This window comes from Gobius niger, assembly GCF_951799975.1.
Source record: "Gobius niger genome assembly, chromosome: 10".
NCBI lineage: Eukaryota > Metazoa > Chordata > Actinopteri > Gobiiformes > Gobiidae > Gobius > Gobius niger.
This window is the reverse complement of record NC_136861.1, coordinates 5,396,935-5,541,113: the sequence shown is the minus strand read 5'-3', so window position 1 is coordinate 5,541,113 and position 144,179 is coordinate 5,396,935. Positions and strand designations below refer to the sequence as shown.

At 41.8% G+C, this 144,179-nt stretch overlaps 3 protein-coding genes and 1 long non-coding RNA gene across 6 annotated transcripts; 3 read left to right on the top strand and 1 right to left on the bottom strand.

Annotated features, from left to right (window-relative positions):
• Nucleotides 1-37,425: 37,425 nt before the first annotated feature.
• LOC306969418 lies at nt 37,426-38,092 on the top strand. Its single transcript, XR_013793322.1, has 4 exons — nt 37,426-37,510; nt 37,629-37,703; nt 37,780-37,879; nt 37,986-38,092. It is a non-coding gene; the product is annotated as an uncharacterized lncRNA (long non-coding RNA).
• Nucleotides 38,093-57,059: 18,967 nt separating this feature from the next.
• dcaf7 (ddb1 and cul4 associated factor 7) lies at nt 57,060-66,601 on the bottom strand. Of its 2 annotated transcripts, none has more exons than XM_079564563.1 (8): nt 66,213-66,601; nt 61,752-61,910; nt 59,944-60,055; nt 59,748-59,866; nt 57,976-58,185; nt 57,775-57,892; nt 57,412-57,601; nt 57,060-57,349 (listed from the first exon to the last, which is right to left on the bottom strand). In XM_079564563.1, exons 1-7 carry the CDS (start codon nt 66,348-66,350, stop codon nt 57,429-57,431), a joined length of 1,029 nt encoding a protein of 342 aa, XP_079420689.1. In that variant the 5' UTR covers nt 66,351-66,601; the 3' UTR covers nt 57,060-57,349; nt 57,412-57,428. The 2 variants fall into 2 exon arrangements, with proteins under 2 accessions (XP_079420689.1, XP_079420688.1); XM_079564562.1 differs by having other exon boundaries at nt 57,060-57,395; nt 57,428-57,601.
• A 5,248-nt stretch (nt 66,602-71,849) lies between these two features.
• Nucleotides 71,850-85,818, top strand: ccdc47 (coiled-coil domain containing 47). Its single transcript, XM_079564493.1, has 13 exons — nt 71,850-71,985; nt 74,890-75,185; nt 75,788-75,883; nt 75,964-76,138; nt 76,830-76,951; nt 77,534-77,599; nt 79,046-79,147; nt 79,225-79,335; nt 82,595-82,680; nt 82,746-82,804; nt 82,886-82,995; nt 85,133-85,300; nt 85,456-85,818. The coding sequence occupies exons 2-13, from the start codon at nt 74,904-74,906 to the stop codon at nt 85,534-85,536; spliced, it is 1,458 nt and encodes a 485-aa protein (XP_079420619.1). The 5' UTR covers nt 71,850-71,985; nt 74,890-74,903; the 3' UTR covers nt 85,537-85,818.
• Nucleotides 85,819-91,946: 6,128 nt separating this feature from the next.
• setd1a (SET domain containing 1A, histone lysine methyltransferase) lies at nt 91,947-140,406 on the top strand. 2 transcript variants are annotated; one of them, XM_079564318.1, is made up of 24 exons: nt 91,947-92,054; nt 96,052-96,196; nt 96,271-96,369; nt 97,619-97,889; nt 101,824-101,990; nt 103,168-103,418; nt 105,220-105,926; nt 107,298-108,052; nt 111,202-111,670; nt 114,576-114,702; nt 116,374-116,764; nt 120,084-120,251; nt 121,558-121,636; nt 122,297-122,433; nt 123,399-123,429; nt 123,542-123,698; nt 123,771-123,814; nt 126,126-127,297; nt 131,124-131,499; nt 134,746-134,927; nt 136,269-136,379; nt 136,931-137,050; nt 137,136-137,273; nt 140,158-140,406. In XM_079564318.1, the coding sequence occupies exons 2-24, from the start codon at nt 96,059-96,061 to the stop codon at nt 140,329-140,331; spliced, it is 6,264 nt and encodes a 2,087-aa protein (XP_079420444.1). In that variant the 5' UTR covers nt 91,947-92,054; nt 96,052-96,058; the 3' UTR covers nt 140,332-140,406. The 2 variants fall into 2 exon arrangements, with proteins under 2 accessions (XP_079420444.1, XP_079420443.1); XM_079564317.1 differs by having other exon boundaries at nt 123,539-123,698.
• Nucleotides 140,407-144,179: the final 3,773 nt, after the last annotated feature.

The following is a 144,179-nucleotide window of genomic DNA, read 5'->3' as shown; positions in this document are numbered from 1 at the left end:
GGGCCCAGCCCGAAGGGACGACGTGGGCCCGCCCTCCTGTGGACCCACCACCCGCAGAGGGATCCGTAGGGGTCGGGTGCGGAGAGGACTGGGTGGCAGTCGAGGCCGGGTGCCTCGACGACCTGGTCCGCATGCACAGCTTCTGGCATTCGGGACATGGAACGTCACCTCGCTGGGGGGGAAGGAGCCTGAGCTTGTGCGGGAGGTTGAGAGATACCGACTAGATATAGTCGGGCTCACCTCCACGCACAGCTTGGGTTCCGGATCCCAACTCCTGGAGAGAGGCTGGACTCTCCATTTTTCTGGAGTTGCCCGCGGGGAGAGGCGGCGGGCTGGGGTGGGTTTGCTCATATCCCCCCAGCTCAGCCGCCACGTGTTGGAGTTCACCCCGGTGGACGAGAGGGTCGCGTCCCTACGCCTTCGGGTCGGGGACAGGTCTCTCACCGTTGTTTCGGCCTACGGGCCCAACATCGGTGCAGAGTACCCGGCCTTCTTGGAGTCCCCGGGAGGGGTACTAGATAGTGCTCCGACTGGGGACTCCATTGTTCTGCTGGGGGACTTCAACGCCCACGTGGGTAACGACAGTGAGACCTGGGAGGGGGTGATTGGGAAGAACGGCCTCCCCGATCTGAACCCGAGTGGTGTTCTGTTATTGGACTTCTGTGCTAGTCACAGTTTGTCCATAACGAACACCATGTTCGAACACAAGGGTGTCCATAAGTGCACGTGGCACCAGGACACCCTAGGCAGGAGGTCGATGATCGACTTTGTAGTTGTGTCATCTGACCTCCGGCCGCGTGTCTCGGACACTCGGGTGAAGAGAGGGGCTGAGCTGTCAACTGATCACCACCTGGTGGTGAGCTGGATCCGCTGGCAGGGGAGGAAGCCGGTCAGACCTGGCAGGCCCAAGCGTGTTGTGAGGGTCTGCTGGGAACGTCTGGCGGATCCCTCTGTCAGTGGGGTCTTCAACTCCCACCTCCGGAAGAGCTTCACCCAGATTCCGGGGGAGGCGGGGGACATGGAGTCCGAGTGAACCATGTTCTCCTCCTCCATTGTCGATGCGGCTGCTCGTAGTTGTGGCCGTAAGGTCTCTGGTGCCTGTCGCGGCGGCAATCCCCGAACCCGGTGGTGGCGCCCGGAAGTAAGGGATGCCGTCAAGCTGAAGAAGGAGTCCTACCTGGCCTTGTTGGCTTGTGGGACTCCTGAGGCAGCTGAGAGGTACCGGCAGGCCAAGCGTGCTGCGGCTCGTGCGGTCGCGGAGGCTAAAACTCGGGTCTGGGAGGAGTTCGGGGAGGCCATGGAGGAAGACTATCGGTCGGCCTCGAAGAGATTCTGGTAAACCATCCGGCGCCTCAGGAGGGGGAAGCAGTGCTTCACCAACACTGTTTACAGTGCGGGTGGGGGGCTGCTGACCTCGACTGGGGATGTCGTCGGGCGGTGGAAGGAGTACTTTGAGGACCTCCTCAATCCCGTCGTCACGTCTTCCAATGAGGAAGCAGAGGCTGAGGACTCGGAGGTGGGCTCGCCCATCACCGGGGCTGAAGTCACCGAGGTGGTGAGAAAGCTCCTTGGTGGCAAGGCTCCGGGGGTGGATGAGATTCGCCCTGAGTACCTTAAGTCTCTGGATGTTGTAGGACTGTCTTGGCTGACACGTCTCTGCAACATCGCGTGGCGGTCGGGGACAGTGCCCCTGGATTGGCAGACCGGGGTGGTGGTCCCTCTCTTTAAAAAGGGGGATCGGAGGGTGTGTTCCAATTACAGAAGAATCACCCTCCTTAGCCTCCCTGGTAAGGTCTATTCCGGGGTGCTGGAGAGGAGGATCCGGCCGATAGTTGAACCTCGGATCCAGGAGGAACAATGCGGTTTTCGTCCTGGTCGTGGCACACTGGACCAGCTCTACACCCGACCCTTCGTCGGGTGCTCGAGGGTTCGTGGGAGTTCGCCCAACCAGTCCACATGTGTTTTGTGGATCTGGAGAAAGCGTTCGACCGCGTCCCTCGTGGTGCCCTGTGGGGGGTGCTCCGGGAGTATGGGGTCCGGGGCCCTCGTGGTGCCCTGTGGGGGGTGCTCCGGGAGTATGGGGTCCGGGGCCCTCGTGGTGCCCTGTGGGAGGTGCTCCGGGAGGATGGGGTCCGGGGCCCTCTGCTAAGGGCTGTCCGTTACCTGTATGAGCAGCAGGAGCTTGGTTCGCATTGCCGGCAGTAAGTCAGACCTGTTCCCGGTGCGTGTTGGTCTCCGCCAGGGCTGCCCTTTGTCACCGGTTCTGTTCATTACTTTTATGGACAGAATTTCTAGGCGCAGCCAGGGGCCGGAGGGTGTCCGGTTTGGGAGCCTCAGAGTCTCATCTCTGCTGTTTGCGGACGATGTTGTTCTGATGGCTTCAACGAACCAGGACCTTCAGCTGCTCTGGGGCGGTTTGCAGCCGAGTGTGTAGCGGCCGGGATGGGAATCAGCACCTCCAAATCCGAGGCCATGGTTCTCCACCGGAAAAAGGTGGCTTCCCCTCTTCAGGTCGGTGGGGAGTCCTTGCCTCAAGTGGAGGAGTTCAAGTATCTCGGGGTCTTGTTCACGAGTGAGGGACGGATGGAGCGTGAGATCGACAGACGGATCGGTGCGGCGTCAGCAGTGATGCGGTCGCTGTATCGGTCTGTCGTGGTGAAGAGGGAGCTGAGTCGGGGCAAAGCTCTCGATTTACCGATCGATCTACGTTCCCACCCTCACCTATGGTCATGAGATTTGGGTCATGACCGAAAGGACAAGATCGCGAATACAAGCGGCCGAAATGAGTTTCCTTCGCAGGGTGGCTGGGCGCACCCTCCGAGATCGGGTGAGGAGCTCAGTCACCCGGGAGGAGCTCGGAGTAGAGTCGCTGCTCCTTCACGTCGAAAGGAGCAGCTGAGGTGGCTCGGGCATTTGTTCCGGATGCCTCCTGGTCGCCTCCCGCGGGAGGTGTTCCAGGCATGTCCTAGTGGGACAAGGCCTCGTGGAAGACCCAGGACACGCTGGTGGGACTATGTCTCCGAGCTGGCCTGGTGTCGCCTCGGGTCCCCCCAGAACAGCTGGAGGAGGTGTGTGTGGATCGGGAAGTTTGGGCATCTCTGCTGAGACTGCTGCCCCCGCGACCCGGCCCCGGATAAAGCGGAAGAAAATGGATGGATGGAAATCCTGTAGGCCAGTGTAACACCTCATTTGAAAACTAAGATCTACAAAACTCATCTAAATGGAGCCTCCATTTAGATTTTTTTTCCATTTTTTTGTGTGTCTTTTTTTAATCAATTTTTAGTCATTTTTCCGTCACTTTTTTGTCAACGTTTTCTCACTTTTTTTCATTGTTTTCATCTCAGTTCTGTCGCTATTTTCACACAAAGGTGGGAAAATAGCGACAGAACTGAGATGAAAACAATGAAAAAAAAGTGAGAAAACGTTGACAAAAAAAATGACAAAAAATGTGACAAAAAAAGACAAAAAATTACAAAAAAAATTACAAAAATTGACAAAAGATGACACAAAAATTACAAAACAAAATTACAAAAAAATGACAAAAAAATGACAAAAAATTGACAAAAAATAAATAAATAATTACAAAAAATGTGACAAAAATTGACAAAAAAATGCCCCTCCAAAAAATGGAAAAAAAATCTGATGACGTGAGGAAAAAGCTCCATTTAGATGAGTTTTGTAGATCTTAGCTTTCAAATGAGGCGTTACACTGGCCTACAGGATTTGGGTAAAGCTGAACTGGAGAAAATGCTCTCGGTTCAGGCGGGAGTCAAGAGGTTAATGGATTTAATTACTTATCATCTTGTTGGTTCATTACTGTTGTAAATATTCGGTATGCGCTGGTGTATGTGTTACTGCTTTTCCCCTGTGAGTGGCGCTACAGGCAGCAGATCAGACCTGTCGGTGATGAGCTCGTATTTCTTCTCCGCGTTGGCGTCGTCTGTCGGCGTGCAGTAGCATTTCTGCAGGACCAAAGCCAGGGCGTCCCCTCCGATGTCCGTGGTTTCGATCTTGGCGTAGACCAGTTGGTTGAGCGCCAGGGGGGTGTCTGATGCCACCGTTGTTGTGAAACCCTCGTCAGAGAACAGGCCGAAGGACACCGTGTATTCGCTGAACGCCACGCTCTCGACGGTCACGGAGACGGATCTGCGGAAACAAACGGGGCCGTTAGAGGAGCTGAGGGTTCGCTGTGGGGGGGGGGGGGTCACAGAGGCGCCGCTCACCCGTCGGCGACCCGGAAGGAGGCTTTCTCCGTTCGAGGCGCGTTGTCGTAGGTGCACTCGAGGCTGACGCTCAAGGTGTCTTCGAAAGTGACCTCCCCATCGCCGCCTGTGTTCAAGATCTTGTTCTTGAAGAGGATGGTTTCTTCACCCGTCTGCAAAGAGTCAGAATGTAACATGACAGACAGACAGACAGACAGACAGACAGACAGACAGGCAGACAGGCAGATAGATAGATAGATAGATAGATAGATAGATAGATAGATAGATAGATAGATAGATAGATAGATAGATAGATAGATAGATAGATAGATAGATAGATAGATAGGTAGGTAGGTAGGTAGGTAGGTAGGTAGGTAGGTAGGTAGGTAGGTAGGTAGGTAGGTAGGTAGGTAGATAGATAGATAGATAGATAGATAGATAGATAGATAGATAGATAGATAGATAGATAGATAGATAGATAGATAGATAGATAGATAGATAGATAGATAGATAGATAGATAGATAGATAGAGTTCCTCTCGTTAGTATTCATACACCTTGAACTTTTGCACATTTTGTCATGTTTACAACCTTAAACATGAAGATTTTATTGTGATTTTTTTACTGAACGTTCACACACAAGTAACCGACAACTGTGAAGTGAAAGCAAAATGATACATGATTCTGTTAATTTTCAAAAAATAGAAAAGTGAAAAGTGGGGCGTGCATAAGTATTCATACAGCATTTTCTGAGTGCATTAAATTGCCTTTAAAACATTTCTATTGACTCCAGAATGTTCACACCTTGGCCTAACGGTTAAATAGAGGCCACCTGTGTGTAATCTACTCTCAGTTTAATTTCAGCTGTTCTTTGTCAGAGTGTATCGGTCACTAAACAGCATAATGAAAGTCAAGGAGCTCACCAGAGAGGTCAGGGATAAAGCTGTGGAGAAGTTTAAAGCAGCATTAAGTTATACAAAGATTTACCAAGATTTGAACATTTCCCGGAGCAACTGTTCAATCCATCATTCAGAAATGGAAAGAGTAAAGCACCACTGCCAACTAACCAAGGCGTGGTCCTCCACCTAAAATATCAGAGCGAACAAGGAGAACACTGGTCAGAAAGGCAACCAAGTGCCCCAAGATAACTCTGGAGGAGCTGTGAAGTGCTGCTGCTGATCTGGGGGAATCTGTACATGGGACAACTATAAGTCGTATCTACACAAATCTGGCCTTCATGGACGAGTGGAAGAAGAAAGCCATTATTGAAAGGAGGCCATAAGAAATCCCGTTTGAAGTTTGTAGAAGTCATATGGAGGACACAGCTCCATGTGGGAGAAGGAGCTTTGGTCAGATGAGACAAAAATTGAACTTTTTGGCCCAGATGCAAAACGTTATGTATGGAGCAAACCTAACACTGCTCATCGTCCTGAGTGCACCATCCCCAGTGTCAAATATACGGGGGAGCATCATGCTGTGGGGCTGCTTTTCCTCAGTGGGGACTGGGGAGATTGTGAGAATAGTTGGGAACATGGATGGAGCCAAATACAGAGACATTTTGGAGGAAAACCTGCTGGAGTCACAAGAGAACTGAGGCTGGGGCGGAGATTCACCTTCCAGCAGGACAATGACCCGGAGCACAAAGCTAAATCTACAATGGAATGGTTTAAAGACAAACATATTAATGTGTTAGAATGGCCCAGTCAAAGTCCTGACCTAAATCCTACTGAAAATCTGTGGAAAGAATTGAAAACTGCTGTTCACAAACGCTCTCCTTCTAATGTGACAGAGCTTGAGTTGTTTTTTAAAGAGGAATGGGATAAAATTTCAGTTTCTAGATGTGCAAATCTTGTACAGTCATACCCCAAGAGACTTGCTGCTGTTATTACAGCAAAAGGGGGTTCCACAAAGTATTCATGCATGCTGTATGAATACTTATGCAAGTCCCACTTTTCACTTTTCTATTTTAAAAAAATAACAGAATCATGTATCATTTTGCTTTCACTTCACAGTTGTCTGTTACTTGTTTGTGAACGTTCAGTAAAAAAATCAAAATAAAATCTTCATGTTTAGGGTTGTAAACATGACAAAATGTGCAAAAGTTCAAGGTGTATGAATACTAACGAGAGGCACTGTAGATAGATAGATAGAGAGAGAGAGACAGACAGACAGACAGACAGACAGACAGACAGACAGACAGACAGACAGACAGACAGACCTCGTAGGTTCCATCGCACAGGTTACTGGCGCCATAGGTGAAATCAATCATTCCGTCCTCAACGGTCCCAGTGCAGGCGTCTGACAGCAGGTGTAGCCCAGTGGGGTCATAGCCCTGCTCCTCAAGCAAGCAGGTGTAGAGAGACACCGTGACAGAGCTATCAGAACAGGTGGGCTTGTCCCCTGAAGAAAAGACACGCAAAGAAAAGTCATCACCGAACGTTCTTGGTCCAGGGTCTCGTGGTGCCGAGCTGGGGCACGTGAATATTACTAAATCACACCAATGTAGAGCCCAGAAACACTACAGATCAGAAGCGGCTGTACCTAATTGATTGGCTGTTCTGAGCGTGTTGATTGCGTCTTCATCGACTTTGCAACGGCACATGGTGTTACCGGCGTCCGACAAAGCACAATACTCATGGGAGGCACACTGATGAGTCACGCAACCCGAGACAGCTGAAAGAAGAACATTTCAAACTTTCAATCATTTCTTTATGTGGCTTTAGAAACCGGTGGAAATGTGGAATTTCAGCGTACGACAGCCAGCGGCGTCTCTCCAGCTGGTTATTCCACTTGACCGGGCGAAGGCGTCCAGCATGTGGCAGAAGACTCCGTCCACGTCAGGGTAAGAGCCAAAAAGGGTAATGCAGGCGGTTTTGAACGGCCCAGTGCCTGCACTGGATACGGCGGTCAGTTTGTCCTGGCATCTGAGACACACAAACATCACAGTCTAAATCCGCTCTAGAATAAAAACACTTCTGGAGATCAACCACGGCGGCTCAGTTCGGGGTTTAGTGACGACATTTGGAGCGATACAAAACAAAACAATACAAGCGATTTAACCTCGTAACTCCCGCCTGAACCGAGAGCATTTTCTCCAGTGCAGCTTTACCCAAATCCTGTAGGCCAGTGTAACGCCTCATTCGAAAGCTAAGATCTACAAAACTCATCGGAATGGATCTTTTTCCTCACGTCATCAGATTTTTTTCCCATCATTTTCTGGGGGCTGTATCGGTCTGTCATGGTGAAGAGGGAGCTGAGTCGGGGCAAAGCTCTCGATTTACCGATCAATCTACGTTCCCACCCTCACCTATGGTCATGAGATTTGGGTAATGACCGAAAGGACAAGATCGAGAATACAAGCGGCCGAAATGAGTTTCCTTCGCAGGGTGGCTGGGCGCACCCTCCGAGATCGGGTGAGGAGCTCAGTTACCAGGGAGGAGCTCGGAGTAGAGTCGCTGCTCCTTCACGTCGAAAGGAGCCAGCTGAGGTGGCTCGGGCATCTGTTCCGGATGCCTCCTGGTCGCCTCCCGAGGTGTTCCAGGTGTCTCCTCGGGGTCCCCCCAGAACAGCTGGAGGAGGTGTGTGTGGATCGGGAAGTCTGGGCATCTCTGCTGAGACTGCTGCCCCCGCGACCCGGCCCCGGATAAAGCGGAAGAAAATGGATGGATGGATTTTTTGGGGGGTTTTCAACTCATTTTTTGTAAAAAAAAATGTGTCACTTTTTGTCACATTTATCCTTTTTTTGTCAGATTTTTGTCAGATTTTTATCACATTTTTGCCACTTTTTCATCATTTTTTTCACAATTTTTGGTCATTATTTTGCTCCTTTTTTTGTTATTTTTTCATCAATTTTTCATCAATTTTTCGTCATTTTTTCCGTCACTTTCTGTCCTTTTTTGTCAGATTTTTGTCAGATTTTTATCACATTTTTGCCACTTTTTCATCATTTATTCACAATTTTTGGTCATTGTTTTCCCCTTTTTTTGGTTATTTTTTCATCAATTTTTCATCAATTTTTCATCAATTTTTCCGTCACTTTCTGTCCTTTTTTGTCAGATTTTTGTCAGATTTTTATCAGATTTTTGCCACTTTTTCCTCATTTTTTCAAAAATATGACAAAAAATTGACGGAAAAATTACCAAAAAAAATGACAAAAATGTGACAAAAAGTGAAAAAAAAAATGAAGAAAGAAAATTACAAAAATGAGTTGAAAACCCCCCCAAAATCTGATGACGTGAGGAAAATTATCCATTTAGATGAGTTTGTAGATCTTAGCTTTCAAATGAGGCGTTACACTGGCCTACAGGATTTGGGTAAAGCTGAACTGGAGGAAATGCTCTCAGCTCAGGCGGGAGTTAAGAGGTAAAAGTGATTAAAAGTTAAAAAGCAAACACACCTTCAGGTATGTTTTGGACAACACGCTTACAGACTAAAAGGAAAGTTTTATTTTACTTTTTTAATTTATTTCAGAAAATGTAACGTTAGGCTTACTTTGCCGTGACCGCGGTGGTGTCAATGCCGTCACCTTTGGGATCAGAATCCAGGGTTTCACAGCTGTAGAAAGGCAAAATGTTGTTTAAAAGCACAGCAATAAAAGCAACACTGCTGCCAAAACAAAAGGTCACACACTCTGATATTTAGCTTGGACTGTGGAACGCACTCGCTGAGGCGTTGTTTCACTCAGGTTCTCCAGGCGCACCAAGGTATTATTCAACAGTATGTGTCAAAGTGGAGTTATATTTTGTACTATGTGAAACAGCTGCTCAAATAAACATGAATGGTTATTTATATGGGGATAGGATCTCGACTCTGTGGGGGCCAAGTCATGTGTGAGAATGAGAAAAGTCCGTGGACCTCATTCTGTGGCCACATAATGTCTCTGAACCTAAACCTGAGCACCTGCATGGCTCCAAATCCAGGCGGATATTGGACAATCAAACACAAGTTAAACAGCAGTGTTGGGCAAGTGATGTCAAAATGTTCTATATTAGTGATTACAGCTCTAAAAAATGTATATGTTTGTATTTCACATTACTGTTTCAAAAATGTAGCTTATGTAGAATATTGTAATGATAATGCCACGTCAGTTCCTTTTCCTTCGCTTTCCCCATTGTCTCGTGTTTTGTTTTGACGACATTCACTACACGCAAGGCCGGATTTATGAAAAATGCATTATCCATTCAAATCAAGAAGATCTCTGTGGGAGGACCCCCCCCCCCCCCTTTTAAATGAGTCCCCCCACCAGTCTGGCAGGAGCAAAGGTTGTTCCGCGAGGGCCATGGAGCTCAATTTTTTCACAAATTTGTCATTTTTTTAAACAAGTACTATGTTTAAGAGGTTACTTCTGCATGTTCAAGTTTTAAAATCATTTATCCTTTAGACATGCAGTATATGTACAGGTGTTGTTAAGGCGCTAAATAAATAAATATTGATTGATTATGGGGGGCCCTGGAAAGCCTTTAGGCCCGGGGCCCATTTTACTTAAATCCGGCGCTGACTACAACTCGTCCTGTCCAACTTGATCTTCAATTTATGTGGGTGGTTTGGCATTTCATACATTAAATGCACTTGAAATGTAATGAGTAATAAATTCCTGTATCTTGTGCTGTGTGTGTTATATTCCACAGTTATTGAAAAAAATACTATATTTGTGTAACTCTTTACTTTGGTAATATGTTACCCCAACACCGTTAAACACAGAGTGTCAGTGTTTCCCAAGAATTCCATCTGAAAAACAGAGACGTACGTAGCTTCAGAGGAGGCTTCCTTGAAACTTCCTGCAGCGTCCCCACACAGGCCACTGACAGAGGCAGAGGATCCACTCCTCCCTGGGGATTGAAAAATAATATCAGATTAGACCCAGCTCTGTCACTCTGTTGAAGAATGTCGAAACATTTACAGTATTAACCTCTTACCACCCGCCAAAACCAAAAGCATTCTCTCCTCTTTGCCATTGTCGTCACTTTTTATTTCCCTTATGTGTTTTTGTCACTTTTTTATTACTTTTTTGCTGTTCTTTTGTCACTTTTTTGCTGTTCTTTTGTCACTGTTATACTGGATTATTCTGTCCTTTTTTTGCTGGAGTTTTGTCTTTTTTTAGCTGAATTTCTTTTCTTTTTTTTGCTTCCCTTTTTCACTTTTTTGTTGAGTTTTTCTCATTTTTGTCGCTTTTTTTGGTCACTTTTTAGTGCTTTTTTGTTGTGTTTACATCCTCACTTTCTTTTTTTCTTTTTTTATCGCTGTTTTGAAGAAGCTCTTAGATTTGGAGAACAGGAGAAAACATGTTCAGGTGGGAGTTAAGAGGTTAATAATAGTAATAATAATAATAATAATAATAATAATAATAATATCCGTAATTAGACGCTAAGTTTGCATCCTCTTTATCTTTATCTTCTCAAACCTTTTATTTTCCGCTCAGTGAATAATATTTACACAAGTTTTCTTGATTTTCTGATACATTTGTTGTTTTTTGAGCTCCTTGATTGAGCTGATGAGGATCAGGGAAGTTTGGGGTTTTCGGGGCTTAAGCTGGAGGCAGGAAGCTAGACTCCCATCTATTTCCATTGGAGCTGTTGTCACGGTAACGATAAACAAATGTTTAACTGTTTTTGGAAATATCAAATAAAGCTTATTTTACCGTCTCAAATGTCCTTCCTCTTGGTCTGGCACCTTAAGCCACAACAAGACCACATATTTTAGTTGTCGTTTTACACTGATTATCGCTAGTTTTAGTTTAATCTTCTTTCTCTTGATCACTTCCTGCCTCCAGATGATGTCACTGGTGATGTCAGCAGTTAAAGGGTCTATAGACTAAGCACTTTTTTGACCAACTCTATGAATTATGACACAAATTCAGCGTAAAGGCGTCCAAGAACGTTGTGTTTTTAGATCAGCGTTTTCCATTGAGCCCCTTTGGAAAGTCTATGACACACACACTTGTTTGGGGCGTCAACAACAGGTTTTTTTCTGAAAGCTCGGCGCTTGGATCATGAACGGAATGCGCCCCCGCTACTCACCCCCATGAGTGATGTGCAGGAGGGTCCCATCGAAGAACATAGTGACTTGGACATCATTACTTAAGTCAGCCTTGAAGGTGAACCCCTCATCGCTCTTGGTTATCTCGACACCACCAATGGTTTTAGGTGCTGTGACAGCGCCATTCTCATCCTGTCAAAGAAAAGAGACAGACACGCAGATAGTTCCATCAGCAGAGAAAAACCTACCAGAAACCTAAAAACCCATTGAAACAGCACAATTCTTTCTTATTGTCGGCCATTTCTTTGCTTCCCCCCTTTTGAATGTGACTGTTTTATGTTTTTTCTGTCTCTTCTTCTTCTCTAAGTAACTCTTGCCCCCAGAGGCCATAAGCGCCACTGCAGGAGTCGTAGCGTGTTGCGATTTTTTAACTTATTAATTGTCTTTAGTCGAGTAAATTCACTTGCAATTTTAGTCGACTAAAACTAGACTAAAATTGAAGATATTCTTTTGACTAAATCTTGACTAAAATTGAACTACATTTCACACAACACTAAAAGTAAATTAACATGTGTCGTCAAAACAGTGTTCATTTTGACGACATATTCTATTTTAGCTTTAGTCTTAGTATTTTGACTAAAATGTCATTTAACCTCTTAACTCCCGCCTGAACCGAGAGCATTTTCTCCAGTTCAGCTTTACCCAAATCCTGTAGGCCAGTGTGACGCCTCATTTGAAAGCTAAAATCTACAAAACTCATCTAAATCTTTTTCCTCACGTCATCAGATTTTTTCCCATCTTTTTTTTGGGGGGGGGGGCATTCAACTCATTTTGTAGCTTTTTTGTCATTTTTTTAAATTAATTTTTTGTCCTTTTTTGTCACATTCTTGTCACATTTTTTTGTCATTTTTTTGTCACATTTTTTGTCTTTTTTTTGTCCTTTTTTGTCACATTTTTGTCAAGGTTTTCTCACTTTTTTGTCACATCATCATTGTTTTCATCTCAGTTTTGTTGCTATTTTCAGAGCTTTTTTCCAGAAGCTTTTGGATTGGGGTAAAGCCAAACTGGAGAAAATGTGCTCAGTTCAGGTGGGAGTTAAGGGGTTAATTTTAGTCAAGATTTAGTGAAAAAAAAAAAAAAAAAAGAACTCTTCAATTTTGGTCTAGTTTTAGTCGACTAAAATTGCAAGTGAATTTAGTCGACCTATATTTATAATATTCATTATAATCCTGTTTAATCTGGCTCCTCGGCTTCATGGAGCTCAGAGCTTATTAGAGTAAATCCTACGCTGACAGAAAAGGCTAAGGGACAGAGGGATATTGTGCATCCAATTATACAACGCAAATATTTTTTTTCACTCAAACTTGCCTGTAAATACTGTTTAAAGTGGCGCTAAAGTTAGCTTTGCCCGTTAGCATGTTAGCTTCTTCTTCGTGATTCCATTAGTGTGTATTGGTGACTCCGGTCCGGTGGCAGGAAAGTTACAAACATGGTTTTCTGGCCAGAGACACCAGGGGGAGCTGAAAGACCCTCCAGTCATCCCATAAACACTTGTGGTACTTACAGTGGTACTTACAGTGGTACCTATAGTTGTACTTACAGTGGTACTTACAATGGTACTTAGGGTGGTACTTACAGTGGTAATTCTAGGTACTTATTGTGGTACTTATAGTGGTACTTATAGTTGTACTTACAGTGGTACTTACAATGGTACTTAGGGTGGTACTTACAGTGATAATTCTAGGTACTTATTGTGGTATTTATAGTGGTACTTATAGTTGTACTTACAGTGGTACTTACAATGGTACTTAGGGTGGTAATTACAGTGATAATTCTAGGTACTTATTGTGGTATTTATAGTGGTACTTATAGTGGTACTTACAGTGGTACTTACAATGGTACTTAGGGTGGTAATTACAGTGATAATTCTAGGTACTTATTGTGGTATTTATAGTGGTACTTACGGTGATACTTATAGTGGTACTTACAATGGTACTTATAGTGGTACTTATAGTGGTACTTACAGTGGTACTTACGGTGATACTTACAGTGGTACTTACAGTGGTACTTATAGTGGTACTTACAGTGGTACTTACGGTGATACTTACAGTGGTACTTACAATGGTACTTATAGTGGTAATTACAGTGGTACTTATAGTTGTACTTACAGTGGTACTTATAGTGGTACTTATAGTGGTACTAATAGTGGTACTTATAGTTATACTTATTGTGGTACTTATAGTGGTACTTATAGTGGATTTTTGTCTTTTTTTGCTGCTCATTTGTCACCTTTTTGTTGAGTTTTTACATTTTTGTCGCTTTTTTTGGTCACTTTTCAGCGCTTTTTTGTTGTGTTTACATCCTCATTTTCTTTTTCTTTCCTTTTTCAATTGCTGTTTTGAAGAAGCTTTTAGATTTGGAGAACTTGGAGAACAGGAGAAAACACGCTCAGGTGGGAGTTAAGAGGTTAATATCGGATATCGGCAGATTCTCCTCTCAGTATCGGTATCGGAAGCCAGGCCCGGGAATAGCCAGACGCCACTTAAAAACGAAAATTAAAAAAAAACAAAAAACATATCATACTCACAGAAAGGCTCACGCCCTTCACGAAGAAAGTGCTGACTTTCGTTGAAAAGGTGAGATCGGTCAGAAAGGGCGTGTCGGTGAGGCGGCGCAGATCAAACCTGCCCACCACAGTGAGTTCATCGGCCATCTCGAACAATTTGTAATCGCAGGTCCCGGCCTGGCTGGCTGATACGCCACTGAAGTCGATCACGACGGGCCCCAGGACGGAGCAGTACTTGAATTCCTCACACCTGACGGGACAGAGGGCGGAGTCAGCACAAAAACGCACAGTCACTACAGACACCGAGTCGAGTTTATTTGAGTCAGTGCCGGCTGATTGGCTGTTTGCACTTTGATTCAAGTTTGATTTTCTTTTATAGAGTTCAGGAAAGTCCACAGTTACCATGGAGATCGGCCATCTTTGCAGCTGTTAGCGTAGACCCTTTAATTGTTGGTCAGTGCTAGATGGTATGCTCCGGAGGGACGGTCTGCTGTGAGTTTGTATAGATCTATGAGTTGGTTTGTCTAAAAATACAAATAATCCGAATCCTAACCCTAATCCTTAAGGTTAACCCCTTAACTCCCACCTGAACCGAGCACATTTTCTCCAGTTTGGCTTTACCCCAATCCAAAAGCTTCTGGAAAGAAGCTGTGAAAATAGCAATAAAACAATGATGGAAATGTGACAAAAAAGTGACGAAAAATTTATGAAAAAGTGGCAAAAAATGTCACAAAAATGTCACAAGAAATTGACAAAAAAAATGACGAAAAAATGTGACAAAAATATTACAAAAAAATTACAAAAAATTACAAAAAAAATTACAAAAAAAATTACAAAAGAATTTATAAAAAATTGACAAAAAAATAACAAAAATGTGACAAAAAAATTACAAAAATGTGATAAAAAAGTGACAAAATTGTGACAAAAAATGTATTAAAAATGGACGAAAAACTGGACAAAAAAATGACTAAAATGTGATAAAAAATTACAAAAAAGTTACAAAAATGAGTTGAACACCCAACAAAAAAATCTGATGACGTGGGGAAAAAGATCCTCTCGGTTCAGGCGGGAGTTAAGAGGTTAACCATTTCCCTGGCCCTAACCTTCATTTGTGTCATGATATCTCACGCTTTCCCAGCAGACTGTCCCTCCGGAGCACACGATCTAGCACTAACCTTAATGGTCTGTAAACATTCCGGGCTTAGCTGGAGGCGGGAAGCTGGATTCCCATCTATTTCCATTGGAGCTGTTGCCACGGTAACGATAAACAAATGTGTAACTGTTTTTGGAAATATCAAATAAAGCTTATTTTATCGTCTCAAATGTCGTTCCTCTTGGTCTGATACCTTAAGCCACAACAGGACCACATGTTTTAGCTGTAGTTTTACACTTATAATCGCTAGTTTTAGTTTAATCTTCTTTCTCTTGATCACTTCCTGATGATGTCACAGATGATGTCAGCAGTTAAAGGGTCTATTCACCTTATTCCGGACGTTCGCGTGGGCGCCGCCATGAATTGTGCCCGCCCCTTTTCTCCTATGTGTTAACATGGGGCTGGAGAAGTCCGCATAAAATCAGTCACTACACGAAAACAAAGCCGTTTTCAGGCCGCACAGAGGAACGGTGCAGTGTTGACATGTTGGTGCAAATGAACATCGGACATTTTACACAAATCAATCGGCTAAACATCAGATTTGAGCGGAGAATATTTTCCCTCGTTCTCCGTTAAAATGAACGGGCTTCGCGCCCGACCGGAAGTGTCAGGAAAAAGATGCGCCGAGACGACGCAAAAAGTGGCAAAAGTGGGCGGGGCGGAATAAGGTGAATAGATACAGACGGCGTCTCTGGAATCGCCCATATATGGTCATGTTTGAAAACAGTTAAGGGGGAAAACAATTTGGAGAAAAATGTAAACTTTCTCTAATTATTCAAAAACTACTTTAACAAAACCTGAATTATGAATATAGTTTCTACTAAATAAAGATACAAACAAAGATACAACAGGCCATAAATACATGAATAATGGAGAATGCTATCCTGATGCTACATGTTAGCATCGGGCTAATGCTAATGGTTAGCTAGCACTTGCTACAACTGCCATTTTTTCACTTCTACTGAACAATCTGCTGTGAGAAAATATAAATATGGGCCTGATTTACACTTGACTTTACTTATGTGATAAATAAGTTGATATTCCACCAGAAAATGGCTAAAAAGAGGGAAAATTGTGTTTCTCTGAAGATTCTATTTTCCCCCTCGGCGAAGCCACGCCCCCTTCTATGACGAGATGCCGTCTGTATCGATGAGATCTGGGTCATGACCAAAAGGACAGGATTGCAGAAACAGGCGGCCGAAATGATTGGGAAAAGGCCCCAGGAAGACCCAGGACCAGTGTTTATTTCATCCACTGAAATATTTATTTCTAAAATCGGACTAAAACTATATTAAAAGTTTCTCATGAGACTAAAACTATGACTAAAATGTCCAGATATTTTAGTCGACTAAAATAAGACTAAATAAAAATGAAAAGGAGAGACTAAAATCATCCAAACTTCTACTGACCGTCTGAAAAAGCCTCAGATCATTTACAATAGATACAGACGGCATCTCTGGAGTCGCCCATATATGGTCATTCTTGAAAACAGTTAAGATCTAAACTTTCACTAATTATTCAAAAACGACTTTAACAAAACCTGAATTATGAACATAGTTTCTACTAAATAAAGATACAAAGACATGGGGAGGAGCAAAGTGGTTCAACAGCCCATAAATACATGAATAATGGAGAATGCTATCCTGATGCTACATGTTAGCATCGGGCTAATGCTAATGGTTAGCTAGCACTTGCTACAACTGCCATTTTTTTCACTTCTACTGAACAATCTGTTGTGAGAAAATATCCATATGGACCTGATTTACACCTGACTTTACTTATGTGATAAATAAGTTGATATTCCACCAGAAACTGGCTAAAAAGAGGGAAAGTTGTGTTTCTCTAAAGATTCTATTTTCCCCCTCGGCGAAGCCACGCCCCCTTCTATGACGAGAGGCCGCCTGTATCTATCCCTGCCAGAGGAGCAGCTCTGAGCTCCATGAAGCAGAGGAACAAGATTAAACAGGATTGTAATGAATATTATGAAGGCAAATAAATTAGTCTTAAATTTAGTCGACCTGCAATTTTAGTCGACTAAAACTAGACTAAAATTGAAGATATTCTTTTGACTAAATCTTGACTAAAATTGAACTACGTTTCACACAACACTAAAAGTAAATTAACATGTGTCGTCAAAACAGTGTTCATTTTGACGACATATTCTATTTTAGCTTTAGTCTTAGTATTTTGACTGAAATGTCATTTAACCTCTTAACTCCCGCCTGAACCGAGAGCATTTTCTCCAGTTCAGCTTTACCCAAATCCTGTAGGCCAGTGTGACGCCTCATTTGAAAGCCAAGATCTACAAAACTCATCTAAATGGATCTTTTCCCCCACGTCATCAGATTTTTTTCCATCTTTTTTGAGGGGGGGGCATTCAACTCATTATGTAGCTTTTTTGTCATTTTTTTAAATTAATTTTTTGTCATTTTTTTCTTTTTTTGTCAATTTTTTTGTGACATTTTTGTGACTTTTTTGTCTTTTTTTAATCACTTTTTTGTCACATTTCCATCATTGTTTTCATCTCAGTTTTGTCGCTATTTTCACAGCTTTTTTCCAGAAGCTTTTGGATTGGGGTAAAGCCAAACTGGAGAAAATGTGCTCAGTTCAGGTGGGAGTTAAGGGGTTAATTTTAGTCAGGATTTAGTAAAAAAAAAAAAACTTTTCAATTTTGGTCTAGTTTTAGTCGACTAAAATTGCAAGTGAATTTAGTCGACCTATATTTCTAATACAATCCTGTTTAATCTGGCTCCTCGGCTTCATGGAGCTCAGAGCTGCTCCTCTGGCAGAGATTGTAAATGATCTGAGGCTTTTTCAGACGGTCAGTAGAAGTTTGGATGATTTTAGTCTCTCCTCTTCATTTATATTTAGTCTCATTTAAGTCGACTAAAATATCTGGACACTTTAGTCACAGTTTTCGTCTCATGAGAAACTTTTAATTTAGTTTTAGTCCAATTTTAGTCGTCCAAAATATCACTTTGACTAAAATTAAGACTAAATATTTTAGTCGATGAAATGAACACTGTGTCAAAAAGCGCTGCCCAGGACCCAAGTATAAAACTGAAGTATCACTGCTGAGGTGCCCTGAGGCCGGCTTATAAACTACAGTTATGCAGGTTATGTCCACCTCACGTTTAAAGAATGAAAAGGCTGTATATTTACCCCTCATTGGGAAAACAGCGTTCGGCTCCGTTGCAGTAGGATACGTCTGGGGTGCTCCCTGCTCCGAGGCAAATCTTGTTTGTGCACGTTTCAGCATTCGCACCCATCATAGAGCCAATGCTATAGATTGTGTCTGAAAAGAAACATTTTGATCATTATTGACATGGTAACGTGAAGGACCCTGGAGGCACACGAGCTGAGGTCAGTGTAGACATGACCTTTGAATTCTTCCGCTTTAAACTGGACTTTATGAGTTTACAAAAGGCAATATACACACACAAATCGAGTTGGTGGGTCAAATCGATTCATATTTTTAAGAAAAATAGACTTTTTCTTAATTATTTCTTTATTTTTAGCTCTCTGCCCTCTGCTCAGAGCAGGGGTGCCCAAAGTGGAGCCCGGCCCACGGGAACAATTTCGTTGGCCCTGCACAGTGATCTGGTTAATACTAACTCTGTCCTACTCATTCTCAATGGTAAATATGGATGCAGTACACTTTATGACCACCAGCGTCAAATTGGGGGCGCTGTTTCACTCCTTTTGCAAAGTTAAGGAAACACTGTTCTGGTGTCTTCGTATTTATCAATCACAGGGGGTTGTAGCATCAACTTTCACATTTTTCCCAATTTTTATTACAAAGGTCGTTGAATAAATGATAAATAATTTATGCTTGACACTGACACTTTCAAAATGATCTAATATCGCATTTTCTTTGAGTTCAAATGGATGAGGTAAAGTCACTGTAGGCACTGTAGATAAAGGTGTTGTTGTTTATGTTTTGCTCGATTTTGCTGCAATAATTGATTTTGTTCAACTAAAACTTGGCTTTTGCCATAGTTGACATTTGTTTAATATTATTTGCATAGATAGAATTAAATGCAATAAATCTATATTTTTGAAATATATTTACAGTTCACAGTTATTTTGTTTTAAATGGGGGGGGGGGGGGGGGGATCGAATCGAATTGTGAATCGTTTTCTTTTGGGGGGGGGAAATCGCCCAGCTCTAGGACTGAATCCCAAAAAATAATCAAATTGTGTTAGAGAGTGAGTCTATGTGTTCTGGATCACAGTGTTGTATACATACCAGAATCGTAACTATAACAGGCGTCCACGGAGAGAGTCTTGACAGAGGAAGCTGGGACATCCAGAGTATCACCTGGGCCTGAGGAACTGGCAGTGACCGACAGTGGATTCTCCGAGGTTTTAACAGCAACGTACCCTATGGATGCGTCTGTATATAAGTAGATGAACTATGAACGAGAACAGGAGAAGAATGAGTTGTGTTTGCACAGGCACACGAGTAACACAGTCATGTCAGAGGTCAAGGAGTTTAGAAAGGAAAGGAACACTCACGGCATCTCCACCCTTCACCAGTGTGAGCTTTATTTGGACGACACATGTTGGTTCACCAATTACATCCTTTACGTCCTGGGGCAAAGAGCTAATGTCTGTCACCTCGTCGACTTCATAGTCTGACGCTAAGTCTTCGTTAAAGGATATTTTTTCACTAGGTGAAATCGCTTGAAGCTTAATCTGTTTCACCGAGGTGTCCACCTGTGAAAACAAGAGACAAATATTCAGACAATAAATTACGATCAGGAATCTTCAACCTGCCTGCTCTAGAGGCAGGAGACAGGACAACCACTCTGCCACAGTCGCTCACAGAAACATGACACTCACCCTGACAAATGATTGATCTGAGCCATAGTAAGTCACTGGACATTTCGAGAGTCTAATATCTTCTACTGAGGTGTATTGCACAGCATCTAAACAGAAACATTATCAACATCTCCAGCGGTCAAACATTACATTTAGAGAATCCGTTTTCCACTCACCAGCCAACAGGCCCAGAGCTGAGATGCAGAGCAGCAGCCGGAACATGGCGGATGGTCGTGAGTTCCACAACAACAGCGAAGTCGAGGCGATGAGACGAGTCTGTGGAGGAAAGGAAAGCCTTTAGAGCTGTGTCTGCCATTAAAAGAGAGGAAAGAATGAAAGATTAGCTACCGGCCGGGCGACTGAGGAGGAGGCAGGTTCTCTTCTGAGGAGGAGGCAGGTTCTCTTCTGAGGAGGAGGCAGGTTCTCTTCTCGCCTCTGTCTGACTGATGCCGCGCTGCCTCTTTATTTAAGGGCATCCTCGCCGCGCCACACCCCCTCTCCATACCACAGCGGGAGGGGCGGAGACACCTGTTCACATGCGATGGGGCGAGGTCTTACCTAACTTGTGAGGAGGGAGACAAAGGTTCATCGCTCTGGGCAACACAGGCAGCATTACCTGACGAGATGTTTGAAATACCTTCCGGGACAGTATAGTATTGTCCAACATCGTTTTTTAAAAAGTTGAACAGTGATTTAACCTCTTAACTCCCATATGAACGAATCCCATTTTCTCCAGTTTGGCTTTACCCAAATCAAAAAGCTTCTTGGGGAAAAAGCACCAAAACAGCCACAAAAAATGAGAAGAAAACAAGGATGTAAACGCGACAAAAGTGTGACAAAAATTCAACAAAAATGTGACAAAAATGAAAAAAAAAAAAAAAAAAACATGCAAAAGGTGACACAACACAGCAACAATGCGAGAAAAAAGATCAGTTTTGTGGGTCTTAGCTTTCAAATGAGGTGTTACACAGGCCTATATAACAGCCAAAGAGGACAGAATGCATTTGGTTTAGGCGGGTGGTGAGAGGTTAAAGTCCTTGTCGTTCAGAAACCTGCTCCTCTGGCCACACTTCGTCCATAAACAGCATTCTTGAGTCGCACAGCTCCAGGGGGCGCCGCTCTGTCTTGAGCAAAAATGTCCAGATATTTCCATCGACTAAAACATGACTAAATAAAGAGATTGAAAGAGTGTCATTTCAATCCACTGCTAAAGGAGCGGCTCTGAGCTTTGTTCATGTGGGAGAAGCTCCATAAAGCAGGACCGGGAATAATACAGGTGCTCGTCATATAATTAGAATATCATGAGCCATAATAATCAGAATGAGTTAAGAGGTTAAATGCAAAATGGTTTAAATGTCTCTATGGACACAGACGTCTGGTGTTATAAGTGATTTGCCTCAGGTGCTCTGTGGAGCGGGTCACACTGTTTTTAATGCAGGCTAGCTGATACCATAGACATGCACTAGCCTTGCACTAGCCTAGCGCCACGAAACTCTTCAAACATAAGAACTGCATGAATTACAAAAAAACATATCTCCAGAAATCAACAAGAGGCCCCATGTCAAAAATCCTGAAATATCCCTTTAAATATAGTCGAGTAAACTGACAAGCGTCTCAGTCGACAAACACTAGACTCAAATCGAAGAGAATTATTTGACTAAAAGTCTAAAATGAAACATTCTCATCCAAAGACTATGAGGGTGAGGTTCACACTGCAGAGGGGCCGCCGTCACCTGCCTCCAGGGAAGACACGGATTTGCATAAAGACGCTTCGACCGTACATTCCAACCCACATGTTTGGAACAAAGACTTGTCGCACTGACCTCACAGAATGTTCAAAATGTTCAAAATGTTCAAGATATTCCACAAAGATGACGTGAGCGGCACTGCAGGTTTAGCATGTTCCTCCATGACACGGCCCCCCCGACGTTAGGCTCGGGTCACCCCCCCCTCTCTCTCGCTCACTACTGTCCTAAGATTATACTAATGACTCAATTAAAGCGAGATGCTGCAGGTTTAGAGATGAAAAGAACTTTTAACCTCTTCCCACCCGCCTACACCATTCTGTCCTCTTTGGCCATTATAGAGGCCTGTGTAACACCTCATTTGAAAGCTAAGACCCAAAAAACTGATCTTTTTCCTCACGTTGTTGCTGTGTTGTGTCACCTTTTGTATGTTTTTTCTTTCTTCCTTTTTTTCCATTTTTGTCTTTTTTTTGTTGAATACCCCACTACAGGAGCAGGTGCTACAACCTACCCCACTACAGGAGCAGGTGTTACAACCTACCCCACTACAGGAGCAGGTGTTACAACCTACCCCACTACAGGAGCAGGTGTTACAACCTACCCCACTACAGGAGCAGGTGTTACAACCTACCCCACTACAGGAGCAGGTTGTAACACATGTTACACAGTTTAACAAAAGAAATAAAGGGTCACGACACAGAGGCCACGTCATGTGATCTGCTTCAAAAACAGGTTTATTTAAATAAAAGAACAATGTCTCTGTCTCTAACCGGTCCTAAACTGACCCTTAATTCAACAAAAATGGGACAAAAATTCAACAAAGATGTGAAAAAAATGGGGGAAAAAAGAAGAAAAAAAAACATGCAAAAGGTGACACAACACAGCAACAATGCGAGACAAAGATCAGTTTTGTGGGTCTTAGCTTTCAAATGAGGTGTTACACAGGCCTATATAACAGCCAAAGAGGACAGAATGCATTTGGTTTAGGCGGGTGGTGAGAGGTTAAAGTCCTTGTCGTTCAGAAACCTGCTCCTCTGGCCACACTTCGTCCATAAACAGCATTCTTGAGTCGCACAGCTCCAGGGGGCGCCGCTGCCCCCTCAGTGCTGCTGCAGAGTCTTGTTTTACTCTCCTGTTGTTCCTGTGCTCATGATATTAGGTGGGCTCTGGCCTGACAATGCCGCCATATGAGCGTGAGCCTGAGGTCAAGGGGCCGGTTCTCCACAAGGGGAGTATCGGCCCACGTACAGAAGAAGTCTTTCTGCTCTTCAAATGTCCAGCTCGGTGCACACGTGGCCAGCCGTGTTCATTTCTAAAATATTGAGTCATAATATCAGTCAAAGTCATGTTTTTGCTGACTAGAATTGGACGAAATCAAAAGTTTTTTTATGATCTGTGACTAAAATGCAAGTTTATTTGTAGAGCACAATTCATACACAAGGCAATTCAAAGTGCTTCACAGTTGCATAAATATAAGAAAACAAATACAATCAATGAAAACATCAACATAAAATTAATCAATTACAGTAAGAGGCAAGAGTGTGGATAAAATACTTTCAGGTATATGAATTTTTACGTTGTTTTGACTCGCTCTGTCTTGAGCAAAAATGTCCAGATATTTCCATCGACTAAAACATGACTAAATAAAGAGATTGAAAGAGTGTCATTTCAATCCACTGCTAAAGGAGCGGCTCTGAGCTTTGTTCATGTGGGAGAAGCTCCACAAAGCAGGACCGGGAATAATACAGGTGCTCGTCATATAATTAGAATATCATGAGCCATAATAATCAGAATGAGTTAAGAGGTTAAATGCAAAATGGTTTAAATGTCTCTATGGACACAGACGTCTGGTGTTATAAGTGATTTGCCTCAGGTGCTCTGTGGAGCGGGTCACACTGTTTTTAATGCAGGCTAGCTGATACCATAGACATGCACTAGCCTAGCGCCACGAAACTCTTCAAATACAAGAACTGCATGAATTACAAAAAAACATATCTCCAGAAATCAACAAGAGGCCCCATGTCAAAAATCCTGAAATATCCCTTTAAATATAGTCGAGTAAACTGACAAGCGTCTCAGTCGACAAACACTAGACTCAAATCGAAGAGAATTATTTGACTAAAAGTCTAAAATGAAACATTCTCATCCAAAGACTATGAGGGTGAGGTTCACACTGCAGAGGGGCCGCCGTCACCTGCCTCCAGGGAAGACACGGATTTGCATAAAGACGCTTCGGCCGTACATTCCAACCCACATGTTTGGAACAAAGACTTGTCGCACTGAATGTTCAAAATGTTCAAAATGTTCAAAATGTTCAATAAAGATGACGTGAGCGGCACTGCAGGTTTAGCATGTTCCTCCATGACACGGGCCCCCCGACGTTAGGCTCGGGTCACCCCCCCCTCTCTCTCGCTCACTAGTGTCCTAAGATTATACTAATGACTCAATTAAAGCGAGATGCTGCAGGTTTAGAGATGAAAAGAACTTTTAACCTCTTCCCACCCGCCTACACCATTCTGTCCTCTTTGGCCATTATAGAGGCCTGTGTATCACCTCATTTGAAAGCTAAGACCCACAAAACTGATCTTTTTCCTCGTGTTGTTGCTGTGTTGTGTCACCTTTTGTATGTTTTTTCTTTCTTTCTTTTTTTCCATTTTTGTCTTTTTTTTGTTGAATACCCCACTACAGGAGCAGGTGTTACAACCTACCCCACTACAGGAGCAGGTGCTACAACCTACCCCACTACAGGAGCAGGTGCTACAACCTACCCCACTACAGGAGCAGGTGTTACAACCTACCCCACTACAGGAGCAGGTGTTACAACCTACCCCACTACAGGAGCAGGTGCTACAACCTACCCCACTACAGGAGCAGGTGTTACAACCTACCCCACTACAGGAGCAGGTGTTACAACCTACCCCACTACAGGAGCAGGTGTTACAACCTACCCCACTACAGGAGCAGGTGTTACAACCTACCCCACTACAGGAGCAGGTTGTAACACATGTTACACAGTTTAACAAAAGAAATAAAGGGTCACGACACAGAGGCCACGTCATGTGATCTGCTTCAAAAACAGGTTTATTTAAATAAAAGAACAATGTCTCTGTCTCTAGCCGGTCCTAAACTGACCCTTAATTCAACAAAAATGGGACAAAAATTCAACAAAAATGTGAAAAAAATGGGGAAAAAAAGAAGAAAAAAAAACATGCAAAAGGTGACACAACACAGCAACAATGCGAGAAAAAGGATCAGTTTTGTGGGTCTTAGCTTTCAAATGAGGTGTTACACAGGCCTATATAACAGCCAAAGAGGACAGAATGCATTTGGTTTAGGCGGGTGGTGAGAGGTTAAAGTCCTTGTCGTTCAGAAACCTGCTCCTCTGGCCACACTTCGTCCATAAACAGCATTCTTGAGTGGCACAGCTCCAGGGGGCGCCGCTGCCCCCTCAGTGCTGCTGCAGAGTCTTGTTTTACTCTCCTATTGTTCCTGTGCTCATGATATTAGGTGGGCTCTGGCCTGACAATGCCGCCATATGAGCGTGAGCCTGAGGTCAAGGGGCCGGTTCTCCACAAGGGGAGTATCGGCCCACGTACAGAAGAAGTCTTTCTGCTCTTCAAATGTCCAGCTCGGTGCACACGTGGCCAGCCGTGTTCATTTCTAAAATATTGAGTCATAATATCAGTCAAAGTCATGTTTTTGCTGACTAGAATTGGACGAAATCAAAAGCTTTTTTATGATCTGTGACTAAAAGGCAAGTTTATTTGTAGAGCACAATTCATACACAAGGCAATTCAAAGTGCTTCACAGTTGCATAAATATAAGAAAACAAATACAATCAATGAAAACATCAACATAGAGTTAATCAATTACAGTAAGAGGCAAGAGTGTGGATAAAATACTTTCAGTTTTGTGAATTTTTACGTTGTTTTGACTCGCTCTGTCTTGAGCAAAAATGTCCAGATATTTCCATCGACTAAAACATGACTAAATAAAGAGATTGAAAGAGTGTCATTTCAATCCACTGCTAAAGGAGCGGCTCTGAGCTTTGTTCATGTGGGAGAAGCTCTACAAAGCAGGACCGGGAATAATACAGGCGCTCGTCATATAATTAGAATATCATGAGCCATAATAATCAGAATGAGTTAAGAGGTTAAATGCAAAATGGTTTAAATGTCTCTATGGACACAGACGTCTGGTGTTATAAGTGATTTGCCTCAGGTGCTCTGTGGAGCGGGTCACACTGTTTTTAATGCAGGCTAGCTGATACCATAGACATGCACTAGCCTTGCACTAGCCTAGCGCCACGAAACTCTTCAAATACAAGAACTGCATGAATTACAAAAAAGAATAGCTCCAGAAATCAACAAGAGGCCCCATGTCAAAAATCCTGAAATATCCCTTTAAATATAGTCGAGTAAACTGACAAGCGTCTTAGTCGACAAACACTAGACTCAAATCGAAGAGAATTATTTGACTAAAAGTCTAAAATGAAACATTCTCATCCAAAGACTATGAGGGTGAGGTTCACACTGCAGAGGGGCCGCCGTCACCTGCCTCCAGGGAAGACACGGATTTGCATAAAGACGCTTCGACCGTACATTCCAACCCACATGTTTGGAACAAAGACTTGTCGCACTGACCTCACAGAATGTTCAAAATGTTCAAAATGTTCAAAATATTCCACAAAGACGACGTGAGCGGCACTGCAGGTTTAGCATGTTCCTCCATGACACGGGCCCCCCGACGTTAGGCTCGGGTCACCCCCCCCTCTCTCTCGCTCACTAGTGTCCTAAGATTATACTAATGACTCAATTAAAGCGAGATGCTGCAGGTTTAGAGATGAAAAGAACTTTTAACCTCTTCCCACCCGCCTACACCATTCTGTCCTCTTTGGCCGTTATAGAGGCCTGTGTAACACCTCATTTGAAAGCTAAGACCCAAAAAACTGATCTTTTTCCTCGTGTTGTTGCTGTGTTGTGTCACCTTTTGTATGTTTTTTTTTTTTTTCCTTTTTTTCCTTTTTTTGTTGAATACCCCACTACAGGGGCAGGTGTTACAACCTACCCCACTACAGGAGCAGGTGCTACAACCTACCCCACTACAGGAGCAGGTGTTACAACCTACCCCACTACAGGAGCAGGTGCTACAACCTACCCCACTACAGGGGCAGGTGTTACAACCTACCCCACTACAGGGGCAGGTGTTACAACCTACCCCACTACAGGAGCAGGTGTTACAACCTACCCCACTACAGGAGCAGGTGCTACAACCTACCCCACTACAGGAGCAGGTGCTACAACCTACCCCACTACAGGAGCAGGTGTTACAACCTACCCCACTACAGGAGCAGGTGTTACAACCTACCCCACTACAGGAGCAGGTGTTACAACCTACCCCACTACAGGAGCAGGTGTTACAACCTACCCCACTACAGGAGCAGGTTGTAACACATGTTACACAGTTTAACAAAAGAAATAAAGGGTCACGACACAGAGGCCACGTCATGTGATCTGCTTCAAAAACAGGTTTATTTAAATAAAAGAACAATGTCTCTGTCTCTAACCGGTCCTAAACTGACCCTTAATTCAACAAAAAAAGGCCAAAAGTTCAACAAAGATGTGAAAAAAATGGGGGGAAAATAAAGAAAAAAAAACATGCAAAAGGTGACACAACACAGCAACAATGCGAGACAAAGATCAGTTTTGTGGGTCTTAGCTTTCAAATGAGGTGTTACACAGGCCTATATAACAGCCAAAGAGGACAGAATGCATTTGGTTTAGGCGGGTGGTGAGAGGTTAAAGTCCTTGTCGTTCAGAAACCTGCTCCTCTGGCCACACTTCGTCCATAAACAGCATTCTTGAGTGGCACAGCTCCAGGGGGCGCCGCTGCCCCCTCAGTGCTGCTGCAGAGTCTTGTTTTACTCTCCTGTTGTTCCTGTGCTCATGATATTAGGTGGGCTCTGGCCTGACAATGCCGCCATATGAGCGTGAGCCTGAGGTCAAGGGGCCGGTTCTCCACAAGGGGAGTATCGGCCCACGTACAGAAGAAGTCTTTCTGCTCTTCAAATGTCCAGCTCGGTGCACACGTGGCCAGCCGTGTTCATTTCTAAAATATTGAGTCATAATATCAGTCAAAGTCATGTTTTTGCTGACTAGAATTGGACGAAATCAAAAGCTTTTTTATGATCTGTGACTAAAAGGCAAGTTTATTTGTAGAGCACAATTCATACACAAGGCAATTCAAAGTGCTTCACAGTTGCATAAATATAAGAAAACAAATACAATCAATGAAAACATCAACATAGAGTTAATCAATTACAGTAAGAGGCAAGAGTGTGGATAAAATACTTTCAGGTATATGAATTTTTACGTTGTTTTGACTCGCTCTGTCTTGAGCAAAAATGTCCAGATATTTCCATCGACTAAAACATGACTAAATAAAGAGATTGAAAGAGTGTCATTTCAATCCACTGCTAAAGGAGCGGCTCTGAGCTTTGTTCATGTGGGAGAAGCTCCATAAAGCAGGACCGGGAATAATACAGGTGCTCGTCATATAATTAGAATATCATGAGCCATAATAATCAGAATGAGTTAAGAGGTTAAATGCAAAATGGTTTAAATGTCTCTATGGACACAGACGTCTGGTGTTATAAGTGATTTGCCTCAGGTGCTCTGTGGAGCGGGTCACACTGTTTTTAATGCAGGCTTGCTGATACCATAGACATGCACTAGCCTTGCACTAGCCTAGCGCCACGAAACTCTTCAAATACAAGAACTGCATGAATTACAAAAAAGAATAGCTCCAGAAATCAACAAGAGGCCCCATGTCAAAAATCCTGAAATATCCCTTTAAATATAGTCGAGTAAACTGACAAGCGTCTCAGTCGACAAACACTAGACTCAAATCGAAGAGAATTATTTGACTAAAAGTCTAAAATGAAACATTCTCATCCAAAGACTATGAGGGTGAGGTTCACACTGCAGAGGGGCCGCCGTCACCTGCCTCCAGGGAAGACACGGATTTGCATAAAGACGCTTCGACCGTACATTCCAACCCACATGTTTGGAACAAAGACTTGACTCTGCAATTACGCTCAGGACCGCGTCGCACTGAGCTCACAGAATGTTCAGAATGTTCAAAATGTTCAAAATGTTCAAAATATTCCACAAAGATGACGTGAGCGGCACTGCAGGTTTAGCATGTTCCTCCATGACACGGCCCCCCCGACGTTAGGCTCGGGTCACCCCCCCCCCCCTCTCTCTCTCGCTCACTACTGTCCTAAGATTATACTAATGACTCAATTAAAGCGAGATGCTGCAGGTTTAGAGATGAAAAGAACTTTTAACCTCTTCCCACCCGCCTAATCCATTCTGTCCTCTTTGGCCATTATAGAGGCCTGTGTAACACCTCATTTGAAAGCTAAGACCCACAAAACTGATCTTTTTCCTCGTGTTGTTGCTGTGTTGTGTCACCTTTTGTATGTTTTTTTTTTTTCCTTTTTTTCCTTTTTTTTGTTGAATACCCCACTACAGGGGCAGGTGCTACAACCTACCCCACTACAGGGGCAGGTGTTACAACCTACCCCACTACAGGGGCAGGTGTTACAACCTACCCCACTACAGGAGCAGGTGTTACAACCTACCCCACTACAGGAGCAGGTGTTACAACCTACCCCACTACAGGAGCAGGTGCTACAACCTACCCCACTACAGGAGCAGGTGCTACAACCTACCCCACTACAGGAGCAGGTGTTACAACCTACCCCACTACAGGAGCAGGTGCTACAACCTACCCCACTACAGGAGCAGGTGTTACAACCTACCCCACTACAGGGGCAGGTGTTACAACCTACCCCACTACAGGGGCAGGTGTTACAACCTACCCCACTACAGGAGCAGGTGTTACAACCTACCCCACTACAGGAGCAGGTGCTACAACCTACCCCACTACAGGAGCAGGTGCTACAACCTACCCCACTACAGGAGCAGGTGTTACAACCTACCCCACTACAGGAGCAGGTGTTACAACCTACCCCACTACAGGAGCAGGTGCTACAACCTACCCCACTACAGGAGCAGGTGCTACAACCTACCCCACTACAGGAGCAGGTGTTACAACCTACCCCACTACAGGAGCAGGTGTTACAACCTACCCCACTACAGGGGCAGGTGTTACAACCTACCCCACTACAGGGGCAGGTGTTACAACCTACCCCACTACAGGAGCAGGTGTTACAACCTACCCCACTACAGGAGCAGGTGCTACAACCTACCCCACTACAGGAGCAGGTTGTAACACATGTTACACAGTTTAACAAAAGAAATAAAGGGTCACGACACAGAGGCCACGTCATGTGATCTGCTTCAAAAACAGGTTTATTTAGATAAAAGAACAATGTCTCTGTCTCTAACCGGTCCTAAACTGACCCTTAATTCAACAAAAATGTGACAAAAATTCAACAAAAATTCAACAAAAATGTGACAAAAATTCAACAAAAATTCAACAAAAATGTGACAAAAATTCAACAAAAATTCAACAAAAATGTGACAAAAATGAAAAAAAAAGGAGAAAAAAAAAACATGCAAAAGGTGACACAACACAGCAACAATGCGAGAAAAAAGATCAGTTTTGTGGGTCTTAGCTTTCAAATGAGGTGTTACACAGGCCTATATAACAGCCAAAGAGGACAGAATGCATTTGGTTTAGGCGGGTGGTGAGAGGTTAAAGTCCTTGTCGTTCAGAAACCTGCTCCTCTGGCCACACTTCGTCCATAAACAGCATTCTTGAGTGGCACAGCTCCAGGGGGCGCCGCTGCCCCCTCAGTGCTGCTGCAGAGTCTTGTTTTACTCTCCTGTTGTTCCTGTGCTCATGATATTAGGTGGGCTCTGGCCTGACAATGCCGCCATATGAGCGTGAGCCTGAGGTCAAGGGGCCGGTTCTCCACAAGGGGAGTATCGGCCCACGTACAGAAGAAGTCTTTCTGCTCTTCAAATGTCCAGCTCGGTGCACACGTGGCCAGCCGTGTTCATTTCTAAAATATTGAGTCATAATATCAGTCAAAGTCATGTTTTTGCTGACTAGAATTGGACGAAATCAAAAGCTTTTTGTATGAGATCGAAACTGTGACTAAAAGGCAAGTTTATTTGTAGAGCACAATTCATACACAAGGCAATTCAAAGTGCTTCACAGTTGCATAAATATAAGAAAACAAATACAATCAATGAAAACATCAACATAGAGTTAATCAATTACAGTAAGAGGCAAGAGTGTGGATAAAATACTTTCAGTTTTGTGAATTTTTACGTTGTTTTGACTCGCTCTGTCTTGAGCAAAAATGTCCAGATATTTCCATCGACTAAAACATGACTAAATAAAGAGATTGAAAGAGTGTCATTTCAATCCACTGCTAAAGGAGCGGCTCTGAGCTTTGTTCATGTGGGAGAAGCTCCACAAAGCAGGACCGGGAATAATACAGGTGCTCGTCATATATATGTATCACAATTACAAAACAAAATCGAAGAGAATTATTTGACTAAAAGTCTAAAATGAAACATTCTCATCCAAAGACTATGAGGGTGAGGTTCACACTGCAGAGGGGCCGCCGTCACCTGCCTCCAGGGAAGACACGGATTTGCATAAAGACGCTTCGACCGTACATTCCAACCCACATGTTTGGAACAAAGACTTGTCGCACTGACCTCACAGAATGTTCAAAATGTTCAAAATGTTCAAAATATTCCACAAAGACGACGTGAGCGGCACTGCAGGTTTAGCATGTTCCTCCATGACACGGCCCCCCCGACGTTAGGCTCGGGTCACCCCCCCCTCTCTCTCGCTCACTAGTGTCCTAAGATTATACTAATGACTCAATTAAAGCGAGATGCTGCAGGTTTAGAGATGAAAAGAACTTTTAACCTCTTCCCACCCGCCTACACCATTCTGTCCTCTTTGGCCATTATAGAGGCCTGTGTAACACCTCATTTGAAAGCTAAGACCCACAAAACTGATCTTTTTCCTCACGTTGTTGCTGTGTTGTGTCACCTTTTGTAGGTTTTTTTTTTTCTTTTTTTTTCCAATTTTTCCAAAATTTCCAATTTTTGTCATTTTTTGTTGAGTTTTTGTCACATTTTCGTTGCGTTTACATCCTTGTTTTCTTCTCATTTTTTGTGGCTTTTTCCCCAAGAAGCTTCTTGATTGGGGTAAAGCCAAACTGGAGAAAATGGGATCCGTTCAGGTGGGAGTGAAGAGGTTAAATGTTCCGGTTTGTCGTTCACGGTCGAGCTGAACTATTCGCACAGTCTGAAGCTTGATCGAAAGATGGCGTCTGCCACCGTCGGATCCATAAACAAACTACAAGCGTCCCTGCCCGCTCTGTGATTGGTCTCCAGGCTGCCGAGCACAGACATAACACACGTGTAATAAACGCACGTGCACCCGCAACTGGTGAAAGGTCTCAGCTGGGTCCGAGCGAACGGAACAGAAGTCTATGGGCGGTGAAGGTGCCGTGGTGGAGGAGGACGCTCTGGACCTGCCTTTGACTCCAGCGGCTCTACAAAGGCATCCGCACAGTAAAGTGAAGATTACTGCACAGTAAAGTGAAGATTACTGCACAGTAAAGTGAAGATTACTGCACAGTAAAGTGAAGATTACTGCACAGTAAAGTGAAGATTACTGCGCAGTAAAGTGAAGATTACTGCGCAGTAAAGTGAAGATTACTGCACAGTAAAGTGAAGATTACTGCACAGTAAAGTGAAGATTACTGCGCGGATTTCGAACCACTCCTGGCATTATTACGCCTTACAATATAGTCCCCCCTTTTATCCGCTTAGAAAATCCACATTGTTTAATTTTGTGTAATTATACTTAGTGTAACACTTCACGTAACCATATTTAAATAGGGAAAACGTGGAAGAGCTTGGTAGCTTCTATCTTGACCTGTTTTGGAGCTATAGAGGAGAGAGGGAGAGGCTAAATGCTAACGCCGTCTGCGCTGTGTTTACGTGACTGAAGGCACGGGTGAAGATCAGACAGGTCCTAAAGAACTCGTCAAAGCTCAGGTAAGAACATATCTCAGTATGTAAAAACGGTGGCCTATTCATTTAACGCTTTGGTGACGCAGATCAAATGTAGGAGACGGAGAAACCACAGAAAGATCGACAGTTTGGCTCATTCTGTTCCTTTTGTAAAATGACTTTTATGTTTTGGTTAATGTAAAAGACAAACAAAACAATAAAACAAAATAAAAACCAAAGCCAGGAGTGCTGTGTCTTCTTTTTCAGTTCTTCCAAGTCGCTTTGGCTCATTTCTCTGATCAGAACTAGGGCCTGACCGATATAAGGGTATTTTTAATATCGGCTATCAGCCAATATCTCCGTAACTGAAAGTGATAAAGACGAGGCCTTTCCATATTTGATGACTTTTGCTTATCATTTCGGAAGCATAGAGATAGAGACTTTCAAACAAGCTTCCTCTGAAGAGCCTGAATATACGTGAATACACTGCCCCCTCTGCTGTCACAGGTCAACACCGACACATTTGGAGGTGTAGATCGGCATCGGCCTGAGGAAAACCCATCGGTCGACCTCTATTATATTCCATGTTTGGCTGTTGTTACCGACGACAATCAACAATATTGTTCCCTGCAAAAGTGAAAAATGCTGAGCCTATAGTAGGGGAGACCGGGGATGGTTGTAACACTTTTTGCTTCAGCACCTGTAACTCACGGAATATTTGAGGTAGAGTTCTGAAACGTTTATACAAAGTACCCACATTTGTTAACTACAAATGGCACTTAGGGACATACTGAGAAACCCTGTAAAGGGGAAAACACAAAGAATAGGATGAGCTCGGTGCTCATTTTAATGCACCTCACTCTATGTAGGGACACACTGGGACCTACTGAATCAGGATTGGCGGGGGACCAACAGTGCGCAGCCGCGGGTGCTGGCCTGGGTGTCGCAGGCGTGGGGAACAGTGTGCGGACATTGCCCTTATCGACATGGCTAAACTAGGCATGTATGAGAAGAATGCCACACATTTAATGACAACCATATTATTTACAAGAAATAATTAATGGAACCCATTCATTTATTTATATGTATATATATATATATACATATATATATATACATATAAATAATATATATATATTCGAAAAGAGGTTTGCTTAAAGAGGGGGTATTATTCTTTTTTCAGTCACATAGCACCAGTCTATATCACACTACAATGATGACCAAACCTTCTGTTGGTCTGTAAATGCAGTGAATCAGAATAACTGCCTTGTATAAAATGTCTCTCTCAAAATGGCTGTAGTGAATGTCTTGAAATAGGCCTCTGTCTCTTTAAGAACCTCTGAGCCTTTCAGACACGCCCCCTCCACACGCTGTCTGTGGCATCAGTGGGGAGGGGGTTCTGCTGAGGAGCAGTGTTTGGTTACTCGGCTGGTGACGAAAGCTCGGAGGCGTCTCCAGGAGGTGGGGGCGTTCCTAGGAGGACTCAGGCAAACCTATCCCTAAAATGGCCGCCATCAGAGTTTTTACAGATTACTCAAAAATACGTGAATGTGCCAAGGCAACACTTCAGGCATGTTTTTAATGAGGGAATGACAGAATAACATGATGTAAAGCTTGAAAAAGTCGATTTTGCATAATACCCCCCTTTAAAGGAGCTATATCATGCTATTTTAGCCATTCCAAAGTTAAGTATAGGCATGTATATGATATATTGTACCTCTACCATTATGGAGCACTCATTTTTGTGATAAATATAAGTGTTTTCTGGAGGTATTTTTCAAACCCGGGAGACACAACGCTTCGATTCAGTTAACTCCGCCCCCTCTCTCCGCACATACAACTTTACCGTAATATAAATAAACAACAATAAGTGAAATTGCTTCACGATGCAGTTATACGGAGTTGACATCTGCAACACGGCTTCATAAATGGCTAACACACAAGCTAATATGCTAACACACATGCTAATATGCTAACACACAAGCTAACACGCGTTTGGACTGACTCACCGCTCTGGTCCATCGCTGTTTACATTATGGGACTTGCGTTGGTTATAAAAGTTAATCCACTTTGATTCTGGCGAAGGTTCACCAAACATCCATCAGTGACAGTCACAGAAAAACAATATTTTGGTGAAAGTCGCTGAATCCCGGAGAAAAAAACAGCTGAGTGGCCTCTTCCTGAAAAAGGTTGAATAAACTCCGTAGCCAAACGCGCTTCTTTTTCTGCGTGACATTATCGTTAGTTAAGAATAAAGAACAGGTGTGTCCAGTTATAACGAGCTCCATCTTCACAGCTGCAGCGCAAACATGACTGATCTGTTCAGACGCTCTGGGGATGTGTTTGTTTTGGCCTCAGCTGACCTGGAAGCACCTCGGGCACTTTTTTTTCCCCTTTTTTTTTTTCTCTTTGCATCTCTCTTACGACAGAAATAATGAAAAAGCTGTTGTACAAATTAAAATCAGGCCGTAAGCATAGAATTAAGACATTACATTACAGACGTCGAGCACTTCCGTTCCGCTGTGACGACACAACTGAACACTCAGTCGTTCACCAGGAGAGGGCGGAGCCTCAGAGAGCAGGATTCAGGAGGATTACTGAGAGCTGCGTGAATGAAGCCACAAACCACTCTGGGGGTGTTTTTGATAAGGAAAATAGCATAACAACATGGCTAAAAGCTCCAAAAAGTCGATTTTGCATGATATAGGACCTTTAAATAAAAAAAACAATCCAGAACAATGTCTCTCTCTCTCTAACCTGTCCTATGCTTAACCTCACAGACAGTCAGTCCATAATACAGGTCTGTGTCTGAGTCAAATAATCAGCAACACTTCCTCCTGCACCTCAGAGAAAACTCTGTTGATGCTTCACCTACACTGGGATGATACTGGACCTGGTCTCTCAGCTTCTGCAGTGTTTTGCAGTGTCTGCTCGGTGTTAATGGCAGATCCCATGAGCCTTTGCAACTGATCTCACTTGTCCTTCTTTCTGACCTCATCAAATGCTTATTTTTATTTTTTTGGGGGCATTGTGTAAAACAGGGGTAGGCAACGTCAGGCCCAGGGGCCAAATCCGGCCTTCCAGCACAGAACCTCTGGCCCTCAAGATGATTTTGAGAAACATTATTATACAAATCAGAAATTAACTTAACAGTTTTTCAGGTTAAATGAGGGAAATACTGTCAATACACCCAATTAGGTCATATTATTTAACTTTGGCATTTGTAAAAAGTGCACTATGCGCAACTCTAAATGTTAAAAATAACAGTTTTCTCACCCATTCATGTTTAAACAATTGCCTGATGTGCTGATTGAGCTCCTCTCTGATCATTGCACTCGCCCCTATAATCCTGTGCAGTAAAATAAATAAGAGGGATTCGGGACGGAGCATCCTTAGGTTTTGAGCCTGAGTGTGACGTCATGCGCGTTCACGCGCACCTGGCTGTGGGGAGTTTGTGGATTCTCCGCCATTATCCGCATCAGCGAAGACAACTCCGCGACTTTTGCGAAAGTAGAGGGTGGATTGTAAGAGACCGGACACTTGTTCATCCCAAACGCAAACGCAAACTCAACGTACGATAAAGAAGATAAAAACTTTGTCTAGTGTGACCGAAAAGGGGCAGTTTGGAGTCAAACTGGCGCCGCAGAGACGAGTCAACATCGGACAAACTACCTCCGGTCCGCTCTCGGGCTCACCCGGACCTCAGCTGCTTTCTTCTGACTACAAGGGTAAGACACAGTCTCTAATGTCTAATACGAGGTCTGATACGGTAGATCTATGTCAACAAATGACGATGCGTAACATGTGTAATGCTACGTCTTTAGCTTGTAGCGTTAGCTAAATGTACATGTATGTAAATCAGAATTGGTTTTATTGCCATTGTCAATGAGCAGGTTCACAAACTTGGAGTTTTCTTCAGATCAATCGTACAACATGAAACATAACATAAAAGATGAACACTGTGTTTCAGTCTTTGGTTTACCGGGAGCCTTTTACGTTTCGCTCACATCTTCAAAATGATGCTAAATGCTAAACGGTGCTCATGTCCTTGACCAACACACCGACTCAACTTTGTCTCATATGTTTTCTTTTGGGGGAAATCAGTCAATTGTTCCCAGAAACGTGGATGTTGCTGTGCACTGATTGTAATACATTATTTGTGAAGAGCACATGCAACCCATATAAATGTTAGTCATTGTTTAGTCCTACTGGGTTTATGTCTAGACCTAGTTCAGACCTGGTGTAGTCCTGAGTTAGTCCTGAGTTGGTCCTGGTTTAGATGGTGTGTAAATTGCTAATAAATAAATAAATAATAATACCGTAATAATGATAATCTCTTCCAGTCTTTACTTCGTTTGGGGTCAATAATTTATTGATGTGCATTTTGTTGGCTAAGATCTTGTATGTTTTCTTGTGCACAGGACAGAGTTTGAGCGAGAACTGGCCACAGACACACATGTCTCTGAATATGTCGCCCTGTGTCTTTGTGGTATGTTTGTAATGCAGTTCCTACTGTCTTTTCCTTGTAAAGCTGTGAATAAAGTGTGTATGTTTTTGTTACACGGCCCTGGTGGTTCAGAGCAGAATCAATTGGATGAACTTCCCATCATGGGGCTTGAGGAAGCCTCATGGACTGCAGTTATAGTAGACTTGGTGAGTACTAAATGTCTAGTGTTTTTAAAAAGTCATGAACAGGATGTAATGTAATATAATGTAGGTGCATTTGTAATACTTCTGCATATATATCTGCATAGTTTGCCCACGCGGACACAAGATGTGGAACAGCCATAACCTCTTCAAATAATGAACATGAGAATAGTGCATCTTCTACTATGGGATGCATCATTTCTACTGCGTACCAGCTGTAAGGGAGTTTAGGACAGAGAAGAGGGCTGCCATTATAAACCCATTACAGACTAAAAACAGTGTTGTTGGCCTTGGTAAGTTATAAACTGCAGATATTAGCAAATTCTCTAATAACTGACATGCATCTGTGTTTCTATTTTAGCTGACGGACAAATGGACTCTCCAGGTAATTCAGTGGTTTATCTGCTTTGTCTCTGGCCTTTTTTGTTTCATTTGTAAATCAGAATATTTTCTGTATTTGAGATAGTGATGGGCATTTTCTAAGTGTTTGTGTTTTATAAAAGGAGAGAATCAACGAGAGGCGTTTCCCATTCCCTCCACGTCTGGCTGCACAGCATCTCACTAAGAGACTTTATGCTGTAAGTGACATGGTTTTCATGTGAGAGTGACGTGCAGTAACGAAACATGAATTTCAGATTTTAACTTGTTCAACAGGCCTGGGTGATGTCGCGACATAAAACAATACTTGGCTGGATAAAAGATATTGTAATTGTATTACTTGTCAACATGCAAACAACAGAGGAGTTTATGGTGAGTATGATCATTGAAAATGTATGTAAAGTAAAGTAAAGTACCGTAGTAGTAGATGTCAATGTTGCTTCTACTATTACATTATAGAGGTTCATTTCTGTATTTTAGAGTGTGTGGTGAGGTGTACTCCACTGACATGGTGGAGTCCATGGGTCTTTGGGTGATAAAAGTAAGGAAAGAGAGGTCCTACGCCCGGGATCTGCTTCTTCATATGAAGCCAGGACAGACGACGGCCACGACCACCATGACCACCGACCAGTGTATGTCAACAACAAAGGCCATGTATCGTAAGTGATCGCTTTATGACTTCCCGATATAACGCATGTTTTGAGAACTTATGTCATATAAATTGTTGTGCAGGCAAAAACGAATGTACTGCAAGAAGTCACAGACCGGGCAGAAGACTACAGTGACATCCCTGACCTGCAGACAAAAAATCTACGAATACGACTTCAGTCTGCAGGACTCCCCCAAGAAAACGAAGCTTCAGAACATATGACCCCTGTCTGGCCTTGTGCCCCCTCCTGTAGCTGATCTGGTGCAGTCATGTGTCCACAGAGGGCAGGTATGTTCGTTTGTCATTGTTTTACAATGCATGTCTGTTATCTGTTCCATGAAAACACATTTGTTCTAATTGCTAAAAATCATGTTTTGTTTTTCTAGATGCCATCAGCTCCCTGAACAAACTCCAAGTGAAACATAAGCGGTGCATATATATTTATTTTTACAAACATGGAACAACATATTTACAATAAAGCCTTTTCTTCCCTAATTCGTGGACATATTTTCTCATGTGCTCACAGCTTGTTTATTGCCTGAATGCTGCTTCTTTAAAGCCAACATAAATGTCCTCACTGATCAATCTTGCTCATGATTGCACCTGCCACGAGTACTTCTGCCTCCCCCCCTGGTCTTCCTCGTGGTCTCCCCGTCTGCTCTGCCCCTTCCACTGCTGCCACTTCTCTCCACAAGAACATCAAAATGACCTGAGCTGGAATTCTAAAGGGAGAACAATATTTTGTTATTGTGATAAGATACATGCTGTATTCTACACATCGCAGGAAAGAAATACAATGATGAAGGGGAGCTTATTTTACTTCCCTCATATTGTACAGCAGGCTGACTTTTTACAAAACAAATAACTGTATTCGTCTACATCAAGTTTGCTTCTGAACTGCATAACTACCGGCCCATGCACTTTCTATTTCCCAGCTAATATGATTTTGTACTGTGTGAATTAACTCCATGTTATGTGTATAGGGAGCCTTTTTTTCTCTTCTAAATGTATAAACTAGTGACTTTTGGCAGCTACATAACCTGCCCTGGTAAAGTAGCTGAAAAGTATTAGCACATTTCACAGATACATGTATATCAAATTACTGTCTAATAAGAATATATTGCTGTTGGAATATGTTACTAAGCAGATCAATAAAACAGGCTAAACCCCCACAAATATTCGGAGGATCAGGCTGTTTTAGCTGAGATGGTAGCGTTATATTTCAGTCTACTTTGTTGACCAACTAATATGGTATTTGGTGTGTCACTCACTGATTATTAGTGAGTTATATTATAAGTATAATTTATATTATTCATGAACGCATTACAATTATAATCCAATCATCAGTGAACACACAAAACGGGTAGAAATGGGATTATTATTATTTTTTTAACCTTTCTCCTACCCCCGTTTTTCCTCTCAAACATCAATGTTGTTTACTGAAATGCAAAATCCTTTCACATAATTCCAAATAACTTTCTTACCTCTGAAGACATTACGACTCTCAACAAAAGATTTGTGCAATCACGAATGACGCTCCTTTGGTTCTGATCGGCTCGTGCTCGTGCAAGCGTGCGTGTGGTTCAGGAGCGTGCACAACTCTGAGTGCAGTTCCGCTTTTCGCCAAAGGGGGCATAGTTCTGCGAAAACTCAGAGACTTGCGTTGTGCACCTTTAAGGAAGAAATGACAGAAACCTACTTGAATTAAGAGATTCAATCTAAAGTTTGAGTAGATTTGGTGTGGTCTTAGATTCAGATAAAACCAATGGAACAAGTCATTATTCTCTTAATTCAGATTATATTGTATAATTTCAAGTGAGAAACAAATCTTTTTAAAAGTAAAAGTTCATTTTTCTGATTTCAAAGTGGGTTTCATGCTTGTTCCATTGGCATCAGCATTTGTATCTTTATCTTAGATTAGTCCAAACAGACTCAACATAAAGAACCTTTTATTCAAGCAATTTTAAGTCATTTATCTCATTTAAAATGGTCAATTTTCCAGTGTAGTGCTTTACTTTGGCCTAAAATTGGTGGCTTCGGCCCTTGGTATTAAAATCAACTAAGTGTTATTAGTTGTGTGTAAGGGGATGAACAATCATCCCCACCCCTGTCAGCCATTGTTTAGCTGTATTAGCATAAGGGTTTGCGATTATCAGGGGAAATGTGCATCACATTTTACCTGAGAAACTACAATTTAATCTAATGTAAGTCATATGGTTTTATGTGCAATAGTATAAGCAATAAACAAAATATAGCGTGTGTCAAAAAAAAATTCACCTACAGAATCTGCATGAACCTATTTATAACCTTGACAACCATCAGGGAGGAAGTGGGCAAACACTGATATGATCATTTGACTTCTGTCTTATCCTTAACCCCTTAACTCCCACCTGAACCGAGCACATTTTCTCCAGTTTGGCTTTACCCCAATCCAAAAGCTTCTGGAAAAAAAGCTGTAAAAAAGCAACAAAACTGAGTCGAAAACAATGATGGAAATGTGACAAAAAAAGTGAGAAAACATTGACAAAAAAGTGATAATAATTTGACAAAAAAATGACAAAACTGTGACAAAAAAATGACAAAATGTGACAAAAAAATTGACAAAAATATGACAAAATGCGACAAAAAAAATTGACAAAAATATGACAAAATGTGACAAAAAATAACAAAAATATGACAAAATGTGACAAAAAAAATTGACAAAAATATGACAAAATGTGACAAAAAATAACAAAAATATGACAAAATGTGACAAAAAAATAACAAAAATGTGATAAAATGTGACAAAAAATGACAAAAATGTGACAAAAAAAATGACAAAAATGTGATTAAAAAAATGACAAAAAGTTGAATACCCAACAAAAAAATGATGAAAGAAAAATCTGATGACTTGAGGAAAAAGTTCCTCTCGGTTCAGGCGGGAGTTAAGAGGCTAAGTGGTGGAACTGTTGGTGTTACTACTCATTTTCTCCAGTTTGGCTTTACCCCAGTCCAAAAGCTTCTGGAAAAAATCTGTGAAAAAGCAACAAAACTGAGACGAAAACAATGATGGAAATGTGACAAAAAATGTGACAAAAAGTTGACAAAAATGTGATAAAAATTTGACCAAAAAATGACAAAAATGTGTCAAAATATGACAAAAAAAAATGTCAAAAATTTGATTTAAAAAATGGACGAACAAAAATGACAGAAATGTGACACACAAAAAAACAAAAATGTGATTAAAAAAATGGACAAAAAATGACAAAAAGTTGAATACCCAACAAAAAAATGATGGAAGAAAAATCTGATGACGTGAGGAAAAAGATCCTCTCGGTTCAGGCGGGAGTTAAGAGGTTAAGTGGTGTAACTGGTGGTGTTACTACTCCCCCCATTTCACATCCAAACCCGGTCTCCCCTATATTATATTTCGTGTAGCTGCACAATTCGGCCCAATCACGAGCACGTCTTACACCAGACTGTTGAAACATAAGTCAAGTCGACGTGGCAGGTGTTACGGCGTAAGGTGCGGCCCGTTCCCTCTTGTGACCACTAGATGTAGCTAAAGTCTAAGGTTTAAAGCCTTCAGCGCTGAAAAAGAGTCTCCTCAGTGACACAAGTTTTATAGCTTTTAATTTGTCAAAAAAAAAAAAACAGACTTATAAAAAAAAACATATTTTTTATTTTTTCCGTTTGTGCAGCTGCGGCGCGTGACTCAACGTCTGCTCAAAGGACGACTCTGAAAAACCACCGGTCAGTGCTTTATTTAACCTCATTTGTTTTAAAATTCTGACAAAGTAATATTACAATATAACATATAACACTGTTCGGTTTGAGAAAGACATATTTAACACGTTTTGCGGCCGTTCTTTTGAAGGTTTAATCTCGTTTAAAGTTGTTGATTTTCCGGGTGAAATGAGCTAACGTTAACGCTCCCTAAACAAGTCATGAAAATGGCGGTTATTTCTGTGCATTTTTTACGTAACTCATTTTGAGTCTAATTTCAGATTAAACCGAGAACTGCCACCGTGACTGCACTGTTTCACTGGTAAGTCATTTATTTGGTTTCATTGTCAAATATTGGCCTTGAATGGGTCCTTTACAGGTTTAAAGAGCGGAGCGTTTTTATAGATGACATATTAACATGACAAACTGTGGTTAGCTTGTACCTCGCTAACATTTATTAACGACCAACTTGTTGCTTCGGCTGTTTTTCCACATTTTTGAATTTTTTGCTTTATGGAGTAAAGTTTATTGTTGTTTTTTTGTGTTAATTTGCATTTCCCTGAATTATAACGAAGAGTCTACGTTTTCTTCGGACGGTTCCAAACTCTCAGGGCTATTTTGCGTCACGTGTGTTCGATAAAACGTCAGATATTTGTCACATATTGTTATGAAATATTTATTGCAATGATAAATAGAGTCAGAGGAATGAGGGACGAAAAGGTTCAGGGCTGTGACGTCATATCGCTGAGCATCACGGGATTTGCAGCAGTAATAAACTAATGGAGATTTTAAAAAGGTAAAATCCTGGAGTTATTGTTCACATTAAAACACTTGGACACTACAGTGTGTTCGATGTGTTTACCAGCAGTGACTCAGCAGCTGCGGAGTTGTTCCACCGCTTTTATACAGTTTTTAGCTAATGTTAATACATGTGAAATGTTTGCTAACACCCAAAAACATATGGCGGATCTCCTTGGCAACAGTGATTTTTCCTGAACTCTCCTGAACTCTCTGAAAATCAACCTGAACAGCACTGACAATCACACTCATTCATCCCGGCCTCAGAGGAAACCCTATTGTACATGTTTGAAGTTTGAAGTGGCCCGCCGAAACAATTCCCTTGGCCCGCCAGAGAGTGACCTACTTTTGCGCCGCATATGATTAATACTAACTCTCTCCCATTCATTCTCAATGATAAATATGGATGCAGTACACCTTTTGGCCACCATGGTCAAATTGGGGGCGCTGTTTCACTCCTTTCGCAAAGTTAAGGAAACACTGTTGTGGTGTCTTGGTGTTTATCACAGATTGTTGTAGCATCAACTCTCCCAGTTTTCCAACTTCTATTGCAAAGGTTGTTACATCAGCAAAGGTTCATGTAAAAAAATGGACTTATAAAAGAATTGATGGTGATCTGACACTTTCAAGATGATCTAATGTTGCATTTTCTTTGAGTTAACAAATGAATGAGGTAAAGTCACTGAAGGAGCTGCAGATACAGGTGTTGTTGTTGTTTACATTTTGCACTATTATGGCTACAATACTTGATTTTGTTCTACTAAAACTAGGCTTTTGCCAGAGTTAACATTTGTTTTAATGAAGCATGTTATTTGCATAGAATCAAATGCAAATGTATAGGCTCCCGAAAATAAAATAAAGTAACTTATTGTTTGCAGTTGTATGTGTTTCACGCTTGATATCGCCGTGTTTGGCCCGCGACCCACAGGCACTTTTTCATTTTGGCCCCGGAGACAAAAGGTTTGGGCGCCCCTGGGTTAAACAGTGTAAAAGGGAAATAGCTCCTGCCCACGAGTGCCGCATATCGGTGTTTACTTCCAGGGAAAAGTGCTGGTTAGTCCTGTTGTGTTGTGATTCTGTGCTGATGTTGTTTCGTTGAGCCTGACGGAGATCCTCACAGCAGCGAGAGTCTCACTCTGACGAGCCTTCAGACACTGTAAGACCGGCTAAAAGCCACATCCAATAGTGCCTGTAGTTTGGCATTTAGAGAGTTTTGTAAATGAAAGAAACATTTGTTATTAAAGAGGGGGTATTATGCTTTTTTCAGCCACATAGCACCAGTCTATAGCACACTACAATGATGACCAAACCTTCTGTTGGTCTGTAAATGCAGTAAATTAGAATAACTGCCTTGTATAAAATTGCTCTTTCAAAATGGCCGTAGCAAATGACTTGAAATAGGCCTCTGTCTCTTTAAGAACCTCTGACCCTTTCCGACACGCCCCCTCCACACGCTGCCTGTGGCATCACAACAACACTGCGCTCGTTGTCTCAACAGTATTGAAACTACGATCGGTGCATTTTAATTTTTATTGTTGGAAAGGAGCTACTGTTTATCACTTTGTGAACAATGGCCACACAGGATATTATTTGGAGACAAACCTTCCACACCGGACGCTTGGAAAGGGCTCTTGCCTGAAAAATAACTGCTGTTTGGAGGCTTCTCTTTGCATCTGCCATGCCCTATGGATCTCTAACTATACCCCCATGGACAACACCAGGATCTGCAGGAGCCCATACGATTCAAAGACGGACATTATCTGTGCAGGTGGACAATGGTTTTTCAAGGTTACCCGTTAGCTTGTTATAATCGACTACAGCTCATTGTTGATGAAAAGTCTGTAATAAACCACAAATGTGTAAAGCCAGGCTCATTGTGTGATCATCGTAAAGGCTGCTTCGAGTAGTTGCTGCTTTATTGACGTTATTTGTGCATAATATGCTGCCTGTTTTCAATGAATGTTGTGAAGGTGAAGGTTGTTAGCTTGTCGCGGCTAATAGTGCCTTAGCTCCGGGAGAAACCACTCGGCTACGACTCACTGTAGATGAAATGTGAGCAATAAACTACACAATCAACAAGCCAGGCTCCGTGTGTGATCATCATAAAGGCTGCTTCAAGCAGTTGCCTGTTTTAGTGACGTTTTCAATGCATAATATGCTGCTTGTATTCAGTGAATTTTCCCGTTAGCTTGTCGCGGCTAGCTTGTTAGCTCCGGGAGAAAGTCACTCGGCTATGACCCATTGTAGATGAAATGTGAGCAATAAACTTCCAAATCAACAAGCCAGGCTCCGTGTGTGATCATTGTTAAACGGTTCTTTATGTGTGTGGTGGTTTTATTGACTTTATTTGTGCATATTTCTCGTTTTTACGTGATGACTCGAGGTTTAGCTTAGCATTAGCTTTCTCCGGAGGCTTTGTGCATCATCAAGGCCCAGCGCAGAACCAGACACTGAAATAAGTGTTCTTGTCACCGGTTTTAATCCTGGGTGTTTCGGTAACAGAAACACTGATGTGTGTCTTTGTAAAAGTCTGCTGTGGCTCCGGTTCACAACACATGAGGCTAATCCTCCATGATGACTCTGTTTACATCTTAGGGCTAGACACTGCGGGGAGGGGGTTCTGCTGAGGAGCAGTGGTTGGTTACTCGGCTGATGACGAAAGGTCGGAGGCGTATCTTGGAGGTCGAGGGCGTTTCCTGAAGGAATCAGGCGTTTTATCCCTAAAATGGCCGCCATCAGAGTTTCTACAGATTACTCGAAAATACGTGAATGTGCTAAGGCAACACTTCAGGCATGGTTTTAATGAGGGAATGACTTAATAACATGATGTAAAGCTTGAAAAAGTCGATTTTGCATAATAGGCCCCCTTTAAGTGTTGTGTTTGTGGGACTGTGGTATAAGTGGATTAAACGACTCGTGTGTTAGACGGTTATAACGCACGTCTCGGAGGAACTCCACTCCGCTGCACGTCGGCTCCTCCTTGTTTAATCCTTATTTAAATCTGACCTGCTGCTGCCTGTGTAAACCCTGAAGAATGTGATTATAAAGGTTTAGAGTGAGGTTTATTTCGCGTGATGATTTAGTAGTAACAATATCTGGCAAAAAACTTTTCATTCAGTCGTTTAATCTTTCAAATATGAAAAGACCGACAATCTTAATAATTAATAATTAAAGGTAATTCAAACTAAAAACAAAAAAACAATCTTTCTAAAGTGTCATAAAAGCAACAATTACGGCTGCTTCGATGTGATCACTACATTAACACCAGCCTCTATTGTTTGTCTCATTTATAAAGGGCGAGAGCTGCAGAGTGCGAGGAGAGCGCCCCCTGTGTCCAGCCTGGTGTAACCACAGCTCTGCAGTGGAGAGAACTCAGTAAGTCACACTTTGCTCTGTAGAAAGTCACACCACATTTCTGGGCTGCTCCGTAAACCAGTCTTTTAATGAGTGTAATATTTATGCCTTTGTTCTGCTGCAGTTTGTTGGAGACGAAGAGGACGATAAAAACAATGGTAAGATTCAAAAACAAAATTGTACAAATGTAGGAAGAGCCGATGGAGTAAGTCATGAGATGGAGACAGTTCCATTGGTTCTAATGAACAGCTCTTGTTTTGACAGGAAGGTGAGGATGCTCTCTCCAAAGCCAAAGACACTTCTGGAAAGAAACGGCACCGCTGTGAGCAGTGTGGGAAGTCATTCAGCCACAAACAAACACTAACTCTGCACCAGAGACTCCACAGCGGGAAAAACCTCCTCTGCTGCCCCCAGTGTGCAAAGAAGTTTACTACAAATCAGAAGCTCACTGTTCACATGAGAGCTCACAGCGGAGAGAGGCCGTTTACATGTGACATCTGTGGGTCATCGTTTAAACATAAGAAAACACTAAAAAATCACTCAGTCGTTCACACGAGAAAACGAGACTTCAGCTGCGACGAGTGCGGAAGAAATTTTGGACGTTCATCAGATTTACAAACTCACCAACTCATTCACAACGGAGAAAAGAAGCATCAGTGTGATCAGTGTGGGAAGGTCTTTCTTCAAAAAGGTCATTTAAAACAGCACAAACTCACTCACAGTGAAAGGAGCTTCCCTTGTGACGAGTGTGGGAAACACCTCACCAGTAAATCAGGCTTAGAACAACATAAACGGATGCACATCGGGCAGGACGTGTGGGTTTGTGAAACATGTGGCAAAGCATGTGCCAAACTGAGTGATTTAGAACCATCATACAGGGACAGTGTTCTCCTGTGACCAGTGTGAGAAACAGTTTTTTAGTAAGAGGAACCTGAAGCTTCACCAGCGCATCCACACTGGAGAGAAGCCCTTCACCTGTGACCTCTGCGGAACATCTTTCTCTCACTCAGGAGTTTTGAAAAGTCACCAACTGGTTCACACACAAGAGAAGAAGCACGTCTGTGGTGAGTGTGGGAAAGGCTTTGGTCGGTTGAGCGATTTGAAACGACACAAACAAACTCATGTGGTGAAGCCTCTTGGATGTGGTCAGTGCAGAAGAGCCTTCGCTCGTCCTGAGGAGCTAAAAACTCACCTTCAAACTCACTCTGAACCACAGAAAACCCTTCCCAAGCCCATCGTGTGCGACCAGTGTGGGAGGAGATTCAGATGTAAAGGTAATTACACACAGCACTACCACATTCACACCAAGGACGAGATCTACCCATGTGACCAGTGTGACAAAGTCTACTACATGAGAAGCTCCTTTAAGTCCCACCTGCTTTCCCACGAGAAAGAGAAGCATCGAGAGGCGACGCACCAGAGCCTTCAGAAGCACGAGGTCAAACCCTCCTCACACCAGGTCCAGCTGAGACGACTGGAGATCCACCTCCACCCAGTCCAGATGTGAGGCTCCCAACAACATCTGTCACTGCACCAGGTCCAGCTGAGACGACTGGAGATCCACCTCCACCCAGTCCAGATGTGAGGCTCCCAACAACATCTGTCACTGCACCAGGTCCAGCTGAGACGACAGAACCAGCCTCAGACCAGGACTAAACAGAGACTAAACAGAGACTAAACTAGGACTAAACAGAGACTAAACTAGGACTAAACAGAGACTAAACTAGGACTAAACAGAGACTAAACCAGGACTAAACAGAGACTTAACTAGGACTAAACAGAGACTAAACAGAGACTTAACTAGGACTAAACAGAGACTAAACAGAGACTAAACTAGGACTAAACAGAGACTAAACTAGGACTAAACAGAGACTAAACCAGGACTAAACAGAGACTAAACAGAGACTAAACTAGGACTAAACAGAGACTAAACTAGGACTAAACAGAGACTAAACCAGGACTAAACAGAGACTAAACTAGGACTAAACAGAGACTAAACCAGGACTAAACAGAGACTAAACAGAGACTAAACAGAGACTTAACCAGGACTAAACAGAGACTAAACAGAGACTAAACTAGGACTAAACAGAGACTTAACTAGGACTAAACAGAGACTAAACTAGGACTAAACAGAGACTTAACTAGGACTAAACAGAGACTAAACAGAGACTAAACTAGGACTAAACAGAGACTAAACCAGGACTAAACAGAGACTAAACCAGGACTAAACAGAGACTTAACTAGGACTAAACAGAGACTAAACCAGGACTAAACAGAGACTTAACTAGGAGTAAACAGAGGCTAAACTAGGACTAAACAGAGACTAAACTAGGACTAAACAGAGACTAAACCGAGACTAAACTAGGACTAAACAGAGACTAAACTAGGACTAAACAGAGACTAAACTAGGACTAAACAGAGACTAAACTAGGACTTAACTAGGGCTAAACCAGGACTAAACAGAGGCTAAACTAGGACTAAACAGACTAAACCAGGACTAAACAGAGACTAAACAGAGACTAAACTAGGACTAAACAGAGACTTAACTAGGACTAAACAGAGACTAAACCAGGACTAAACAGAGACTAAACAGAGACTAAACAGAGACTAAACAGAGACTAAACAGAGACTAAACTAGGAGTAAACAGAGACTAAACCAGGACTAAACAGAGACTAAACAGAGACTAAACAGAGACTAAACAGAGACTAAACAGAGACTAAACAGAGACTAAACTAGGACTAAACAGAGACTAAACCAGGACTAAACAGAGACTAAACCAGGACTAAACAGAGACTAAACCAGGACTAAACAGAGACTAAACTAGGACTTAACTAGGGCTAAACAGAGACTAAACTAGGACTAAACTAGGACTAAACAGAGACTAAACTAGGACTAAACTAGGACTAAACAGAGACTTAACTAGGAGTAAACAGAGGCTAAACTAGGACTAAACAGAGACTAAACCGAGACTAAACTAGGACTAAACAGAGACTAAACTAGGACTAAACAGAGACTAAACTAGGACTAAACTAGGACTAAACAGAGACTAAACTAGGACTAAACAGAGACTAAACTAGGACTAAACAGAGACTAAACTAGGACTTAACTAGGGCTAAACAGAGACTAAACTAGGACTAAACTAGGACTAAACAGAGACTTAACTAGGAGTAAACAGAGGCTAAACTAGGACTAAACAGAGACTAAACTAGGACTAAACTAGGACTAAACAGAGACTAAACTAGGACTAAACAGACTAAACTAGGGCTAAACCAGGACTAAACAGAGACTAAACTAGGACTAAACAGAGGCTAAACTAGGGCTAAACTAGGACTAAACATAGGCTAAACTAGGACTAAACTAGGACTAAACATAGGCTAAACTAGGGCTAAACAGAGACTAAACTAGGACTTAACTAGGGCTAAACCAGGACTAAACAGAGACTAAACTAGGACTAAACAGAGACTAAACAGAGACTAAACTAGGACTAAACAGAGACTAAACTAGGGCTAAACAGAGACTTAACTAGGACTAAACAGAGACTAAACCAGGACTAAACAGAGACTAAACCAGGACTAAACAGAGGCTAAACAGAGACTAAACCAGGACTAAAAAGAGACTTAACTAGGACTTAACTAGGGCTAAACAGAGACTAAACTAGGACTAAACAGAGACTTAACTAGGAGTAAACAGAGGCTAAACTAGGACTAAACAGAGACTAAACCGAGACTAAACTAGGACTAAACAGAGACTAAACTAGGACTAAACAGAGACTAAACTAGGACTAAACAGAGACTAAACTAGGACTTAACTAGGGCTAAACAGAGACTAAACTAGGACTAAACAGAGGCTAAACTAGGGCTAAACAGAGACTAAACAGAGACTAAACTAGGACTTAACTAGGGCTAAACCAGGACTAAACAGAGGCTAAACTAGGGCTAAACAGAGACTAAACTAGGGCTAAACAGAGACTTAACTAGGGCTAAACAGAGACTTAACTAGGACTAAACAGAGACTAAACTAGGACTAAACAGAGACTAAACAGAGACTAAACTAGGACTAAACAGAGACTAAACCAGGACTAAACAGAGACTAAACCAGGACTAAACAGAGGCTAAAGTAGGACTAAACAGAGACTAAACTAGGACTAAACAGAGACTAAACTAGGACTAAACAGAGACTAAACTAGGACTTAACTAGGGCTAAACAGAGACTAAACTAGGACTAAACAGAGACTAAACTAGGGCTAAACAGAGACTAAACAGAGACTAAACTAGGACTTAACTAGGGCTAAACCAGGACTAAACAGAGGCTAAACTAGGACTAAACAGAGACTAAACTAGGACTTAACTAGGGCTAAACAGAGACTAAACTAGGGCTAAACAGAGACTAAACTAGGGCTAAACAGAGACTAAACAGAGACTAAACTAGGACTTAACTAGGGCTAAACCAGGACTAAACAGAGGCTAAACTAGGACTTAACTAGGGCTAAACAGAGACTAAACTAGGGCTAAACAGAGACTTAACTAGGGCTAAACTAGGACTAAACAGAGACTGAACAGAGACTAAACTAGGGCTAAACAGAGACTTAACTAGGACTAAACAGAGACTAAACTAGGACTAAACAGAGACTAAACAGAGACTAAACAGAGACTAAACTAGGACTAAACAGAGACTAAACTAGGGCTAAACAGAGACTAAACTAGGACTAAACAGAGGCTAAACCAGGACTAAACAGAGACTGAACAGAGACTTAACTAGGACTAAACAGAGACTAAACTAGGACTAAACAGAGACTAAACAGAGACTAAACAGAGACTTAACTAGGACTAAACAGAGACTAAACTAGGACTAAACAGAGACTGAACAGAGACTAAACTAGGGCTAAACAGAGACTAAACTAGGGCTAAACAGAGACTTAACTAGGGCTAAACAGAGACTTAACTAGGACTAAACAGAGACTAAACTAGGACTAAACAGAGACTGAACAGAGACTAAACTAGGGCTAAACAGAGACTAAACTAGGGCTAAACAGAGACTGAACAGAGACTAAACTAGGGCTAAACAGAGACTTAACTAGGGCTAAACAGAGACTTAACTAGGACTAAACAGAGACTAAACTAGGACTAAACAGAGACTAAACAGAGACTAAACTAGGACTAAACAGAGACTAAACCAGGACTAAACAGAGACTAAACCAGGACTAAACAGAGACTGAACAGAGACTAAACTAGGGCTAAACAGAGACTTAACTAGGGCTAAACAGAGACTTAACTAGGACTAAACAGAGACTAAACTAGGACTAAACAGAGACTAAACAGAGACTAAACTAGGACTAAACAGAGACTAAACCAGGACTAAACAGAGACTAAACCAGGACTAAACAGAGGCTAAACTAGGACTAAACAGAGGCTAAACTAGGACTAAACAGAGGCTAAACTAGGACTAAACAGAGGCTAAACTAGGACTAAACAGAGGCTAAACTAGGACTAAACAGAGACTAAACTAGGACTTAAGAATTGGCTCAGTTTGGCCTCACAGGGAGATGTAAAAGGTTTCAGTTGTTAATGAGTTATTTTATTTGAAACATGACTTTTGTTTTTAAATCTTTTACTTGTACTAAGTTTGTATTTTTGCCAAGTTCACAATGCTGTTCTGCGAGCAACTCATTTCTTCAAATATTTTTTAAATTTAGTGTATAATTGGTTTATTCTTTAATCATCTTTAATCTGTTATTGGTTCCTCACCTTTTCCACTGTTGTTTCAAAAATCAGTCTCAGTTTAGTCTCAATGATTAAGAGTTTTGTGGTTTTGGGTGTTATTGTTACCGTTACCGTAACTGTTCTGATACATTGATTTTGGAGGTTCTTCATATTTTCTTGTTTAAAAAATAAAAACTAATCTGGAGTTGTCGTCTTTCATTCAGATGTGTTCGAGTAATGCTACATTTTCTGTCCCTGATCCACCTGCTGACGTCACGAGTGGTTATCCCGTGTCCGATGGTCCTGCACTCAGTCAGGAGGTTTCATGTGGCTCCCTCTGGTGGACACGGTGCAGACTGACCTTGCACTTCCATGCAAACAAAAGCCTTTGATCGCTCACTGTGTGAACGCCTCCGGCCTGCGGTTAGAAGGGGGTATAGCTCAGTGGTAGAGCATTTGACTGCAGATCAAGAGGTCCCCGGTTCAAATCCGAGTGCCCCCTCATATAACAATGGAAATATTTTACAACTGAAATAACAGGAGACATGAAATTACTGCACAATGAATAAAACGGTCTCAATTTAACATAGCAAAATAGAATAACCCATGTTTTGCCCAAGACCAAAAAAGACAAAGCCCATCTCGAATTCCACTCCAGATGAAAAAAATCTGTGATACTTTTCAAAGATCTATCCCTCAATCCATCCATCCATTTTCTTCCACTGTTCCGTTTCCGGGTCCCATTGCACCAGCCCCTAAGGCTCCTCCTGCAGGTGGTGGGTCCACGGACGGACGGCCTCACGATTCTCAGGCCTGTTGGTCTCTCATGAGGGGCTTCTGAACCGCTCGCTGACCCGTCACCTAGAACCAGTTTGCCCTGGGAGACCCTACCAGGGGCACGAAGCCCCGACAACAGAGCTCCAGGATCATTCAGGTGCTCAGACCCCTCCACCACGTTAAGGGTTCCAGGAGGGGCATCCCTCACACTCTTTACATAAAAACAAGTGATGCAAGGAACATACCAGTGGTAAATGCTATTATTCCCACTTAATTAAAGGGGGGGTATTATGCAAAATCGACTTTTTCAAGCTTTACATCATGTTATTCTGTCATTCCCTCATTAAAAACATGCCTGAAGTGTTGCCTTGGCACATTCATGTATTTTTGAGTAATCTGTTAAAACTCCATTTTAGGGATAAGTTCCTCCTAGGAAAGCCCCCACCTCCTGGAGACGCCTCCGAGCTTTCGTCACCAGCCGAGTAACCGACCACTGCTCCTCAGCAGAACCCCCTCCCCACTGATGCCACAGACAGCGTGTGGAGGGGGCGTGTCTAAAGGCTCAGAGGTTCTTAAAGAGACAGAGGCCTATTTCAAGACATTCACTACAGCCATTTTGAGAGAGACATTTTATACAAGGCAGTTTTTCTAATTTACTGCATTTACAGACCAACAGAAGGTTTGTCATCATTGTAGTGTGATATAGACTGGTGCTATGTGATTGAAAAAAGCAGAACACCCCGTCTTTTAAAAAAAAAAGAGCGCTTCTCTGGACGCTTCTCCTTCTCTTCAACTGGGAGCTGCCATGACTGTCTTCATCTCGTATCCGAACGCGGAGCAGTCTGGACATCTCCGAGTTTCCAAGTGGTAACAACACTTGGAGCGGCTCCAAGGCATTTTTCAAGGTAAAAAATTTCCCAGTTGCCTGGACCCCCCCAAAAAAGGTGATTGGTTGATTTTCATGCCAATCACTTCACTTTGTGGCATGACTGACCGTATGTGATGATTTCGCTGTGCTCCTGTGTGTGCCTGGAGTCGGCCCGCCCTGCCCGGCCCAGAGGGAAACAGGATTATAGGTTAGAGTCAGGTTTTGCGCTGAGGGGGGTGGGGCCTACCACTCTGCTTAAGCCCCGGGGCCTATGGGTACATAAAGGTGGGCCTGCCTGGACCATAAGTCGTAGTTTAATGAAGGGAGTGAGTTAAACGGAACGTCTCCCGTTTAAAAAATGCCACACTTCCGAATCTGAACACAGACAAATACATTTTTTATTGGAGCAACTTTCAATAATAAAACTTTTATGAAAAAAACGCTACGACATGAACACTTGGGTTTCTCGTTTCTACGCGGTTCATCGGTTTATGTATGTACAGGCCTCGTAAAGCATGCTACAAGGCCACGCTTCCAGAAAAACTAACCACATGGACAAGTTTAACTCCCCTCACTCCAAAACAATACAAAAACAGGGGTATTTTACAGAGAGTCGCTGAAAGTCGAGAGTAATAACTTGAGCGGGAGCTAGTTTTGAACTGAGAATCTCGAGTCGGGTCAAAAAAACAAGGGTAAGTTTCCGCAAAAGCAACGAGTTATTCTTTATCTTCTCACGTGTAAAATGGCAGAAGTCCCGGACAGATCTGCGCCGCTTTGTCGAAACTTCAACAATAATCTTCAAACGAAATGCAAAAACAACAGAAAGCCTTTTTTTTTTTTTCTCCAGCGCCTCGTGAATAAATAAATGCGGAAATTGAAAGTGGAAGAGTGGAGGAGAAAACGCTCCGCTCTCCGTAAGTAAACCAACACTGCAGACAATATCATTCACAATATTCACCTCAATCTGAGAAGCTGCGACTGGATCGTATTTCTATTACACCTGGAAAACTAAAATAACTGGGCCTCATTCATGAATGTTTTCTTAAAGCCGCACCGTTTAACGTTTCACCCAGTAAATAGATAAGATGGATCGATGTCCAGCTCGTCTCCACGGATGTGTCGACTAAAAGTGCTACAAAAGGTATTTCAATGGTTTTCTGTAGTATCAGGTGTGCTTATTAACACACTAAAAATCTACCAAAATCTGACCACTGGAAAGGTCTCATTTTCAAGATGGCGTCCAAGAGGGTGGCGAGATCCTTAAAACGCCCATTACTCCTTTATTATTCATCCTAGACAAGGAATCCAATGGGCTTGTTCAAATCGTAGTCACATGATCACATAATTGTATCATAGAAATCCTGGACAAATACTCTATATGTAAACATTAGCGAGTTTGTCACGGCAACGGCACACATTTTCAACGCGACCTTACATCGCTTCCCAGAGGCTTAGCGGGGCAGGGATGGGCTCGTTTTAAAGCCCCGCCCCTCTTCTTCCCAACGCAATAAAAGGCAAGTCTCTACGACATTTACTCGCGGAGATATTCACTAAAGTCTGCGAGGTGAGCGACCACGATGGTGGACCTGGAAGGGTTTTAGCCTCTCTGTTATCTTAGCATTTTAGCAATTAGCATTTGCCGTGACAAACTCGCTAATGTTAATATATAGAGTGTTTGTCCACGATTTCTATTATACAATTATGTGATCATGTGGCTACAATTTGAACAAGCCCATTGGATTCCTTGACACCCAAAACATGACTTGAATAATGGGCATTTTAAGGATCTCGCCATCCTCTTGGACGCCATCTTGAAAATGAGACCTTTCCAGTGGTCAGATTTTGGGAGACTTTTACTATGTTAATAAGCACACCTGATACTACAGAAAACCATTGAAAAACCCTTTTGTAGCTACTTTTTGGGGGGTCAAACCATATTTTCAGCCGGCTATAGGAGCTTTGGATTGTTGGAAATAAGATTATCCCAAATGTTACACAGTGCGCCTTTGAGAAGAAGTTGGTAAGTGCCATTTTAAGAACTTTCTGGAGAAACGCCTTTAGTAAACTCAAGACCAGAGGTTACAGTAACAGGACATGACCCATCGCTTACAGAATGAAAAGAATTACATTTTTTCAGTGCATTCATGTTGGTTTAACTGTGTAAAGTTTTATAGTAAAGTGTATTTGGCTTCAGCTGTTCGTCCATAAGAAACGTCTGTGGGAAAAAGGAAACTGAAAAAGTGTTAACTGTGGAAATTAAAGGACACGCCTCCACACTTCCATATACGGGCGTCATCAGAGGCGCTACATGTGCATGAGCAACTTCTTAAAGCAGTACTAAGTAACAGTAAATACTACGCTGACAGAAAAGGCGAAGGGAGAGAGGGATATTGTACATTCAGTTACACAATGGAAATCATTTTTTCACTCAAACTTTGCTGTAAATACTGTTTAAATCAGGGGTAGGCAAGTTTTCTTTACGGAGGGCCAATTTTTTTCATTGTATAAAGACCGAGGGCCGAAGCCGCCAATTTTAGGCCAAAGTAAAGCACTACACTGGAAAAATGTCCATCTTAAATGAGATAAATGACTTAAAATTGCTTGAATAAAAGGTTCTTTATGTTGAATTTGAGTCTGTTTGGACTAATCTAAGATAAAGATAAAGATACAAATGCCAATGGAACGAGCATAAAACCCACTTTGAAATCAGACTAATGAACTTTTACCTTTAAAAATATTTGTTTTTCACTTGAAATTATACAATATAATCTGAGTTAAGAGAATAATGACTTGTTCCATTGGCGATAAGATGTTTTATCTGATCTAAGACCAGACCAAATCTACTCATACTTTAGATTGAATCTCTTAATTCATTTTTAAGTTTATTTTATTTACATTTATTTTAAGTTGTACATGATACGACCTAATTGGGTGTATTGACAGTATTTCTCTCATTTAACCTTAAAAATGTTGAAGTACTTTCTGATTTGTGTCATAATGTTTCTCAAAGGCCTGACGTTGCCTACCCCTGGTTTATAGTGACGCTAGCCTGTTAGCTTTGCCCGTTAGCTTCTTCTTTGTGATTCCATTGGTGTGTATTGGTGACTCCGGTCCGGTGCCAGACAAGTTGCAAGCGTGGTTTTCTGTCCAGAGACACCAGGGGGCGATGAAAGACCCTCCAATCATCCCATAAACACCTGTTTTACCCCCACAGGGAACACGGGAAGGATTTATTAAGGTAAGCAAGTTACTTAGTGCTGCTTTAAGTCTTCGTGCTCCGTCTGTTTCACCAAGAGAACGGTGGCCCTACAGGGACATTCACCTTCATGACAGTGTGTTATGAACTTCGATCTTATTATTCTTTAAACGTGTGTTCAGTGAAGCCGAAGCGCTGCAGTAGTAATTGTAGTAATTCCATCACTCAATACTTTACTTCAACTTGATCAATATTTCGAAAGAAAAACAAATCTCCTCAGTAACAAAACCTTCATGTGAAATATGAAAAGTTCATTTAATTAAACTTTACTGTTGGACCATGTTTTGAAAAATGGTGAAATAATTATATTAGTAAATTAAGTTATTTGTTGGAACATGTTTTTGGTAATGAGAAAGAAAGGAGAATTTTCTTCTTTTCTTCTAAAACTGCAGTGTTGTTTTGTGTGTAAGAGTCGGCCTGGCTTTTCTTAGGATTAGTTGTTCCAGAAGAACTCTTTCCGCTAAGACGAAAGACGAAATAATATATTTAAGAAGAGCTTAAGAGCTGATCTGTGCGTTTCATTAATGAGGCCCAATGTTCCCGGTACAGACGACGGCCTAATAACCTTTTTCTACTGAATCAAGTTGAGTGTTCTGGGTGCAGTGGCCGAGTTCATCCAAACTCCTCAGATTGAGATGAATATTCCTACAGTTCAGTCGCTTGTAAAGTCATGGTAACATGGTTTTTGCAGAGTGTCCGGTCCATGAGTCCCACATCTTCATCGCGCCCCGTGGTGGACCTCCCGTGGTGGACCCCCCGTGGGCAGGACCCCCCGAGGGCAGGACCTCCCGTGGGCAGGACCTCCCGTGGGCAGGACCTCACACCCGCAGGATCTCCAGGCAGTTGTTGTAGCAGATGGCGATCCAGTCGGGCTGCGTCGACGCCCACTGCACGTTGTTGATCTCTCCCTCCGCGGTGTAGGCCAGGATGGGGTCCTCGATCGCCCGCGGCATCTGCTGGATGTCCCAGATCAGGGCCTGGTGGTCGTCCGCTGACGGGCAGAGAGGGCAGAGAGGGCAGAGTCATTACTGTGTCTAACCTTTAAAGCCACACCGTCATGAGGCGTCCTTCCACAGGAGCAGGACGGAGCGCTTTATTTAAAAACCTCTGAAACATAAACGCATCTCCCTCTAAAAGACGCCTGTAATGGTCTGGATGTCTCACCAGCTGTGCAGATGTGGCAGGAGGAGTGAGGCGCCCAGGCGATGCCGTTCACGCAGGCGCGATGGTTGTTCAGCCGAGCCACAGGAGTGCAGGGCACACGCACGTCCAGGATCACCACCTGCACCAGACCACAGCTCAGTGGACAATAATGTTCAAGCAGATCTGAGTGTAGTCGTGTGAGTGAGTCATTAGATCACAGACCTCCATGCCGTCCATGGCCATGGTGGCCAGGTAGTTGGGGTCCTGCTTGTTCCAGCAGAGCCGCAGCAGCGGGTGGTGCTGAGGGTCTTCGTAGATGATGGTGCTGTGCTCCAGGTGCCGCAGGTCGAACATCCGAACCGAACCGTCCGCTCCCACCGACGCAAACATGTCTCTGCCTCCGCCGGCCCGGCTGAACGCGATGTCATAAACCTGCAGGAGGAGAGAGTTAAAGGTCCTTTATCATACAAAATCGACTTTGTGGAGCTTTTAGCTTTCACGCAGTTCTCAGCAATCCTCCTGAATCCTGCTCCGCCCTTTCCTGGAAAACCACTGTGACTCCTAGTGTCAAACAGGAGGAGCCCGACGTCTGTAATGTAAAGCCTGATTTTAAATTATAAAACAGCTTTTTCATTATTTCTCTTCTAAGAAATAAATAAAAGGGAAAAAAAATAAAAAATAAAAAAAGGGAGTGCCCGAGGCACTTCCGGGTCAGGGCTGCCTCTGCAGCCAAAACAAACGCACCCCTGAGCGTCTGAACGGACGTCATGTTTGCACTGAAAGCTGTGAAGAAGAAGCTCTTTCTAACCTACTCTGGACACGCCTGTTCTTTTTTATTACCGAACAATAAAGTCACGGAGAAAAGCGCTACAGGACTTTATTCAACCTGCCAAAAGAAGAGGACACTCGCCAGAAGTGATTCGGCGACTTTCACCAAAACAGTGTTTTTCTGTGACTGTCTCTGATGGATGTTTGTGAACCTTCACCAGAACCAAAGTGGATTAACTTTTATAACCAACGCGATGAAGCGGCCATGACAGAGCGGTGGTGAGTCGAAAAACGCGTTAGCGCGTGTGTTAGCGTGTGTGTGTTAGCGCGTGTGTTAGCGTGTGTGTTAGCGCGTGTGTTAGCGCGTGTGTTAGCGCGTGTGTTAGCGCGTGTGTTAGCCCTTTATGAAGCTGTGCTGCAGAACTCCTTTGCATTGTTAAGTAACTTCACTTATTGCTGTGATATTTATATTTCTTGCCGCTAATGTTGCATGGGCGGATCAACTCGGAGAGAGGGGGCGGAGTTAACTGAATTGAAGCGTTGTGTCTTCCGGGTTTGCAAAATACCCCCAGAAAATACTCAAGAGTAAAACGCTTGAGTATTTTCAAATACTTTTCAAATACTCCTCAAATACTCGAGGAGTAAAACGTCCGCGCAGTAACTCCTAAAGACTTCCCCCGCTCACTTCCGTCAATAACCTTTAGGAGTTACTGCGCGGACGTTTTACTCCTCGTATCATTACGCCTCACAATATAGTGCCCCTTTTTATCTGCTTATAAAATCGACATGCTACATTTCTGTGTAAATATACTTCGCATGAAAACACTTCACGTAACTTTATTTAAATAGGGAACACGTGGAAGAGCTTGGTAGCTTCTATCGTGAGCTTTTTCGGAGCTATGTGACATGTGGGAGAGGCTGCGTATGTGTGAGCTCACGGACAAAGACCAGACGGGGATATATTAACACGACTAAAGTGAGGTAAGAACATATCTCAGTATGTAAAAACGGTGGCCTATTCCTTTAAGTCTGACAATTATAGCACAAATTCAGCTTCACGCAGTTGCAAGTAAATATCCCTATAAATATGAAAGAGCGAGTTTCCATTCGTGGTCCCTGTTCACAAGAATAAAAGCTCAACATTAAACCGCTGTAACTCAGCTCTAAACTTGTTAATGTGGCGTTTTCTGTCCATCCCTGAACGGGAGCGCGGGCGTCCTCTGTACCTCCTTGTCGTGGGCGATGAGCTGCGTCTTCACGTGTCCCGAGACCAGGTTGACGCGGCCCAGGACCTGCCCCGTCTCCAGGCCCCAGATGGTGCAGGTGGTGTCGATGCTGGACGTGCCTGAAACAGAGGACGAGGGTTCACGGGACGCCTGGGTAACGGTGAAATGTGGGTGTGTAACGTCTGCGAGGTCTGACCGAGCAGGTTGGGGTCCACCTCGTTCCAGTCGAAGGAGGTGAGCGGGGCGCAGAAGTCAGAGTTTTTGTTGTTGTTGAGCAAACACTCGAGCCGCGTCTCTGTGTCGCTGACCTGCAACGGAAAACAGATTCATCCGATATCAGTCCCCACAAATCACACCTTTACTTTGCTCACAGTCCTGGGTTTGGAATCATAAGGGGAATGTTTTTGGATGGCACTTTTAACCTCTTAGCTCTTTTTCCTTTTTCCTCACGTTATCGATTTTTTTTCCCATCATTTGTTTGTGGGTGTTCAACTCATTTTTGTAACTTTTTTGTCATTTTTTCGTCCATTTTTTCGTTTTTTTTTTTTTTAAATTTTTATCACATTTTTTTCATTTTATCGTCAATTTCTTATCAAATGTTTGTCATTTTTTGTCACATTTTTGTCATTTTTTTGTCAAATTTTTAGCACATTTTGGTCACATTTTTGTAACTTTTTTGTCATTTTTTCGTCAATTTTTCTTATATATATTTTTTTTATTTTTATCACATTTTTGTCATTTTTTTGTCAAATTTTTAGCACATTTTGGTCATATTTTTGTAACTTTTTTTGTCACATTTTTGTCATTTTTTGGTCACATTTATTGTTTTTTTGGTAAAAATTTTTATCACATTTTTGTAATTTTTTTTGTCAATTTTTTGTCACATTTGTCATTTTTTCGTCAAATTTTCGTATTTTTTTTAATGACATTTTTGTAATTTTTTTGTCACATTTTTGTCATTTTATCGTCAATTTTTTTAATCAAATTTTTTGTCTCATTTTTGTGGCATTTTTGCCACTTTTTCATCAATTTTTTTTGTCACATTTCCATCATTCTCAGTTTTGTTGCTTTTTTCCAGAAGCTTTTGGACTGGGGTAAAGCCAAACTGGAGAAAATGTCCTCGGTTCAGGTGGGAGTTAAGGGGGTTAAAGTAGACGCTTCAGTAAATTTATCAATGTCTCAATACAATTTAGCAGGAAGTCAAATCATAAGCCGTTAAATCCCTTTATAATGTCCAATACAACTATTTCACGCCACAAATGCGACAAATCTAAGCATTTATCATTTCTACACATTAACTTCTAACTCACGCCCCTAGAGGCCACAAGCGCCACTGCAGGTGTCGTAGCAAGTTGTGTTTTTCAATGGAGATCATTTTTTTCACACAAACTTGGCTGTAAATACTGTTTAACCCCTTACCACCCGCCTAAACCAAATGCATTCTGTCCACATTTTTGTAGAATTTTTGTCACTTTTTTGTTGAATTTTTGTCACTTTTTTTGTTGTGTTTACATGCTTGTTTTCTTCTCATTTTTTGTGGCTGTTTTGGTGCTTTTTTCCCAAGAAGCTTTTTGATTAGGGTAAAGCCAAACTGGAGAAAATGGGATCCATTCAGGTGGGAGTTAAGGGGTTAAGTGCTAGCCTGCAGTTAGCTTTGCCCGTTAGCCTGTTAGCTTTTTCCTCGTGATTCCATTAGTGTGTATTGGTGACTCTGACTCGTAGGCAGTGAACTTGCAATTGTGGTTTTCTGGCCTGAGACACCAGGGGGAGAAACACTTGTATTACCCCCAGAGGGACGACGGAAAGGATTTATCAAGGTAAACAAGTTACTTAGTACGGCTTTAAAAGACCCTATTTACTATTATTTGTTGCACAGTACTTCTTTGGTTACACATTTTTCCTGAGTATTTGTTCTTGAGAGCTATTGTAATGTCCCCTGTGTTAGACTATGTGAGTTGAGTGATATTAGAGAGTCCAGAAACAACTCCACTGTCCGTCCCGTACCCTCCAGATGCGCAGGTAGTCTCCGCTGGTGGCCAACAGGTCGGGGTACACGCCTTTAGTGTCGGGGATCCACATGATCTTGGTGGTGGGGTACGGATGGTCGAACGTGTTTCTGCAAACGAACTCCGAGCTCTCCTCCTCCAGCCCGACCAGCTGCACCTGGAAACGCACAAGAATCATGTGGTATAAGAGAGCGGCAAAGACTACAGATGATACATTGATTTAAAGCTGCAGTATGCAACTTTATATACACAAAAACAAGTTGATGTTAGAGCGCATTTGACCTTTCAGCACGGCGGCCTCTAGGACGCTCCAGGATCCGTTTAATTTCATGTTTTTTGGGGCTTTCTGGTTCACATTGAGAAGCGGTGTATGATCCTAGTTAGTCCGCACAGTAAAGTGAAGGTATTACTGCGCGGATGTCGAACTACTCCTGGTATGATTACGCCTAGGGCTGCTCGATTATTGAAAAAATAATAATAACGATTATTTTTGTCATAATTGAAATCACGATTATTCAAACGATTATTTGTTGCCTTTAAAAAAATCCATCAAAAAAGTGACAAAAATCCATCAAAAAAGTGACAAAAATCCTGCAAAAAAAAAGACAAAAATCCATTAAAAAAAAGACAAAAATCCATCAAAAAAATGACAACAATCCAGTAAAAAAGTGACAACAATCCATCAAAAAAGTGACAACAATCCATCAAAAAAGTGACAACAATCCATCAAAAAAGTGACAACAATCCAGCAAAAAAGTGACAACAATCCAGCAAAAAAGTGACAACAATCCATCAAAAAAGTGACAACAATCCATCAAAAAAGTGACAACAATCCATCAAAAAAGTGACAACAATCCAGCAAATAAGTGACAACAATCCAGCAAAAAAGTGACAACAATCCATCAAAAAAGTGACAACAATCCATCAAAAAAGTGACAACAATCCAGCAAAAAAGTGACAACAATCCAGCAAAAAAGTGACAACAATCCAGCAAAAAAGTGACAACAATCCATCAAAAAAGTGACAAAAATCCATCAAAAAAATGACACAAATCCATCAAAAAAGTGACAACAATCCAGCAAAAAAGTGACAAAAATCCAGCAAAAAAGTGACAACAATCCATCAAAAAAGTGACAACAATCCAGCAAAAAAGTGACAACAATCCAGCAAAAAAGTGACAACAATCCATCAAAAAAGTGACAACAATCCATCAAAAAAGTGACAACAATCCAGCAAAAAAGTGACAACAATCCAGCAAAAAAGTGACAACAATCCATCAAAAAAGTGACAACAATCCATCAAAAAAGTGACAACAATCCATCAAAAAAGTGACAACAATCCAGCAAAAAAGTGACAACAATCCAGCAAAAAAGTGACAACAATCCATCAAAAAAGTGACAACAATCCATCAAAAAAGTGACAACAATCCAGCAAAAAAGTGACAACAATCCAGCAAAAAAGTGACAACAATCCAGCAAAAAAAGACAAAAATCCATCAAAAAAGTGACAACAATCCATCAAAAAAGTGACAACAATCCATCAAAAAAGTGACAACAATCCATCAAAAAATGACAAAAATCCAGCAAAAAAAGACAAAAATCCAGCAAAAAAAGACAAAAATCCCCGAATTAAAAATTAGGGGGAAAAAATTGAAAAAAAAAAAAGTGAAAAAAAAAGAAAAAAAAAAGTGAAAAAAAAAAAATTATAATCGTTTTTTTGCGATTATGCTAATTTTGTAATCGTTTACTGTTGTAATCGAAAACGTAATCGAATTTCGATTAATTGCACAGCCCTAATTACGCCTTACAATATAGTTTCCCTTTTTATCCGTTTAGAAAATCCACATTGTTAATTTTGTGTAACTAAACTTTATCATGTAACTTCTAGCTTCTATCTTCACCTCATTTGGAGCTATAGAGGAGAGGAGGCTAAATGCTAACGCCGTCGGTGCTGCGCTTACGTGACTGAGGACACGCGTGAAGACCAGACAGGCACACATGAACTCGTCTAAGCTCAGGTAAGAACATATCTCAGTATGTAAAAACGGTGGCCTGACCGGCGAGTCAGTCTCAGGTGTTCGGCGGAGGTCAAGACACACACCCGACTCATGATTCGTGATGACACTCCAATTAACCTCTTAACTCCCGCCTGAACCGAGAGCATTTTCTCCAGTTCAGCTTTACCCAAATCCTGTAGGCCAGTGTAACGCCTCATTTGAAAGCTAAGATCTACAAAACTCATCTAAATGGATTTTTTTTCCTCACGTCATCAGATTTTTTTCTTTTTTGGTGGGGGGTATTCAACTCATTTTTGTCACATTTTTTGTAATTTTTTGTAATTTTTTTGTCACATTTTTGGTAATTGTTTTGGTAATTTTTGGTAATTTTTTTGTCACATTTTTGGTATTTTTTTTGGTAATTTTTGGTAATTTTTTTGGTAATTTTTTTGTCACATTTTTGTCATTTTTTCGTCACTTTTATGTCAATGTTTTCTCACTTTTTTGTCACATCTTCATCATTGTTTTCGTCTCAGTTCTGTCGCTATTTTCACACCGTTTTCCCAGAAGCTTTTGGATTGGGGTAAAAAATGCGCTCGGTTCAGGTGGGAGTTAAGGGGTTAAGACGGGTTTGGTGAATGTGCATATGAAACTGGTGGGGGTCAGTACCTTCAACACGGTTAAGAACCACTGCTCTAAAAGATAAAACACTGAGGTTCTTGCTCACATCAAAACACTTGGACCCTACTGCATTATATGTATCTACCAGTAGTGACTCAACAGCCAACAGACTTGTTCCATGGCATTTTTTTTCTTTTCTTCTAATGTCTAGTCTATGGAAAACGCATGCTACATACATGGCTGATCTCCATGGTAACAGTGGATTTCCCCGAACTCTATAGTGAAATATCGACACACTCTTCACCACCAGCCCATTGATTTGAAACGGTCAATTCAATCATTGATGTTTTTGTTTTGCTTTGTTATTTTCTTTAACCTCTTTAACCTCTCAAGCTTCTTGACTGGAGAGTTCAGTCTATAGGCCTCAATGCCTCATCTGTAAGTTAGACTGCGTCGTTATCACGGTGACACTTTCTTTTGCTCAATTTATGTCAAATTTTTGTTGCATTTTTCCAGCTTTTTTGTTGGGTTTTAGTTGTTTTGTTGATCATTTTTTCAGCTTTGACAATTTTTTTCCTGCTTTTTTAACAATTTGTTCTGCTTTTTAACCATTTTTTCAGCTTTTTTAACAATTTTTTCTGCTTTTCTAACCAGTTTTTTCTGCTTTTTAACCATTTTTTCAGCTTTTTTAACAATTTTTCCCTGCTTTTTTGACCATTTTTTCCTGCTTTTTTAACATTTTTTTCTAACCTGGCTAACGCCATGCTGCTGTGTGCGCTTGAATTATTTCGAACTGCACAACAGCCTGGGGACCATGGCCCAAATTTTCCGGTGGATTTGGGAACCAATCACAGAGCGAGGAGGGACGGCGAGACGATGACGCGCTCTTCGATATACGGAAGCTTGTAGTTTATTTACGAATTAAAAAATAAAAAGTTTATTTACGGATCCAACATGACAGCAGCAGACACGATGGTATTTTTCGATCAAGCTTTAGACCTTGTTCTAAATAATTTAGCTCAAAAGTTTACAGCTGGTTCGTCATACGTCATCTCATACGATGATACGATTGGCTGTGGCCTCGTGCAGACGCATGATAGACTTTTTTTTGTTTTGTTCGTATCGCCCAATAAACGAGTATGGACGATCGTAAACCACACCTCTCCTACGAGAACATGAATTGGTGTCCCCAGACTAAATATCACTTGTGATTTTAGTCTGGTGTTAGCCAGGCTATTTTTTTCTGCTTTTTTAACCATTTTTTTGACAATTTTTCTGCTTTTTTAAACCATTTTTTCTTGCTTTTTTAACCATTTTTTCAGCTTTTTTTTTTTTTTTAAATCCTGCTTTTTCAGACCTTCTCTGACCGTTCTATGGCATATTTGTAACGTTTTTGTTTCTTTCTCATCCTTGTTTACATCTCGTTTTCATCTCTATTCTGGCACTTATTTTCAAGAAGCTTTTAGATTTGGGTAAAGCCGAACTGGAGAAGATATGCTCGGTTCAGGTGGAAGTTAAGCGGTTAAAAAACTGAACTGGCGCTGCTACACATTAGGACGTTACTGTAACAACAACTATGACGCTCCTGATCTTTAACTCCACACCTCTGGTACCCCGGGGTGCAACACAAAAACAATATTAATATTTCTCTTGGTCTCGCAAATACACGCACAACAATCAGATCGACAAAAAATAGAAACACACGCAGATATAAACGAAAGTAAAACGAGCCTCGCGCACGCTTCAGTCCCAGATCACATTAATTACATCCACAGGCTCCGCGGTAGCATTAGCATTAGCATTAGCACTGCCAGTCTCCGCGATCTTTCTGTTATTGTTTACCTTGTTGTTGTACTCCTCCACGAAGCTCCCCAGGGCCAGGCGGAAGCGTTTGTCCGGCCTCACGCTCCAGTTCATGGCGTAGACGGTCCATGGCGCCTCGTATTTGTATATTTCTTTTCTTTTCCCGTGCATCGACATCTTTTTCCCCTCCGTGAAACCAGCCGCGGCTAACAGACTGACGGCTAACAGGCTAACCGAGGCTAACTGCCAGAAATAACCGCCTCCGCAGAGATCCCGTCGGGGTTTTCTTTACCCGTGAGTGGTTCAGACCTGCAGCCGAAGCGAGTGGCACTTTTAGGCGGAATGAATGCGGGATAAGAAAAGAAAATGGGCCAAATTAGCTAACAAAGACTGCCATTGCTCGCCGCGACTGGACCGGAAGCTCAGACCAAGACACTTCCGGCTACAACTTTCACAATAAAGGTATTTCGGTGGACACTAAACTTGTAGAATCAACTTAACCTCGTAACTCCCGCCTGAACCGAGAGGATCTTTTTCCTCACGTCATCAGATTTTTTTTCCATCATTTTTTTGTGGGTATTCAACTCATTTTTGTAACTTTTTTGTCATTTTTTTACATTTTTTCGTCAATTTTTATCACATTTTTGTCACATTTTTGGTCATTTCTTTGGTCATTTTTTTTCTCCATTTTTTGGTAATTTTTTTGTCAAATGTTGTCACATTTTTTGTCACATTTTTTTTTCATTTTTCCATCAATTTTTTAATACATTTTTTGTCATTTTTTGGTCAGATTTTTGTGACATTTTTGCCACTTTTTCATCAATTTTCCGTCATTTTTTTGTCAATGTTTTCTCACTTTTTGTTACATTTCCATCATTGTTTTTGTCTCAATTTTGTTGCTATTTTCACAGCTTTTTTCCAGAAGCTTTTGGACTGGGGTAAAGCCAAACTGGAGAAAATGTGCTCGGTTCAGGTGGGAGTTAAGGGGTTAAAAAATATATAAATAACATTTCTTGATAATTAGTTCAATATTGTGTTTTTAATTCATGATTAATGTAGCTTTGAGAATGTTTTATAGACGTGCCTTATTATCAAGTGTGGCCAAAATAAAACTAGAAAACAGAATCAAGTCTTGATTAGTAGCATTGTCCAGTGAATCTAAAAAGCATTCACACCTAATGGGCTATATGCACAGTGACCCCACGTGATTTCCGCCTGGACAGTCAGCCAGAGGCTGTCCTTCCTGTCTGTTATTTCTTCCCATTAAAAATTAGCAGGTCCCACAGAAATGAAGCAATAGCTTAAGATTTGGTAAAGGACAGCGAGTAAAAGTTCGGATGTGACTGGAGCAGGTTAAAAAATATTACGTGAGACGCAACGACTTCACTGGAGGAAACTCCGTGTTCATAACGGTGGATGTTTTTGTCTTGAGGCTAACGCGGCTAACAAAATAAAAAATAAAACTAGGGCAAAGTTTAGAACGAGCCTGCGCAAAAAAGAATTGTCCTGTTAGTCGTTTAAATAATATTTACTTGTTTACATGTTATATTATCATTTTTCAACACTAGCCTTTAGCTCTAAAATAAAAGCTCCGCCCTTACGAACGCTGGCGTTTCCTTTGGGTGCTGGATTCACAGCGTACATGATGTTTGTAATACGTTGCTGTGACTCCATCAGTAACTCGTTGTCCTTAACCAGATCCTGAGCTATTGCTATTTTTGTGTGGGAACCTGCTAATTGTGAACGTAAACGACCAGCGACAGGAAGTGCTGCGTCTGGCTGACTGTCCAGGAAGACGTCACGTGGGGAAACTGTGCATATAGCCTATACCACCTAATACATATATTTGACCCTAACCTCTTATCACCTGGCTGGAGGATTCACCTGTTGCACATGTTTTAGTGGTAGGGGAAACTGGAGTACCCGGAGGAAACCTACGCAGACACGGGGAGAACATGCAAACTCCACACAGAAAGGTCCAGGTAGGAATCGAACCCAGGACCTTCAAGCTTTGAAGTGGAGGCGCTAACGTGCTTTAGTCCACGGTAGCGCAGTAGCTGGAACTAAGTAAGTAAAGTACTTTATTTGTCATTGTTCAAACGTACAACGAAATAGGGTTGAGGTGTTAGTCCTGAGCCGCTGCCACTGAGCCTGGCTGGCTGCCCGCAGTGCTCCTCTGAAACAGCGCAGCGCCTCCTGGGTTTGTCCCTGTTTCAGAGCGTGGTGTCCTGCACTGGTCGGCTCTTCCACCTCCCCCTTCCTCTTCCTCCTTCGCAGCTCCCTCCGCTCCACAACAGTCTTTCAACATCTCCTTGTTTGTCCCTATTACTACTTTAGAGCAAGTTTTGTCAAGTTTTTTTTTTTTTTAGTTCTTTTTTTACAAGATACAAAGTTTTTAACGTTTTGGCCTGAACCAAATGCATTCTGTCCTCTTTGGCTGTTATATAGGCCTGTGTAACACCTCATTTGAAAGCTAAGACCCACAAAACTGATCTTTTTCCTCGCATTGTTGCTGTGTTGTGTCACCTTTTTTATGTTTTTTTTTTTGTCACATTTTTGTTGAGTTTTTGTAGTTTTTTTGTTGAGTTTTTGTCACATTTTTGTTGAATTTTTTGTCATTTTTTGTCACATTTTTTTTCATTTTTTGTCAATTTTGTTTTATTTTTTCATCATTTTTTTCATCAATTTTTTGTTATTTTTGGTCAAATTTTTGGGACATTTTTGCCACTTTTTTGTTGAATTTTTGTCACTCTTTGGTTGAGTTTTTGTCACATTTTTGTTGCATTTACATCCTTGTTTTCTTCTCATTTTTTTGTGGCTGTTTTGGTCCTTTTTTCCCAAGAAGCTTTTTGATTTGGGTAAAGCCAAATTGGAGAAAATGGGATCCGTTCAGGTGGGAGCTAAGAGGTTAAAAGCAGCAGCTACAATCACTGTAGGAAAGTTTCTGCATCTGCTGTATCTGTTTCAAAACTTTGCAAATGCTCTGGACGTCAGTAGCAGTGAGAAACCAGGAGACTGATTACAGCCTGGGAAGTGCGGGCACAAGAGGATCCTGGTTTCTCACAACCTGGATATTTGCTTATCAAGGAGACTCACATCAGGAGGCTGCGCTCGCACGGCCACAGGCAAAATCCCTGCTAACAACCTGGATACTCAAGTGCATGTGAACACTCGTGTTTCCCAACTGAGAAAATATCCTCTTCCTCCATGCAGGACACTGTAGACCGTGACTAAACAAGGGCTAAATCTGAATAAGCTAAATTAAGACGGCAGCTGTGACAGACTCAGAGTAAAACTAGGAAAGTGCTGACACGCCGCCACCAGCACCACCAGCACCGTCGAGAGTCTGGTTCATTAGCTTTCAAAACCCTTGTTCTCTTTATGACAAGTTTACATTTTTTTCTTTGTGAAGGGCCTGGAAAACACAGCAAGTATCCAGATGATCCACTGAACCTTGTTTGTTTATGAGTGGTCCACAAACCTTAAACTTACTTAGACTTTGACAGACTTTATTGTTCCACAAGGGAAATTGCATTGTGACAGTAGCTCAATAATAGCAATCATACTAAATTAAATAATCAAAAGCAATAAAAGCAATCAATGAAATGAAGTGGAATAGGTACTTATGCAAATCTGGTAATAAACCTTAACAAACCTAAGTCATATTAATCCTATGGATGGACAACAAATCCACGTGTGAGATAATATGACGCCATAAGAGAGGGAAAAGAAAAACACACACACGTTTCACATCAGATTATTCCCGATGCTTTTACATAGAAGACAAATAATGAAATAATTATAATGCAATAGTCTTATACCGTTATCCAGAATCATTTTTACTTTACAATTTTGTGCATTATTCAATTACTCCACACAGGTAGTGGTGGTCAGTTTAATTTAATTTAGTCTCTTAACCCCCGACTTAACCAAGTGTGTTTTCTCCAGTTCAGGTTTACCCAAAAGGCCAGTGTCGTGCCTCATTTGAAAGCTAAGACCTACAAATCTCATCTAAACAGATCTTTTTCCTCGTGTTGTTTCTTTGACATTTTTTCCATCCATCCATCTATTTTCTTCCGCTTTATCCGGGGGCCGGGTCGCGGGGGCAGCAGTCTCAGCAGAGATGCCCAGACTTCCCGATCCACACACACCTCGTCCAGCTGTTCTGACCCCGAGGCGACACCAGGCCAGCTCGGAGACATAGTCCCACCACCGTGTCCTGGGTCTTCCACGAGGCCTTGTCCCACTAGGACATGCCTGGAACACCTCCCGTGGGAGGCGACCAGGAGGCATCCGGAACAGATGCCTGAGCCACCTCAGCTGGCTCCTTTCGACGTGAAGGAGCAGCGACTCTACTCCGAGCTCCTCCCGGGTAACTGAGCTCCTCATCCGATCTCGAAGGGTGCGCCCAGACACCCTGCGAAGGAAACTCATTTCGGCCGCTTGTATTCGCGATCTCGGTCATTACCAAAATCTCATGACCATAGATGAGGGTTTTTTGTCGCACTTTGGTCACTTTTCTGTCAGTCTTTTATTGCATTTTGCTGCTCTTCAGTCACTATTTTGTCATGTTTTGTCACTTTTTCGTCACACTTTTATTGCATTTATGTAACTCTTTTGTTGCATTTCTATCACACATTTTTGTCACTTTTTGGTCACGTTTTTGTCACTCTTCAGTTGCATTCTCATCCTTGTTACTTTCTTAGACAGGTTTTTTTTTTTTTCATGCTTTTTAGATTTGGGTAAAGCCAAACTGGAGAAAATGTGCTCGGTCCAGGTGATTGTTAAGAGGTTATTTACCCCTTACCTCCCCCTGAACCGAGCACATTTTCTCCAGTTTGGCTTTACCCCAATCTAAAAGCTTCTGGAAAAAAGCTGTGAAAAAGCAACAAAACTGAGACAAAAACAATGATGGAAATGTGACAAAAAATTGAGAAAACATTGACAAAAAAGTCACGAAAAATGACAAAAATGTGACAAAAAAATGACAAAAATGTGACAAAAAATTACAAAAATGTGATAAAAATTTGACAAAAAAAATGACAAAAATGTGATAAACAATTGACGAAAAAATGACAGAAATGTGACAAAAAAATGACACAAATTTGATGAAAAATTGACGAAAAAATGACAAAAACGTGACAATAAATTACGAAAAAATGGCAAAAATGTGATAAAAAATTGATGAAAAAATTCCAAAAATGTGACAAAAAATGACAAACATTTGAAACGACAAAAAACATTTGAAATGACAAAAACGTGACAAAAACGTGACAAAAATGACAAAAAATGAGAAAAATATGACAAAATGTGACAAAAAAATTACAAAAATGTGATAAAAATTGACAAAAAATTACAAAACTTTGACAAAAAAATGACAAAAATGTGATAAAAAAATTGACGAAAAAATGACAAAAATGTGATAAAAAATGGACAAAAAAATGTTTAAAATGTGACAAAAAATGACAAAAAAATGACAAAAAAATGACAAAAAATGAGTTGAATACCCAACAAAAAAATCATGGAAAAAAATCTGATGACGTGAGGAAAAAGATCCTCTCGATTCCGGCGGGAGTTAGGAGGTTAATAACTACCGCTTTCTCTTTATTATCGCTCCTCGTCACCCCACACCACCAGGTGGAGCTGACGCGCCCTGTCAGCCGTTTACGCACCCACCGCCGCCCTGCCCGGTCACGTGACTCCCCCTTGTGTCGCTGATCCTGTCGCCGCTCTCGCCTCCCCACACTTTCCCGAGGTCATCCCCGTGTCTCACCGAGCGCTCCGTCCCTTCTCTGTCACCGCGTACGAACAGGTGAGACTCGCCACTTCCCCCCGCCGTGAGCGTCAAACCCGCCGTGTCTTATTCCGGTGATAAAATGACAGCGTGTTTCCTCAGCGAACGCTTCCAGATCCGTAGCGCTAGGTTAGCATCGGGGCTAAAAATGAGATTTGCTAAGTGCTAGTCAGCGCTGGGGGGGAAGGGGATTATACCACTCGGGGATTTAAATCTCCGTTTGTCATCGAGTGGCAGATTACTTACTCATTTGTGCATTTATCGGGCATTAAAACTTGCATAGATCAACATTGGCTTGTGGAGTTAGCTAGAATGCTAACCATTAACTGAAAGACTGCGTTGCTTTTGAAGCGGCTAATAAAGTTAATAACTAATCGTTCAGAAATCCGCCTAAGTTCACTTTAAGTTGGTTTTATAGCCCATACGCTGTTCTGATTTCAAACTATTGAGTCCAGAAGTATTTAGTTGGAATCAAACAGGAGTTAAATGATTCATAATCCGATCAACAGTAGTAGATAAAGTTCGACCAATTGATTAACATGACGTAGCGTGAAAAACGTCATGTCGCTGTATCCCCTTATTGTTTTTTGTCATTAGGCTGTAAATGAAACTGTATGCTGTTCGTTAGTTCCTGATTTTAAATTGGAGTTTTCAGAGACGCTAATCTCCTCAGGTGGTTTGGGTTGGGGTGGGGGTGGGTGAGGGGGGCCCATTGTTGCAGTTGTAAATACAGTTTGTTGACAAGTAAACACAGTCACCATTGTAAGAAGCAGGTCAAACAACACGTGCTGTTTCACTAAAATGCTGTTACGGTGAGGTGGTGATCAAAAAGTAGTAAATACTTATTAAAGGGATGTTTCAGGATTTTTGACATAGTACCTCATTTCTTAGAATCATGTTTGGAATATAACTGACCTTGCACCACATGAATGATCGCATTTTGAGGGACTATTTTCTAGCAGATCACTCCACCGCTACGTAGCTTATACAAACGCGAAGCTGATGCTGCTCAAATATAAGTTATTTTAAATGCAAAGTGGTTAAAATTACTCTATGGACACAGACATTTATCTGGTTAGTCTGGTGTTATAAGTGATTTGCCTCAGGTGCTCTGTGGAGCGGGTCAGACTGTTCTTAATGCAGGCTAGCTGATACCATAGAAATGCACTAGACTTGCATTAGCCTAGCGCTACGAAGCTCTTCAAACATAAGAACTGCATGAATTACCAAAAAAATATCTCCAGGAATCAGCAACACTCTGGATAACTAGGAAATGAGGCCCTATGTCAAAAATCCTGAAATATCCCTGTAAAGATGACTATTGTGGGATAGTAATGAAGTAAAATCGAAAAGGGAGTACTAGTACTAGAAACTAGTGAATCACAATGGGTGCAGTAATTTTGATAATGTTTCCAGTTGGTCTTGTCACTTATCAAACTTTATCTTTTCTCAGGATCCCCAATTGTATACAGGAAGCATCTTGATAATGTGACGGCGCTGTTCATAGAAAAAATCTGAGCGGCCGCTTTTAGGAAAAGTCATGTCAGGGCTGCTTGATTATTGAAAAAAATCATAATCACAGTTATTTTAGTAATAATTGAAATCAGGATTATTCAACGATTATATGTTGACTTGAAAAAAAATCTTTGTTTATTTATTTTTTTGATTTAAAAAAAACTCTATGCAGCAAATGATTTTCTTTATCTATCGATCTATCCATTTTCTTCAACTTTTCCGTTGCCGGGTCGTGGAAGCAGCCCCCTATGGCTCCTCCTGCAGGTGGTGGGTCCACAGAAGGACGGCCTCATGGTTCTAACCGGGCCTGAACCGCTCTTTGTCTGACCCGTCACCTAGGACCTGTTTGCCATGGGAGACCCTACAGGGGCACGAAGCCCCGACAACAGAGCTCCAGGATTAAGGCTGAAACGACTAATCGACTAATCGATGATTGAAATAGTCGACAACAATTTTAGTAATCGATTAATCGTTTTCTGGTTCACACAGACTCAAATAGAGCAAAAATGACATGAAAATGTAGTATTTTTGATGAAAACCTACATTGTTTTTCATAGTAAGGGTTTGAATGTTTTGTACATTGTAAATTTCATAAATATCCGTCTGTGTCTCATCCAATCAGAAGCAGAATTAGCGGCAAGAGCCTCCAAGCGGCGCCACTTTAGCGTTATGTGATAATTAATCACTTTCACAGCAAAGTGATTAATCGTAAAAATATCCAATAGATTAATAGATGACAAAATAATCGTTAGTTGCAGCCCTACCCAGGATCATTCGGGCGCTCAAACCCCTCCACCACGTTGAGGTGGCGGTTCTAGGAGGGGACGTTTTCTTTAGATAATAATAAATAAAAAAAATCTATTAAATATGCTCACGTTTCTAAACTAATCCTCTATTAAGAGATACCTGCCCCCTGCTGGCCAACCCTCACACCTGTCCAAGCAAACAGAGCGGCGCAGCCTGATAACATCATCACACAGCGCTAATGTTTTTTTGTCAGACCAAAGCCTGAGCCTTTAGCACCTGAAATGCAAAGGGAACAAACAATCGTCACGGCAGCATGAAATAATAAGCGTTTGATTTGAGCTCCGTTGAGTTTGTTTTAGAGTCTTCTACTGCACAGAACCGAGGCAAAGGATGTCGAGGCTTCTTCACTTAGCAGTGGCGTCAAAAGCTGATCCACATTTCCATTGCCTCTTAATAGCTTGTAGCTCCTCAGGCTTCATGTAAACAACCTGTCTATTCTCTGTAAGAGTTATTTGCAGTGTTCTTGTTTACTTCTCGCTCTGTTATGTAAATGAGCTGTGAGGATGTGACTTATATCTGGATTTTAAGTGATGTTTGAAAAGTAATCACAAGTTTCGTCAGAGAAATTGCGATTGAAATGATCATCTTGTTTTGTCCCAGGCCTGAGCAGCACGATGCGCAGCCTGCCCCTCCTGCTGCTCTTCCTCCTGGCGCTGCCCGTGTCCAGGGGGCGCTATAACGACGACTTCGATGATGGGGAGGACCTGGCGGACTTCGACGACAACGACTTCGCGGAGTTTGAGGAGCTGAGCGAGGACCCGGCGCCGGAGGCTGAGGAGGCGGCGGCTCCTTCGCCGCGGTACAGCGCTCCGTCTGCGGTCGAAGAGGACGAGGACGACGAGGCCACGGTGGAGCTGGAGGAGGGACAGGACGGCTTCGACGACCCGGACACTCAGGTTTGAGGAGCATCAAACACAGATTCACATGATCCCCACCGCCATCCGTCAAATTGATGGACGGCCATGAATATTTTCCATCAAAGCTAAAAATATCTGGTGAATTAGCTTAACCTCTTAACTCCCGCCTGAACCGAGAGGGTCTTTTTCCTCACGTCATCAGATTTTGTTTTTTCCATCATTTTTTTGTTGGGTATTCAACTCATTTTTGTAACTTTTTTGTCACATTTTTGTCATTTTTTTAAATCAAATTTTTGTCCTTTTTTGGGTCATTTTTGCCATTTTTTTTGGTCAATTTTTTATCACATTTTTGTCATTTTTTGTCACATTTCTGTCATTTTTTCGTCCATTTTTTGTGGCATTTTTGTGACATTTTTGCCACTTTTTCATCAATTTTTCGGCACTTTTTTGTCAATGTTTTCTCACTTTTTTGTCACATTTCCATCATTGTTTTCGTCTCAGTTTTGTTGCTATTTTCACAGCTTTTTTCCAGAAGCTTTTGGACTGGGGTAAAGAAAATGTGCTCGGTTCAGGTGGGAGGTAAGGGGTTTCTTCTTCTGGCACTGTATGAAGTTGAACCTTTTGCCGGTGTTTTCCTTCAGGACCAGGACCTGTACAGTAAATATGACCAGGAGGAGTTCGAGGGCATCGGGGACATGGAGAAGACCAGCATCAAGAACGACATCACCTTTCACGAAGTCAGTCAGCCCTTTGTCCTCACCCCCCTGTTCCCCTGGAAACCCCCGGTGACGCTAATGTTGTCCCCGTTTGGCCGCAGGTGCCGACCCACCTGCAGAACAGCTGGGAGAGCTACTACATGGAGATCCTCATGGTCACGGGGCTGCTGGCCTACATCATGAACTACATCATCGGCAAGAACAAGAACAGCCGGCTCGCGCACGCCTGGTTCAACTCCCACCGAGAGCTGCTGGAGAGCAACTTCGCCCTCGTGGGTGGGTCTTACCATAGTTCTTATCACGACAAAGTGCAGAAGGCAGGAAGCTTTAAATAACATTAACTATTATAGTCTGGAAGTCTAAATGTTTTACACATTTTAGAAAATGTGCAGAATCAACCACCTGGTCTTGCATATTGATGCAAAGTAAGTCATAAATAAGTAATTATATATATATTTTTGGAGCCGGACCCGCGTGCCAACCCGTCTGGATCCGAACTAGATCCAAATACGCACAATCGTAAGGTGCAAATAGTGCGGCTGCTTCCTGCAGGGAGCAGGACTAAGCCTGGACTAAGCCTGAAGTAACCCAGGAGTAAACCAGGAGTAAACCGGGACTAAGCCTGAAGTAAACCGGGACTAGGCCGGGGGACTAGGCCGGGGGACTAGGCCGGGGGACTAGGCTGGGGGACTAGGCCGGGGGACTAAGCCTTCACTGAATTGCATTATTTTCAAAACACAGTAATTATTGGATTTTTATAAAAGATTAAAAATCCCCATAGGGCGGTGAATTAACCTAAAAAAGCTTTTTTTCCCCACATTGATCTTTCTATTACGATTTTTTTTTATTGAAAACTATAAATCTGGCGTTTCCTGCACCAGTACGTAAATAGATGGTGTAATCGCTGGCGTTTTCGACATTGTTTTGACATTCTCGATAGAAACGCAGACGTTTGTTTTTCCTGCAGGAGACGACGGCACCAGTAAAGAGGCGGTGAGCACCGGGACGCTGAACCAGGAGAACGAGCACATCTACAACCTGTGGTGCTCCGGGCGCGTGTGCTGCGAGGGAATGCTCATCCAGCTCAAGGTACAGGCGGAGCAGGCGGGGAGGTGTGGGCGGAGAGCGGGGAGGTGTGGGCGGAGAGTTGAGGGCGGGGAGTTGAGGGCGGGGAGGTGTGGGCGGGGAGGTGTGGGCGGGGAGGTGTGGGCAGAGGGCGGGGAGGTGTGGGCGGAGAGTTGAGGGCGGGGAGTTGAGGGCGGGGAGGTGTGGGCGGGGAGGTGTGGGCGGAGAGCGGGGAGGTGAGGGCGGGGAGGTGAGGGCGGGGAGGTGAGGGCGGGGAGGTGAGGGCGGGGAGGTGAGGGCGGGGAGGTGAGGGCGGGGAGGTGAGGGCGGGGAGGTGTGGGCGGGGAGTTGTGGGCGGAGGGCGGGGAGGTGTGGGCGGAGGGCGGGGAGGTGTGGGCAGAGAGCGGGGAGGCGAGGGCGGGGCGGTGTGGGCGGAGGGCGGGGCGGTGTGGGCGGAGGGCGGGGAGGTGAGGGTGGAGGGCGGAGGGCGGGGAGGTGTGGGCAGAGAGCGGGGAGGTGTGAGCGGAGGGCGGGGAGGTGTGAGTGGAGGGCGGGGAGGTGTGGGTTTTAGCGTCCAGGAGAAACTGACCTGTGGCTGTGTTGCAGTTCCTGAAGAGGCAGGACCTGCTGAACGTGCTGGCGAGGATGATGAGGCCGGCCTGTGACCAAGTGGTGAGTGCTGCACCATCTCTGAAACTCTGAAAACCCCGTGTTTAGAATCTAATTGGCAAAATTGTTGTAGCCTGTAGAGTCCCCCAGGGGTCAATCTTGGGACCCCTCTTATTCAGTCTGTACGACTGTAGCGGCCGCTCACTGGCCTCTCTAAACGACCTTTCAGAGCTGCAGAACATCTAGAACGCTGCTGGTTGAGTACTGACAAGAACCAGGAAATACGACCATATTAGTCCAGTGCTCCGGTCTCTGCACTGGCTTCCTGTCGCTTCGAGAATAGAATTTAAAACAGCTCTGCTTGTAAGAAGTCTTGTCATGGTTTAGCACCAAAGTCCATCTCTGACATGTTGGAGCCGTATGAACCATCTCGGGCCCTGAAAACTTCAGGGAGGGGCCTCCTGGTGGGTCCACAGAGTCAGGACTAAACACGCTGAGGCTAAAGCTAAAATCTGGAACAGTCTCATGAGGATGTGAGACAGGCCTCAACTCTGACGGTGTTCAAATCCAGGCTGAAAACAGTTATTTTTTGCACGTGTCGTGCATATGACAGCTGAAAGTAGGGATGCACCGATACCACTTTTTCTAAAACCAGTACGAGTACTTTGATTTAAGTACAAGGCATTTTCTTCAACGTTCTTACTTTTTTCACAGCAGATTGGTTTGTAATTAGTTAATTTACTCATGTACATTTCCTTAAGTAAAGTAGGCGACACATTTAAGAGCAGTTATATTAGAATTGTGCTGATGCTATTTATTTTGTTTTCATTCAATATAATTTTTATTTTTTTATTGCTCTGTCCATCATAGACTGAAAAGCCCATGTCCAAAAGCTCCCAATGCCTGTGCTTTATTCATTTATGTGTTTTTATTTAACAATAGTATTGAGATGTTGCTTAAATGGTCTACAGTAGCTTCAGCGTTTTCACTGTTTTGCTGCAGCTCATTTTGGCTCAATATAAACATGCTGTATGTCTTTAATTTGGATTTTCTGAGGACGTTTTTAGTCGCTGGGTTAGTTTTTCAGATGAATAAACCCCTGGGCTTAAAACGGCGTCAGAATGGCCAAAACCGTTAGCCGCGAGTTAGCAACGTTAGCCTGTATGTTGTAAACACTGCAGCACTAACAACATTAGCTCTGAAAGTATTTTATCGTCACTCTTGCCTTTTACTGTAATTGATTCATTTTTAGGTTGATGTTTTATTGATTTGATCTGTTTTCTTGAAATTGTATGCAGCTGTGAAGCACTTTGAATTGCCTTGTGTATGAATTGTGCTCTACAAATAAACGTACCTTGCCTTTTAATGACATTTAAGGCCTTGATTTTGTTCCATAAAAGTCCTGAGGCTCGTCTAAATGCCTAAACTCCACTGTGTACGTTTTATTTGAAAGACAAACTTGCTTTTTTTAATTGCAGTGGTTTTGCCTCTGTTTTTTTTTTTTTTTAGCAAATTAAAGTGACGCTGAACGATGAGGACATGGACACGTTTGTTTTCGCGGTGGGGACGAAGAAGGCCATGGCTCGGCTGCAGAAGGACATGCAGGACCTGGTCAGACTCGAGTTTAGACGCTTATTTCCTCTGTTCTGCCCTCACTGACGCTCAAACGCTGCCCTGACTCTCCTCAGAGCGAGTTCTGCGGGGACAAGCCCAAGTCCGGGGCGAAGTTCGGCCTTCCCGACTCCCTGACCATCCTCAGCGAGATGGGAGAGGTCACCGACGGGGTCATGGACAACAAGGTATCAAAACTGTGGCTCCATTAAGGCGAGACGCTGCAGTGGTCTCCTTTAACCCCTTAACTCCCACCTGAACCCAGCACGTTTTCTCCAGTTTGGCTTTACCCCTGTCCAAAAGCTTCTGGGAAAAAGCTGTGAAAATAGCCACAAAACTGAGACGAAAACAATGATGGAAATGTGACAAAGTGAGAAAACGTTGAGAACAAAGTGGCAAAAATAGCACAAGAAATTGACAAAAAACGAACAAATTACAAAAATGTGGCAAAAAAAATGGACAAAAAAAAATGACAAAAATTGGACAAAAAATACTAAAAATGTGGCAAAAAAATGACAAAAAAATTATGGAAAATGACCAAAATGTGACAAAAAATGTGATAAAAAATCGATAAAAAATGACAAAAATGTGATAAAAAATTGACCAAAAAATGCCAAAAATTGGACAAAAAAATGACAAAAATTTGTTGAGAAAAAATGACATGTGACAAAACTACAAAAAAAATTACCAAAATGTGACAAAAAATGACAGTACAAAAATGAGTTGAATACCCAACAAAAAAATGATGGAAAAAAAATCTGATGACGTGAGGAAAAAGATCCTTTCGGTTCAGGCAGGAGTTAAGAGGTTAACAGCTTCTTCATTCACAAATACTGACAGGTTTGGTATCCACGTTTAGCAGGAAAGGCTGTCTAGACTAGGGCTGAAACAACTAATCGATTAATCGACAACTAATCGATTACTAAAATAGTTGTCAACTATTCCAGTAATCGATTAATCGTTTTCTAGTTAACAGACTAAAATTGAGCAAAAAAGACATGACAATTATGTATTTTGGATGAAAACCTACTTTGTTTTTTAAAGTTAGGGTCTGCAGTGTTTTGTACATCGTAAATTTCATAAATATCTGTCTTTGTCTCACAAAGAGCCTCCTACAAACGTTTACTTTAAGTTTACTCCATCCATGTGTCCTCGAGCGGCGCCACTTTAGCTTTATGTGATAAAAAAATTGAAAAAAATAAAATTTCCATGTACCTTTCACAGCCAAGCGATTAATCGATTAATCGTAAAAATAATCGGTCGATTAATCGATTACCAAAATAATCGTGAGTTGCAGCCCTAGCTGTTACCGAGGTGACGCTGTAATCCAAATATGGTCATTTCCTTTGTGGGAGACGGCAGCGGCTAAAGACGGGAGGAATAAACACAGGGCGCATTAAAGGAATAGGCCACCGTTTTTATATACTAAGATATGTTCTTACCTCACTTTAGTCGAGTTAATATATCCCCGTCTGGTCATTGTCCGCAGCGCTCTGTCACGCAAACGGAGCACATACGCAGCCTCTCCCATATGTGACATAGCTCCGAAAAAGCTCACGATAGAAGCTACCAAGCTCTTCCACGTGTTCCCTATTTAAATAAAGTTACGTGAAGTGTTTTCATGCGAAGTATATTTACACAGAAATGTAACGTGTCGATTTTATAAGCAAATAAAAAGGGGGACTATATTGTGAGGCGTAATGATACGAGGAGCAAAGCGTCCGCGTAGTAACTCCTAAAGACTTCCCCCGCTCACTTCCGTCAATAACCTTTAGGAGTTACTGCGCGGACGTTTTACTCCTCGTATCATTACGCCTCACAATATAGTCCCCCTTTTTATTTGCTTATAAAATCGACACGTTACATTTCTGTGTAAATATACTTCGCATGAAAACACTTCACGTAACTTTATTTAAATAGGGAACACGTGGAAGAGCTTGGTAGCTTCTATCGTGAGCTTTTTCGGAGCTATGTCACATATGGGAGAGGCTGCGTATGTGCTCCGTTTGCGTGACAGAGCGCGCGGACAATGACCAGACGGGGATATATTAACTCGACTAAAGTGAGGTAAGAACATATCTTAGTATATAAAAACGGTGGCCTATTCCTTTAAGGCCTCTCACAATCACAAAATTCAAAGTTTGATATATTATGGCAGAAAAATATCGCGATAAACTATATTATTGACTGAAGATGTACGATTAACTAAAGCATGACAGTTACAGTAAACCCTTTTCTGTAATCAAAATGTCTTGCTACATTGCTTGAACCCACATTCAACACTTGTCTATCAAAATTACATTAAAAGGACTAGATGCAAGTTGGTCATTTTATACTCACTACTGCCATCTCAGGTATTACGTGTAACTGCAGCTTCTATATTAAGCTCATGCATGACGGCACTTCAGACCCGAATTAACACCTTTCTGAGTGACAGTGGCTGGAACATGGAGGGGGAGGAAAATACCTAATTTCAACATTTTTAAACTCTGTATAGTCACTGATTCTGTTGGCGATTCGGACACAAGCCACTACTTTCTCCACGCTGCGTGACGTCAGGCGCGCTGCGGCGTGGAGATGTTTTTTTTTATTTTAATCTGAATTTATTTATTGTTACAAACGTTTATTTTATGAAACAGAACGACTGTTTTGGCACTTTTACAGGACATTACATTAAAAGCATGAAAATGTACTTGCTTCCTGTTTAAACCCTGTAAAAATTAAATGTTACAAAGAAAATAATCGGGGGAAATGAAAATAAATGTACAAACAATAAATATTGAGCTCCAAATATATAGTTTATAAAATATACCCATTTTCATTCCAGTCTTACAACATCGTCTCCACTTTAGCTCCTACAGACTCCAAAATGTCCAGTCTTATGTAAACATAAAATGACAAAACTTTCCGTCCGTGTTTTCTCTCATATTTATATCGATATCTCTAGTTTTATTTGTTTTCCCCTGTTCCCCTGCAGCATCTACTCCTTAACCTCTTAACTCCCGCCTGAACCGAGAGGATCTTTTTCCTCATGTCATCATTTTTTGGTCAAATTTTTATCACATTTTTGTCTTTTTTTTTTGTCACATTTTTTGTCATTTTTTAATCCAATTTTTGTCATTTTTTGTCATATTTTTGTAAAAAAAAAAAAAAACAATTGTCAAATTTAATCACATTTTTTGTCAATTGTTTTTCAATTTCTTGTGACATTTTTGCCACTTTTTCATACATTTTTCATCACTTTTTTGTCAATGTTTTCTCGCTTATTTGTCACATCTTCATCATTGTTTTCGTCTCAGTTTTTTTGCTATTTTCACAGCTTTTTCCCAGAAGCTTTTGGACTGGGGTAAAGCCAAACTGGAGAAAATGTGCTCTGTTCATGTGGGAGTTAAGGGGTTAAACTGTTCCATTAATCCAATCATTTCAACTCGTTTTCTTTTTTTGCAGATGGTGCATTTTATCACAAATCACGCTGATAAGATCGAGTCCATCCATTTCTCGGACCAATTTTCTGGTCCAAAAATTATGCAAGAGTAAGTGTTTGTAGATTTACTGTGATTTAATGTGGAGGTTCTCTGACTGGAGCGGTTTCTTTCAGGGAGGGTCAGCCCTTGAAGCTGCCTGAGACCAAGAAGACTCTGCTGTTTACATTTAACGGTGACTTTCTCGTTTCCCGTTTGTGATTTGAGCCCTTCCTGAGCGCTCCCACTGACGGGTTTTTCCTGTGGTTTTCCTCAGTGCCTGGGATGGGCAACACGTCTCCCAAAGACATGGACGCTCTGCTGCCTCTGATGAACATGGTCATCTACAGCATCGACAAGGTCAAGAAGCTGCGGCTCAACAGAGAGGTCAGACCTTTGTGCTGCTGACGGCTGTTCCCCGTTGTACATGTTTTCACACCGTGACCAAGGGAACGAGTTAAGTTATAACGTTAGCTAAGTCCTGTCATCGGTAGGGCTGGGTACAGTTAAACAGTTCCTACTTGGTACCGACCGAAAAGCTCCGGTAGGGGGCGTCATCGAAAAACTTTTTTTTTTTTTTTTCGGTGCTAATTTTCGGTACTTTTTCTCTCCAAACGTCAATAAATGATCCACAGTGAGTCTAAAAAAGCCTGAACTCATGAGCAACTTCAGCGCAAATGCAGAAGCAAAACTGTAACTTACTCACACTTCAGTCATTATCAGAGATGGCAGAGCCGCGGTCTGAGCCAGGACTAAACCAGGACTAAACCAGGACTTACAGTAAACTGGTTAAAAACCAGGACTAAACCAGGACTGAATAAGAAACTAGACTCTTAGACAAAGAGAAAAGCAGTGACAACAAGAAACACATGGGCTTTAGCTTTAGCTTCACCTTTAGCTTTACCTTTAGCTTTAGCTTTAGCCGCAGAGCCTGAAGTTCCTGCTGTTGTTTAAACTCCAGCTGCACCGGAGCGTTTGGGATCAAAGATTGTTTCTGGAAAAGGTGAGGCTCACTCTGCATTAGCCATGTTTGGAACAGTTATGGTGCATTGTCAGTGACAGAGTGAGCGCTCTCACTATGTAACAGATCTGTGACGTGTGAGGAGCTTTCACTGTCCAACAGCTCAGTGAGTTTAGAAAAGTTTATCTTCAGTAAACGGTCCTGATGTGGATCTGGTCTGTTCCTGCAGCTCAGGAGGGAATAATGTCCTTTCTCTCTTTTTATCACGGCTTTAGTGGGAATTCTGCTCAAAACATGAAGTCACAGGTGACGCTGCTGCTCCTGTTTTCTGATGTGCCGTGTTTGGACTTCCTCCTTTTCCTGCACATTATTTTAACTCAATTAAAATAACACAGGTATCGAAAAAAGTACCGTTAAGGCACCGGTGCCGAAAAGCAGGTATCGTTGAAGTAGTGGTATAGAAAAAAAACTAACGGTACCCAGCTCTAGTCATCGGACCAACATCGAGCATGGCATTTTTAATTTTGTCTCCACTTTTACGAGACAGTCCTGTGACCGAGTTCATATGTGCTGAGAGAGAAGACGCTGAGCATTGTGACAGTTTTTGTTTCATGTGGATATTGCTGCTGCAGAGATGCTAACCTTAAACCTTAGCTGCCCCCTTATGATGTGTTCCACTAAGTGTTCACCTGAATAAACTCTTATGTAAACAAAGCGGCTAATGCTACAACAGTTAGCTAATAAGACGTTACATGAATGTTTCTGCACAGGAAATTTAAAACATGCTGAATAACGTTATATGAAAGGCTGTGACAAACCGTATTTTTCCTTTTTTTTTTTTTTTTTGTCAACCACAATGTGATTTTTTGTAATGAATATTGCTGCGTTCATGTGGTCCACGGGAACTCGGGCGAACGACTTCCCCAGTTGGGGAATTCAGGTGAATGCTCGCTCAACTGGGAAACTCGGGTCAAGACGAGCTTCCCGACTCCCACACCTGACACGGAAATCAGCTGATTTATTCTTTTATCGTCTAATGTGAGTTTTTAGTAAAACATTGCTACTTTTTTGAGTTTAGTGTGAGCTGTCGTACATCAACTTTAACATCAACCTTAGCAAACAGTAAATTTACGTCATGGTTTTGAAAACTAACAAACTATCATTTAGCTTTTGAGACACTAACACGTTTAAATGATTAGCTCAGCGCTGACTTTCCCACCTAACAACCACATGAACACAAACCAACTGGGTTTCCCAGTCCACATGAACGCACCGGGTCGCGGGGGCAGCAGTCTCAGCAGAGATGCCCAAACTTCCCGGTCCACACACACCTCCTCCAGCTGTTCTGACCCCGAGGCCACACCAGGCCAGCTCGGAGACATAGTCCCACCACCGTGTCCTGGGTCTTCCACGAGGCCTTGTCCCACTAGGACATGCCTGGAACACCTCCCGCGGGAGGCGACCAAGTTTTCAAGCCGGTTAAACGAAAACATGACACAAGGACTTTCTTGCCCAGTGTCAGATGAAGGTTGTTGGATTCTGACTCGTTCGTTGTCGTTCCAGGGGAAGCAGAAGGCCGACCGGAACCGCGCCCGCGTGGAGGAGAACTTCCTGAAGCAAACCCACGCTCAGAGGCAGGAGGCCGCGCAGACGCGCCGCGAGGAGAAGAAGAGGGCGGAGAAGGAGCGCATCATGAACGAGGAGGACCCGGAGAGACAGCGCCGCCTGGAGGTGAGCCAACGTGTCAACGCCACAGACAAAACACTAAAAAAAACCCGCTTTTTTCATTAGATCAGATGAATTTCCCTCTTGAATGCATCTATGACCCAAATGAATCATGACATGTCCCGCTCCTGACCCCTGCTGGTGGCTGTCTTGTATTGCAGGAGGCTGCGCAGAGACGCGAGCAGAAGAAGATGGAGAAGAAGCAGATGAAGATGAAGCAGATCAAAGTGAAAGCCATGTAAAAACGGGAAGCACAGTGCTCCGCTCAGACCGCTGCCCCCTGCTGCCCCGCGCACGCCACTGCACACCTCCCCCTCCGAGCCCGGGGATTCTCTCACTCACTGCTATCATGGTTCAAGCCCGTCTTCGCGTCTCTTTCGCTCCGTGAGCTTTTTATACACGCTGTAAATTGTGTTTTACGATGCTAAATTAATTTACGTCATGATTAAGTTTGAGAATATCATTTTTATTTATCTGCCTGAAGACGTTTCATGCAGCTGTTTCTACCTGAGCAAATAAATGCACTGGAATCTGTACAAATGTGGTTCGTGTGATTTTTTTTTGCAGGTGTTTCAATTTGAGATAAACAAAAACATAGTTGTAAAAATAAAGTAAGTCGTTTTATGATTCTGTGCATTATTTATTCACTCCATACTTGATGGTGGTAAGCTACGTATGGAGCCACAGCTGCCCCAGGGATAGAAAGACGAAAGTGAGGCTGCCAATATGCGCCATCCGACCACCAGCCACTCACTCAGTTGTGTAGTTGTATAAATCTACTAAAATCTACTAAAAAGCTTGGGATGAAGAAAGAAATGAAAAGAGTTTTAATAGATCCATAACGGATGAATATGAATTTAAATGATTTAGTTTTAAATAAATTAACATAAAACAAAATGTATATATGTTGGAATATTGAAATTTATGTTCAATGCAATGCAAATTTCTCTTCTGTTTGACACTTGACTTAAATGTTAGGCATAAGTTTTCACGTCAGCCTAAACACTGTTGTACACAAATAATAGTTTTTTATTTTATTATTTTTTTAATTTTAAAACAGCCAGAGGTGATACCTGGCACGAGGCCTTCCAACATAGCACATTGCTGTAGCAAACAGAACCAGACAAACTCACGGGAAAAAATTCAACAAAAGGAGACAAGACAATAATATAAGACAAACAAAACAGAGATTAAATAAATGCAAAATGACGGCACAGACAATGACAAAAAGAGGAGAAAGGCATTAAATAGTTTTAAGTATATAGATAATGAGTAACTAAGGATGTGTCACATAGAGCGAGTGTACCTTGAGCACATATAATTAACTCCCATCTGAACGGATCCCATTTTCTCCAGTTTGGCTTTACCCTAATCAAAAAGCTTCTTGGGGAAAAAAGCACCAAAACAGCCACAAAAAAATAGTAGAAAGCAAGGATGTAAACGCAACAAAAAAGTGACAAAAATGCAACAAAAAAGTGACAAAAATTCAACAAAAATGTGATAAAAACTCAAACAAAAAGTGACAAAAATGTGATAAAAAAGTGACAAAAATTCAACAAAAAAGTGACAAAAATTCAACCAAAATTCAACCAAAAAGTGACAAAAATGTGACAAAAAATGCGACAAAAATTCAACAAAAAAGTGACAAAAATGTGACAAAAAATGTGATGAAAACTCAAACAAAAAGTGACAAAAATTCAACAAAAAAGTGACAAAAAAGTGACAAAAATGTGACAAAAAAGTTACAAAAATTCAACAAAAATCGACAAAAATGTGACAAAAAAGTGACAAAAATGTGACAAAAATTCAACAAAAAAGTGACAAAAATTCAATTTTGATTTGATTTCTTTTTTTTTTTTTATTGACAAAAATGAAGCTTCTAGAGCAGAATTCCACCCCATATGACATTAGAGCTGCTGCAAAGATTATGTAAAAAGTTCGTTATATATATTTAGTATTTTGATTGAGTTCTTATTCCAACCTTTGTTTAGAGATCTTATATATATATATTTCAATTTCATTTAAGAATATTTTAAGGAGGGGATAACTATAGTTTTCACTAAATTGTACTTTATGAATATGTAATTTACCTAAAACAATAAATAAGTTCACCATTTTTTTTTTTCCAATTGGGGTGGTTATAATAGGCTATTATATTTTGGTAATTCAATTTAATATTAAATGATGTTTTCTGTCGCACGTATTTCCATACTCCATAATATCTCCCCACATTCTCAAACAAATCTTCGATGAAATTTTTTTTTTTATCAACCCATTTCTTAAAGCAGTTCTAAGTAACTCTTCCCCCTAGAGGCCATAAGCGCAACTGCAGGTGTAGAAGCAAGTTACGATTTTTTAATTTATTAATTGTCTTGGAGAGTAAACACTACGCTGACAGGAAAGGCGAAGGAAGAGAGGGTTACTGTGCATCCAATTATACAATGGAAATATTATTTTTTTCACTCAAACTTGGCTGTAAATACTGTTTAAAGTGACGTTAGCCCGCAGTTAGCTTCTTCTTCGTGATTCCATTAGTGTGTATTGGTGACTCCGGTCCGGTGGCAGTCAAGTTGCAAACATGGTTTTCTGTCCAGAGACACCAGGGGGAGATGAAAGACCCTCCAATCATCCCATAAACACTTGTATTCCCCCCACAGGGACGACGGAAAGGATTTATTAAGGTAAACACGTTACTTAGTACTGCTTTAATATACAGTGATTTATTCCGTTTTAATATATATTCATTGTTCCACATTAGGCTTTTATGGGGGGAGAAATGATGCGTATGACACAGCTTCCATGCCAGCAAAGCCTGTTGGTAAAAAGTAGACAATTTTAGCGGCAGATTAGTTAGATTATAATTACATTTTAACAAAAACTGTAAACCCCCGACTTGCTTAAAGATGTTGATGGGGATAAGATACCATAAAGAGTCGGAATTTCTAAGACATGCTTCGATCCATTTGATCTTAAAAGTATTGTTTAAATCTATAAAGTTCAGCAGCTCATGACCTCCTGCACCCTTGGGCTGTGCTAATATAGATTTTTTAAGTTGTCGACCTTTCCATGCAAAATCTATGAACAGGTTATTCATATCTTTGCACGTAGCTTCACTGACCTCTAGGGACAGTGCAGGATTACACGAATAATAGGTTCACGATTTAGAATGTGATGAGGTCATAATGTCAGGTGGAGGGCGGGGCCAATACAACTATGGGAGGAATACAGTTTTTGTAAGAAATCTCAAACGAAAATTGTGAAATGTTTTTCCTCATCAGTGTTTGATCGTGATTGGATTCATAAACCTGTGATGATATTTTTATGTCTGAAAGTCCTTTCTATTGGACAACATCACGCTCATGTTGTTGAATATTGTCTCCACTTTTGGACGCCTTTCAGAGAAAATAATTGGACATTAGTTCATATGTGTGGACAGAAGAGACAATGAACTTTAAGACAGTCATTGAATTTTCAGTTGCTCCACCTCAATTTTAACCCCTTAACTCCCACCTGAACCGAGCACATTGTCTCCAGTTTGGCTTTTACCCCAGTCCAAAAGCTTCTGGAAAAAAGCTGTGAAAATAGCAACAAAACTGAGACGAAAACAATTATGGAAATGTGACAAAAAGTGAGAAAACATTGACAAAAAAGTGACGAAAAATTGATAAAAAAGTGACCAAAATTTTTTTTTAAATGTGATTAAAAAAAAGACGAAAAAACGACAAAAATCAGATTAAAAAAAGATGAAAAAATGACAAAAATGTGACACAAAATGACAAAAAAAATGACAAAAAAGAGAATGAGTTGAACACCCAACAAAAAAATGATGGAAAAAAATCTGATGACGTAAGAAAAAGATCCTCTCGGTTCAGGCGGGAGTTAAGAGGTTAAACTATGGGCTCTTTAGAACGTTGTGATGTCACGTGAACGCCACCTATTGGAAATGTTTAATGTTTAAAGGAATGAAGTGACCGAATAAACTACTACTACTGCTCACTACATTAACCCAGTTTTTGTGATGACAAACTTTATTAAACATAAGTCATATAAAGTGATGAGTGTCAGCTGTGGATCTGAGTGCGGACAGACCACACAGTGCAATAGAGCAGATTACAGTGTGAGTCATTACGTCTTTATCGTTCATGAGTCTGACGGCGGAGGGGAAAAAACTGTTCAAGTGGCGAGATCTGTGGGTCTTGATGGACCGTAGCCTCCTGCCTGAGGGGAGGGGGGTGAATAGTCCGTGTCCAGGGTGAGAAGGGTCAGCAGTGATCCGACCCACAGGCCTCCGGGTCCTGGAGGTGAACAGAACTGGGAGAGATGGAGCTCAAAGTCAATCACCTTCTCAGCAACAGCACAATGCGGTGATGGAGGAGAGGATGGACCACACGGTGATGGAGGAGGAGTGGATGGACCACACGGTGATGGAGGAGGAGAGGATGGACCACACGGTGATGGAGGAGGAGAGGATGGACCACATGGTGATGGAGGAGAGGATGGACCACATGGTGATGGAGGAGAGGATGGACCACACGGTGATGGAGGAGGAGAGGATGGACCACACGGTTAATGACCTAATGTACAGTGTATCCCTAAAGTATTGACTCTTCCCACGTTTTATGTCACAGCCTCATGACAAAATTTCCCATTTCACATTAACCTACTCACAACACCCCATAATGACAAAATATTTCTTCTTTTTTTGGGGGGTAGAATGTTTTGCAAATGTATTAAATAAGACTCTGAAATATCACATGTACTTGATTCAATGAGGCAATTTCCCCCCAAAATACTTCATTTGCGTCTGAGGAGCTGCAACAAAAGTCCTGGTTAAGAACTTTTCTGACAGCAATACTTTATTTTGTACTGCTGGGTTGCAGGTGACATCACAGCATTCTAAAGGCCTATAATATTATACAGAGGTACAATTATTTCATTTTTGAGGACATTTTTGGTCTTGTGCAGAGAGATCATGGACCCAGTGACTGATATTAAAGGAATAGGCCACCGTCTTTACATACTGAGATATGCTCTTACCTCACTTTAGCCGAGTTAATATATCCCCGTCTGGTCTTTGTCCGTGCGCTCTGCCAGGCAAACGGAGCACATACGCAGCCTCTCCCACATGTCACATAGCTCCAAAAAAGCTCACGATAGAAGCTACCAAGCTCTTCCACGTGTTCCCTATTTAAATAAAGTTACGTGAAGTGTTTTCATGCGAAGTATATTTACACAGAAATGTAGCATGTCGATTTTATAAGCAGATAAAAAGGGGGACTATATTGTGAGGCGTAATGATACGAGGAGCAAAACGTCCGCGCAGTAACTCCTAAAGGTTATTGACGGAAGTGAGCGGGGGAAGTCTGGGAGAGGCTGCGTATGTGCTCCGTTTGCCTGGCAGAGCGCACGGACAAAGACCAGACGGGGATATATTAACTCGGCTAAAGTGAGGTAAGAGCATATCTCAGTATGTAAAAACGGTGGCCTATTCCTTTAATGATCATTTTTGTAATTCATAAAAATTTCTCTTTAGATACGACTTGTGAAAGTGTAATGCAGTCAATAGGGAAAACTGGCTCCGCCTCCCACTGGGTCCTGTGACATCATCACATTCTAGAACCTGAAACCCCGCCATACTGGAAAGCGCCCTGAGAAATGTTCTTACGTGAGTTTGATACGTACCTGTCTTCACCCCGTTTGGAGCCATATGAATACATTGGGAGAGGCTAAATGCTAACAACATCTTTGGTCTTTTTGCGTGACTGAGCGCACACACAAAGACCAGACAGGTACGCATCAACTCGTCAAAGCTCAGGTAAGAACATATCTCAGTATGGAAAAACGTGGCCTGTTCCTTTAATCTCTTAATCCCTACCTGAACCGAGCATAGTTTCCCCAGTTTGGTTTTACCCAAAATAGGGCTGAGCAATATGGGGGAAATAACCGTGATATATTTTTTTTTGGCTAAAAGCAAAAAAGTGGCTATAGAGCGACAATAACAGTATATAAAAAAGCGACAAAAACACACGACAGTGATGAAAACGGGACAAAAAAATACGCAAAAAGTGACAAAAATTACATTAAAAAGCAACAAAAACACGAGAAAAAAGCGATTAAAAAAGACGTAAACAATTCCAAAATGTCACAAAAATGCGGCACAAGAGCGACAATAACAAAGCGACAAAAACACAACTAAAGAGTGATGAAAAAGCAAAAAACAAACAAACAAGAAAGCAACAGAAGAGCTACAAAATGCGATAAAAAAGTGACGCCAAAAAATACGAAAACACGACAAAAACGATTAAAAAATGCGCCAAAAAAGTTATTAGTTTTGTCTTAGCTTTCAAAGTTACTCTGGCCGGTAGGCTGTAAACTCTCCAGTCAAGAAGCTTTTAGATTTGGGTAAAGCTGAGCTGGAGAAAGACGTTAAAAAGTTGACCTTTTACTATTGTGACATTTTTATTTTACTTTATTTGCGATTTCATGGACAACCTGATGGGGGCGCTTGGCTTAGCCAGCGTGACACTTCAGCGCACGAATGTAGCTCGCAGATTCGTCTTATAAAAATAATTCACAGTAATTCCCGCAGGTAGCATGTACATAACAATTAATAATATCTTTAAAAATAATGCGCAGATTTTATTTGAGTGGAGTAGTTTGTTTTGGCGGAAACAAACGTCGGTATGTTAATGGTGAAAGTGCTGCTCGGAGCTGGAAGACGACATTCCGTACACTGATGGAGAACAGGCGAGGCTTTCAGGTTCGTAACGCGATGGCGGCGCTCTCAACACTTTAACAATTTTAACCCGAAACAGCGCAAGCACACAGTGAGTGTCCCGTTTCTGGCCGCGCCGTGTACCGGAATGGCACACGCCCCGCCGCGGGCCCCCGGTTCGGCCCGTGCGCCTCTTCGTGGCGGTTTGTTTGGCGTTTGGGTCTCAGTGTTTTTGTGGCCGCTCAGACCCGTGTCCCAGGCCCTGCGCTCCAGCCGCGGGTTGTTGCTCCGGAGAGCGGGCGCTAGGTCGCTGCAAGGTGGGGGTCCCCGGCGGAGTCGGACCGGCCCCTCGGCGGACACCCGGGGGCCGCCCCGCGTGGAGCCTGCGAAACCGTTAACGTCCTAAAAGAGCGCGCTGAAGCCGCACGGAATTATTTGCCTTCATATTGTGGAGTCGGTAGCTAGCGTTAGCCCGGACCACAACTTGCCCTAGCAAAGCAGAAAACGCATGATCGCATGAACGCACGGGACTTTACTGACGCTTAAGTTTACCGGGTTTGCTTTAGTAAGTGTCCGGATCGGTGAGTGTGTGTTTTGGACGCGAATGCCGTGGTTTTATTTGCGTTTGTTGCACATTAGCCGATGCTAGCAGCGGGTTGCTAACAAACTAACGCTGTGACGTAACAGCGCTTATTGTTTTGACAGCGGCTGGAGGAGAAGCCGCTGCAGCTCCGACCGCGTTTTCCCAAACTCTGTCAGAACTAAACCCTCCGGAGGCGCCTTTAGACCCGGAGGATGTGGCGCAGTTATCCCCCGCCTTTACGCTGGGCTCGTGTAATTCATGTTTTGTTATTATGTAATAAATCTGTCCCGGAGGCGGCCGTTTTCCGGGAGTCTCGTGTCTGACGGGCTGCTGTCTCCGGTGCATTTGGGCTGAAACTGAAGTGAAAGAGCAGTGGAGTGTAAACACAGCGGTTTCATGTGGACAGACCCCCCCCCCTGCATTGATCTCACATAAATGTTGCGTTTTCACTGGTTTGCTGGTATGGCTGTAGCACACATGGTTTGTCCCGTGCATCGTTGATGATCGTTCAGCTGCTTCTGGATGTTTGGGTTAATGTTTGGTGTCGCTTTGGAGTTCAGGGCTGCAACTAACTGATTATTTTGCCATCGATTAAGAGCTAAACAGAATCTGTATAACCTTTATAACATCAAAGTGGTTTAACCCCTTAACTCCCACCTGAACCGAGCACATTTTCTCCAGTTTGGCTTTACCCCAGTCCAAAAGCTTCTGGGGAAAAAAGCTGTGAAAATAGCAACAAAACTGAGACGAAAGCAATGATGGAAATGTGACAAAAAAGTGAGAAAACATTGACAAAAAAGTGACGAAAAATTGATGAAAAAGTGGCAAAAATGTCACAAGAAATTGTCAAAAAATGGAAGAAAAAATGACAAAAATGTGACAAAAAATTACAAAAATGTGACAAAAATGTGACAAAAATATGACAAAAAATTACAAATATGACAAAAATGTGACCAAAAAATGACAAAATTTGATTAAAAAATTGACGATCAAATGACAAAAATGTGACGAAAAAATGACAAACGTACAAAAATGTGATAAAAAATTACAAAAATGTGATAAAAATTTGGAAAAAAATGTGACGCAAAAATGTGACAAAAATGAGTTGAACACCCAACAAAAAAATGATGGGAAAAAAACTCTGCTGACGTGAGGAAAAAGATCCTCTCGGTTCAGGCTGGAGTTAAGAGGTTAAAGGAACAGGCCACAGTTTTTCCAGACTGAGATATGTTCTTACCTGAGCTTAGACGAGTTGATCCGTACCTGTCTGGTCTTTGTGCCGTGGAAGAGCTTGGTCGCTTCTAACTCCACTATGTTTGGAGCCATAGGAATACACTGGGAGAGGCCAAATGCTAACAACATCTTTGGTCGTTTTGTGTAACTGAGCGCACGCACAAAGACCAGACAGGTACACATCAACTCGTCTAACCTCAGGCAAGAACACATCTCAGTCTGGAAAAACGGTGGCCTGTTCCTTTAATAGAAATGGAACCTCGAATGAATCAATGAACATAAGATACAACGTCAATAACATAAGAATAACAGCGAGAGATAGACACAGCTCTATTCCATATTTAAAGGTGCACAATGCAACTTTTAATGTGAGAACAAAGTTGATGTTGATACGTATTTGACCTTTGCTTGGTTGCACAGCGTCTTCACTTACCTTCCCGATGGCCTGTAGGACGCTCCAGGATCAATTGTTTTGTGGTTTTCACTGCTGATTGAATCGTATCCATGGTTACGTAATACATACCATCCCGAAAACTTACCAGAAACTCTAAAAATCTGAAATAAAATTGATCCTGAAGCATCATAAGAGCCATTGGGATGGACAGTAAAGGCGCTAAGCATCGCCCACACAGCTGCTGGGTCCCTGAAAGGTCAAACACGCACTAATATAAACCTTTTGTTTACGTACACTACCGCCCAATTAAGCTCTTAACTCCCGCCTGAAACGAGAGCATTTTCTCCAGTTCAGCTTTACCCAAATCCTGTAGGCCAGTGTGACACCTCATTTGAAAGCTAAGATCTACAAAACTCATCTAAATGGAGCTTTTTCCTCACGTCATCAGATTTTTTTCCATCTTTTTGTGGGGGGGTTTCAACTCATTTTGTAACTTTTTTGTCTTTTTTTTTAAATCCATTTTTTGGCTTCTTTTTTATCTTTTATATTTTTTTGGTCACATTTTTGTCACATTTTTTGTAATTTTTTGGCTTTTTTTGTCATATTTTTTGTCACATTTTTTGGTCATTTTTGGTTATTTTTTGTCTTTTTTTGTTATTTTTTGTCACATTTTTGTCATTTTTTCGTCACTTTTTTGTCCATGTTTTCTCACTTTTTTGTCACATCTTCATCATTGTTTTCATCTCAGTTCTGTCGCTATTTTCACAGCTTTTTTCCAGAAGCTTTTGGACTGGGGTAAAGCCAAAATGGAGAAAATATGCTCGGTTCAGGTGGGAGTTAAGGGGTTAAAATGTCCTTATTTTTGAAAGAAAAGCACTGATTAAAAAAAAAAAAAAAAGGATAACCTATATACCTACATATATGTGCAGAGGCTCAGTGTCCTCATGGTACATTGTGTTAAAGGGTCATTGATGATTAGAAAACCTGCGTGCGATTATGCTAGCACTGCTGAAAACTGCAGAACTGGCCTGGGTGACCATGAACTTTGGTGCTGTAGTGTAAAAAGTTGCATAGCGCTCCTTTAACCTCTTAACTCCCACCTGAACCGAGCACATTTTCTCTATTTTGGCTTTTCCCCAGTCCAAAAGCTTCTGGAAAAAAGTTGAGAAAATAGCGACAGAACTGAGACGAAAACAATGATGAAGATATGACAAAAATGGAGAAAAAAATGACAAAAAATTAGGAAAAAATGACAAAAAACTGACAAAAAATTGACAAAAAAAATATGAAAAATGCGACAAAAAAAATGACAAAAAAATTGACAAAAAATGAAAAATTTACCAGAAATTGACGAAAAAATTATGAAAATGTCACAAAAAATGACAAAAAAATGACAAAAATGCGACAAAAAATTGACAAAAAAATGATGAAAAAGTGGCAAAAATGTCACAAAAAATGGACAAAAAAAAGGACCATTTTTCTTAACAAAAATTAACAAAAAATTGTCAAAAAAATTGTGATAAAATGAACATGTGACAAAAAGTGACAAAAAATGTACTATTCACTATATCACTATATCACTAAAAAGTTGAAAAGCCCCCCAAAAAATTATGGAAAAAAAATCTGATGACGTGAGGAAAAAGATCCATTTAGATGAGTTTTGTAGATCTTAGCTTTCAAATGAGGCGTTACACTGGCCTACAGGATGTGGGTAAAGCTGAACTGGAGAAAATGCTCTCGGTTCAGGTGGGAGTTAAGAGGTTAATTTCTCACCATTGTTTTCCCTGGTGTGTCAGCGTCCGCATTGTCAGTAATATTTGGTCTCTGTGTAGTTTTAGTATGGATCCCGACACTGGGGCAGAACCCCAAAAAGCGGTCAGTTTGCAGTGGAAAAGCTACAAACTGGTCCAGGACCCCGCGATCCGCCGCGTCACTCAGAAAGTCTACAGATACGATGGGGTGCACTTCAGTGTTCCGGTGAGTGGGAAACTCTATGTTCACCATGTAAGAGAGAAATACTATGTGTTTAAACACTTCCTGTCCCGCTGCAGGACTCTGGGTTTCCTCCTGTGGGGGATCTGCGCGACCCCAGGCCTCGGCGGCTCTGGTCCCGATACACAGAGATGTCGCTGCCTGTGCCAAAGTTTAAGGTAAACCTGCAAAACTGTTTCAGTGACGGATTGAGCTGCAGTTAAAGTGGGATTTTTAGTATCCACGTCTGCCCCAGGGCCTGACTGAAGGATGGAGTCGTGAAAACCTGCTTTGTGAACCGAATCTCCACTTAAAAACATAAAGCAAACATAATTGAAATGGACAATCTGCAGGATGTGCTTTTGCAACATCCTTTTCAATTACACAAATTGTTCTGTTGATGTTGAAACGTCACATGATACATTTCAGGGCTCGAAATTGCGACAATTTTTTGTTTGTTTGTTTGTTTATTTCTATACTTTATTGTCCTCTGCATTTAACCCCTTAACTCCCACCCGAACCGAGCACATTTTCTCCAGTTTGGCTTGAAAATAGCAACAAAACTGAGACGAAAACAATGATGGGAATGCGACAAAAAAGTGACAAAAAATTGATGAAAAACTGGTAAAAATGTCACAAGAAATTGACAAAAAACGGGCGAAAAAATGACAAAAAATTGACAAAAATGTGATAAAAAATTGAAAAAAAAAAAAAAAAAAAATGTGACAAAATGTTACAAAAAAAATACAAAAATGTGGTAATAATTTGACAAAAAATGACAAAAATGTAACAAAAATGTGATTAAAAAATGATGAAGAAATGTCAAAAATATGACAAAAAATGACAAAAAATGACAAAAAAGTTACAAAAATGAGCTGACTATCCATCCTTTGATGGGAAAGAAATCTGATGACGTGAGGAAAAAGATCCTCTTGGTTCAGGCGGGAGTTAAGAGGTTAATAGGGATGTCCCGATCAGGTTTTTTGCCCCCGAGTCCGAGTCATTTGATTTTGAGAATTGCCCGATACCGAGTCCCGATCCGATACCTAGTACATTGTTTTAAAAATTAAGAAAAAAAAACTTTATTATTCAACTTGTTTTCATTCATGCTTTTGGATATAGAGAGAAACTCTGCTTTATCTGTTTTTTCTCAAGTAAGCAAGACTATTAGTCTTTACTGTGTAATATAGTTTTACACAGAGGGGTGATCTAAAATCCCATTCTTTATTAAATATGTTTGTTGATTGGCAATGAAAACAAAATCACGTGATCAGATCGAGACATCCCTAGAGGTTAACCCATCCTTCAATGGCATATGCTCCCAAATTTAAGCCTGTGCGATCTAAAAATAGAATCACTCCCATGTTTGTGACCAGCATAAATGTCGTAATGGAAGTTGTGATCTCAACCCTGCGTTTTCCGCGGCAGCTGGATGAGTTTTACGTGGGGCCCATCCCGCTCAAGGAGGTGACGTTCGCCCGACTCAACGACAACATCAAGGAGCCGTTTTTGGCCGAGATGTGCGCGAAGTTCGGAGAAGTGGAGGAGATGGAGATCCTGTTCCACCCAAAGACCCGCAAGCACCTGGGTCTGGCCCGAGTCCTGTTCACGAGCACGAGAGGAGCCAAAGACACCGTCAAACACCTGCACAACACGTCGGTCATGGGCAACATCATCCACGCACAGCTGGACATCAAAGGTACGGCAGGAGAAACAAGGACACGAGTCAGAAACCGGCATTCGAGAAACACATAGAAGATACAAGGGTAAAGAAGTGAAATTACAATAATTACAATATCATATATATATATTCAACTTAAACGGTGAAACTGACATGTGATATAGACTCATTACATGCAAAGTGAGATATGTTTAGCCTTTATTTGTTATCATTTTAGTTAGCATGGCTCAGCAAAGTAATAATCTCTTAAAATTAGAATATCTTGAAAATGGACTGTAAGCCATAATCATCACAATTATAACAAACAAAGACTCGACATGTGTCACTTTGCATGTCATGAGTCTATTTCATACAGGGGCTCGTCGTGTAATTAGAATATCATGAAAAACTTACTTCTGTAATTCGACTTAAATTGTGAAACTAACATATGGTATAGACTCGTTACATGCAAAGTGACCAGTGTGGGGCAAGTTACTGAAAAATTGTAATATATTCTATATTGGTGATTGCAGCTTTATTACTGTTCCAAAAATGTCGCTGAGTTACACTTTGAGTTATTTTTGGCAAAATCTAAACTGAAAATAGTAATAAAGCCACCGAGCAAATGTGCAGTCAGAGATTTCCTTTGCTTTCACTTTCCCCCATTCTTATGTTCGACGACATTAACTACAGACTGAATATCTAATACACCTATTTGGGGGAGTTTTAATTTTTTCTTTCATACATTAAATGCTCTTGTAGCTCAAGTTACTTGAAGTGTAATGACTAATATATTCCTGCATTTTTTGTGCAAGTTATATGTGATATTCCTTAGTTACTGAAAAAAGTAATATGTAAGGATTAAAGAACTCGGAGCCGTGCATTAGAGGTTATAATGCACGAGTCGAGAACACCACGACACAGTGGAGTGTTGTTCCTCCTGCATTATAACGTCTAACGCGGCTCCTCGTTGTTTAATCCGCTTATACCAGGGTCCCACAAGCGTAACATTTATAATAAATGTGTTTTTCATTGACTAAACTCACTAAATCTGCCAGACTACGGGACTATTTTGTGTGGGTTATTAGCCGGTCACTGAAGGCTGGTCTCAGAGCGAGTCATTCTCCGCAGCTATTACGAGGATCTCAGTCAGGCTCAACGACACAACATCAGCACAGAATCACAACACAACAGGACTAACCCGGAAACACTTTTCCCTGGAAGTAAACACCGATATGCGGCACTCGTGGGCAGGAGTTATTTCACTTTTACGCTGTTTAACCTGAAGCTAATGCTAGCTAGCTCAACCAGCTCAACTGTTTATGGAAACAGCTGCGGTGGAGTTGCTCACACCTGGGGCCCCCCCAACTCAAACTTTTATGATTGACTTTACTAATCCAGACAAATATGCTTAAACAGGGCTCAAGACTAACTTTTATTTTAGTAGCGCTGGTGCTACCAACTTTTTCATTTGGTCGCACAGACAATATTTTGGTCGCACGGACTCGAGACACAATATCAAAATTCACCATTTAAAAACAAATTTAAACAAGGACAATTATAAACATGTTCGAAATAACTTATAATTGATCCTAACAATGATTAAAATAGTGTCAAAACTTTTTAAAATTGAGTTTTTATATTAATAATAGTGATTTTATATAGTTTTATTATATATTTTTTTGCATTGTTCTGCTTTAATTTTGTGTTTTCAATCCATTATTATTCATCTTCCTTGGCAATTGTTTGTCTCTTTCTTTCCAAATCTGCAATATCACTGTCACTTGCAGGATATTCACTTAGAAAATTATGCATTTCTGCCAATTAAGACTGTATTAATCACAGGCAAAAAGTAGCTGTTTTAGCCTAAAGCCTAAATAAAATACAGGAGCTGAATCTGCTGCGGCTGAGGGAGGGCGGGTCATAACAGCAGCTGCTAGCTCTCCGCTAGCTTTATGTTAGCTTTCTGTTAGCTTTACGTTCGCTCTCCGTTAGCTTTACGTTAGCTCTCTGTTAGCTTTACGTTAGCTTTACGTTCGCTCTCTGTTAGCTTTACGTTAGCTCTCCGTTAGCTTTACGTTAGCTCTCTGTTAGCTTTACATTTGCGCTCTAAAACAAGCTTTTTCTGACCGCGAGGAGATCAGAGCGAGCTCAGGTAGGAACATAAACCGCTGAGCTCTTTCTGCTCCTGTCTCCTCCTCTCCAGTCGCTCCTGTCTCCTCTCGAGCTCGTGCTTCTGTCTGACCTGCGCTCGTGAGCTCGCCGCTCGGCTGCAGCGCTACCGCCCTAAAAGGCGAACATAAAAGTGAAAATAGATACTTCTTTGGGGAATAAACTGTCGGAAAGTGCGTATTGGCAGAAAGTAATAGAAGGTTAATTCATGTCGGGACACGTGGCTTCTGTTGCTGTCTGTATTTGACCTGTCCCTCGGACAAACAGGGAGAGCGGGGCACTTGCCTGGACAAAACGTTTAGCCTAAACTACCAGCTGACTTCTTCAGTGATAGTGGAAGCAGTGGTGGAACAGTGGGTGCGTGCGTGTTTGTGCAGTGTGTGTGTGTGTGTGTGTGTTCTCAGAGGAGTGCTCTGGAGACGCTGTTTATAACGTTATTTGCAGCACTCCACATATAGCCTATTACGCTTTCTTTCTTTTTTTTGCTCGCACAGGTGCTACCACTTATTTTTTTTACTCGCACATTCTCTAAAAATAGTCGCATATGCGAGCATTTTGGTCGCAGTCTAGAACCCTGTTAAATGCAGGATCATTTTATGTACGCCTGAAAATAATGAATAGCCTTCACTGTTTTCAATAGAAATGTAAAGCTCATATGTTATTAACAGTAGCTAACCTAGCTGCTCACTCTCCTCTACAAACATTTATCAAACGTTTTGTTTTGGCCAAAAACGTTGAAATTAAACAAAATCCATCTCATCAGCTTCATTGGCTGCCAGTGTCTTTTAGGATCGAGTTTAAAGTTCTGGTTCTAGCCTTCAGAGCCATGCATGGTCAGGCTCCTTCCTATATCAGCGCTCTGGTCCAGCCTTACACCCCTGCGCGGGCTCTGAGGTCTGTGGATCAGAACCTGCTAAAGGTTCCACGTACAAGTTTTCGTACCAGAGGTGACCGATCCTTCCAGGCTGTTGCTCCCAGGCTCTGGAATGGTCTTCCGCCCTCTTTGCGCTGTATTGACTCTGTTGTTTCTTTCAAATGCAAACTTAAGACGCATTTATTTGTCCAAGCTTTTAATTAGCTACTTTTGGGCTGCTGTGATTTCTGTGTTGTTTTGACCCCTTTTTTATATTGTATGTAACTTCTGTTTTTAACTGTGTTGTGAAGCACTTTGTGGCCTTTGCCTGTGAAAGGTGCTGTATAAATAAAGATTACTTACTTACTTACTTACTTACTTACTCATACGTTCCTGTCAGTCACTAATTACGTGTTTATCTGATTCAGCTGTGTCATGCGTTGCTATGGCGACGCCACAGCGGAGTGACATCCCAGTGATTTAACTACTACTTTTGTAGTACGTTACCCCCAACACCGAACGTGACACATGTCGAGCCTTTGTTTGTTAGACATTTGATGATTGTGGCTCACAGTCCATTTTTAAAATATTCAAATTTTATGTGATTTTTAATCAGCCAAGTGAATGCACTTTTTCATGATATTCTAATTAGATGGCGAGCACCTGTTTATTAGTTTAACATTTTAAGTTGTATTACAGAAATAAATAAACTTTTGAACGATTCCGAGTTTCACCTGTATGAAAATATTATTTGAATTTGTATTTGAATATTGTGAATACTGTGAAACTCATAACTCACAACTGCATAAACGATGAGAAATTGTCTGGAAGTCGCTTCATGGAAATGGTAAATGTTGTAAAAAAGTAACTAACTCTGGGCCGTTTTATTTTAATGCCATTTTCTTTTTTTGTGTAGTGTTTTTGAAGTTATTCCCGTGTTGTTCTCAGGTCAGCAGAGGCAGAAGTACTACGACCTCATCGTGAACGGGTCGTACACTCCGCAGACAGTGCCTCTCGGAGGGAAAGCGCTCCAGGCCCAGGCCCAGGCCCAGGCGCCCGCTCAGCCCCAGCCCCAGCCCCAGCCTCAGCCTCAGCCTCAGCCTCAGCCTGACACGGTAACTCCCGCCTGAGTCCAGTTAAATTATTTCATAAGTCAATTTTTAACATGAACCTTTGTTGACGTCAATGACCTTTGTAATAAAAGTTGGAAAAATGGGAAAACTGATGCTACAACGCTCTGTGATCGATAAATACCAATAATATATATATATAAATACAACAGGGGTTCCTTAACCCCTTAACTCCCACCTGAACCGAGCACCTTTTTCTCCAGTTTGGCTTTACCCCAATCCAAAAGCTTCTGGAAAAAAGCTGTGAAAATAGCAACAAAACTGAGACGAAAACAATGATGGAAATGTGACAAAAAAGTGAGAAAACATTGACAAAAAAGTGACGAAAAATTTATGAAAAAGTGGCAAAAATGTCACAGAAAATTGACGACAAAATGTGACAAAAAAATTACCAAAACATGACAAATATTTGATTAAAAATTCGCCAAAAAAATTATAAAAATGTGACCAGAAAATTACCAAAATGCAACAAAAAAAAGACAAAAATTTGATAAAAAATTGACGAAAAAATGATAAAAATGTGACAAAAAATGATGAAAAAATGACAAAAATGTGACAAAAAAATGACAAAGTTACAAAAATGAGTTGAATACCCCACAAAAAAATTATGGAAAAAAAATCTGATGACGGGAGGAAAAAGAGAAAAAGAGTTTGTGGCGCTAGGCTAGTGCATTTCTATGGTATCAGGCATTTATATGGTTTGTCTGGTGTTATAAGTGATTTGCCTCAGGTGCACTGTGGAGCGGGTCAGACTGTTTTTAATGCAGGCTAACTGATGCCATAGAAATGCACTAGCCTAGCGCCACGAAACTCTTCAAACATAAGAACTGCATGAATTACAAAAAAAAATGTCTCCAGAAATCAACAACACTCTGGATAACTAGGAAATGAGGCCCTATGTCAAACATCCTGAAATATCTCTTTAACTTTGCAAAAGGAGTGAAACAGCGCCCCCAATTTGACTCTGGTGGCCAAAAAGTGTACTGCATCCATATTTACTATTGGGAAAGAGAGTTAGTATTAACCAGATGCAAAAGTAGGTCACTTTCTTCCGAGGTCAGAGTGCTAAAAACAAAAAAAACGAAACTACATAATAAAATAAATAAATAAAAAATAATATTTTGTTCCTCGTTGCTACTGAAGTTTTGCTATGTCTGTGCAGTCGTCCGAGATCCGGCGGAGACTGTCCAGCGAGCTGGCGGTGCTGGCGGCCGGAGTGCTCACGGCCGGAGCCCTCCCCCCGGCGTCTGCGCCCGCCGACCCCGGGTTCAGCGAGCCCCGGCTGGACACGCCTCGCCTCGACACGCCCTACACGCCCGGCTCCTCCACGTCGTCTCAGGGCGGGGCCGGGACCCCCCACAGCTCGCGCTCCGGGACGCCGTTCTCTCAGGACTCAGGCTACGCAGGAAACAGGTCGGTCGCCGCAGGAAACTGACGCCATGGTCGCTTTTGTTCACCTCTTACCCCCACCTGAACCGAGCACGTTTTCTACAGTGTGGCTTTACCCAAATCTAATCTAGCTTTTTGAACAAAGCGTCATAATTGTGATGAAAACAAAGATCAAATGTTTTCTTTTTTTGTCGTATTTTGTAACTTTTTCATTTACATTTTTTGGTTGCGTTTTTTTTTCTACAAGCAAAGAAACTTAAAAAGATACATTAGCATTAAGTCTACTTTTTTCCCCGAGCGTTTAACAAAGAAAGATACAGACGGCATATCTGGAACCATATATGGTCATGTTTGAAAACAGTTAAGGGGAAAACAATTTGGAGAAAAATCCAAACTTTCTCTAATTATTAATAAACTTCTTTAACAAACGCTGAATTATGAACATAGTTTTCTACTAAATAAAAATACAAAGACATGGATAGGAGCAAAGTGGTTCAACAGCCCATAAATACATAAATAACGGAGAATGCTAACAGGATGCTTCATGTTAGCATCGTGCTAAAGCTAACTAGCGCTAGCTACGACCGCTGTTTTTTCACTTCTACTGAACAATCTGCTGTGAATAAACATCCATATGGACCCGATTTAGACCTGACTTTATTTGGATGTGATAAATAAGTTCATATTTCACCAGAAAATGACTTAAAAGAGTGAAAAATTGTGTTTCCCAAAAGATCCTTTTTTCCCCCTCAGCAAAGCCACACCCCCTTCTATGACGCGATGCCGCCTGTATCTATAGGCTTTTGTAACCTCATTCATTTGATATATATTATACTCCATACTTCCTGAATTCTTATATTGTAAGTCGGTGGGTCTGGTTTAAGTCATCTAATAGTTATACATTTCAATGCAACTGTAAGCAGTATATTTAAAAGGTACTCATGGTCTCCGCTGTGCTACTATGGGACTCAGTGGGATGTTTGAATATAACTTTATCAAAAACTTCTTCCCAGAACAATCTTAATGTAGGACATTGCCAAAATATGTGACTCTGATTAGCATTGATTGTCCCACAATTTCTCCAACATGAGCCAAGGTGGGTCAAACCACTTTCATCACTTTCCTTTTTTTGTCACTTTTTGGCATTTTTTTTGTTGCATTTTTGTCGTGTTTTCACCACATTTTCGCCAATATTTTTTCACTTTTTTTTTCCCTATTTTGGTCTCGTTTTCGTTGTATTTTTTCACTTTTTTGTCACTTTTCCGTCGCTATTTTGATGCTTTTTTTAACTCCCACCTGAACCTCTCCAGTTTGGCTTTACCCCAGTCCAAAAGCTTCTGGAAAAAAGCTGTGAAAATAGCAACAAAACTGAGACGAAAACAATGATGGAAATGTGACAAAAAAGGGAGAAAACATTGACAAAAAAGTGTATGAAAAAAATGTATGAAAAAGTGTCAAAAATGTCACAAGAAATTGACAAAAAAATGATTAAAAAATGGATTAAAAAATTGACGACAAATGTGACAAAATGTTACAAAAAAAATACAAAAATATGATAAAAAGTTGACAAAAAAAGGACAAAAATTTGACAAAAAATGGCAAAGTTACAAAACTGTTGACTACCCGACAAAAAATGACGTGAGGAAAAAGATCCTCTTGGTTCAGGCGGGAGTTAAGCGGTTAAGCTTTTAGATTTGAGTGAGAAAATGCTCTCGGTTGAGGCGGGGGTTAAGAGGTTTTAAATGTTTCCGAGATGCTGTTGCTTCTGTTGACAGTTGTAGCTCAATCCCCTGACCTCAGCTGTTTCCTCTCTCCGGTTCCTCAGACACGGCGGCTTCAGTTCGGGCAGTGGGTACCCGCCCCAGGACATGCTCCCCTCCTCTTCCTCATCGTCCGCCGTCTCCTCCACGGCCGGCGGCTACAAAGTGTCCCGCTTCCCCCCCGAGGAACTCCAGGACTCCGCCGTGCACTACCGCGGCCGCCCCATCTACCCCCCGACCTCCTCGTACCGCCCCAGCGAGCCGCCTCCCTACCCGCCCCCCTACCCGGGCATGGGCGGGCCGCACATGGGCATGCCCCCTCCGCCCCACCAGTACGAGCAGCCGTCGGACAGGGAGCGGGAGCGCGACCGGGACGGGCGCTACGGCGGCGTCAACTCCAGGCGCTCGTCCTATCACCACCAGCAGCAAGACTCCAACTCCTCCTCCTCGTCCTCGTCGTCCTCGAAATACTCGCACCACTCGCACCACCACCGGGAGGAGCGGGGCTACAGCCGGCGGGACAGCACGGGCTCGCGGTCGGGCGAGCACGGCCGGCACCACCGCAACCACCACCACTCGCACAACCACCACAGCAGGAGGCGGAGCAGCCACGACCGCGACCGGGAGCGGGACAGGGAGCGCGAGCGGGACGGAGGCGACTACTCCAACAGCGACCCGCGCTACAACTCCTCGTACCGCTCCTCGTCCAACAGCATGTCCCCGCCCCCCTCCGCCTACAAAGAGCCGGCCGCCGCGCAGGACGGGCGCTCGGGTCAGTCACTGCTTCTTATTTCATGTCTTTCTTTATTTCAACAGGGTTTACAGACTTACACCACCTTCCGATATATTTTGGTTGAATATCGATATACGATATATATCCCGATATTCTTTCCGCAAAGTGAGAGCTGTGAAAATTAAATGTTAAAGGGGCTGGATGCAAGTTAGCCATTTTATACTCACTACTGCCACCTCAGGTCATACGCGTAACTGCAGCTTCTATATTAACCCCTTAACTCCCACCTGAACCAAGCACATTTTCTCCAGTTTGGCTTTAGCCCAGTCCAAAAGCTTCTGGAAAAAAGCTGTGAAAATAGCGACAAAACTGAGGCGAAAAAGATGATGGAAATGTGACAAAAAAGTGACGAAAAATGTATGAAAAAGTGGCAAAAATGTGACAAAAAAATGACCCAAAAAAATTACAAACATTTGATAAAAAATTGACGAAAAAATTACAAAAATGTGATAAAAATTTGACCAAAAAAAAAGAAAGAAAAAAATGTGACAAAAATGTGATAAAAAAATGACGCAAAAGTGGCAAAAATGTGACAAAAAAATGACACAAATGTGACAAAAAAAATACAAAAATATGATAAAAATTTGACAAAAAAATAGAAAAAAATAAATAAAAAGGGGGAAAAATGTGACAAAATGTGATAAAAAAATGCCGAAAAAAATGATTAAAATGTGATTAAAATGTGACAAAAAAATTACAAAAATGTGACAGCGGGACTGAAGGCTACGCGGAATCTATTTTGAGCAGGGGCTAATCCGAGTATACAGGGGCTGGGGCATTACAGGGAACCCCTGACAGAAAAACTGCCAGAAACTAACAAAAATAAAAATATTGTTTTATATTTATGTTTCAGACTGCAGGGAAAAGCAGCTCATATTTAAAATACTTCCTTAAAATGCTGTCCCAGCAATTTTGTACATAGACTGTTTATTTATAATATATATATTTTGAATGTTGTGGCATTTAAATATTAATTAGACTTTAAATCCAAATCCATGGGATTTTAAAAAGTTTGATTTTAGCCTAAATTTTCAAAATTACGGTATCTTGAGAAAGCAGTTTTCAAGATTAAACACATTTTTAAAAGTAGACAAGTAGGCGTTTGTGACTTGAGGTGACTTGCCGGCTAAAGCAAGACTTGACTTGACAAAAGCTATGACTTGACTTGACTTGACCCCATGACCGATTGACTTGGACTTGCTTGAGACTTGGACCTTCACGACTTGGATATGACTTGAGACTTGCATTTAGTGACTTACTCCCACCTCTGATGAAAAGTGTTGAAAAAATAACTATCGTATCGTAAACTAAACACCGTTCAAATCTAACATTCTTCTTAAACTTCCGCAGCGGAGAGAGTTCCTCCCACGCCGCCTCCTGCCGCCGCCAACTCGGACAAGCCGGCGCCACAAACCCCGGCCGCCCCGCCGCCGCCCCCTCCCCCGCTGCCCCCCGCCTCCGTCATAGCGGCCGCGGTGGCGGAGTCTCTGGACTTCAGTCAGGACAGTCCCAAAGAGCAGTGGACCAAACCGAAGCGCAGACCGAGCACTCCCCCCGCGCCCCCCAAGAGCCCGCCGCAGCAGCCGAACAAGACGCCCCCGCAGCCGCCCTCTTCCTCTGCGTCTCCCACGACGACCAACTCCCTGCCGTTGAGCGCCGTCCCCGCGCCGCCGGCGAGCCCCCCGCCCCAGCGCGACTCCGCCTCCCCCGAGCCCGACTCCACCAACGAGAGCCTGCCCTTCGTCTACCACAGCAGCAGCCTGGACTCGCGCATCGAAATGCTCCTCAAGGAACAGAAGGCCAAGTTCTCGTTCCTGGCGTCCGACGAGGAGGAGGACGGGGAGAGGAAGACGGCGGCGGGCGAGGGCGGGGCGGAGAGGGAGCGGCGGAAAGGAGACCGAGGCAGGAAGCGAGGGAAGGGCGGAGGAGGCGAGGACAGGAAGAGTCTGAACGTCCCGACGGCAGCGCCCGGAGCCGCGGAGCCCGCCCCGGCGCCAGAGGACGCCCAGGCCGCCGCCCTGGGCGAGGGCGGAGCTCAGGGTGCGGCGGGGGAGTCGGAGCGGCGCGGCGGAGCACGCACACCGCCGTACAACGGACAGACTCAGGTACGAGCTCTTCGCCAGAACTGGGACGGGATTCAAGGATGTTTAATGAGAGACATAAAAGTGCTGTTAAGAAGACTCATTTTCTATAGTTTTTTCATAAGACAGCTAGGCGGTCTCGGGTTCGATTCCCACCTGGACGGGGCCTTTCTCTCTGTCGTTTCTTAACCCTCTCTGTCGTGTCTTAACCCTCTGTCTTTTCTTAACCCTCTGTCTTTTTTTAAAGGAGCTATATCATGCTATTTTAGCCATTCCAAAGTTAAGTATAGGCATGTATATGATATATTGTACCTCTACCATTATGGAGCACTCATTTTGGTGATAAATATAAGTGTTTTCTGGAGGTATTTTTCAAACCCGGGAGACACAACGCTTCGATTCAGTTAACTCCGCCCCCTCTCTCCGCACATACAACTTTACCGTAATATAAATAAACAACAATAAGTGAAATTGCTTCACGATGCAGTTATACGGAGTTGACATCTGCAACACGGCTTCATAAATGGCTAACACACAAGCTAATATGCTAACACACATGCTAATATGCTAACACACAAGCTAACCCGCGTTTGGACTGACTCACCGCTCTGGTCCATCGCTGTTTACATTGTGGGACTTGCGTTGGTTATAAAAGTTAATCCACTTTGGTTCTGGCGAAGGTTCACCAAACATCCATCAGAGACAGTCACAGAAAAACAATATTTTGGCTGATAGTCGCTGAATCCCGGAGAAAAAAACAGCTGAGTGGCCTCTTCTAGAAAAAGGTTGAACAAACTCCTCGTCCTCGTAGCCAAACGCGCTTCTTTTTCTGCGTGACATGATCGTTAGTTAAGAATAAAGAACAGGTGTGTCCAGAGTAGGTAACGAGCTCCATCTTCAGCTGCAGCGCAAACATGACTGATCTGTTCAGACGCTCAGGGTTGTGTTTGTTTTGGCCTCAGCTGACCTGGAAGCACCTCGGGCACATCCTTTTTATTTTATTTTTTTGCCCTTCACTTTTTTTTTTCTTTGTTTCTCTCTTACAACAGAAATAATTAAAAAGCTGTTTTACAAATTAAAATCCTTCCGTAAGCATAGAATTAAGACATTACATTACAGACGTCGAGCACTTCCGTTCCGCTGTTACGACACAACTGAACAGGTCAGTCGTTCACCAGGAGAGGGCGGAGCCTCAAGAGAGCAGGATTCAGGAGGATTACTGAGAGCTGCGTGAATGAAGCCACACACCACTCTGGGGGTGTTTTTGATAAGGAAATAGCATAACAACATGGCTAAAAGCTCCAAAAAGTCGATTTTGCATGATATAGGACCTTTAACCCTCTCTGTCGTTTCTCTGTCGCTTGTCTCTGTCGTTTCTTAACCCTCTCTGTCTTTTCTTAACTCTCTCTGTCTTTTCTTAACCCCCTCTGTCATTTCTTAACCCCCTCTGTCATTTCTTAACCCCCTCTGTCATTTCTTAACCCTCTGTCTTTTCTTAACCCTCTGTCTTTTCTTAACCCTCTGTCTTTTCTTAACCCTCTGTCTTTTCTTAACCCTCTGTCTTTTCTTAACCCTCTGTCTTTTCTCTCTATCGTTTCTTAACCCTCTGTCTTTTCTTAACCCTCTGTCTTTTCTTAACCCTCTGTCTTTTCTCTCTATCGTTTCTTAACCCTCTGTCTTTTCTTAACCCTCTGTCTTTTCTTAACCCTCTGTCTTTTCTCTCTATCGTTTCTTAACCCTCTGTCTTTTCTTAACCCTCTGTCTTTTCTTAACCCTCTGTCTTTTCTTAACCCTGTCTGTCTTTTCTCTGTCTTTTCTTAACCCTCTCTGTCTTTTCTTAACCCTCTGTCTTTTCTTTTCTTAACCCTCTCTGTCTTTTCTTAACCCTCTCTGTCTTTTCTTAACCCTCTGTCTTTTCTTAACCCTCTGTCTTTTCTTAACCCTCTCTGTCTTTTCTTAACCCTCTGTCTTTTCTTTTCTTAACCCTCTCTGTCTTTTCTTAACCCTCTCTGTCTTTTCTTAACCCTCTGTCTTTTCTTAACCCTCTGTCTTTTCTTAACCCTCTGTCTTTTCTTAACCCTCTGTCTTTTCTTAACCCTCTCTGTCTTTACCCTCTGTCTTTTCTTAACCCTCTCTGTCTTTACTCTCTGTCTTTTCTTAACCCTCTCTGTCGTTTCTCTCTGTCGTTTCTCTCTGTCGTTTCTTAACCCTCTCTCTTGTTTCTCTCTGTCGTTTCTCTCTGTCTTTTCTCTCTTTTCTTAACCCTCTGTCGTTTCTCTGTTGTTTCTCTGTCTTTTCTTAACCCTCTCTGTCGTTTCTCTGTCGTTTCTCTGTCGTTTCTCTCTGTCGTTTCTCTCTGTCGTTTCTCTCTGTCGTTTCTCTGTCGTTTCTCTGTTGTTTCTCTCTGTTGTTTCTCTCTGTCGTTTCTCTGTCGTTTCTCTGTCGTTTCTCTGTCGTTTCTCTCTGTCGTTTCTCTCTGTCGTTTCTCTGTCGTTTCTCTGTCGTTTCTCTCTGTTGTTTCTCTCTGTCGTTTCTCTGTCGTTTCTCTGTCGTTTCTCTGTCGTTTCTCTCTGTCGTTTCTCTGTCGTTTCTCTGTCGTTTCTCTCTGTTGTTTCTCTCTGTCGTTTCTCTCTGTATTTTCTTAACTCTCTTTCGTTTCTCTCTGTATTTTCTTAACTCTCTTTCGTTTCTCTCTGTCTTTTTTCTCTGTCGTTTCTCTGTAGTTTTTTAACTCTCTCTGTTGTTTCTCTGTAGTTTCTTAACCCTCTGTGTAGTTTCTCTCTGTAGTTTTTTAACTCTCTCTGTTGTTTCTCTGTGTAGTTTTTTAACCCTCTCTGTTGTTTCTCTGTAGTTTCTTAACCCTCTGTGTAGTTTCTCTCTGTAGTTTATTAACTCTCTCTGTTGTTTCTCTCTGTAGTTTTTTAACTCTCTCTGTTGTTTCTCTGTAGTTTCTTAACCCTCTGTGTAGTTTCTCTCTGTAGTTTTTTAACTCTCTCTGTTGTTTCTCTGTGTAGTTTTTTAACCCTCTCTGTTGTTTCTCTGTAGTTTCTTAACCCTCTGTGTAGTTTCTCTCTGTAGTTTATTAACTCTCTCTGTTGTTTCTCTCTGTAGTTTTTTAACTCTCTCTGTTGTTTCTCTCTGTAGTTTTTTAACCCTCTCTGTTTTTGCCGCAGGCGTCTCCGCACTCCTCGGGTGAAGACATGGAGATCTCCGACGAAGAGGAGGGAGAGACGCCCGCCATCTCCACGCCGCACACGTCTCAGCCCTCAGGCTCCTCCCCCTCCTCGGCTCCGCCCGGCGCCTCCTCGCAGAACCCCGCAGACCCGTCGTCGTCCCCGCCCCCCCAGGACTTCAGCGGCGGCATGCACCCGCACATGCCCTCGTACCCGCCGCACCTGCCCCCTCCCCCGCCGCCCGGGTACTCCCTGCAGCCGCCCCCTCCCCCGGGCATCCCGCCTCTGCCGCACATGGAGCTGCACCCCGAGTACCCGCCGCCCATGCCCCCGCACATGTTCGACTACGCCTCGTCGGTGGAGCTGATGAACCAGTACACGGGCGGCGCCCCCATGTCCTTCCAGATGCAGACGCACATGCTCAGCCGCCTGCACCAGATGAGACTCGCCGCCTCCAGCACCACCTCAGGTACCGCCGCACAAATATTGACTTCTAGGGCTGGGTACCGTTTTTCGATGCCACTGCTTTAACGATACCTGCTTTTCGGTACCGGTGCGACAGAATTGAGACGAAAATAATGATGAAGATGTGACAAAAAAGTGAGAAAACTTTGACAAAAAAGTTATGTAAAAATGACAAAAAGAAAACACAAAAAAAAGACAAAAAATTGACAAAAAATGACAAAAATGTGACAAAAAAAATACAAAAAAATGACAAAAATGACAAAAAATTGACAAAAAATTGACAAAAATGTGACAAAAAATGACAAAAAGAAAAGACCAAAAAATTACAAAAAAAATTACCAAAGAAATGACAACAAAAAAATGACAAAAAATGTGACAAAAAAGTTAACCTGGCTAACACCATGCTGCTGTGTGCGCTCAAATTATTTCGAACTGCACAACAGCCTGGAGACCATGGCCGAAATTTTCGCATGGATTTGGGAACCAATCACAGAGCGAGGAGGGACGGCAAGACGATGACGCGTTATTCGATATATGGAAGCTTGTAGTTTATTTACGGATAAAAAAAAAAGTTTATTTACGGATCCAACATGAAGCAGCAGACACGATGGTATTTTTCGATCAAGCTTTAGACCTTGTTCTAAATAATTTAGCTCAAAAGTTTACAGCGGGTACGTCATACGTCATCTCATACGATGATACGATTGGCTGTGGCTACGTGCAGACGCATGAGACTTTTTTTTTTTGTATCGCCCAATAAACGAGTATGGACGATCGTAAACCACACCTCTCCTACGAGAAAATGAATTGGTGGTCCCCAGACTAAATATCACTTGTGATTTTAGTCAGGTGATTTTAGACAAAAATGTGACAAAAATGTGACAAAAAAATTACGAAAAATTGACAAAAAATTTACAAAAATGTGACAAAAAAATTACAAAAAAAGACAAAAAGAAAAGACAAAAAAAAAGACAAAACATTTACAAAACATTTAAAAAAAAAATCCCTATTGCTGCCAAACATCATTTACATTTCTTTCATGTCACTAAAAAGATTTGTCCTGATCACAATACAACAGGGCAGAAAAACACTTTACACTTTTCCCCCATATTTCCCCAATTTTTTCCCTAAATCTCACCCAAAATCTTCCCCTATTTTTTTTTTCCTATTTGCCCCCATTTTATTTATTTATTTATTTTTTACAAATTTTGCCCCATTTCCCACCATTTCTCCCCCATTTTTTTCCTAATTTTCTCCAATTTTAACACATTTTTTTCCCCCATTTTTTGAATTTCATTTTATTTTTTTGCATTATTTTAGCCATTGTCCCCACATTTCTTGACATTGGAGATCACTCAAATTGTTCATTTGCGTATATTTAAAGCTCTTCTTAATATTATTTTATGTCTGTGAAATGGGAGTCCATGATGGTTTTTCAGGACCTTGGACAGCTCTCTTTGACAACAGTTTCTTTGCTGACGTCAAGCTCAAGTTTACAATTAGCTTCTCAACAATCTTCGCTGTCACACAGGAAATGTTGTTCGTTCATCTGTAAATAATGAGTAAATGTTTTGTAATGTTGAAAAATCTTAAGTAGTAAGTAAAGATGTAGATAAGATTCTTCTAAAGCAGGGGTCGGCAGGTTTGCTTGGTGGAGGCCGATTTTCTGTATTGTAAAAGGACCAAGGGCCGAACCTAAAGTAAAGCACCATTTTCTACAATTGCCAGTGCTGTGCATAATCTATGACCTCATTTGGTGTTTCCTGTTTGGAAAGTTTTAAGTAATTGACAGAGTTTCTCACATTTTTACAGTACTTAACCCCCTGCCTTAAACAAGCACATCTTCTCCAGTTCAGCTTTACCTAAATCTAAAAGCTTCTCAACTGGAGCTTACAGCCTATAAGTGTAACGCCTCATTTAACCTCTTAACTCCCACCTGAACGGATCCCATTTTCTCCAGTTTGGCTTTACCTTAATCAGAAAGCTTCTTTGGGAAAAAAGCACCAACATAGCCACAAAAAATGAGAAGAAAACAAGGATGTAAACTCGACAAATGTGACAAAAATTCAATAAAAATGTGCCAAAAATTCAATAAAAATGTGACAAAAATTCAACAAAAATATGACAAAAATGTGACAAAAATTCAATAAAAATGTGACAAAAAATCAACAAAAATGTGACAAAAATTCAACAAAAAGTGACAAAAATTCAACAAAAAGGGACAAAAAACTCAACCAAAAAGTGACAAAAAATCAACAAAATTGTGACAAAAAATAAAACAAATGACAAAAATGTGACAAAAATTCAACAAAAATTCAACAAAAATTCAACAAAAAGTGACAAAAATTAAACAAAAAGTGACGAAAAACTCAACCAAAAAGTGACAAAAATTCAACAAAAATATGACAAAAATTCAACAAAAAGTGACAAAAAAAACTCAACCAAAAAGTGAAAGAAATGTGACAAAAAGTGACAAAAAAAACTCAACCAAAAAGTGAAAAAAATGTGACAAAAAGTGACAAAAATTCAACAAAAATGTCACAAAAATTCAACAAAAATGTGACAAAAATGTCACAAAAAGTCACAAAAATGAAAAAGAAAAGATCAGTTTTGTGGGTCTTAGCTTTCAAATGAGGTGCTACACAGGCCTATATAACAGCCAAAGAGGACAGAATGCATTTGGTTTAGGCGGGTGGTAAGAGGTTAAGATTAAACTCTAAAACGATTAAAGTACTTCTGATTTGTGTAATAATATTTCTCAAAATCATCTTGAGGGCCACAAGTTCTATGCTGGAGGGCCGGATTTGGCCCCCGGGCCTGACGTTGCCGACCCCTGTTCTAAAGATACGATGGTGAGAAATGGACTTCGGCTGCCCCGTAGTGACTTGTTAAACTTCTCTTCCCGACAGGTCTGACGCCGGGGCCAGGAGAGGGCGCCACCGCGGACTACAACTCGTACCACCTGCACTCACTGCCGCCGCCCCATCCGTTCATGGAGGGCGAGGGAAGCACCGCCCACTACGACCAGGACCACAGGTACCACCCACAGCACCCTCACTGTTTAGAGCCGCCACACACAGGGATGTTGATTCAAACTGACATTAAACCCAAAAGAACATGTTAAAAGTCACATATTAGAGCACAGGAACATAATACAATAAAATGGAACAGGAGATTTGAACTCGTGACTGCAGAAACGACAACACGCAACATGTAAATATAATGATGACCCTCTGTAGGTTTTGACAGGACTATTTAACCTCTTAACTCCCACCTGAACGGATCCCATTTTCTCCAGTTTGGCTTTACCCTGATCAAAAAGATTCTTGGGAAAAAAGCACCAAAAATGTGACAAAAAATCAACCAAAGAGTAACAAAAATGTGACAAAAAACAACAAAAATGTGACAAAAAACAACAAAAATGTGACAAAAAACAACAAAAATGTGACAAAAATTCAACCAAAGAGTAACAAAAATGTGACAAAAAACAACAAAAATGTGACAAAAAAACAACAAAAATGTGACAAAAAACAACAAAAATGTGACAAAAAACAACAAAAATGTGACAAAAATTCAACAAAAATGTGACAAAAATTCAACAAAAATGTGACAAAAATTCAACAAATAATTGACAAAATTCAGCAAAAATGTGACAAAAAATTTACAAAAATGTGGCAAAAATTCAAAAAAAAATACGACAAAAATTCAAAAAAATGTGACAAAAATGGAACAAAATGCAACAAAAATGGGACAAAAATTCAACAAAAATGGAACAAAAATGCGACAAAAATGTGACAAAAATTCAACAAAAATGTGACAAAAATTCAACAAAAATGTGACAAAATAAAAAAAAAATGTGACAAAAATGTGACAAAAAATTCAAAAAAATTCAACAAAACAACAAAAATGGGACAAAATGCAACAAAAATGGGACAAAAATTGGACAAAAATGGGACAAAAATTCAACAAAAATATGACAAAAATGCAACAAAAATGGGACAAAAATGCAACAAAAATGGGACAAAAATGTGACAAAAATTAGACAAAAATGCAACAAATGTCAAAAAACCCCCAAAAACATTCAAAAGTTGACACAACACAGCAACAACGCGAGGAAAAAGGTCAGTTTTGTGGGTCTTAGCTTTCAAATGAGGTGTTACACAGCCAAAAGAGGACAGAATGCATTTGGTTTAGGCGAGTGGTAAGAGGTTAACAGTTTGAATTCATGAAAAGTTTGAAATAGCTTTTGTTGTTGATCCAGTTCGTTCCAAAGTTTGACTCAATAAACACACAACATTTCCGAGTGGATTGAGCTAAAGGCGATGAACACTCAAATTATCATCCTCAAATTTAATCCTCTCCAATTATTAGGCTTTGGATTATTAATTTTTAGTATTATATTTTACAAGATCCTTAGATTTTAGCAGCTTCGACTGAATAAACCGGTTCTGATGTGAATGATACGCATAGCTCGTTTCTGCAATAATGAGGATTAATTATGTTCAAGTGTTTCTCTCACATTTAACACAATAGGTGAGTTATGGAACATCAAAGTGCAGCTTAATGTATGTTCTCGTCTCGTATAGTTTAGCTTTATGTATAACAGAACGTCCTGGTGGATGGTATTGTTCTCCTTGTTCTCCTTGTTCTCCATGTTCTCCATGTTCTCCATAAACATGTCCCTCTCTGCGTTTGTCCCGGTCACAGGTACCTGCCGCCGCACGTGCCGTACCCGTACCACCCGGACCCCCACGGCTCGCAGATCCCTCCCCCGCCGGTGCCCCCTCCCCACGGCCTGCCCTGCCCGCCCGCCTGGCCCCCGCTGCCCCCGCACTTCCCCTACATGCCTCCCCCGGGCTACGGCACGGTGCTGCCCGCGGCCCAGGACACCGGGCAGGGGGCGGAGTACCCGCCCGCGGCCGACGAGCTGCCCCCCGCGGCCGAGAACCCCCACGAGGCCACGGTGCAGCTGGTGCTGGCGTCGCTGATCCAGGAGATGAAGAACATCATGCAGCGCGACCTCAACCGCAAGATGGTGGAGAACGTGGCCTTCAACACCTTCGACGAGTGGTGGGAGCGCAAGGAGACCATGGCCAAGGTCAGCAGATACACGCACCTCACTTTATCCAGGCGACTTACTCATTTCACAGTCATGACAAACGCATCGAAAATGAGAAAAGTATCAAGTGTGCGTGAAAATATCTCTCCTTCCTTTGCCTGTGAGTGAATGTAGACGATACTTTGCTCCGTCTTTGGGGCGAGAGCAAATCAGATACCGGTACTTTAACCATCTTAGGTCATCGATGCCTGAACAAGACTTTTTCTGATGTTTATACTAAAATATTTGTCATCTAGAACCAGAAAATACAACTCTAATGTTGATTTATTCCATAAAAGACTTACATTTGTAATATTAATTTCAGGTGAAACAACCAAGTCACTTGCTTTTAAAGGTGACATATCCTACAAAATGGACTTTCTTAAGGTCTAAACCAGGGGTGTCAAACATACGGCCCGCGGGCCGGATGATTTAATCCGGCCCCTGCCCTGTAGAGCATAAATTCCAGAGTATGTCAAAAAAAAGTAAGTCTCTAGCCCATTCCTGTGCGGAGTTATGAATTTTTAAAGAATAACCAGAATGCTCATTCTAGCCACTAGAGGGCATTAAATAAATAGAAAAAGGATAAAGTTCCACACGTGTCCAGCAGAGGGCACTGACAAAATAAGAGCTCAGGATATGAACAACACATTATATAGCCATGTGGTAAATGGACAGTCTGCCCCAGGGCGGCTGTGGCTTCAATAACAGTTTACCACCACCAAGTGAATGAATAATGACTACTGCACTTTCAGGAACTTGTGACACAGGCTTGTAAAGTGCAATACAAGTGTAAGCCGTTGTCATTAATGAAGCTACTGTCAAGTTGGGGCTTTGATCAAGTCACAACTTATTATTATTCATTTATTGGAAATATTTTCTCTATTATATGTGGCCCGCGACCCGCCATGGGAGCTGAATTTCGGCCCGCGACCCAAAATGAGTTTGACACCCTTGGTCTAAACCATGTTTTAACGTCAAAGACAGACCTGGAGAAGTATTTCACAACATTCATCAGGGCTCCAGATTAACTTTTATTTTAGTAGCGCTGGTGCTACCAACTTTTTCATTTGGTCGCACAGACTCGAGACACAAAATTCACCATTTTAATACATTAAAGCAAGGACAGTTATAAACATGTTCAAATCACTAATAATTGATCTTAATAATGATTAATATAATGTTAAAACTTTTTAAAATTTAGTGTTTCATGTTAATAATAGAGTGATTTTATATAATTTTAGTATTTTTTTTGCATTGCTCCTCTTTAATTTTGTGTTTTCAATCCATTATTATTCATCTTCCTTGACAATTGTTTGTCTCTTTCTTTCCACATCTGCAATATCACTGTCACTTGCAGGATATTCACTTAGAAAATTATGTATTACTGCCAATTAAGACTGTATTAATCGCAGGCAAAGATCACAGTCTGTTTTAGCCTAAAGCCTAAATAAAATACAGGAGCTGAATCTGCTGTGGCTGAGGGAGAGGGCGGGTCATAACAGCAGCTGTAGCTTTACGTTAGCTCTCTGTTAGCTTTACGTTAGCTCTCTGTTAGCTTTACGTTAACTCTCTGTTAGCTTTACGTTTGCTCTCTGTTAGCTTTATGTTAGCTCTCTGTTAGCTTTACGTTAGCTCTCTGTTAGCTTTACGTTAGCTCTCTGTTAGCTTACGTTTGCTCTCTAAAACAATCTTTTTCTGACCCTCTGTGTTCTGTCTCTCAGTATTCGAGTATCCGTTAACCCTCTGTCACTCAGTACTTGAGTATCCGTTAACCCTCTGTCACTCAGTACTCGAGTATCCGTTAACCCTCTGTGTTCTGCGTCTCAGTACTCGAGTATCCGTTAACCCTCTGTGTTCTGCGTCTCAGTACTCGAGTATCCGTTAACCCTCTGTGTTCTGCGTCTCAGTACTCGAGTATCCGTTAACCCTCTGTGTTCTGCGTCTCAGTACTCGAGTATCCGTTAACCCTCTGTGTTCTGCGTCTCAGTACTCGAGTATCCGTTAACCCTCTGTGTTCTGCGTCTCAGTACTCGAGTATCCGTTAACCCTCTGTGTTCTGCGTCTCAGTACTCGAGTATCCGTTAACCCTCTGTGTTCTGCGTCTCAGTACTCGAGTATCCGTTAACCCTCTGTGTTCTGCGTCTCAGTACTCGAGTATCCGTTAACCCTCTGTGTTCTGCGTCTCAGTACTCGAGTATCCGTTAACCCTCTGTGTTCTGCGTCTCAGTACTCGAGTATCCGTTAACCCTCTGTGTTCTGCGTCTCAGTACTCGAGTATCCGTTAACCCTCTGTGTTCTGCGTCTCAGTACTCGAGTATCCGTTAACCCTCTGTGTTCTGTCTCTCAGTACTCGAGTATCCGTTAACCCTATGTGTTCTGCGTCTCAGTACTCGAGTATCCGTTAACCCTCTGTGTTCTGCGTCTCAGTACTCGAGTATCCGTTAACCCTCTGTGTTCTGCGTCTCAGTACTCGAGTATCCGTTAACCCTCTGTGTTCTGCGTCTCAGTACTCGAGTATCCGTTAACCCTCTGTGTTCTGCGTCTCAGTACTCGAGTATCCGTTAACCCTCTGTGTTCTGCGTCTCAGTACTCGAGTATCCGTTAACCCTCTGTGTTCTGCGTCTCAGTACTCGAGTATCCGTTAACCCTCTGTGTTCTGCGTCTCAGCACTCGAGTATCCGTTAACCCTCTGTGTTCTGTCTCTCAGTACTCGAGTATCCGTTAACCCTCTGTGTTCTGTCTCTCAGTATTCGAGTATCCGTTAACCCTCTGTGTTCTATGTCTCAGTATTCGAGTATCCGTTAACCCTCTGTGTTCTGTGTCTCAGTACTCGAGTATCCGTTAACCCTCTGTGTTCTGCGTCTCAGTACTCGAGTATCCGTTAACCCTCTGTGTTCTGCGTCTCAGTACTCGAGTATCCGTTAACCCTCTGTGTTCTGCGTCTCAGTACTCGAGTATCCGTTAACCCTCTGTGTTCTGTGTCTCAGTACTCGAGTATCCGTTAACCCTCTGTGTTCTGTGTCTCAGTACTCGAGTATCCGTTAACCCTCTGTGTTCTGTCTCTCAGTACTCGAGTATCCGTTAACCCTCTGTGTTCTGTGTCTCAGTACTCGAGTATCCGTTAACCCTCTGTGTTCTGTCTCTCAGTACTCGAGTATCCGTTAACCCTCTGTGTTCTGTGTCTCAGTACTCGAGTATCCGTTAGCCCTCTGTGTTCTGCGTCTCAGTACTCGAGTATCCGTTAACCCTCTGTGTTCTGTGTCTCAGTACTCGAGTATCCGTTAACCCTCTGTGTTCTGTGTCTCTGTCGCCGCAGCCGTTCCAGACGATGGTCCGCGGCGTCTCCGCCCTCCGAGACGAGGAGAAGAAGGAGGAGAAGCTGACCAAGCCCCGGGAGCCGCTCACGTCTCTGGTGGACTGGGCCAAGAGCGGCGGAGCGGAGGCCTTCTCCCTGAGGGGGGCGCTGCGGCTGCCGTCCTTCAAGGTAAAAAAGAGGGGGTCGGGAACGCCGAGCTGGGGGTCCATGGTGTTTATACAATCCTTCATTTAACCCCTTAACTCCCACCTGAACCGAGCACATTTTCTCCAGTTTGGCTTTACCCCAGTCCAAAAGCTTCTGGGAAAAAGGTGAGAAAATAGCGACAGAACTGAGACGAAAACAATGATGGAAATGTGACAAAAAAGTGACGAAAAATTGATGAAAAAGTGGCAAAAATTTCACAAGAAATTGACAAAAAATGTACCAAAAAATGACAAAAATTTGATTAAAAAAATTGCTGAATTTTTTTTTTCAAAATGTGACAAAAATGTGACAAAAAATTACCTAAATGTGATAAAATTTTATGATTTTTTTTTTTTTTAATGTAACAAAAATTGGCAAAAAATTGATAATAAATGTATGAAAAAATGTAGCCTGGCTAACACCAGACTAAAATCACAAGTTATATTTAGTCTGGGGACCACCAATTCATTTTCTCGTAGGAGAGGTGTGGTTTACGATCGTCCATAGTTGTTTATTGGGCGCTACGAATGCGTCTGCACGTAACCACAGCCAATCATATCATCGTATGAGATGACGTATGACGTACCCGCTGTAAACTGTTGAGCTAAACTATTTAGAACAAGGTCTAAAGCTTGATCGACAAATACCATCGTGTCTGCTGCTGTCATGTTGGATCCGTAAATAAACTTTTTTTTTTTTTTAATACGTAAATAAACTACAAGCTTCCGTATTTCGAATAGCGTGTCATCGTCTTGCCGTCCCTCCTCGCTCTGTGATTGGTTCCCAAATCCATGCGAAAATTTCGGCCATGGTCCCCAGACTGTTGTGCAGTTCGAAATAATTCGAGCGTACACAGCAGCATGGTGTTAGCCAGGTTACAAAAAAAAAAAAAATGTGACAAAATAATTGACAAAAATGAGTTGAATACCCAACAAAAAATGATCGGAAAAAATCTGAAAAAGATCCTCTCGTTTCAGGCGGGAGTTAAGAGGTTAAAACTGCAGAGATTTGTGGGTTGAGTCTTGTAGGTCTTAGCTTTCAAATGAGGCACAAATTAACTACAGGACGATCAGTGGAAACAGTGTGAATACTTATGTACATGCACATGTACTTTTAGTTTATTTTAGATTACTTTCAAAGCCATTAAAAATAAAATGGCTGTACGTTTTGTCCAGGGGTCAAATATATCTCCAAATACATCGTCTATCGTGATGTAAAAGATAGACATTTTAGACCATATGGCCCTAACACATTACACATGATGATGTCGGGTGTGATTGTGTTGCAGGTGAAGAGGAAAGAGCCGCTGGAGCTGGAGGAGGGAGACATGAAGCGACCGCGACCCCAGACGCCGCCAGAAGACCAAGGTTTGGACACGCGTAATTTTAGACTCTTTACTGAAGAAGGAAACAAACATTTGAACTTCAAATATATTGAGGAGTTATAGTGCATTTCAGTGACCGCGGCCCCAGCTTTCTGAAGGCGGGGCGGCCCTGGACGAGGGAGATAAGGTCCTTTATAGATGAGACCTGCATTAGCCGTGACAATGAAGGTCTTAAAGTGCACATGACAGGCTTTAATCCTTTTGTAGTTATGACTTAGTTTGACGGATATCTGTAATAATCATAGTTCTACTTCAGTGCTGGAGAGCAGTGTTTCCCAACCAGGGGTACGGGGACCCCTGGGGGTACTCGAGGACTTGGCAGTGGGTACTTGGAACTATTTCAGATTGAAAAAAGGGGAAAATGTAACATAATTTTTTATAGGAAAATGTGTTGCTTTGGGAGAATTGTAGGTTTATTTTGACTAAAAACATTGTCCTTTTTCTTACAAATACCACTTTTAAGTAATTACTTTCTAAATAAACTGTAGCACCCTTGAGGTAGGGGGTTACACGGTTGACCACTGAAAGGCCAAAGGGGTACAAAAGACAAAAAACGTTGGGAACCACTGCTGTAGAGCATCATAATGACACAGTAACTGTGATGAAGGAAGTGTCTCGTGTTCACTGCTTTTATCTGTTTCAGCCGAGCGGAGGCGGCCGGACGAGCGACTCGCCGCCGAGAGGGACAATAAGCGGCGGAAGAAGAAGCCGCGGAACAGGAAGCCGTGGGAGCTGGACTCTGAAGGAGAGGAGACGTCTGACGAGTCGTCGTCGGAGAAGGTGAGTTCAGCTGCTGTCCACCAGAGGGCAGCGTGACATCTCTGCTGAGGCGCTGCAGCTGAGTGGGGAACTTTAACTGTAGAGATATCAGCTTGTACTGTAGATGAATGGCATAAATATGAGAAGAAATGTATTGCAGGTTTTCTGTCATTTTATGGCTTCATATTAAAATGACCCAAATTCTGAATAATGGTTTAAATTTATGCATTTATTTTATGACATATTAGTTACCGAGACCTTTTCAGAGGGATTATAGATCTTTAAAAGATACAAAACTGAGGCTCTCAAAGAAAAGTCAGGGCAGAACTCGAGTGATGTGTCAGGATGCAGCATTAAACTGTATAAACCTCTTAACTCCCGCCTGAACCGAGCACATTTTCTCCAGTTTGGCTTTACCCCAGTCCAAAAGTTTCTGGAAAAAAGCTGTGAAAATAGCAAGAGACGAAAAAAATGATGGAAATGTGACAAAAATTTGACGAAAACATTGGAAAAAAAGTGACGAAAAATTGATGAAAAAGTGGCAAAAATGTCACAAGAAATTGACGAAAAACGGACAAAAATGTGACAAAAAAATGACAAAAATGTGACAAAATATGTGACGAAAAAATGACAAAAATGTGACAAAAAAATGACAAAAATGTGACAAAAAAATGATAAAAATGTTACAAAAAAATGACAAAAATGTGACGAAAAAATGACAAAAAATTGACAAAAAATGACAGAAATATGACAAAAAATTATTAAAAAATGACAAAAATGTGACAAGAATGACAAAAAAATGACAAAAAAGTTTCTAAAATGAGTTGAATACCAAACAAAAAAATGATGGAAAAAAAAAATCTGATGACGTGAGGAAAAAGATCCTCTCAGTTCAGGCGGGAGTTAAGAGGTTAAACAGACTCGACCTTTGTGCGTGTTGTTGCCTCACCTTACATTTCTAATTTTCCAAATGTGTTTTTGTTTAGGACGAGGAGGAGAGTGAGAAAGACTCGGACGGTGAGTTACATTTAATAAACATGACACAAAAATAATGTACTGTGGAATATATAGAAAGAAATTCTATATATTCTTGGTAAAGCTCAGTCCTGACCTGTTCCTGTTTCAGCAGACGAGGCGCTGAGTGCGGACAGCGACGACGAGAGCCTGTCCTCGTCCTCGGGCTCCTCTTCGTCGTCTTCGTCTGACAGCGAGGACGAGGAGCGCCTGAGCGAAGGCCTGGACACCATGGACGACTCCACCATGGACAGCACGGCGGAACGAGACAGGTGAGCGGCGCCCGGAACACGCCCCGCCCCGCCCCGCCACTGGAGGCTCTGACACTGTTCTTTGTTCTGCAGGAGTAAAGCGGCCGCGAGCAGAGCCAACGCCGACGCTCAGATGGGTGAGTGTGTCGGACTGATCGTGCTGGGGCGAGGGGGGGGGGGGGCTGGGGGGGTCTCTGAGAACCACCCGCCTGTGAGTACGTGTTAAAGAAGCTTCATGTCGGTCTCGGCTCGTCAAGTCTCTTAGCTCTGGCTGAAAGGACAGGTTGACGAATGGACTTGAAACTGGATTCCACTCGGATCATTTATTGGTGAATTAAAGCCATACTAAGTAACGTGTTTACCTTAATAAATCCTTTTCGTAGTCCCTGTGGGGGTAATACAAGGGTTTTGAGTCTGATGGCGGAGGGGAAGAAACTGTTCTTGTGGCGGGAGGTTTGAGTCTGAATGGACCGTAGCCTCCTGCCTGAGGGGAGGGGTTGAATAGTCCGTGTCCAGGGTGAGAAGAGTCAGCTGTGACCCACAAAAATGTCACAAGAAATTGACAAAAAATGTGTCAAAAAAAAGACAAAAATGTGACAAAAAAAAGACAAAAATGTGACAAAAAATGTGACAAGAATGTGACAAAAATGTGACAAAAAATGACACAAAATTGACGAAAAAAAGGACAAAAATGTGATAAAAATTTGACAAAAAAATTACAAAAAATTGACAAAAAATGATTAAAAAATGACAAAATAGTTACAAAAATGAGTTGAATACCCAACAAAAAAATGATGGAAAAAAAAATCTTACATGAGGAAAAAGATCCTCTTGGTTCAGGCGGGAGTTAAGAGGTTAAACAGAAAAATGATGTGACAAAAAAATGAAGATGTGACAGAAAAATGACCAAAATGTGACATAAAAACGACACAAATTTGATTAAAAAATGACAAAAATGTGACAAAAAATGACAAAAAATTTGACAAAAAATTGCAAAAATGTGATAAAAATTTGACAAAAAATTGACACAAATGTGGGGGAAAAAATGACAAAAATGTGATTAAAAATGACAAAAAAACGACTTGAGTCTGATGGCGGAGGGGAAGAAACTGTTCTTGTGTCGGGAGGTTTGAGTCTGAATGGACCGTAGCCTCCTGCCTGAGGGGGTGAATAGTCCGTGTCCAGGGTGAGAAGAGTCAGCTGTGACCCACAAAAATGTCACAAGAAATTGACAAAAAATGTGTCAAAAAATGACAAAAATGTGACAAAAAAAGACAAAAATGTGACAAAAAATGACACAAAATTGACGAAAAAAAGGACAAAAATTTGATAAAAAATTACACAAATTTGACAAAATATGATTAAAAAATGACAAAAATGTGACAAGAAATGACAAAAAAATGACAAAAAAAAGTTACAAAAATGAGTTGAATTACCCAACAAAAAAATGATGGAAAAAAAAAAAATCTGACATGAGGAAAAAGATCCTCTAGGTTCAGGCGGGAGTTAAGAGGTTAACAGAAAAATGAGGTGACAAAAAAATGATAAAGATGTGACAGAAAAATGACAATAATGTGACAAAAAAATTAAAAAAATGCGATAAAAATTTGACAAAAAAATGACAAAAGTGTGATTAAAAAAATGACGAAAAAATGACTTGAGTCTGATGGTGGAGGGGAACTGTTCTTGTGGCGGGAGGTTTGAGTCTGAATGGACCGTACCCTCCTGCCTGAGAAGAGGGGGTGAATAGTTCATGTCCAGGGTGAGAAGGGTCAGCTGTGACCCACAAAAATGTCACAAGAAATTGACAAAAAAATGACAAAAATGTGACAGAAAAATGAAAAAAAAAAAGACAAAAAAAATGACAAAAATGTGCCAAAAATTTGATAAAAAATGACTTGAGTCTGATGGTGGAGGGGAAGAACTGTTCTTGTGGCAGGAGGTTTGAGTCTGAATGGACCGTAGCCTCCTGCCTGAGGGGAGGAGGTGAATAGTTCATGTCCAGGGTGAGAAGAGTCAGCTGTGACCCACAAAAATGTCACAAGAAATTGACAAACAATTTACACAAAAATGTGACAAAAAATGACAAAAAAAATGTGACAAAAAATGTTAAAAATGTGACAGAAAAATGACAAAAATGTGACAAAATGTGACAGAAAAATGACACAAATTTGATTAAAAAATGACGAAAAAATGATAGAAATGTGACAAAAAATGACAAAAATGTGACAAAAAATGTGACACAAAATGACAAAAATGTGACAAAAAAATAAATAAAAATGTGACAGAAAAATTACAAAAATTTGATTAAAAAAATGACATGAGTCTGAGAAGAGTCAGCTGTGACCCACACGCCTCCGGGTCCTGGAGAGATGGAAGCTCACAGCCTATCACCTTCTCAGCTTCTGCCTGTGCTGCTTTACTGATGGTCTCTCTGTTTCCTCCCAGGTGAAGTCAAACCGATCAAATCGGAGCCGTTCACCGCCATCGACGCCCTCTCCAAACGCCCGCCCTCTCCGCCCGTCGTCCTGGTGCCTCCGCTCAAAAAGCGCCGGAAAAACGTCTCCTTCTCCACGGACGAAATCGACTCCAAACCTCCCGTCCTGCCCTCGCCCGCCGTGCCGCTCTCCCCGTCTGTGCCGGCGCCGTGCCCGCCCTCGCCGTCCCGCCCCCTGGACTCTCCGCCCGCGCTCGTCTCCTCCTCGGCGCGGCCCGCACTCGGCATTCAGCTCCTCCCCTTCGCGTCCAAACCGGGCGCCGGCACCGCGCTGATCCTCCCGCCGTCCCACGAGGCGGACGACTCCAAAAAGCCTCTCCCGATCTCCTCCCCGAAATCCCCCAACAAGCGCGGGAAAGACTCTCCGAAATCGCCCGGCGCTGTCCCGGCGCCGCCGCCTCCCATCATGGTGTGCCGCACGGTGCAGAACCTGCCGCTCGACCACGCCTCCATGTGCAAGATGGCGTACGAGGAAGTGCCCGCGCCGCTCCCGGTGGTCCCCAAGCGCGGGAAAGGCCGGCAGCGCACGGCCAGCCACTCCTTCCGCGAGGAGGACGAGGACGAGAACAGACTGCGCGGCGCCTCCAGTCTGCTGCAGCTCGCCGCCACGACGACCGCCGCGGATCTGTCCGTGCTGGCCGACGTGGCGCTGAAGATGGACCCGGAGGCGGGAGATTCGGAAGAGACGGAGACGTCGGACGAAGCGGAGGAGCACAAGTTCGAGGACCCGTACTGCCCCGAGGCGCTGGCGGTGACGATGTCCCCCGAGGGCGTCCTGGTGTTCATCGAGCACAGCTACTGCCGGCCCCCGCACGCCGCGCCCGCCCCGCGCCGCGCCGGCAAACAGGCGGAGTCCGTGCTGCTGCCGGCCGACCTGAACGCCATCTCGGGGGTGCTGGAGGCGCCCGAGGAGGTGATCGAGGACGCGGCGGGCAGGGACGCGATGGAGTACGCGGCGCCGGCGGGAGACGAGGCGAGTCGCGGTCAGAGTAAGAAGAGGCAGGTGAAGATCGAGCAGAAGGAGGAGAAGAGCCGCAAGAGGCGCCGAGACAAGGAGAACGTGGACCACAGCAAGAAACGCAAAGACACTCAGAGCACGAAGCAGCGCCGCAGGAAGCACCAGGTCAGTCGCCGTTTGTATTTTTATTTTATTTTTTTGTCCAGCTCTACTTCGAGTTCATGCCAGGGGTGGATAACGTCAGGCCCTCAAGCATAAATCCTCTGGTCAGTTTTCAGGGCTGATTTATGATAAGTAGAGGCTAAAGAGTCGGTGACGGAGCCTTTTGGAAAAACAACTTGTAAAAGTAATTGATCATTTCAATAAAATGTGCAAATGCAGTTTAACCTCTTACCACCCGCCAAAACCAAATGCATTCCCTCCTCTTTGCCCATTGTTGTCACTTTTTGTTTCCCTTATGGGTTTTTGACACTTTTTAATAGCTCTTTTGTTACTTTTTTTGTTACTTTTTTGATTCATTTTTGTCAAATTTTTTGCTGGATTTTGGTCACTTTTTTGCTGGATTTTTGTCACTTTTTTGCTGGATTTTTGCCATTTTTGTGCTGGATTTGTCTATTTTTTTTGCTGGATTTTCGTCATTTTTTTTTGCATTTTTTTTGTTACTTTTTTGCTGTTTTTTTGCTGTTTTTTTGACACTTCTTTGCTGGATTTTTGTCATTTTTTTGCTGTTTTTTTTTGGTCATTTTTTGCTGTTTTTTGTCATTTTTTTGCTGTTTTTTTGTCAATTTTTTGCTGGATTTTTGTCATTTTTTTGCTGTTTTTTTTTTTTGCTGGATTTTCGTCTTTTTTTGGCTGTTTTTTTGTCACTTTTTTGCTGTTTTTTGCTGTTTTTTGTCATTTTTTTGCTGGATTTTTTGTCATTTTTTTGGCTGGATTTTTTGTTATTTTTTGCTGGATTTTTTGTCATTTTTTGCTGGATTTTTTGTCTTTTTTTGCTGGATTTTTTGTCTTTTTTTGCTGGATTTTTGTCAATTTACATCCTCATTTTCTTCTCGTTTTTTGTCGCTGTTTTGAAGAAGCTTTTAGGTTTGGAGAATTTGGAGAACAGGAGAAAACATGTTCAGGTGGGAGTTAAGAGGTTCAAAACTAATGTTCACTCATCTGGGTTGAAGGGCTGTCTTAAGGCCATGTTGTGGAGTATTTACTGTGATAATGTTGTGACTGCTCTGCCATGAGACTAGAGGCCGCCATTGCTGTATTACCTCCATATAGTCGCTATTCCTCCAATGGAATGCATTTTGAGGAACATGCTTCAGAGGAGGAGTCTGTAAATCCGCCACGATTTCCCCCTCGGAGTCGTCTATTATACTTTTTACAGTCTATGGCTGTGACCCATAAATTTAAATACGGCTACATTGGACTAAATTGTGTCTAAACTGGTGTAAACCAGAAAAACACTGAACTCGAATGCTTTATTGAAGCATCAATGAAATGATCTTTGATGAATGAATAAAGTGTAGCAGCTGAAGAAGCCACTGGCGCCATCTTGTGTTCACAGCCAGACTGCAGGGCCAACTTGAATGAACGTTGGCTTTAACATCTTAACTCCCGCCTGAACCGAGAGCATTTGGGTTAGGGTTCAGCTTTACCCAAATCCTGTAGGCCAGTGTAACGCCTCATTTGAAAGCTAAGATCTACAAAACTCATCTATATGGATCTTTTTCCTCACGTCATCAGATTTTTTTCAATCTTTTTTTGGGGGTAGTATTCAACTCATTTTTGTAACTTTTTTGTCATTTTTTTGCCACATTTTTGTCATATTTTTTGTCATTTTTGTGTCTTTTTTATGTCATTTTTTTGTCATTTTTTGTCACTTTTTTGTCATTTTATTTATCACTATTTGGTCACATTTTTTGTCATTTTTTTGGTCTTTTTTCTGTCATTTTTTCTGTCATTTTTTTGTCTTTTTTTGTCACATTTTAGTAATTTTTTGCCATTTCTTTGTCTTTTTTATGTCATTTTTTGTCATTTTTTCGTCACTTTTTTGTCATTTTATTCATCACTGTTTGGTCACATTTTTTGTCATTTTTTTGGTCTTTTTTCTGTCATTTTTTCTGTCATTTTTTCTGTCATTTTTTTCTCTTTTTTTGTCACATTTTAGTAATTTTTGCCATTTTTTTGTCTTTTTTATGTCGTTTTTTTTGTCATTTTTTGTCTTTTTTGTCACATTTTTGTAATTTTTTTGTCTTTTTTTATGTCATTTTTTGTCATTTTTTTGTCTTTTTTGGTCACATTTTGGTCACATTTATTGTCATTTTTTGTCATATTTTTGTCATTTTTTCGTCACTTTTTTGTCACATCTTCATCATTGTTTTCGTCTCAGTTTTGTTGCTATTTTCACACCTTTTTTCCAGAAGCTTTTGGACTGGGGTAAAGCCAAACTGGAGAAAATGTGCTCGGTTCAGGTGGGAGTTAGGGGGTTAATTTGTGACATTTCTAACAAACCTCTGTGTGTATAGTACCGAAGTCAGAAGTATAGTCAGAAGTCAAATGTTTTGTTTTTCCTTTATTTCAAGGAGTAGATTCTCACTGAATGAACTCTAACAGAATTACTGTTTTGCACTGTTGACATTTTCTCACTGAGCCTCACGATGCAGTTACAAGAAATAATACAAAGGGTTTCACTTTTGAAGAATTTAACCCCTTAACTCCCACCTGAACCGAGCACATTTTCACCAGTGAGTTTGGCTTTACCCCAGTCCAAAAGCTTCTGGAAAAAAAAAGCTGTGAAAATAGCAACAAAACTGGAAAGGTGACAATAAAGTGAGAAAACTTTGACAAAAAAGTGACGAAAAATTGATGAAAAAGTGGCAAAAATGTCACAAGAAATTGACAAAAAAAGTACTAAAACAATGATGGAAATGTGACAAAAAAGTGACGAAAAAATTACAAAAATTTGATAAAAAATTTACAAAAAAATTTACAAAAATGTGACAAAAAATGTGACAAAAAATGTGACAAAAAATGTGACAAAAAATGACAAAAATGTGACAAAAATGTGTCAAAAAAATTACAAAAAATTGACAAAAAAATACAAAAATTTGGTGAAAAAATGACTAAAAATGTGACAAAAAAATGACAAAAATGTGACAAAAAAATTACAAAAATGTGACAAAATGTGACAAAAAATTACAAAAATGTGTCAAAAAAATTACAAAAAAATTACAAAAAAATTGACAAAAAAATACAAAAATTTGGTGAAAAAATGACTAAAAATGTGACAAAAAATGACAAAAAATGTGACAAAAAATGTGACAAAAATGTGACAAAAAAATTACAAAAATGTGACAAAAAATGTGACAAAAATGTGACAAAAAAATTACAAAAATGTGACAAAAAAATGACCAAAAAATGACAAAAATGTGACAAAAATGCGACAAAAAAACGACAAAAAAATGACCAAAATGTGACAAAAAAATTACAAAAATGTGACAAAAATGTGACAAAAAAATTGATAAAAAATTGACAAAAAAATGACTAAAATTTGGCGAAGAAATGACAAAAATGTGACAAAAAATGTGACAAAAAATGACCAAAAAATGACAAAAAATGTGACAAAAAATGACCAAAAAATGACAAAAATGTGACAAAACAATTACAAAAATTTGACAAAAATGAGACAAAAAAAAGACAAAAAATTGATAAAAAATTAACAAAAAAATACAAAAATTCAGTGAAAAAATGACAAAAATGTGACAAAAAATGAGTTGAATACCCAACAAAAAAATGATGGAAAAAAAATCTGATGACGTGAGAAAAAGATCCTCTCAGTTCAGGCGGGAGTTAAGAGGTTAAAATGTAATGTATAGAAAAGCCAAAACATAAATGGCTTCAGGTCTTCACAGATCCTCACAGCTGAACCATTAATGCAGAGCCACAACAGAAAGCACAGGGAAATGTGTCTCTAAATAATCTGAAGTCACTTTTCCAGGAGTCCGAGGAGGAGGTGGACGTGGAGGAGCTGGAGTCCGGCGAGCTCAGCAGCAGCTCGGACTCTGACGAGGAGCTGCGGCGCCGCGGCGTCTCCGAGGAGGTCCGGAAGAGCGAGAGACTCTTCCTCCAGGAGGCCGGAGTGACCACCAAGCCCGCGCCCTCGTCCGACCACGCGCCGCACCCGCCGCCCGCCCACGTCCCCGTCAAATACGACAACCGCAGCGAGTTCGAGCAGATGACCATCCTCTACGACATCTGGAACTCCGGGCTGGACACGGAGGACCTGGCGCTGCTCAGGACCACGTACGAGAAGCTCCTGCAGGACGACCACGGATCGGACTGGCTCAACGACACGCACTGGGTCAGCCACACGGATATCCTTCACAGAGCAAACACGCGCCGTTTACTGCTGAGTGTGTGAGTGTGTGTGTGTGAGTTCTTGGAATTACGACATTGTGAGGACCAGTTTGAGTTTTTAACCAACAGAGTGAGGACGTTTTAGGAAAGTGAGGACATTTTGGGTGGTCCTCACTTTTTTGAAGGACTGTTTGAGGGTCAAGATGTGGTTTTAGGGTTAGAATTGGGTTTAGATTAGGGTTAGGATTAGGGGCTCAGGGTTCACGGTTAGGGTCTGGTTAATGTATTTTGTCCTCACTAAGACAGCATTGCATGAATGTGAGTGTGTGGGCGCTTCTGTCAGTCCATAAAACCTAAAAGATAATTGTCCTGATTAGACTATAATGTAAATAAGCCGAATTCCCATCTTGGGTCGCCTGTTGCATTATGGGTAGTGGAATTTCTTTCAGCTACCAAACAATATGGATAGTTAGCGTAAAATAACGAAGAAAACTCTGATTTGGACCGTTTTAATCGCTGGAAAGTTGATGATTTAAAGTGTTTTTGTCGTCGTCGTGGAGCTTGTTACAATATTAGCATAAAGTCTATTTTTACACCAGGGCTGAGAACGGAGATAAACAGAAACTGAAAGAACTGAGCAACTGTTCATGTGTAGAGATGCTTCAAAAGTGACGTCCAGTCCTTGTTCACAGAGTTGGAATAACTATGTGAGAAAAACATTTCTGACCCTTGGAAATGCTATTTGATTGACTGCGGAATTCTTCCGCAGTCAATTATTGGTTTTCATGTTCTTTATTATTATTCCTCTTCCATCTTTTTCCCGATTTTCTCCAGCTTTCAGCACCTTCATGCTTTGTGCAATTTATGCAAGTTATGCATCAAAACGTTCCGCATGTTGAGGAGAAGGGTGCTATTACTTTTGGGACTTCTGCAACTTACGGTTTTTCCGCAATCGGACGAAATGTCGGAGATTTTTCCCATTGACTTATAATGGGGCTGCCGCAAATCCATGCTTTTCTGCACCTTTTTCTGCATTTTATGCAATTTCTGCACTTTGTGCATGTTCAGCTTCTGCAACTTGTGGGTTTTGAGAAAAAATTGGCCTTCTGCAGTTTTCCAGTTTTTTTATACGAGAGTTTGAAATTTTTGCATTGGTGTGTATGGGGGAATCCAGCCAATCGGGAGACTCCAGGACTTTCAGCCATTTGTGCAGCTTCTGCCAATCAAGCACTTTCAACAGTTTGACCAGTTTATGGAATTTAAACCGTTTATGCAATATTAACAATTTATGCAAATTAACCACTTTATGCATTTTAAAGCGTTTATGCAACTTAAGAGTTTATGCCATTTAGGATTTATGAATTTGAACGAGTTTATGCAATTTACATAATTTATGCAAATTAACCCATTCATGCATTTTACCACTTTATGCAGTTTATGCAACATGACATTTTATGCATTTTACCAGTTTATGCAAATTAGATTATGCAAATTAAGCAATTTATGCAATTTGAACAGTTTATGCAATTTATGCATTCGCTTCCCGCATTTCCGCAGTCAATCGCAATGGCGCATTTCTAGTTTCTTTTGTTATTGTGAGCAGAGAGATATACATATAAACACACACACACATATACACATGCTTTTCAGTCATGTGACTTTTGTTGTTATGGCGGCCATTTTGAATACCAAAGTAGCATTATGCTGTACTACAACATGTAACAATGTCTCTACTCAGGATATAAATGAAAGACACCTGATTGACAGTGGCATTTTTATGTACTCGTAATCAAGAAGAAGAAGAGCTTTATTCATAAAGCTCCTTTCACAGACATGGTCACAAAGCGCTTTACATGAGACAATTGTACATTCACTCCACTCGGTGGTGGTAAACTACGTTTGTGGCTTCAGTTCCCCTGGGGGAGACTGACAGAAGCACTTTTGCGACTACACACGTCTGCGCCAACGGACCCTCTGACACCACCATACAATCACTCACACACACCATTCATCCTGGCCTATTGTGCATGTTTTTAGTGGTAGGGGAAACCGGAGTACCCGGAGGAAACCTACACAGACACGGGGAGAACATGCAAACCCCACACAGAAAGGCCCCGTCCAGGTGGGAATTGAACCTGGGACCTTCGCTGTGAAGCGAGAGCACTAACCGCTGTGCTACCATGCCGCCCAAATGCCACACTATGCGTGATGTCATTGGAAACGCATGTATAGGCTATGCCATCTAAATGTACTTTATTTGTATTTTTTTACGAGCGATCTGATGATGTACAACATAGCTAATCGATCGCTAATTTGACAGACGGAAATATATTTTACATAAACACTTATATTATTATAGGAACAGGCCACCGTTTTCCCAGACTGATATATGTTCTTTCCTGAGCTTAGACGAGTTGATGTGTACCTGTCTGGTCTTAAAGAGAGGGTAATGTATTATGCTTTTTTCAGTCACATAGCACCAGTCTATATCACACTACAATGATGGCGAAACCTTCTGTTGGTCTGTAAATTAGAATAACTGCCTTGTATAAAATGTCTCTCTCAAAATGGCTGTAGTGAATGTCTTGAAATAGGCCTCTGTCTCTTTAAGAACCTCTGAGCCTTTCCGACACGCCCCCTCCACACGCTGTCTGTGGCATCAGTGGGGAGGGGGTTCTGCTGAGGAGCAGTGGTTGGTTACTCGGCTGGTGACGAAAGCTCGGAGGCGTCTCCAGGAGGTGGGGGCGTTCCTAGGAGGACTCAGGCAAACCTATCCCTAAAATGGCCGCCATCAGAGTTTTTACAGATTACTCAAAAATGCGTGAATGTGCCAAGGCAACACTTCAGGCATGTTTTTAATGAGGGAATGTAAAGCTTGAAAAAGTCCATTTTGCATAATACCCCCCCTTAACGTGTGTGCTCAGTCACGCAAAAAGACCAAAGATGTTGTTAGCATTTAGCCTCTCCTACTCTCCTCCATCTGGCCCAACGGGGGTGAAGTAGAAGCGACCAAGCTTTTCCACATTTTCCCTATTTAAATATAGTCACATGAGTAGTTACACGATCCAAGTCTAGTTACTCAAAATCAAACATGTCGGTTTTTGAAGTGGATCAAAAGGGGAACTATATTGTGAGGCGTAATAACACCTTAGGGGCACTTCGATGTGCACGCAGAGAATTCTATAGGAGTGAAGAATGTTACTGCCTTTAAATGTATGTTTTAAGCGTGTGTCCGCCATTTTGCCCTTGACCTGTTGCTGCACTGACGAACCTGCCCAACCCGCGGCGGAAGAAGAAGGCGCCCGACAACACGCTGCGGGAGCACGTGACGGGCTGCGCTCGGAGCGAGGGCTACTACGCCATCAGCCGCAAAGAGAAGGACGTGTACCTGGACCTGGACCTGCCCGAGCAGGTCATCAGGGAGATGGAGAACACGGACTCTATGGTAAGACCCCCCCGTCAGGGCCTGGGCGGGGCTACAGGGGGCGGGGCTCAAAAAGCTTTTTCTTATTTCATTCTTTATTTTTTAACAAAGTAAGAGGAACAGTAGGAGCTATAAAACAACTGTCAAAAACTGTATCCGTGTCTCTCTGCAGGCAACGAACCGCTTGTTATCATTTTTTGTAATTTTTTGGTCTTTTTTTATGTCATTTTTTTTTTTGTCATTTTTTGTCTTTTTATGTCTTTTTTTGTCATTTTTTTTATCACTTTTTTGTCACCTTTTTGTCGTTTTTTGTCATTTTTTGTCACTTTTTTGTCATTTTTTGTCACATTTTTTGTCATTTTTTGTCTTTTTTGTCACATTTTTGTCATTTTTGTGTCATTTTTTCGTCACTTTTTTGTCATTTTTTGTCATTTTTTGTCACATTTTTGTCATTTATTCGTCTTTTTTTGTCATCTTTCCGTCACTTTTTTGTCATTTTTTTTGTCATATTTTTTTTGTCATTTTTTGTCACATTTTTGTCATTTTTTCGTCACTTTTTTGTCACTTTTTTGTCATTTTTTGTCACATTTTTGTCATTTTTTGTCTTTTTTGTCACATTTTTGTAATTTTTTGTCACATTTTTGTCATTTTTTGTCTTTTTTGTCACATTTTTGTCATTTTTTTCATTTTTGTGTCATTTTTTCGTCACTTTTTTGTCATTTTTTGTCTTTTTTGTCACATTTTTGTCATTTATTCGTCTTTTTTTGTCATCTTTCCGTCACTTTTTTGTCATTTTTTTTGTCATATTTTTTTTGTCATTTTTTGTCACATTTTTGTCATTTTTTCGTCATTTTTTTGTCACTTTTTTGTCATTTTTTGTCACATTTTTGTCATTTTTTGTCTTTTTTGTCACATTTTTGTAATTTTTTGTCACATTTTTGTCATTTTTTGTCTTTTTTGTCACATTTTTGTCATTTTTTTCATTTTTGTGTCATTTTTTCGTCACTTTTTTGTCATTTTTTGTCTTTTTTGTCACATTTTTGTCATTTATTCGTCTTTTTTTGGCATCTTTCCGTCACTTTTTTGTCATTTTTTTGTCATTTTTTTTTTGTCATTTTTTGTCACATTTTTGTCATTTTTGTGTCATTTTTTGTCACCTTTTTGTCGTTTTTTGTAAATTTTTTGTCATTTTTTGTCACATTTTTTTTGTCATCTTTCCGTCTCTTTTTTGTCATTTTTTTGGTCATTTTTTTGTTACATTTTTGTCATTTTTTCTGTCATTTTATTTTTTTAACAAAGTAAGAGGAACAGTAGGAGCTAAAAAACAACTGTGTCAAAAACTGTTTCCGTGTCTCTCTGCAGGCAACGAACCGCCTGTTATCAGAGAGACGGTCCGAACAGCGCCGCCTGCTGACCGTCATTGGAACCGCAGCCACACTGGACTCGGACCTGCTCAAACTCAACCAGCTCAAGGTACAAACTTTTCTCCTTCTTATTTTGATTAGAAAATATGTTTCACACCATTGCACGGTGTCCAAAGTGGACGATTGAGCGACTATTTGTCTGCTCAGGTTTCCACTTTTCTTCAACATTAGGTCTTCTTTTTGGATTGAAATGAAGCAGAGCAGCCATTGCTTTTTACTCATTAATTCCTCATATATTCAATGTTTGTTGTGCAACACTCTGGGTGCTACATAAATAAAGTTGACACTGATATTCCACAGACCATCTATGGCGGCAAACACACATCACCCGCCAAAAATACACGTCCAATTCACTTTTGAACATTGAAATTTCCCATAATCCCTGTGATGGAATTTTTCAAATCAAGAAATGAAACGTGCATGGTTATTTTCGTGTATAGAACATTATTAATTTAGTATTTGGAGATTAAAACAGCAGCAAGAAGCCTGTGATTGACGACACAGCGACGGTTCTCTGCAGGGGACAGAACTTTACCTAAATATGACCTTTGACCTACTGGTTAGAGTTTGATCGTCCTGTGACTCTGGCCTGTGCTTCAGTTCCGTAAGAAGAAGCTTCGTTTCGGGCGCTCGCGGATCCACGAGTGGGGCCTGTTCGCCATGGAGCCCATCGCCGCCGACGAGATGGTCATCGAGTACGTGGGGCAGAACATCCGACAGGTCAGTGCTGGTCCTGGAGGGAGGAGGGAGGAGGGAGGAGGGCGTCCGGCACAGAGGGGCTCACGGTCTGTGCCTGTGTTTGCAGATGGTGGCGGATAACCGAGAGAAGCGATACGCACAGCAGGGCATCGGCAGCAGCTACCTGTTCAGAGTCGACCACGACACCATCATCGACGCCACCAAGTGCGGGAACCTGGCGCGTTTTATCAACCACTGCTGCACGGTGAGTCAGGCTTTATTAAACCACAGCTGCACGGTGAGTCAGGCTTTATTAAACCACAGCTGCACGGTGAGTCAGGCTTTATTAAACCACAGCTGCACGGTGAGTCAGGCTTTACTAAACCACAGCTGCACGGTGAGTCAGGCTTTACTAAACCACAGCTGCACGGTGAGTCAGGCTTTATTAAACCACAGCTGCACGGTGAGTCAGGCTTTATTAAACCACAGCTGCACGGTGAGTCAGGCTTTATTAAACCACAGCTGCACGGTGAGTCAGGCTTTATTAAACCACAGCTGCACGGTGAGTCAGGCTTTATTAAACCACAGCTGCACGGTGAGTCAGGCTTTATTAAACCACAGCTGCACGGTGAGTCAGGCTTTATTAAACCACTGCTGCACGGTGAGTCAGGCTTTATTAAACCACAGCTGCACGGTGAGTCAGGCTTTATTAAACCACAGCTGCACGGTGAGTCAGGCTTTACTAAACCACAGCTGCACGGTGAGTCAGGCTTTATTAAACCACAGCTGCACGGTGAGTCAGGCTTTATTAAACCACAGCTGCACGGTGAGTCAGGCTTTATTAAACCACAGCTGCACGGTGAGTCAGGCTTTATTAAACCACAGCTGCACGGTGAGTCAGGCTTTATTAAACCACAGCTGCACGGTGAGTCAGGCTTTACTAAACCACAGCTGCACGGTGAGTCAGGCTTTATTAAACCACAGCTGCACGGTGAGTCAGGCTTTATTAAACCACAGCTGCACGGTGAGTCAGGCTTTACTAAACCACAGCTGCACGGTGAGTCAGGCTTTATTAAACCACAGCTGCACGGTGAGTCAGGCTTTATTAAACCACTGCTGCACGGTGAGTCAGGCTTTATTAAACCACAGCTGCACGGTGAGTCAGGCTTTACTAAACCACAGCTGCACGGTGAGTCAGGCTTTATTAAACCACAGCTGCACGGTGAGTCAGGCTTTATTAAACCACAGCTGCACGGTGAGTCAGGCTTTATTAAACCACAGCTGCACGGTGAGTCAGGCTTTATTAAACCACAGCTGCACGGTGAGTCAGGCTTTATTAAACCACAGCTGCACGGTGAGTCAGGCTTTATTAAACCACAGCTGCACAGTGAGTCAGGCTTTATTAAACCACAGCTGCACGGTGAGTCAGGCTTTATTAAACCACAGCTGCACGGTGAGTCAGGCTTTATTAAACCACAGCTGCACGGTGAGTCAGGCTTTATTAAACCACTGCTGCACGGTGAGTCAGGCTTTACTAAACCACAGCTGCACGGTGAGTCAGGCTTTAACCCCTTAACTCCCACCTGAACTGAGCACATTTTCTCCAGTTTGGCTTTACCCCAGTCCAAAAGCTTCTGGAAAAAAGCTGTGAAAATAGCAAAAAAAACTGAGACGAAAACAATGATGGAAATGTGACAAAAAAAGTGAGAAAACATTGACAAAAATGTGACCAAAAATGGATGAAAAAGTGGCAAAAATGTCACAAGAAAAATGACAAAAATGTGACAAAAAATGACAAAAATTTGATTAAAAAATGATGAAAAAATTTCAAAAATGTGACAAAAAATTGACAAAAATTGACGAAAAAATGACAAAAATGTGATTAAAAAAAAACTTACAAAAATGTGCTAAAAATTTGACAAAAAAATACAAAAATTTGACGAAGAAATGACAAAAAAGTTAATAAACCACAGCTGCACGGTGAGTCAGGCTTTAATCCCTTAACTCCCACCTGAACTGAGCACGTTTTCTCCAGTTTGGCTTTACCCCAGTCCAAAAGCTTCTGGAAAAAAAAGCTGTGAAAATAGCAACAAAGCTGAGACGAAAACAATTATGGAAATGTGACCAAAAAGTGACGAAAAATTGATGAAAAAGTGGCAAAAATGTCACAAGAATTTGACAAAAAATGGAAGAAAAAATGACAAAAATGTGACCAAAAAAAATGACCAAAATGTGACAAAAAATGACTAAAAATTGATAAAAAATGGACAAAAAAATCACAAAAATGTGACAAAAAAATCACAAAAAATGGACAAAAACATGTCAAAAATGTGACAAAAAAATACAAAATGTTGACGAAAGAAATACAAAAAAATTACAAAAAAGTTAATAAACCACAGCTGCACGGTGAGTCAGGCTTTAACCCCTTAACTCCCACCTGAACCGAGCACATTTTCTCCAGTTTGGCTTTACCCCAGTCCAAAAGCTTCTGGAAAAAAGCTGTGAAAATAGCAACAAAACTGAGACGAAAACAATGATGGAAATGTGACAAAAAAATGACGAAAAAGTTCTGAAAAAGCGGCAAAAATGTCACAAGAAATTGACGAAAAAATAACAAAAATGTGATAAAAAATGGACAAAAAAAATGACAAAAATGTGATGAAAAATTACCAAAAATGACAAAAAAGTTACAAATGTGATAAATATTTGACTTTTTTTTTTTTTAAATGACAAAAAAAATGACAAAAATGTGATAAAAATTTGACAAAGAAATGACAAAAAATGACCAAAGAATGAAAAAGAAAAAAAAAAGAAAAAGACAAAAATGTGAAAAAAAAAATTATTAAAAAAATGACAAAAACATGTGACAAAAAAAATTACAAAAATGTGATAAGAAAATGACAAAAAATGACAAAAAAGCTACAAAAATGAGTTGAATACCCAACAAAAAAATGATGGAAAAAAAAATCTGATGACGTGCGGAAAAAGATCCTCTCGGTTCAGGCGGGAGTTAAGAGGTTAAACCATAAAATGACAGAAAATCCTCAATGCATTTTTTCCTAATATTTATACTGGTAATCTCCAGCAAACGTTTCAAATAGATTTTTTTGCCCGTCTTTCAAACACAACGGTTCTTCCTTCCTCCGCAGCCGAACTGCTACGCCAAAGTCATCACCATCGAGTCGCAGAAGAAGATCGTCATCTACTCCAAGCAGCCGATCGCCGTCAACGAGGAGATCACCTACGACTACAAGTTCCCCCTGGAGGAGAACAAGATCCCCTGTCTGTGCGGGACGGAGAACTGCCGCGGGACGCTCAACTAGACCCCATCGCCGCGGAAACGCCAGGAACCCGAATATTAAACTCCCTTTCCGTAGTTTGGCCCAGTTCGAACACATTTCTCAGTATCTGTTACATCCCTGACTCGAGCTGCGTTTTCTCGAGGCGCGGCAGGTGAAAACGTCCAGTTCTTTATTTGTTTGTCTGTTTTTTTATTTTAATTTTAACGTCTAACGTCAAAAACAGGCCGAGCTTTCCCTTCACGAGCTTTATCCTGTGTGGGTTTTGTCTGAAATCGCTCCAACATGGCGGCGCTCCCTCCTCTTTCCCGCGCTCATCCATTCACAAATACCGACATGTTTAGTGTCCACAAGACGCACGGAATCCCCCCGATAACACTATGTAATCCGAATACGGTCATTTCTTTTATTACAGGCTCGGCCTTGACAATACTTGGAAGTTTTTTTCAGTCTTTTAATATCTCGTTTCTGCCTGATTTTTTTTTTTTAGCTTTGAAACGTCAAAACAAGGAGAAAAGTCCATTTTTTCTTCTTTCCACCAACAAATGTATTCAGAAACCAAACAAATCTTTGTAGCTAATACATCAACAACATTAGAGATGCACCGATCCAGCTTTCTGTCGATATCCGATATGAGTAGTTGCTGTGAGTGAAAATGTCGGTCGTCTTGGCTCTAGTGTCAGATCAATAAAGTCTCATTTTTGAAGAACATTACATTAACCTCTTATCATTAACCTTAATCTTTTGGGAAACACAATTTTCCCTCTTTTTAGCCATTTTCTGGTGGAATACGAACTTACTTATCACATACAGTAAAGTCAAGTCTAAATCTGGCCCATATGAATGTTTTCTCACCGCAGATTGTTCAGTAGAAGTGAAAAAACGGCAGTTGTAGCTAGTGTTAGCATTAGCACAATGCTAACCAGAAGCATCCTATTAGCATTCACCGTTATTTATGTATTCATGGGCTGTTGAACCACTTTGCTCCTCTCCATGTCTTTGTGTCTTTATTTAGTAGAAAACTATATTCAGAATTTGTTAAAGTAGTTTTTGAATAAATAGAGAATGTGAGGAAATGAGGCCCTACGTCAAAAGTCCTGAAATGTCCCTTTAAGATTTGGGTGAAACTGAGCTGGAGAACTGAACTGTCTCAAGGTGGGGGGTTAAAGGGTTAATATAAACAAGACACATAAAACGATCTGATCATGACAACTTGTCTGTAACCAACATGTCGGATCAGTTATTCCTTAACAGCATTTCATAAACTGAATAACCCAGTAGAATCTATTTCATTAGGCTATTTTAGGTCAGCCCGTCATCGTTTCTGTTCCAGCCATGACTAGCCGCCGTTAGCACTAGCATGCTATTGCTCAAAAACACGTTCGCGAAAGGGCAAAACTAACTCTGCGACCTCACCTTAACAACGCCGCCCAAGATGCGACTTCCTGTTCCGATTCAGCCCGCCAAAATAAAAGCACACAGCTCGTCTCGTTGATCAGTTCAGCAGGTTCTTGCAGCATTACAGGAATTTAATTAAACACACACATTATAAGTGTTTTGTCTGTTAATAGTTGGGCAGAAAGAAAGCTGAACTAGTGAATGAGATGGTGCTTTTATTTTGGCGCGCTGGAGTGAAACAGGAAGTCGCTTCTTGGGCGGCGTTGTTGTGATTTGAAGTTCAGTTCTCCGGGTTCTTCGCTTCATGCAGCATGTTCACTTAGATCGGATATTTGTAGGAAACATCGTATTGCTTCGGGTCTCGGTGCATCCCTGAACAAAACACAATTATAAGGTTTAAACATAACGTGATAGAACTCTTTAACTACATTTTTTCCCCATTGAAAGTTTCAAATCGATTTCTCATTTTTCAGTCTTTCACCTGCAGCGTCTCGCGTTATTTCAAGCGCGATCTTTGCCTCGGATAAATCATGCTCCGCCGGCAACTTTTCGAATAACAATAGAGATAATGTTTCAGCCCGACGTTCTGCCTAAAGAGCTTGAAGACGTTGAAATAAGAGAACGTTTAACACGAAAGAGCAGCACTACCTGTCCTCAAATCGTCTTAAAAACGAGTCAAACTGCGCAAAAAAACTTTTAACATTCTCATTTCAAGTCACGGAAAAGATCTAGCTTTTCTTTCACCAGCTCCTCCACACGAAAGCACTTTCTCTCGCCACCTCCTCCGAAGAACCGCCTCAAGGTTTCATTCTTTTCATTCTCAAGCTAAATCATCTGCCGGTGGATTCAAAAAAAAAAATGCACTTGAAATTTGATAATCTTTCCTTTTCCACTGGACGGATCATTTATCCGTTTAGTCAAAACCGCTCATACATTTTAAGTTCTTTCTCCTGTCCACATCTCACCCTTTTCCCCCTCGACAAAATCAAAACTGCAGTCAATGGTTCTGCCGTGTTTTGTCCCCCCTGTTGTACATGTTTTAAGTGTTTTTAGTTGCTTCAGGAACTGTTTTTTTCCAACACAATCCCTCATCGAACGCTGGAATTCAACCGTCCAGTTTTAGGCTATAGTTGATGTTTTTTCCCCTTTTTTTATTCTAAGTTTTAAATGTTTCTGCCTCGGTTTGATGACGATCTAACATAAAGCGATTTCTTTTTTTTTTTTTTTTTTTTTTTTTTTTACTTTTCCTGACGGGAGATTTGTGAATCCGTCCCATTGGGAAAAACAAAGGGAGCCCTGTTTCCAAAATGGCGGCCGAGTTGGAGACGTCGAAGCTCCTTTCACGACAGTTTTTATTCGATATTCGACAAAGTTTTCCCAGATCAGATGATGTTTAAACTTTTACAAAACGGGCTCAAACCGGGAAACGCCGTAGAAATAGTTTAATAGTTTAAAAGTTGTTGTTTTTTTGAGTAGTTTTGACTCATCAGGCCTGGGCAAATCTTGATGAGTTGACGTTACTCAAGTGGAGTGTGTGAACTTAAAGGGATATTTCAGGATTTTTGCCCTCATTTCCTAGTTATCCAGAGTGTTGCTGATTTCTGGAGATGCTTTTTCTTTTTTTAACAAATGCAGTCCCTGTATTTGAAGAGTTTCGTGGCGCTCGGCTAGTGCTAGGCTAGCGCATGTCTATGGTAACTAGTAGCCTGGCTTAAAAACAGTCTGAGGCAAATCACTTATAACACCAGACTAACTAAGAATCATTTTAACCATTTTGCATTTAAAATACCTTATATTTGAGCAGCAGCAGCTTCGTGGTTGTATAAGCTACGCGGCGGCGGAGTGATCTGCCGGAAAATAGTCCCTCAAAATGCGATCATTCATGTGATGCAGGTCAGTTATATTCAGACTAACCACATGTATATGGTTTGTCTGGTGTTATAAGTGATTTGCCTCAGGTGCTCTGTGGAGCGGGTCAGACTGTTTTTAATGCAGGCTAGCTGATACCATAGACAAGCACTAGCCTAGCGCCACGAAACTCTTCAAATACAAGAATGAATTACCAAAAAAATATCTCCACAAATCAGCAACACTCTGGATAACTAGGAAATGAGGCCCTATGTCAAAAATCCTGAAATATCCCTTTAAAATGTTTAAAAGTTAGTCAAGGTTGTTTTTTTTGAGTAGTTTTGACTCATCAGGCCGGGACAAATCTTGATGAGTTGACGTTACTCAAATGGTGAAGTAATTTTGACTTTCCACGTTCGAATAAAATGGTTTTTTTTTGCACTTAAATTTCGAAAACACTTCTCTTTTCAGCTAAACTGAGATTCATAGGACAATTTTAAGCGCAATATAATAAAATAAGTAGTTTTTTTTCCGGCTTTTGCAGTGATTTCACCTGCTTCTTCTTTTCATTCTTTTGGCAGAAAACCTTTGTAATTTCACTGGCGTCGGTTTCGGTCGGGCTCAAA

Bases quoted from the DNA above. Each gene is read 5' to 3' on its own strand.
- setd1a (XM_079564317.1), top strand. From the start codon at position 96,059: ATGGATCCCGACACTGGGGCAGAACCCCAAAAAGCGGTCAGTTTGCAG. The intron at 127,298-131,123 runs GTCAGTCGCCGT...TCACTTTTCCAG, and splicing joins AGCGCCGCAGGAAGCACCAG to GAGTCCGAGGAGGAGGTGGA. The intron at 131,500-134,745 runs ATATCCTTCACA...CTGTTGCTGCAC, and splicing joins GCACTGGGTCAGCCACACGG to TGACGAACCTGCCCAACCCG.
- dcaf7 (XM_079564563.1), bottom strand. From the start codon at position 66,350: ATGTCGATGCACGGGAAAAGAAAAGAAATATACAAATACGAGGCGCCA. The intron at 58,186-59,747 runs GTACAGAGGACG...CTCCTCCTGCAG, and splicing joins TCATCGCCCACGACAAGGAG to GTTTATGACATCGCGTTCAG. The intron at 57,893-57,975 runs GTCTGTGATCTA...GGTCTGGTGCAG, and splicing joins TGGCCATGGACGGCATGGAG to GTGGTGATCCTGGACGTGCG.
- ccdc47 (XM_079564493.1), top strand. From the start codon at position 74,904: ATGCGCAGCCTGCCCCTCCTGCTGCTCTTCCTCCTGGCGCTGCCCGTG. The intron at 76,952-77,533 runs GTACAGGCGGAG...GCTGTGTTGCAG, and splicing joins GAATGCTCATCCAGCTCAAG to TTCCTGAAGAGGCAGGACCT. The intron at 77,600-79,045 runs GTGAGTGCTGCA...TTTTTTTTTTAG, and splicing joins GGCCGGCCTGTGACCAAGTG to CAAATTAAAGTGACGCTGAA.